Raw genomic sequence first — 144,179 nt, 5'->3', positions numbered from 1 at the left:
GAAGACAATAAAGATGATATTTAATGCCTCTTCTATGTTAAAGTCTATGACTGTAAGAAAGATGATATCCTGTTTCTAAATTTGTAAACCATCTTTCTCATTCCACCTCTACTCCTAAGGCTAGGGGAAATCAGAGCAGGGACTGTGGTTTCTGCAGATCAGCAATCCTGGCTGCAATATGTCCAAACAAAAAGCAAGTTCTGGTCTCTCAGACTGTTCATGCCATAGCCTTCTCCTATCATATTATACCACCTGGAGTCCCTTCTCGTGCTGCACTAGTGGTAGCAGCACATAGACAGATGGATGTCCTGGAAATAGCATAACATGGAGAGAGCATCTCCATTATGTGCCTTCACAAATATTTTATAGAATCACAGAACTGTGTGGGTTGGAAGGGACCTTAAAGATCATCTAGTTCCAACCCTCATGCCACAGGCTGTGACATCTTCTGCTAGACTAGAACCCCATCCAACTTGGCCTGGCCTTGAACACTTCCAGAGATGGAGCAGCCATAGCTTCTCCCAGTGAATCATTTCTTTCTAATATCTAATCTAAATCTGCCCTCTGTCAGTTTGAAGCCATTCCTCCTTGTCCTGTAACTCCATGTCCTCATCAAAAGTCCCTCTCCAGCTTTGTCGTAGCCCCTTTAGGCACGGAAAGGAGCTCTAAGGTCTTCCTGGAGGCTTCTCTTCTCCAGGCTGAACAACTAGTGCAAATGAAAACATCAACAGCCTTTTGAGGTGGTATAGGGTGTCTGACACTTCTGTGTGGTGCCGGATGGCACAACACAAGACCTGTTCATTCCTGTGCCCTAAAGGACAGGCAGCTATAGGACAGCAGAAAAGCCTAGCCAGCATCTCACGTAGCACTTAGACAGCAACTGCATTTCTGTTCACTGCTGTGGGAGTTCAGATGTATAGCTCACATGCAGACACCCGATACAGACACCTAAGTGTGGGTACCTTAATTTCAAATTCAATCCTTTTATATCCTTTTTGTTCAATGTGTTTTCTACCTCAGAATATTTTTATAAACACGTTATCACATATCCTGAAAATTAGAGGAAGATAGGTTGCTCCTATGCCAGGATACAGACTCTTTACATCTCCATATTTGGGTGATGGAGGGCAATGACCCAAAAATGTCATACCAAATATTACTGAATAAAATCTAATGAGTTTGTTTAAGTAAAAAAAAAAAAAGAAAAAAGAAAAAAAAAACAAACCAACAAAAAAAAAAAAGTTGTATCTTCTGCTAAAGAAATTCACTTCAACATGTCTGAGCAGCCCATGCAGGTAGAGGAAAAATCAGATTTTAAGTCAAAGCAATGCAAACTTTATTTGTGGAAAGCAAGATATGAAGGTGGCACTGATACCCATGCCAACAAGTCCTGCAAAGGATGGTGAGTTTTTCACATAAATCAGACAGGCATAACCAGATATTATATACAGACTTTATTGCAGGAAGAGTTTTCAATTTGATCTGTTTGATGACCCAAACACAAGGAAATAGTCACGAAGGTTGAAGAATGGCTAAGGACATCACACACCTTTTGAGATGGGCACCTGGACCTCCCTCTCACCCCAGACTAGTGAGCATCACAGCCAAGCTATACATCCGCAGCTGCCAAAGCAGACACCCTGAAAATATGGGTAATTTGGATATCATACTTATTTCTGGTTTTGTTTGCTTGTTTGGTTTTTTTTCCCCAGATGAGTAATATTGCCTCCATGTGCAAAAGGAGTAAGGATTTCTGTGAACAACAGGAAACTCTTGCCTGAGACAATCATCACAGGGGTATTTACTGCAACCTACAGTGATCTCTGCCTGACTGTGATTTGCTGTTATGCACCAAAACAAGTCGCAGAGAAGGGAAAATATAAATTTTATCAATGTGGTGTTTGAAGCCTTTTGAGGCAGTTGTGAAGGTGAAAGCTGGAAACCCAGAGGATGAAATCAGAAATAACGAGTGAAAGAATATGCTGGGCCATATGGGAGGAGTTGGACTGGTGAGAAGTTGAAGTAGTTGCTGTGGGGTGCATAGCCTGATCACTGGTGGCATTTGGGTCCCTTATGGATTTTCAAGGGGTCACCAACTGGTCACACACTAAAACAGATGGACCACATGATTATCTGCAAAAGGCACAACAGAGTCACTGCTGGGTGTGAAAGTCTATAGTGATGCTGAAGGGGAACAGCAGTCATGAATTACTTATTGAAAAGATGACAAATGCATTAAGGCCTAAGGAGAAGATGGGTGACACTGGAGCTAAATTTGATCCAGCAAAGTTAAAAGGCAAGTCTTTGAGAGAGACAGAGGAGGTAATGCTTGGAGAGAATTTCAGGCCATTACTGTGGAACGATAAAGAAATCTCAGTAGAGACCAGATGGGAAATATTTAAGGAAGCAATAGAAAACACAGTAGGGAACTTATTGGGAGGCCTAAGCAAACAAGGGGGAGCTGGACAAACATCAAAACAAAGGCATTAGTGGAAAAATGCAAACAAAGCCAAGGATTATGGGAGAGTGGAAACAAAAGCACAAAAGAAAGCTGAGGAAAATTTCCAAAGGCAAGTAAATCTTTTCAAGGTATAGAGAAGCAGCAGGAAAACAAGGTGTGAAATGGAGATGGAAGAAGATTGGATTCAATGAGAACAATAGTGTGCCTGTGCTAGGAGCACCAAGAGGAGTTCTGACGGCTTGGGAGCAAATGTAAATAAGAGGGTGGAACCATGGAAAGTTAGTTGGTTGAACACTCTCATCACTATCCCCGGAGGAATTTAAAAGATGTGTAGATGTGGCATTTAGGGACATGGTATAGTGGTGGGCTCAGCAGTGTTGGGTTAAGGGTTATATTCAATGATCTTAGAAGTCTTTTCCAACATTAACGATTCTGTGATCTGCCTGCATACAATCATCCCAGACCAAGATCAAGAACATTGCTTATAAGACAAAAAAAGGCCATCAAGTCTGAGCCAATTAAATAGAAAGAACTATATAGCAGCAGCAGTCCCTTCCATCCTTTTAGCAGCATATGTTGCCACAGAACCATTAGAGATCACCCCACAACTGAGGAAAAGAGGAAGGTTGAAAAATAATGCACATGTTACTGCCACTAGTGAAACTGTAAATGCATACTTCCTCGTGGAAGTAATTGTGGACTGAATAAAGTAAATTGTATAGGAAGTGGGTGGTGAAATACGCTAAAGTGTGGGAAAGGGTTAGATTAAATATCTATGCTCTGACTATGAGCAGGAAAAGACTAAGGATGGTGCTTTTAAAGGTGCTTTTGAGGATTTTTATTTTGAGAGAAGCACCATAGAAAGTAAGAAAATTAGCCATTTTCCAGATAAAAGCATTGTAACTAGTTGTTCTGAGGAGCAGTAAGTGCAGGGAGGAAGTTAAGTAATGGCTTGAGTAAGAAGGCTGTTAATGTTTCCTCATCTTCCCATACAGTGTAGTAACAACCCAGGCTGTGATGAATGTCATGACAATGGCTGTTATACCATTAAGATCCTTATCTTTTGCAAATGACACCAAGCAATTAACACAAACTTCCAATAAACGCTGAAGTGACTGGTGCAGGAGTAAAGACAGCAATTGGAGAGAGAAAAATGCTGGAAGAAAATAAAAAGAATAATTTGTATTTTTCAGGCAGCATATGCGCATGCCTGAGGTTCTCCTCCAGAAGGAGTTTTTAAAGACATATTCCTTATATACTGCTGCTGTGTAGAAAATCACAGCCTCAGAGACTTAGGTGTCTTCACGGAGATGTATCAGTCTGAGATACCTACAGCATTGGCCTGGGCAACAGGATCACTACTGGCAATTTTGTGCTACAGCCTCTAGGAGTGACCTGTGTTACTGAATGGGACTGAACAGAGGGAGGAGACTGAACCCTAGCACATACAGAAACCCAGAGAAGTAACTCTCTGCTTCACCTGCTCTTTGGAACTGACTTTCCTGTATTGTCTACAACAGCAATATGAACATTTTTCCAAGCACTCAAGAAAATCCACCTGAATGAACTTAAAAAACAATTTTTAATGCATCATTCTGATTGGACCTCATCTGTGTGAATTCTTAGGAAATAATCCGTATTCATACCCTCCTAGGAACTGCAGCATGAAGGCTCTAATTATCACTTCACAAAATTTGCCAAGTGCCAGTATAATTATTTTCTCTCATTATTGACACCAGGAAATGACAGATGGGTGGTAACACCCCCCTAGCTGTCCCAGCCATGGGTTACCCACACCAGGAGGAAGAATGGCACAGAACCTTTTGCCACCAGACGTGGGAGCTGCCTCCTGTGATAGCACTGGCTATCTCCATCTAAAATGAGAAAAGAAACATTTATTTAAAATAAGGGGGTGATTGGAAAATGGACCTCTCTCCTACTGAGACAGTCTCACCACATAAGTCAGAGCTTCTCCTTGTTCCTAAGAAACCTGTCTGTTCAGTCTGTTTTTCTATGAAATTAGATTTTTGCATCACTTTTCCTCTCTGCCTTCTCTTCCCCTTGTTGCCCTTGTTGGGCAACAGAGGGGCCCAAGGGTAATTACGTTTCCTTGGGCTTGGAAAAGAGAGGCTTCCTCTAGGAAACTCTGGTCTCAGCAAGCCACTTATTCATCCAAATAATGCATAAAAACATCAACAATTTGGACAATAGAGTCCAGTAGCCTCATCAAAACACTCAGTAGGAGGAGGTTATAGGCAGAGCCAGCAGAAAAACATTGTATTATTCAGGGGAAAAGATAAGCTGCCAAGAGACCCAGCTCTGTTGGCAATACAGCCTCTTCACAGCTGGCACAGACAAACAGGTGTTTTTACCTTAGCAGTAATAATATGCACAAGACTCACCATCCCAGCAAAGTGACACTTCAGGTGTTTATATGTCAAGCACAGTGCTGATTCCTGGAAACGTGTCTCCCAGTAAAACAGAGCAGTCTTATTTTCCTTGACTTTTTATCTTGGGATAGCTTAGGCACTTTCGCTACTCCCTTAAGGGAAATGCAGCTTTTCCCTGCCACAGAGTCCACTCTTTACCATGCAGCTCCCTGGCACACTGTGAGTCATCAGTATGCTTCAGAGGAAACCACGGGGGCTTAGGGTTTGGAATTTGGGATTTGAGATTTGAGTGGGAAGCAATTTCCTGGGGATCTTTGCTGCAGGGAGGAGGGCAGAGTAAGAGTAAAAGTAAGTGAAGGACAGAGATGAAACCCACCAAATAGGTATGGTTTTTCCCACAGATATGAAATATGATCATCCTCAAAGAATTGGCAAAAGCTTCTGGCCATTACATCTATGCCTTGTTACCACTATCTCACAACTTGAGGCAGAAAACATCACATTTCCAGCTATAAAACATTTCTACCCCATCATATCCAGTTGTTCATGTTCCAGAGTCAGCTTTCAACTTAACTCTTTTCCTTTCCCAATGTTTACATCCCCATACATTTAGGTAGAGTAACTGTATCTTTGTTCAGGTTCTGTTTGTCAAGTACAGCAAGACTCACACCTTCAACCTACATGTTTATTTCTTGATGGGAGTGGATGAATAAAAGGAAAGCAACACACTGAACTCAGTGCTCAGAAGGGAAAACAGGAGGACCATCATTTGCTGCACTATGAAACGAGCTTCTTATTGCTGGACTTCTTCAGGTCACCCTGACCAAGGTTGGTGTTGTCAGATTGTTGTCAGGGGCATCCCTTTCCCTCTCTGTGTCCTCTTCCCATCCAAAGATGTGTGCCTGTTCCTGCTCTTCACAGAAGGCACCGTCACTTATTAATCCAGCTATTATCTCAATGGAGGCTTCTGGCGCTCTTATCTCTTGCAGCAGAAATAAAGTCTATTTGTTGATGAGGACTGCGAGGGTGGATCCTTCTGTTATGAAGATCAGTTTCTGACTTTACCATTAAATCTTGAGCTTTCCCTGAAGCGAAGTCTTTTTAATATCATAGAATTATAGAATTGTTTGGTTTGGAAGGCACCTTACACTTCATCTTGTTCCAAACCGCCTTCCATGGGCAGGGACACCTTCCACTACTCCAGGTTGCTCCAATCCCCACCCAGCTTGGCCTTGAACACTTTCCACACCTTCTCTGGACAGCCTGTGTCAGTGCTTCACCACCCTCACAGCAAAGAATTTCTTCCTAATATCTAATCTAAACCACCCTCTTTCAATCTAAAGATGATGTAAATCTTCTAAGCATTGCTGACAACTGTCTGCTTGTTTCATTATGACTTCATCCTTGGGTTCACAAGGTTTCTGGTATTGATGAGTAAACATTTTGGAGCATGAACAAACAACCAATGGATCAATGTTTGCTGGTGCAAACTTGCTGAGATGAAACATTGGCTTCATTTGTTAAACTGTAATGATTGACCTGCCTGGTAGAGCCAAGAGTGCAATAACTCCCATTTCTCCAGGCAAATTTAGCCATTGGGTAATTACACTTCAAGCTCAATGAACATTGTTTCTTTCCAAACATTTTCTTGCCATTCAGTTAAAAGTAAATGTAATTAAGCCTCAGAGGAACATATCACAGACTTAAGGCCTGTGGGTTGAATGACAGCTTCCAACAGCAGCTTCCTGCATGGAAATGCCAACCCATGAAGTCACCATACATACTTTGGGGAACTGGGAGATGAAAGAAGACTACAGCCTAAACAGAGGATCTATTAAAACAGGAAAAGATTCGTATGTTATCTTGTCTGTGATACATACCATGCTCGGTTACCATAGCAATGGACATTATAGGTGGCTTCAGGGGAGGGAAAGAGTGATTAGCAGACAGATAAGGGAGAAGACTGTGCTGTACCCTCTGTAGTCAGAGTATTTTCATTAAGATTGCAAGAAACAGGATCTAGATATTAGACAGTAGGTGTTTGCATTCTTGTCCTAATCTAACTTTAAAAGTATGAGCAACAAGGGCATCCCTTGCTTCCCTCAGCAGGCTATTCCACCAGACAGAAGATTTTCACAGTATCTGGCCTGCTGTTGTCTTTATTTCCCACTATATAGTGCTTAATCTTATCAATTGACAAGTAGAAGCATGCCAGATCAATATTTTCTTTTGAAATTTGGCTGTTCAAAGGCTAACTTCATTGAGTAATGATTTTGTGCTTTGGGCTAAAAACTTGCTTCGAAGGCTTCAGTGCATAGGCGAATTTTACCTTTCAAATTAAAAGAAAAAGAATTGCATAATCATTTTAGCTTACACTGAGAAAAGTAGAAGAATAGAAAAAATGCTGCCTTTTATTGGGACTGGAGTTATTTTGGTCTCTTAGCCTTGTTCATGAACAAAATTATGCCCATGTGGTCTTTTGCCTAGTAATTAAGCATCAACATTTTTAAGCATGTTGGCCAGTATCACCCTATTTTCAGAAAAAGGTCGTTGCTATTCTGTGGGGGTAGGAAGCTCCTACAAGTTTCTTTAATATCATCAACCAAGGAAAGGAGAATTCGAGTCAAATTAAAGGAGAATTAAATGCAAATTAATCTATCTTATGGGAAGGCAATTCCTTACTCATCCTATAAGCCAGCAGCCAACTGATCAGTCAGCAAATACCTACTGGTCCACCAGCCAGTACACAGGGCCCTACCAGGAATGCTGTAGGTTGCCCTTTCCTGACCAAAATGATAGGGGACACTCAGAGGAAGTGGGAGAACTGCAGGATACAAACATTCATCAAACTAGGAAAACAGCTTTCATCGCTTGTGGAGTAAGAAAAGTATGTCAACAAATTTCTCCAGCAACAGCATTTTAAAAAAAAATCTAAATATTGCATATTTCCTTTTTTTCCTCAACACATATTGCTGCAGGGCTTGTTTCAGCAACGTACTTGTACTCACTTACCCACTTGTACCCATCTAAAATAGGCCACAGGTGTTTAGTGAAGCCTCGGTCCTCTACAGATGTGACATCAAGGGAGCTTTAGCAAATTCAAAATATTATATGAGTTTAAGAGCCTTCTGTGATGAAAGCTGGATTTTAGAGTTTTGAAGCAAAGAACTCCAAAGGTCCCTTCCAGCCTAAATTACTCTTTGAGTTTGGATCTTAAGATGTCTCTGTCATCTGCATGCACACTACACAGCTTTTAGCTTATTCCTCCTTTGTTCTCATCTTGACAATATAAATTAGCCTTACTTTCCAGACTGTCCTCCTAGAGAATTTTCAAGTCTCTGTTTTTCTGGATAGAGGTCTCAACCCACACTTCACTATCATTTTTGGGCATGAGATGACTGAAGTATCTTACAGCACCAAGTAGTGTGCGGATTCCCTGAATGCACCACTCAGGCTCCTTCAGTATGGATTGACAGGGTAAATGTGAGCCACACAATCTGGCTTTGATTTCAAAGATTTCCACCTTCTCAAAGGGATTCTGATTCTATCCAGTTTACATGGGAAATAGAGATGAAGAAACATCTGAGGATTTAGAATCCAAAGACATGGAACTGAGTGGAAAACCCAAAAGGGTGTTAGAAAGATGCAAACAAACACCCCTTCAAGCTACAGATTGATTTCTTGATACCAAGGTGAAGCTGTTCTGAAAAACTGAGAAGAAAAACAAAAATAAAAATACCTTTTCTTTACTTCCTTCCTTGTGTGATCTTGTGAACCTTGGTGACTCCACGTAGCATTCAACACAGGTGGGGATGTGACCTTTCATTAACAAAATGAACTCAATCTACAAATACCATTGCAGAAATGGGTCTTGAAAGCATGACAGGGTTTTCCCTCTTGTTGGCCAGGTCCTAACCATGAATGACAGCAGAAAGAGCTCAGGATGCATTGATTTCAACCAAGTAATCCTAAATATTTATTAACTCCAGAGCTAAGTATTGACTGATGTCAAAGTGAAGTCAATATCTTCAATGAGAGTCTTAACATACATAAAAAAGAAACAAAAAGTCCAGTGAGCAGCTTGCTGGGAAACAACCACCCACTTCCAGGAACAGCTAACACAAGCAGATGGACAAAAGCCCACACTTCCCTTGGGTGGGCTACTTAGGCTCCATGATACCTAAAAAGTAGATGCTTGGCCCTAGTGTGGGAATAAAACTATCATTAAGTGCCCAGGCCTCTTCCAGTGTTCATGGAGAGAGAAACCTAGCACAAAGCCACATAGTGATAGGACAAAATGGAATGATTTTAAACTGAAAGTAGATTTAGATTAGATATTAGGAAGAAATTCTTTACTGTAGTAAAGCACTGGCACAGGTTGCCCAGACAAGCTGTGGCTGCCCCATGCCTGGATGTGTTCAACGTCAGATTGGATGGGGCTCTGAGCAACCAGGTCTAGTGAAAAGTGTCCCTGCCCATAGCAGGGGGATTGGAACAGGATGATCTTTAATGTCCTTTCCAACCCAACCCAAAACACTCTGTGATTCCATGATTCAGTGGACTTGAATAAGACCCCTGTGTTCTCCCTCAGTGAATGGCATCTAGGCAACCCCATAGGAGACTCTGCTCCTGCATGATACTCCGTGACTCAGGCTACAGAATAGTAAGCAGAGAGGGCTGTCCTGCCTTTCTGATGCTGAATTTTAGTCAAAATGCAGAAAAAAAGTATCCTCAGCCCAAAGGAGATGAAATCCATAGATCCCACTAGTCAAAACAATATCAAATGCACCAGGCTGTGGAGCAGTTGGAGTGAGGGGAAAGCAGGGGCAGGGGATAAACAGTGAGGAAGAGGATCTCCTCTGTCTGTATTGCTCAAGCTGGATCACCAGGCACTAAGTGGAGCAAAATTCATGTGGCCAGGCAGGAAGAACAAGTAAAAGGAACCTCTACCCTTGCTGACAGCCATGGGGCTTCCACTAGGAGAAGCTGGCTTCTGCCTCCTTTCCCAAATATTCTTTGCGTATTTTTCCTGCTGGCTCCCAGTCAGTAAAGATACAATCAACGTGTTGAGCAAAGCAATGACACAATCTTCCATACCAGTCCATTGGTCAATACAGAACAAGTGAGTTGTCTGCAGTCAGTTACTGTCAGGTGGGCTCCCATCCATAAGACGTGGTCCAGTGACAAAGGGTGAGGATGAACCTACAGAACAATCTGTATTTTTGACAAAGGCTGTACACAGTAGAGTGCTCCTCTGAATAAAACAAAAACCACAGACACAGGTGCTTTTTTGTTTAAGTCTTACGTGTTACAGGAGTTCAAAAAAATCTCTACTTCTAGTTCTGAGTTACTACAGGACTCCCACAAGGATGGGAAACATTCCCAGAGCAAACAGGTAGACCTACCTTTTTCATATTTTCCCAGTGGGACCTGGTGATAGTTGTTTGCTACTATTGTCATCAACATTCTTTTTAACTTCTTGGAATAACTAAACCCTTCCATAAGTAATCATCCTGGCTGATGCTGTGAGTTCTTCCTTTTGAGAAACTGTAAGAAATGCAATCAAGCTTGGACAACTTCCCAAGCCATCTACTGTATCTCAGCCACAAAGGAGAGAGTTTATGAGCAATTCCTTGCACAGCAGAAAGGGAGGGCTCCTTCGTCTGCAGGATTATTCTCATGTGGGGGAGAAGAGAAGAATTAGGGATTGCAAAGCACTGATCTGGCTTTGTGGCTTTTTCCAACAGTTTGGTGCATGAGTAACCTCCATTCCTGGGCTTGCATAATAAGAGGAAGGGAAATGAGATCTCAGGGAGGGACTCAAAGATCATCAGGCAAAAATCCAACACTAGCTCTTCTTACTAATCCATTTTATGTCATCCTCATTCACACTTCAGCTTCTTTTGCCTGACATGTCTATTAGGATTTATTCAGGAGAAACTCAGAGTGACTCAGATAACTTTCCTTTGGCTTAAGAGTTGTCTGGATTTTAACAAGTCAAACCAGGCATGATGCTATCAGATGTTGAGAAACACAGAACTGAGCTGGTGTCTTCTGGGAACAGAAGACATGACGAAGGCTCAGCATGGCCCTGGAAGAACCTAACTGGGGGAAGATGTCTTACAGTTCCCAGACCTATTTGAAGAGATAAAATTGAAGTTCCATTTCATCTTTCACACTCCTCTGGTGTCCCAGGCAGGGAACTGTCTGAGACAGGTGGGGAAATTTGTCCAAATACAGGATGGTTGGTTTTGCATGTAAAGATTCAGCCCATGGGACACATAGCTCTGCAAAAACCCTGTTTTACCTTTACAAATATGTGCTCCAATGTGGCAAAGAAATAGAAATAGTGATGGTGGGAAACATGACCTTAAAACTAAATGTCCTCTAAAAATTACCTCGGTATTATCATGATAGCTAACTGTTTGATCTGCTGGAGGGTGCTGGAGGGTGCTAGAGGGCTATGAAGATTCTCAGAAGGCTGGAGCACTTCTGCTATTAAGACAGGATGAGGATGTCGTGGTTGTTCAACCTGGAGAAGAGAAGGATCTGGAGAGACCTTAGAGCACCTTCCAGTACCTAAAGAGGCTATAAGAGAGCTGGAGAGGAACTTTTGACATGGACATGGAGTGATAGGACAAGGGTGAATGGCTTCAAACTGTCTGACAGGGGGAGGTTTAGATTAGAAGTTAGGAAGAAATTCTTTATTGTAATGGTGGTGAGACACTGGTACAGTTGTTGTTGTTTGAAGTACCTAAGAATCAGATGAATGCATAACTAATTTTTTGTTAGCATCACACCAGGGCTAATCCCTATCCACAGGTCACCCAGAATTGTCAGACCTCTCCCTGTCATGATTTTGGCCAACTCCCTCGAACTGGGGAACTTCTATTAAAATCTTTCTTAGCATTAGACGTTCAAGCCAGAACATCTCTCAGCTGATTATTTTTTACCTGACCAACAAAATATCTGAGTACACAATTGTCCCATCTAACAGAAAATATTGCTTGTTTATTTTAGGCTGCAAATAAAGAAAACAAAATTTACAGATCTTTCTTTAGCAAAATTCAGAGGTATTAAGCCAGATTCATGTTTTCCCGTTCTTCCTTTCAAATCACCAGTCCTGGCAGTGCTGACTACTGGACTTATATATATATACATACATACATACATACATATATATAGGGAGAGAGAGAGATACATAAATATAGATATGCATATATATACATATATACACTGGACTTCTTAACATATACGTATATATTAACTGGATCTCAGTCACAGGATTTAATTCCCAATTTGTCCAGCTTTGAACTGGCATTTTGCTTTACTGAGACCAACTTTGACATGGCAAAGGCCTAACATGAGGCATGGAAAAAATGAACAAAATGGAAAACTAAACAAAAGCTTCCAGCTTAACAACTTCCCCTACCCAGAGCTATAAACTGTAAACAGTGTAAAGACCCGGCTGAATGGACTCTTGCAGGAGACTGTTCATGTCTGGAGATACCACCGTGGTGTTTACATAGAAAATCACAACCCAGATTAAGGGGTTTTCCCATGGTTTTCCCCAAAAAGCATTTGGGTCATCTGAGTCCTGAGCAGAGATTTCCTCTCTCTGGCTCCTTGGGTCTACCCCTTGGTAGAGCTCTTGAGGTATGATGATGATTCCTGAAAGGCAGCTCATAAGACATGGGCACAGAGAGACTACATAATGCAGATAAGCCACACTTTTATGTGGAAATTCAGAGGGTGGAGAGGAGTAACTGTGACATCTTCCTCAGACCCCCAGTATCTCCTGCCTCGAGCCTCAGTCCCTCTGATCAGAGCTGGAGTCGCTGGGAGGGGTGGGAGTTGCCCAGCAAATCTTCATGGAGTGGCATACTTGGAGAAAGCAGCTGAGCAGAGCCAAAAAAACCCCCTTTTTACCAATTTTTCATCACTAAGAGATGCTAAACACAAATCTCAGTAACATACTTGCTTGAGGGTCATGGTCTGAGCAAACTCTGATGTGAGTATGGAGCATGTGGGTATTTCAGTGCTACTAAAAGTAAACTTCTTAAGAAACAAGCAACCACACAGCTTGGGACCTGGTAAAGGCCACGAATACACAAGGGGTGCAATTCGAGAAGCTGCAGCCAGCCACAGGGTATGTCCTCTGTGATTGTGGTCTTTTGCAATCCCCTTTGCCTTTTCCAATGTCACAGCAGCATGACACTAGGTAGACTTCTGATTCTCTTTCCAGTATCAAAATCATGACTCAAGCCACCACCAGGCCATTACATGTAATAGTCAAGAAATTCTGGTGAAGGGCTGCTATTTCAAAGCCCCAGGGAGCTCATCCTCCAGTGATGGAGTTCAGACTCTCTGTTCCCAAAAGTGTGGATTAATATCTCTTTGATGGGGGGGGTGTTATTCTATTCCAGGGGTTGCAGCATACAGTTTATAAGCCCCAGTTTCCTGCCTGCTGGCATAGCTCAAACTTTGGTGCTGCCTCATCCTTCTGTGCACCCTGGGGTGCCAGAGCTGACCTTGGCGCTAAAAGCCTGGAAAACTGGGTTCAGGCAGTGTTCAGGAATAGGACTCACTCCTGCAAATACAGCCCTGCAGAGGTCAGGGCTGGAAACAAGGTTGTGCTTCGATGTTACCTCTGGAGTAAGTAAGCTTTCTTTTTGTAAGAAAGCAAAGGGACAACAAGGAATTTTGTCCAGAGGGGATGCAGAGGGAGTGTGTCTGTGTATGTGTGTGCAAAGCCGACTTGACACCTCCCCCCTCCTTTCCCCCATAAGGGGGGTCTGCCAGTTCAGGAGTGGCACAGCCTAGCGCAAGTCCTGCCTCCTTCCTCCTCCTCCTCCTCCTCCTTCTCCTCCTTCTCCTCCTCCCAGATGTTCCCTTGTGTGCAGCCATCTGTTGAGCTCCCTCCTCCCTCCTCCTGCGGGGAAGGGGGCAGTCATCTTGCCCAGCCAGCTGCACGCCTTGGAAGAGGAGGAGAAGGGAGAAGGAGGAGGGAAGAAGGGGACAGCTGGCCCCAAGCCTTGCTGCTGCCGGCTCCCGGCGGCGCCCGCTCCCCGCCGTGGGAACCGGCGCTGCGCGGCCGCCCCGCCGTGGGAACCGGACCGGCGGTGGGAACCGACCCCGGCCCCGGTGAGTCCCTCCTTGTGCCCCCATCCCCTCCCTGGCCCCCATCGCTTCCTTGCCCCGCTCCATCCTCACCCTGCCCCTCGCGTGCCCTCTCGTCGCCCCCCCCCCCCCCCCCAGCCACCCCCCCTTTCCCCGGGTGTGCAGAACCATGGGGGGCTCATTTTTGGGGAGGGGGCGAGCTATCTGTATCGAAATGGGCTGAGTCCTCCCTATCACCTCCCCGGGGATGCGCAGGGCCAGCCCCGGGGGTGCCTGCTGGGAAGCCCTCCCCATCCTCAGAGTGCGGAAACTTTTTTGGTGTGATGAATTATTCCTCGCGTGGGGGCTCAGCGGCCGGGGTAGCAGGGTAGGGGGCAGGACAGAAGTCTCGGGTGGAGATAAAGTACTTTTTCTCCACCTCTGGTTTTTCCAAAGGGGAATTTTGAGATACAAGGGGTGCGTAGGAGCCCCCAGCCCGCATGAAGCTTCTCCAGCTGGAATCTCTTCTCCTCTTCTTCTTCCAGTGGAATGGTGGTTTGTAGAGTGCTCGGGATTGCCACGGCTGCAGAGTAATCCGAGCAGCAGCTGGAGGCTCCGCACCGCCTCCCATGCTCGGCTTCGGGGCTTTGATTTCACACAGAGCTCCCTGCCTCCCTTTTTCTCCCTCCCCCTCTTTTCCCGGCCCTCCACTCCCCTCTCAGGGGCTTTTTGTTGGGGTTCTGGTGCTGGGAGGCTCTCAGGGTTTTGCAGTTTACTCAAGGTAAGGGGAGAAAAGAGAAGGGAAGGGAGGGAAAGCATAGAGGGGTCGGCTGGATAGGGTGAAGAAGCTGGAAGGTGCAGAGGGGGGGTCTTTTCTCCCCGGATTGCATTGATAAAGGCACGGCAAAGCTCCCTGCTTGGGAATTTCCCTTCTATAAGTGGATTAAGCTGGAGGGGAAGGTGTGTTTGGGGAGGGAGGAGAGGAAGCAGACCAGGATTTATTCTTTCTGTCATTGAAAAAAAAAGGAAGAAAGAAAGAGGGAAGCTGCTGGTTGTGACTTCTGAAACAGAAGGTTAGAAAGCCCGGGGTTCCCCTCATAGCGCACACACCCTGTAAACTTTTAAGCAGCTCCATGGAAACTTGTTATTAGTGCTGCAGTCATTAAAAGGCGCAGCCCACGGCAGATTTATTAGCTCAGTAAACCACAACACGTGCCAAGCTCTCTGGAAACAAAAGGGTCTGTCAGCTTTAGTCCTCCTGCTTCGTATTTGAGAAGGCTGGGAGGAGAGTGGTGAGGATGGAGCTGGTGGTGAGGACAAAGTTGGTGGCTTGTGTCGTGGGGAAGTGGCATTGCCTCCGTTAACCGACGCTCTCCACCACGGCTAGCGAGTGTAATTTGGTGGCAGCGAAGACATTGGAGCACGGCGAGCCCTGCTGAGCTCACGCTGTTCATCGCGGCAGCGGGACGAACAGCCCCCAGTCTCTCAAATGGAAAGCTTTCCCGGTGTGCCTGCCATGATAAATCAGCTGCCGTGAGCCTGAATAACAGCATTCACTGAAGTTACAGTAGGAAACTTGTCTGGGCGGACACTGTGCCATTGCTCTGCAGAGAGCAGCCGGTGCCGATGGCTGGCGTTGCGCTGAAATATCGCATTGATCGCCGCTCCAAGGGTCAGCTGGCAGCACCGGCTTACTGCAGCGGTAAGGAGCGGAGCGAATACCGGGAGAAGAGGTGCTGGGGAAAGGCAGAGTTAGATCAGTGTCTCGCCGGTCTCTACAGGAATAAGAAGCACGCGGGACGTGTTAGATGCTGGAAGGACCAGAGGCAGGCTGGCATGTCCCTGGGAGGATTTGCAGGCCAAACTTGGCTGGCTGCTTGCTGTCAGCAGCCAGGCGCTCACAGGCAAACTGGGTCGGTGTCTGCCATCGCCCTGGTGCAGGGCAGGGATCATGTCCTATCATGACCCACGGGAGCCAGTCCCTGTCCCAGAGAAGATGTGGGCGGTGCTTGCTCCCGTGTGGGTTATAAATGGCCCAACAAGGACCTGCCACCTCCCATCTCTGGAGCGGGTGCGCGGGTGAGTGATGCTTGACACCGGGGTAGGCAGGAGGTTGGGTGGCAGCACTGGGACAGATTTTCCCTTGCGGCATCCTGGAGCAGGGGAGACGTTGCTGTTTTCTGAACGAATTTGAACAGCTGCTGTCAGAGGCATTGGGGACCAATGACAAAATATGTGAATGATGACAGGCATCCCCGGGGACATTAAGTTCCGATGACAAGTTGGACTGGCAGGAAAGGCTGTAGGGCTGGGTTGAGGTTCTCCTGCATCCCTATTCTTTAAAACTGAGTTCAAGAAATTAACCAGCATTGAATGGGCGGGAGAAAATTGGGACAAAAGAGCTGTAAAACAAAAAACCATTCAAAAGTTTTTTGGCTTTTTTTTTAATAGGAAAAACATTCTGTGCTTCCCCAGCCCCACAGTGAGCAGCCGTGTGTGCCATCCCAGTGCTAGACAGAGCTGGGAGAAAAAAGGTGAGCCACCATCTCGCAGAGGTTTAGAGTTTTCCCTCCATCCCTAACTGCTTTTTTTTATCCTCTTTCAGTCTCTCCTCCTTCCTCCTCCTCCTTCTTCTCCTCTCTTGTTAGCTGGCTGATAGGGAGAAGCAGAGGCTGAAGGGTGGGATAAGACAAGGCATCCTTGTCCGGCAGCCCTCCTGCCCCTGGCACCCCCAGGCTCTGCACGGTAGCTGCAGTATTGGCTGCCTTGGCAGGCTATCAAAAGAAACTTCCGAACACCGAGATGTTGAGGGCTGGGAAGAGATAAAGGCTGGCTTGAGCAAGCCATTTCTTGTCTTAAAACTTGGCACCTGAATGTATCGAGGCAAATGTATGAACGGCACAGCCATTCATTAGAGAAAAACCTTGAGATTTTTTTACTGCAATTTTTTTTTAAATTTCCTGGGAGTTTTCATTGTATGTATGGTGTGCGTTAGGGGAGAAGGAAATATGTGCTCTGGGAATTTCCTCAGCCTCTCTGCTCTGGGGAGCAAATGCTGCAAGAGATTAAACCAACCTGGCTGCCTTAGCATGGCACATTCCTGAGTTGCATAAAGCAGGCTGGAAATCTGTATGTCAGAGTAGTGGCAAACTGGAAAAAAGCACTTTATCTTCACTTCGTAGCTGACAGAGGGCCATGTGCTGTAATGTCTGTGTGCCAGTACCTGTGGGATTTCTTTTCCTTCCACTTTCTCCCGTCCTGCTTCTTTTTTGCAGTCTGTGTCTCTGTGATGTTGACTCCTTTTCCCTGATTCTTGCCAGCAACTCAAACCCTGGAGTGGGGAGAGAAATCACAGAATGGTTTGGGTTGGACCTTAAAGATCATCCAGTTCCAACCCTGCTGCCATGGGCAGAGACATCTTCCACTAGATCAGCTTGTTTAGAGCCCCATCCAAACCTGGCCAACACTTTCAGGGATGGGGACTAATTCTACTGAATTTTGGTGGGTTTTTTTTTACTTTGAATAAGATCATCCTCATCAGAAAAAATTAAGACTTAAAGGCAAACTTGTGTTGTGACAGACAGGTCAAGCTAGATGTGATTCCTCAACCCCATAATGTCTGAAGTGACACATGTGTGTAGGGCTTGTGTGACTAGTCTCCAAGTGGGACAGGAGACATCTCTGACCTCAAAATTGACCATTTTCCTCCCATCCTTGAGAATGAGATGTCTGTAGGAGGGGGCGTGGTGAGGCCAAGTTTCACAGAGCAGGATGGATGAGATCCTTTCTCCAAAAGCCTTTAATCCCAGTGCAAAGGTTCAGTTCATGCAGAAGGTGCAGCCCCTCTGTCTATCCAGGACTAGAGTGTTGCAACCTCTTGCAAGAGATCTCCAATTCAAAGGATTATAGGGTAACTCTGAACCTGGCCAGTCTCATAAAACGGGGGAGAGCATTGCTTTTCTGGACCATCCCCAAATGTTCCATGATGATGTCTCTGTCTCCTGTGTTCACAACATGATGCATGGTGGCCTCTCCTGGCATTGAGGGAAGGAACAGGGTGCAAGGAGTCAGCACCATGTAGCTCTTATGGGGGGCATGTATTAGAATGCTGTGATTTGGGAAGTCTTACTCTGCCTGTCTGTGAAATCAGACCAAATGAGGTTAGGAAGTGGCTTAATACACGGTTAAATGGTAAAGAAAGATGGTTGTCTGCATCCAGATGACTCACAGCATCTCTATGTTATGGCAGAGGTGCCACAGAGCAGTACCAAAAGCAAGGGCCAAAGATCAGGGCAGAATGGAGGCAGGGGAGGTGAGCAGCACAGGTGAGCAGAGGTCCCTGGAGGGGCAGGCATGCTGTTGGCTGTCACTGAGACTGCAGCCATACTTCAGAGTCCATGAACACTGATGGCCAAGTGCCAAGAGGCACTTAAATACTTCTCCACCAAAACCACTTCCCCAGATGTCCCCTTCCCTGTGCCCTAGCCTGACTGCCCATTTTGCAGAAGACAAAGCAGGGCTGGTGTCCCTAGATTGTCCAGACAAGGCAGGAGCTGGACATGGTGCACAAAGACAGCAGTAGCATTTGGCTGGACCAGGTGTGGCAGTGGCAGTGTTGGCTGGAGGTGTCTGCATAGGGTGAGACCAGACTGTTGTGACTTGTCCTCCCTTCCCAGTTAAACACAGGGATGGTACCTCCATCCCCACACAGGAACGAACACCTCTTGGTCCTGGTGCTAGTCATTCTTACGGTGTCAGGAGGGAAACTGAGGCATGCAAATGAGGACTCATGGTAGCATCAGTGGTGAGAAATGGGTCCTGCTGGGGAAATGGCTCTCCCAACCCACTTCAGATGATCTTTCTCCAAAATCCTGCACCAGCCAAGAGGGATTGGAGGATCCTGGGCCAAGGAGGGAAGGAAAAGAGCTGAGGAGATACTACACCACCACATCACTGGGGCAGTGGAACATCATCTGGGGTGGGAACCATGGAGGTGACAATGCCCTGCTGGTAAACCCTTTATTAGTTTTACCTAGATCCCCTTCCCCTTCCCAAATCCCCCCTTCCCAAATCTTGTAGGAGACCCACTAGGTGTAGCAAATGTCTCATGTGCTTTGCTGGGGTGGGGGCAGTTCCTGAAGCCCCAGCTGATGCCCTACCAAGCAGTTTCACTGGCCTTCATTGTTTGCAGCATCACGATTCAAGAATTGTTGGAGGGGGAGCAAAGAAAGGCCATGAGGGGAATGAGATGGGAGCCTCCAGCTGTGCTGTTTGCAACAATAATGGCCAGGATTGTATTTGTTATCTCCTCAGTGGAAGGTCTGCAGCTGCACGCTGAGAGCCACAGACGGCAAAGGGGCCCAGAGATTATTGGGCATGAAAAAAAAAACAACCACAAAAATAAATAAAAAGCCCACAAAGAAGCCTGGGCCAGCTGGAGCAGTGCCAAGGGGCACCCAGCCTAACTCCTGGTCTCCTCACTTTGTCCTTCCTTATTGAAGTCAGCAGCCCCGCAGGGCTGTTAGAAGGGAGGTTGGCAGCTGCTGCCTTTCAGAAAACTAAAGATGCATGGGGTCCTCTTAAAATCCTTCTGCCAGGGTGGGAGGTGTTGCCCAGCCAGGGTGAATTTGTTTTCCCTCTGCCTTCTCATGATTTTTGCTGGTGCTGATGCACCAGGACCAAGGCGCGCTGTCAGTGTTTGAACACCTGGTTTGCAGCCACCTCTAATTCAATAAACTCAATTATCTTGGAGGTCTTTTCCAACCTTGATAATTCTCTGATTCAAGGAAAAATAACTGGAAAGCCATTAGAGCTACAGGATGATGGGGCTGTGTTGAGCTATTTGCTCCTGAGGGATGCATCTCGCCATGAAAGGACAGAGACATCACCCTGGGATATATCACTTTCTCCTTGGCAGCATCCCTCCTCTCATTTGCTTCCTTCCCCCTGCCTAGCTTAGTTTCTCCAGGGGAACCCATCTATGTCTACCCATGCAGCATGGTCCTGCAGTTCAGATCAGCCCTCTGGGGTGGTTGGAAGCAAACCAGGTCAGGGATGTGGGATATATCCATAGACATCACACCTTTCCCTCAGTGACCAGATAGCTGCTCGTGGGTCCTTGCAACTCGCAGTTTCCTGGGGTGGAACATTGTATATGCCACCCTGGATATGTGTCTGGCATGTGGCATTTTCCAGCTGGGCACAATGACATGGCTAATCAGCTCTTTTAACAGCTAAAACCAAGTATCCATCATGGGTAGGTTTCACCTCCCTGTGCTGCACCTCTCAGCATTCCTTGCTATCATATGGTGTTCATCCCAGAGTGCATTCCTCTGGAATTATATCATGTCTCTGGGAGCTGGTGTGCAAGGAAAAAGCATCATTGTAGCAGAATCCAGCACAGGAACCAGCTGGACAGTCAGGTGTGCATCACCAAGGACTGAGGCTTTAGGAGAACCTTGCTGTGAACATTTTAGCTTTCAATAATTGACTAGTTAAGAAAGAAGGAGGGTTTAATCCTGCCCAGGTTACTACTGTGATTTGGTAAAGCATGGGTACTCACAGGTTCCCTTTGTGCCTCACAGTGAGTCCTTGGGCATTGGAGATGATCAGGCAGGGGGATCTGTTTGTAGCTTCACCAGGTCTTTCTACAGTAATATGCATCAAGACTGGCATAAAATTGTGTAAACCTCTCCTTTGGCTATGAAGCACCATGTGAAGGGCTGGTCTCTTCCCGAGTTTGTGCCAAAATAATGGAGACCTCCCGTTCTGGGACATGTCACTATGATAAAAATTCTATTTGGGCTGAGTTTGAGGTGTGTTAAGAAAATATTTGTGTTCCTGGCTGAGATGAGGTCTCTGTTATACTCAGTGAGTGCCAGGATAGTGAAATCTCCTGTTCCTTGAAATGCTCACAGTTAAAAACCAGAGGGGGGAGGACGAGAAATAGGGATTGTTGTGGGTAAAAGAATTCAGGGTGGTCATGGCCGGGGTGATTTTAGCTCAAGTCCTGAGCTCTTATATCCATTGCAGGTACCTTTGATTGATTCTGTGCAACTCCAGGCTGCTGGGAAGCAGTGTGTGGCTGCCAATGCTCCCAGTTTGAGCGGTCCTGCAGCTGGTATAGCCAGGAGGCAATGGTGGGGCTGGGATGCTCACATCCTGTCTGCTCCCAGAAAACCCTGTGAATCCCTCCTGGTGTTACTGGGAGGTGCTACACCACTCCAACACCTGCCTTCCCCTGCCCCCAGCCGCTCAGGAGGTTTGGCAGACAATTTCCTTTCAGGAATGCCCCCTCTGGGCACAAGCACAACCTGACTTGAGGCTGGAGAGCAAAATTGCTTTCAAAAGCCGTGGGAGACTAATTTCTCCACCTGGAATAAAACTGCTGTTACCCTGAAAGCTTCCTGGGCTGAGCAGAGGAGGGAATTTTTTTGCAAACCCTGGTGCCATGGTAATTTAATTCCTAATTTGCCCATGCTGGAGGTAGCACCAGAATTTTCCCACTCAAGGCAAAATTCCTGGGAGTTGGGCTGCTGTTTGCTCACAAAATGTGGCTTTTCAAGGCATGCAGCTCTCAGGGTGGCAGAAATTCTATTTCAGCCATGAATGTAAATGAGCTGGAACTTACAGTATGGGCTGGCAGACCTGCCCGCACATGTTTCCTTTTGTCAGAGACCAAAATACACCACCCTGCACCTTGATTTCCTCCTTCAGGGATGAGGGATGCTGGAGGGGGAAGCTTGCACAAGTGGAATGAACTATTAGCTGTTTAAACACTAGGATGTTAAATTATCTGTGACCACTTGCAAAGCAGATGGGATTTGTGACATTAACAGTTGAAACAAAGATTATTTGAATAGGTCTCTCCATTTCCTTATTAAATAAAGGAATTTTTTTTACATTTAAAAAATTAGAGCAGAGACTTTCAGTTGAGCAGGGGTGTCAGTCTCTTCTCCCAAGTAACAAGCAATAGGACAAGAGGAGACAGCCTCAAGTTGCACAAGGGGAGGTTTAGACTGGAAACTGGGGAGAAATTCTTTACCAAGAGGGTTGTCAAGCATTGGAATAGGCTGCCCGGGGAAGTGGTCGAGTCACCATCCCTGGAAGTCTTTAAAAGATGCATAGATGTGGCACTTGGGGACATGGTTTAGTGGTGGATTTGGCAGTGCTGGGTTAACAGTTGAATTCAATGATCTTTTCAAACCTAGGTGATTCTATATTTGAAAACAGACCCATGTGGAGCTGTAGGGTTCCCTCTAGATCAATCCTACGTGTCTTCTCTGCAGCCTGCGTGGTGAGTTGAGGGGAAGTTTGGTTTTGGCTTTGGGGTTGTGAAAAGCTTCTAATGCTCAACAATTTGGCTTTGCCCTTGGTCATCTTGTCTACTCCATCCCCTGTAACTTGTACAAAAATCTTCCTAAAGGATGGAGAACACGGGTCAGATGCTCAAAAATCATTGCTGTTTTGGCTCAGTAATTTCTCTATGTCCAGAGAGGGGAAAAGTGAATGGAGATAACTAGGGTCTGGGTAAAATGAGGAATGGTGTCTTGTTTTTTCGTTCATTGCCCCTTCTGGCTGTCCACAACCCAAATTCCATGGGTTTTGGTGAGATTCAACTTATGCAAAGACAGACCTGATGCAGAGCAGTGAGGTTCTTGCTCAGATCTGGGAGCAGAATCTTGTCTCTCTTTATCCAGCTTCTCCACTCTTCACTAGTCTCTACTTGGACACTGAGCCATTGACTTCAGCTGTTTGAGTATGACCATCCAGCCAATTCCTTGTCCACTGAGTCATCCGTCACCAAATCCATGTTTCTCCAAAGAGAGTAGGATGTTGTGTGGATTAGTGTCAAATGCTTTGCACAAGTCCAGGAAAACAACATCAGTCTCTTCTCCCATCCACCAACACTGTAACAGCGTCATAGAAGACCATGAAATTTGTCCAGCTGGATTTGCCCTTAGTGAAGTCGTGTTGGCAGTCACCAATCACCTCCTTATTTTCCATGTGCCTTAGCAAAGTTTCCATGAGGATCTGCTCCATGATCCGTCTGGGTAAAATAATTAAAGCAGAAAGAAATTCATGGAGAAATATTTTCTTTTTTCTTTCTCATTCCCTGCATTTAATTCTGATTTTTGCCACTAAGCAGGAAGATGGAGTAAAAAGTGCTCAGGCACCTGCAGGAGGATTTTTAGCTCCTGTTCAGGCCCTTGGTGTCTCTTTACATTGAGCCATAAGGGCTAAAGCCACCATCCCAGTGTCTGAGTATCCCCTCATCCCAATGCTTGTATGCACTGGTGAGGGAAACAGGGTTGCATATCCCCTTCTTTATATATTGGGTAATTGGGGATGGCTCTGCTGTCTGAGAAGCTTTGTAGTACCCAGTGATAAAACCATCAGTGTGAAGAGTGATAACTTATCTCCCAAAAGCGACTTGTGCAATATCTCCTGATGGAGGGCTCCATGAAATCAAGTGTAATTTGGAAGAGCCAAGGGACTAATTCTCATCCTGCTGTTACTGACACCTAGAATAATTCCACTGAACTCTCTCAAACCCATCTAAAATGCAGGATCAGACATAAAAAAAGATACTTCTTGGATTCCCATTATCTTTCATCTCCCTAAATCCAAGTCATAAACACTGAGTATAAAACCAGAACTGCTTGAGAAGTGTCCTCCAAAGCAGCAAACAACAAAAAGTAAGAACTGAGTCAGAAAACACCATTCCAGTTTACACCAAAGCTTCTCTCTGAGGTTTAATAATATTTATTGACGGAGTATATACAACTCTTTCCAGTGTGCATGTGGGGAACCTTTCTGCAGGAAGAGCCAGTCTGAAGCAGATAAGGGAAAAGCCTGGGTGACCTCTACTTTCAATGGATTCACCAAAAAAAAAAATAAAAAAATTAGTAACCTTGTCAGAAACAGTCTCTTTATTACAGAAGAGGGGGTGTGTCTGCAGTTAAGGGTTTAATGGTCTCTGGGTGTAGGCTGGTTTGAGCTAGTTTTGCTGTTTGCTCAAACTGGTATATGAGATCTGGAGACCCAACCACGATTTCATCTGTGGCGTCATTTGAGCTCAGCCTGGGAGAGTCCACACTGGAAAAGTGTAGCTGCTGCTAGTGCTGCACTTTAGACGGTAATTATTCTAATTTTACAGAATAATTAATGGGTGGAGAAGTGGGAGAAAGATCTCTGATGCAATTTTGTTGTCAAAGAAGCAACTCTGGAACATCCTGGTGCTCTGGAGCCACCATTCCAGCTGCCAGTTAGCCTCCCCAATATTTAAAGAGAGGATGAGCCAACTCTCTCTTCTTTTTTTTTTTTTTTTTTTTTTCAGTCTGGAGGATTTATGGCCTCTGTCATAACCTATGTACTTGTTTCACTTTCCAGTAAAATTCCTTTTCCCTGACCCCAATTAGTGTTGGCAGCCAAGTGAGCCTGGTGAGCTTTGCTATAAAGACTTCGTTTTTTCTTTACTTGGCTGATGTAAGAGGCAGAATACAATCCCAAAATTTTCATTCTGATGAAATACTATTGCTAATACAACTCCCCTCTCCTTTGCTAGAACAACAACTCTATTTGAGATAGGTGGACTTCTGCCCTTCCTTTTTGCCTCTTTTCTTTGAAAGTTGCTCTATTTGCTGTTAATCCAGAATTAATATTGGAAAAAACCTTGGAAATTACCAGGATCTGTCCACCGTGCCTTATAGATTCATGTCATTTCTGATCTGCTCTAACTGTAGGCTGCCATGGAAAAGACAGATCCTGTTTTTCCCACTCCTGTGTCACAGCTGGTAACCCTGTGGCTGATCACCCTGATTTGTTGAAATGCTGACCCAGTAGAGGGGAAAGAGGAAGCTTAGGGGTTTTTTGCTGGATGAGTGAGCTGATCTAGTTCATCCCAGTGCACCTGGTTATTGTGTGGAACTTGGCTTTGGAAGATGCAGCCAAGAATGGGGTGGGAAGCAGTAACAAGGGAGACTGGGCATCCTATTCTGCCATGGACAAGGGATAGAGGGTATCTCCAAGAATGTGTCTGGTCTTAGGTAGGTTTCATCCCCTTCTAGAGCAATTCCTTTCCCTTTACTCCACCGTAGAGAGAACTTCGTGTTTTTGCCCTTCTTACTCATATACCTCAAGCTTCACTGGGTGATTTTGGGTCTTCAGCCCCAATTCCAGCTGTGACACTTTGCTGAGGCGCATGTTCAGGGAGGTTGAGGGGTGCAGAATGAAGAATGAGGCAACTGTGTCCCTACACCATCAAACAACAAACTTTAAAACACCTCCCCTTGTATAATTTTTTAATTATTCCTTGAATTTTGGCTATAGGGAATTCCAGCTTGGTGGTTGCCAGGGCAACTGGAGATAGCCCAAATATCTGCATTCCCAATGAGGGGGACCAGTCCTCAAGCAATGGGTTTTCATCCAGGGAGGGAGGCATTAGCTCATCTCCGTAATGAGAAAAGTCTTTAAGGGAGAGGAGAAGGAGGAAGTCAAGTGTAATGAGAAACATTAATTTCCAACAACACAAGGAACAAGGCTTTCCTCTCTTCCACCTTTCTCCACCATCAGCTAAGACCTGGGATTCCTCTGCAGTCTGGTTTTAAAATCAGATTTTAATATTGGGGGCTTTTTGGCAAGGAAATCTCAGTGTGAGTTTTCTGTATGGGTCCTGCCACACAATGTTGCAGTGGATCAGCATAGCAGGGATAAGGTATCAGGGCATCTGCAGGCTCAAGGAGGGATGTGGGATTGGGGAGAAGGCTAGAACCCTGCTAGGAACTTGATCCAACATTGGCTCCATTAACCACCACTGGTTCCTTGAGGTTGTCTCAGAGCATTTGCCATGCAGAAAGGATGAGCAAGTTATAAAAATCAGAGCCCTGCAGCCACTATGGGCACCAGAAACATGGGGGACGATGTTGCACCCCCTGCAGCTTCTATTGAAATCAGTGGGTTCAACAAGTCCCCTAGGCCTGTTAGATGGCCAAAACTTATCACTGGGATCTCTGCACACCTCAACAGCCATAGAAATGAAGATGTCATCGCTGAACCAGCCCCAGGGTGGGCTGCTTTGTCCCAGTGACTTTCCCCTCACTATTCCAAGTGATGCTGCTGATGGTTTCTGGTCCAGGGTGTTTCCCCCAGATGAAGCTCCCCAGTGCTGCAAGAGGATAACTCCTCTTCCTTTTACGAGGGGATACCTTGGCTTCCTGCCTTTATCAACAAAGCAGCTGGTAGGCAGCAATCCAAAGGCAATTTTATGTAGTTTCAAATGCACACTGTACACAGATGAACTGTAAATGCCTGGGGCATGTTTCTTTCCCCATTTCAAAGAGAGCTATCGATTGCTCCACACAATGATAAAGCATGCCTGTACCTGACTAAGGTCTTTGTTGATTATCTGGCAATGCAGGAGTCTCTTTCTTGGATTGGAAGATGACCAGTAACTATTTCTCCTATCTTTCATCGGTGCTATTAACCAAGTGGCATGTTAGCCTGTGAATGCTTCATACTGCTCCATAAGGGAGTTTTTAACTGGTAGTAATGGATTGTATCCCATCTGCAAAGCAATTGCAGAGCCAGAAAGGGAGAATTTGTGGAAGTGCTGTGAGGAGGGAAGAGGCAATATATGCTATGCAAATACCTCAGCTGAGCTTTGTGTGCTGCATTTCAGCTGTGTAAGGTTTTATCTTTGCTGCTGGTTGGAGTGATGAATGTTGCAGTGGGAGTCACTGTATCTGCCCACTTCTGGCAATCATTTTTGAGGCTGATCAGGAAGGGAATTCCCATGTCAAAAGGGGTTTGAGCAACCACATATCGAAGCCCAGCACTGGTTTTGATTCTTGTCTCAGTTCATAGAATCATAGAACAGTTTGGTTTGGAAGGGACCATTTAAAAGCCATCCACTCCACCTCCCCCACAATATGCATGGACATCTTCAACTAGATCAGGTTGCTCAGAGCCCCATCCAACTTGGCCTAGAATGTTTGCAGGAATGGGGCATCTATCACCCTTCTGGGCAACCAGTGCCAATTTTTTACCACACTCACCAAAAAAGATTTCTTACTCACATCTAGTCTGAGTCATCCCTGTTCTAGTTTAAAACCAGCGCCCTTTGTCCTATCACTACAGGCTCTATTAAAAAGTCTGTTCCCAGTTAAGCTAGGACTTTGGAGATTGTCCTCTTTCTTCAAATGCCCCAGCAGGAGATTATGAAGGCCTTAGCAGCACTCGGAAAGTCAAATATCACACTGGTCTGTCTTTGGACTTGCTGGTATGTGATTCAGCTCCCATCAGAGCCAAAACAATGCCATGAGGAACTGAACTGGGCTTTTGAAGAAGTTGGGAGGTACTTTCTGTGTTGAGACATCAAGCAGGAATAGCCACTGGGTGAAATCTGGGAGAAGAAATACCAGTAGGCTGAGCTGACACTAATGCAGGTACTTCCTGTGAGCCATTTAACATTTGAGTTTTTGCAGTTTCAGTTTACAAGGAGCTCCCCACTGCTTTAACTTTCCCTGGTAACAAAACATTTCAATGCACTCCAAATGTAGCCTCATGAAAAAAGAAAAAGAGTAGTATTTGTTTTAGGAGGGACTGCAGAAGAGAGCAAGCTATGTCTCTGTGCAGAACCAGAGGGGATTAACCTTAATGTCATTAGGAAAGGGATATCTGGAAACATGTCTGCAGAAAAGAGCTCTACCCACTGTGTCCCCTCTGCACACATACGTGTTTTCTCAAGAAACACTTGAGATGGGCTGAGACTAGGGCTCATCTTACGGATTTTCTGTTGTTTCTGTAGAATAATGGACTCCAGAGAATTACGTGCTGGCCTTCAGCAGTGGTTTGGTTGCAGGCAATTTGGCCAGAGTCCCAGTCTCTGTTCTCTATTTGCAGGAGGTCTGGGAGACACTGCCAGACAACTCATAATGGTGGTCAGGACAATATTTCTGCAGTATTTTTTCCCCTTTGCATTTCTTTTGCATATTGGCAAGTAGTCCCCAATCAGTCTCCTGGGAATGAGAGCCAAGAAGATCACGCTGAAGAGGGAGAGAAACTGATGCCACAGGGTGGGTGAGGGAAGATGAAGTGTGAATTTCTAGGAAATGGTCTTGGGAACGTGCAAGGGTTATGGGGAAGGTGCCTCAGCTAGATCAAAGAGTGCGTGGGAAAGATGATACTGCAAGGAAATTAATGAAGTGCTTTTAAAGAGTGGTGGGAAAGGTGAGAATAGAGACCAGGGGGGCTGAAGTAATGATGGGAACATGCATTTAAAGGGGCGTTTTTTAATTTTTTCTTGTTAAATAAGTACTTGACACATGACTGTCTGTTTATGGCCAGCAGCATAGCCAAGGACTGATGCTGACGGGTCTGCTCACCTGGTTTGGTGGGATTTTTTGTTGCTGGTCTCCTGGAGACCTTGTTTGTAAGGCGTGAGGAGTCATCACCCATGACTGCAATGGGAACCAGTGAGGTCAGTCCTTGCTGCCACTGCTGACCTTCAGGATGCTGGCATGCTCCAATTTACCTTCTCCAGAAATGCAGAGCGAAAGCTTTTTTGGCTGTCTCTTGAAATCACACAGCTGCTGTTGCCCACAGTTGTGTGAAGGAGCTGTTAGGATGGGATCTGAAGATGTCCAGCAGAGCCAGGGAGGTGTAGATCAGCTCTCTACCTCCATTGTCTGTGATGGTGGAGGGACAGAAATGTTTTGGATGGAGGAGGGTCAAAACCAGAGGGGTGGAGAGAGCTTCTTGCTTGCTGGTATTGTTAATCAGAGAGAATACTTATTGTAATTAGCAAAGGCTCCCCAGAGGCTCTATATGAAGCAAATTGTCTCTCTCCACTGTGCAGGAGGCTGAGCCCACCACAGCAAAGTCTGGGTTATACTGAGCAACCCTCAGTTCCTCTGTTCTGCTAGGTGAGGAGCCAAGGGGCTGTTGTCTGTCCTACTGCCACCAGCCCAAGGAGGGTTGTTTTTAGCCACCTGATAGAAAGCCATGATCGTACCTACCTAAAAACTTCTAAATTTGCATCTGAAGTCTAACCAAGGGAGACATTGTGTCCATTTGGGCAGTAAGCAGGTGGCCTTTTTAGCTGTTCATCCCAGATGTTGTTTTGATGATGCCATTATCTCTATTCCCTACAGAAAATTTGAATGGAACTTTGCTTTTTCCTCTTCTGATAAGGTTTTTGGACACCTAAGACTCCCACAGTCTAAATGATTTCTCCAACCTGTCAATTCAGGGTCTTGAATTCGGTGCTCCCAAATCTCACAGGGATGCTCTGACATGAAGACCTTTGTATGCTGAAGTTTTCCAGATTGTAAAATGACTCAGTGTTTGAGCTGTTATTTAGCTTCTTCCATGGTCCTGTCAAAAGGATGCATGTTGGATAGATTGTGCTTTAAGGCAGCCTACTGTTCTTGCAGCTCATTTCCACTTTTGTCTTAACTTGGTTATATGTGCAAAGATATGTTGACCCAATTTGTTTTCTCCATTAAGTTCCCACTGGGGTGTTTGGGATATCCATGTTATTTAAGGGTATTCTTAACCTATCCCTTTGGAAAGAAAGAGGAGAAGAATGCACAGCTCAAAGAGTTACACATCTTCCATAAAGTAATTTCTACAGCAGTTAATCTCTTTTCTTATTGCCTTATTTTCCAGGTACAATGCAGTTCCTGGCCTGGTTCAATTTGCTGCTTCTCCTTCCTTGTTTTGGTATGACCAAAACCTGCTTCCCCGGCTGCCACTGTGAAGTGGAAACCTTTGGTCTCTTTGACAGCTTTAGCTTGACCAAGGTGGACTGCAGTGGAATAGGCTCACATATTGTTCCTGTCCCAATACCTCTGGATACCTCCTACTTGGATCTATCATCAAACAAACTGGAAACAATAAATGAATCAATGCTTACGGGCCCTGGATACACCACACTGGTGAGTCTTGACCTGAGCTACAACAAAATTGCCAAGATTTCCTCCACAACCTTCTCCAGGCTTCGGTACCTGGAGTCCTTAGATCTGAGTCATAACTCTTTGGAAGTCCTTCCAGAAGACTGTTTCTCCAGTTCTCCTCTAGGTGACATAGATTTGAGCAATAACAAGCTCTTGGATATAGCTATGGATATTTTTGCATCAAAAGGTCAAGGAAAATCCCTGAATGTGGATCTATCCAATAATATGCTCAGCACAATTACAAGGCACCATAAAAAGAGCATCCCCAACATCCAGAATTTAAATCTTTCTGGAAACAGGCTAACATTTGTGCCAAACCTTCAAGGCATTCCTCTCCGATATTTAAATCTTGATGGGAACCCTCTAGTTAAGGTTGAGAAAGGAGACTTCACAGGGCTGAAAGATTTGATTCATTTATCCCTCAGTGGCCTGCGTGGCTTTCAAGAGTTATCTCCTCATAGCTTCAAGGAACTCTCAGCCCTTCAAGTTCTGGATTTATCCAACAATCCCAACTTGAGTTCACTGACTGCTGAAGTTATCTTTGGTCTGAACTCCCTACAAGAGCTCAACCTCTCTGGGACAGGTGTGTCGTCCTTGCCAAAGACTGTGCTGAAATATCTGCCTTCCATCAAAAGCATCACCTTGGGGAAGAACATACAGTGTCTTAAGACTATCAAAGAAGGACAGTACCACCGACAAATTGGGCTGACCAAAAAAGAAGTCCTCAGTTGCCATGACAGCCATGGGTCCATAGCAGCAGCACCTTATGTTTCGTGATGAAAGCTGAGGACAAGAGGGGGTGGGACAGGGAGGGTGGAGGGCCATGGAATTTGTACAGGTGTCAGACTGAGATGGCTTGCAGTGTGCCTTTTGTAAAACTGTCAATAATTCATATATTTGTATATGCCAATAGTTAGTTGATTGTGCATTTTATAAACTCTCAAATCTTGGCCCACGTTATCTGCAGGCTCCAAACTTTACCTGGTGCATTTTGGTCCTGCACTCATCATGTTGGCCAAGAGCAGTGATGCTGGACAATGGGGGCCAAGCTGCTCTGCAGGTCCCATAGTAGAACAATCAGCCTAGAGCAAACCTTCATGCCTCAGACATGTTTGTAGGAGCAAAGCTACATCTCTCCAAAGCACACACCAAAATGTACCAACTCAGTAGCTGCTTACTTACAAACCCATGCATCATCCTTTTTTTAATTATTACTCCCCAAAATGTGCCTTCTGGATGTTGCCCTCATTAGCAGCACCCTGTTCTTTGTCATGCACTTTCAGTCTTGAAGAAACATTTCCAGACAAAGCTGAACACAGGGTGCTCCTAATGTGCTGGGTTTTACATGTTACTTGCATAGGTGTGCAACAAAACCTAAGTCAATGACTTTTCCCACAAGTTTCTCCCTGTTTTTCCATCCTTATCCTTTTCATGTCTAATTAAATTAGTTTCAGCTTTGGCAACCTCTTGTCCTTTTAACCTCAGCAAACCATTGCTCAGAAATTATGTGCAGCAGAGGAAGGGAAGCAGAGGGGTCTGCCAACAGCCATATCTCATCCAGGAACCAGCCTTCGATGAAGGAGGTTGCAAAGGGAAGAGATCAGGTAGCCTATCTTAGAAAAAAAAAAGAAAAAAGAAAAAAAATCCCTCCTCCCTTTCTGGGAAAGCTTGGAAGGAAGGAAACTTTGACAGGGATTCTTGTCTTGACAACCTTATCAAACCAAGATGCAGACCTAGAGGATATGAGAGTAAGTTATTTCCATGCTGACATTCCCTATCTGAACACCACATCTGCTACTCATCTGGGCATATGTGAGGCAACTTCCAGCACAAAAACGCTCTTGAGAATGTGCCAGGGGAAGAATTAGCACTGATGTCAGTGACCGTGGAGCACTTTGCTTATCAGAGAAAAGATCTTGAGTTTTTTTCCAGAGTCGTGGCTTTTCTTTCTCTCACACAACTACTTGGCAGACAACCAAAATCTGATAAAAATCCTGGTCCTCAAAGATTTGATCATTTTTTACTCCACTGTTGAAATGCTGGCAAAGAAAAGGGGAGTCCCTGTGGACCTTCTTCTCCTCCAGGCTAGGAGAAAGTGGGAGAAGGCAGCTCATGATGACTAAATGCCATGCATGAAGCCTTCAACTTGCTTATAGCAGCAATGGATGTGACTGCTGAGGTCTGGTCCACATCTGGCAAGCTCTGTCCTGGGGGATGGGGTGTTGTGAATGGGGTCCTGCTTGAACTGACCTGCAGTTTGATCTGTAAACCCAGCCTTGTATCAATGTTTGAAACTGATACAGGGAGATGGATGTAAAGGTGATGCAGATATAAACCCATCTCGCAACTATCCTCTGGAGTGTTGGAAGAAGCTCAGGTTTCATCCTCACACGCCCGGTGGTCTTTGCAAATGGAAACTCTGTTGCTCAAAGCAGCTGACTTCAGGGATGGTTGAAACCCACTGGCTCCACAAAAGTCAGAGTCAACGCCTCACTTTGGATACTGAAATCTGTCTCTCACATTTCCACCTATGTCCATTTCAGTAATTTGTTTGGAGACCTTAGGGTGGGATTTTTACCCCTTCCTTCAGTGTTGGGGCTTTTACCCCTCTACTGAGCCTTAGCAATGCTCAACCAGCATTCACAGTCACAGAAAACACATTGATTTTCTTAAAAAGGCAATGGGACTGCTTATTGGCAGAGATCTTGAAGGGAACAGCAACCAACTGCACTGCAAGATGGGGGCAGTTTGTGATGAAAGAAGTGGGTTTTTTTAGTTGATCTTGCCTTTTTAAGATAATTCTTTTCTGCTGGCAGAAAATGTATTTTTTTAAAAAGAGAAAATTGTTTAATTTTTTAAGTCTGTACATAGATGAAACATTAGGGGTATCACCTACTGTCAAAGTTACTGTCTTTTCAGTGCTGTGGTAAACTTAAAACTCAATGTGACAATCCAATTGAAGACTGCAAGATTTCCTTGTATAATCTCACGCTAGCTGCTAGCTAAACTAGTCTTAGCAAAAGCTGGCAAATACTGTCGCTGTGTAAGTTCGTTTTTTTAAAGAACCTCTGCAGCATTGTAAGACTTTGTGATTACTCACAATATAATAAAGTGGTTTGGAGGAGAATAAACCCAGATCCCCCAGATTTATTGCTTTAGTGGTGGGAGGGTGACAGCTGTCACTGAGTCTGAAGTGCAATACAGCTTATCTCCCCGCTTTGCTTATCCTCATCACTGTCATGGGTTTTGCATCTCCAAACTGGGGGCAGGATTTGTCCCACTGTGTTTGGCTCACCGTGCTCTTCACTGGCAGAAAGGCTTGAGACCTTCACTGGTTGACTTGAAGGAAATTAGGAATGCATGGCAATGAAGCAGCACAAGAGTATGTCACACAGATTCCCTGCTCCAGGATCTGCTCCAAAGGTTGTAAGAAATAGCGGAGACCTCTTCGTGGATTTAGCCAATCTGGGACATGGTCTGCTAGTGTAGAAAGGCTGGATTTGTAGCATGGGTGATGTGGGGAGAGGCCACACACAAGTCCCTGGAAGTGTTAAAAACATGTGGATGTAGCGCTTAGGGATATGGTTTAGTGGTGCATTAATGGTTGGATTCCATGATCTTAGAGGTCTTTTCCAAACTTAAGGATTCTATGGTTCTGTGTGTGTGGAAGGGAGCAAATGGGTGCAGAAGCGATGCCATGGCACAGAAAGCAGCAGACTGCCAGAGTGCAGAGCTTTCAGCAGTGAGATACACATGATCCAGTCTCAGCAACGCTCTCTGAGGAGTGGGGGCTGCTGCATGGAGGGCTAAGGGCATGCAAAGCCATTGTACCTAAAGAATAAATAGAAACCTCTCTGGAGGGGTCTTCCTACTCTTAAATAGTAAATTTAATTTTAAGTACTTCTTGATGCTGTGTATAAAAGTGGTGCAAGCAGAGACTCACTGAGTAAACTGCCTCTGTGTAGCTGCAGCGTTCCTGTTCCTTCCAAGCCTGAAGGAAGAACTGCATCTTCCAGCCAGGCAGGCAGAGCTGCAGGCTGCCCGGAAGAAGCTGTTAGTTCTTCATCTGCTTCCTCAAACTGCACTGTCCTCCAGGATGACGTACAAGGTACAGTCAGACTATAACCTGGGGGGTGGAATCACCAGAAGAGGCCAGATATTGCTCATAGAACTATTATGGATTGTAGGGAAAAGCCACCACCAACCATTAGAGATGACAGCTCCTCTGCTGTTGACCATAAGGCTGTGACCATTAGATCTCCCTCCTTTTGGATGGAATCCATTCTGCCCTGGGCTGTGGGTTCAGTCAGAGCAGTGGAGAATGTCTTCCTCTCCTGAGGAGGGACACTGTCCTCAGACCCATGGGTCTGAAGCTGTCTTTTCCTACCTCGTTGTGAATGCCCCACATATATGATGCTCCTTGTCCCTCCCAGTACTCCTTTGGGGCCTTGCCTTAATGTCTTATTTTTCTAGTGATTTTTATTCATTATTTAATAAATTAGTTAATTAATTATTTCTATTATTGTTAATTAAAATATTATTTTAATTGTTGTTAATTAAAACATTATTTCAATTGTTATTTAAATACCCTTTCCAAAGTCCTTTGAATGGGAAGAAGCAAGCAAGCCTCCCTCAGACACATGAACCTCCACACTGCCCATGTATGTTCCCTCTTCACCAATGGGGTGTGAACATCTGAAACAGTACTAATGACCCCACAGAGGAGGAAAGGCACATGGTGGCTTCAGGGTTGCATAAGCTGAGGAGGCCCTCATGCCAGCTTCCTGAAGCTGCTGTCAGCTTGATAAAATGGTGTGGTGGGCACCTAGTGTCAGACATAAACCAGCCACCCATGCCAGGAAAGCCACCCATGCCAGGAAAGCCAGACAGGTTGGTTAGCTGCAAGTTTTGGCTGTCTCCAGAACCAACTCAGCTCTGTGGCCAGATATGTTTGCCCTGGCAAGCAAGATGGGCATTTTAATTAGAGGCTGAACATTTTTAGAAGCAGGAAAACCTCAGCAAATGCTGGGCAATAAGGACAGGCTGGGTTAGGGAGGGGCAAGAGGTGGCTGAGCTAGCATTTGCTTGCAGTGTTGTCTTCTGGAGAGTTAGCAGCAGTTCACTCCTCTTTCCAGCACATTGGGAAAGACATTGAGGGTCAATTACCCCCATCCACCTTGTGCCCAGGGCAGCACAGGACAGAAATTCTTCTCTTCATTAGAAAACATGCATCTTGTAGAAGCCAAAAACTCATTTCCTTCTCATCAGTCTGCTGGAGCTGTTTCTCCTGGCTGTCAGCTGCCAGTCCACAGAAGTCCCTCGCTAACTGATTATGTGACTGACTTCATAACAGCAGTAGGTGCTGTCTCTTTTAAAAATAGCTGCTCCTCTGTACATTTTCCATTTTGCAGGAGGTTTTTATTTCCAGCACGTTTGTTTCACACAACCCTGGCTTGGTCAGGCAGGAAAGCATGGATGCTCTCTTGCTATGCCAGAAAATAATGCTGCATGGCTGGGCATAATCCTTCTGCCTGCCCAGGAGTCTGCCTCCTGGGAAAGTTTGGGGTACCAAAACCCTCTGCCCCATGCATGTTTATAGAGCATTATTCCTGCTCCATCACCCCGAGATTTCCTCTTCCTTCCTTTTATGAGTGGACAAGCAGACCTGGGAACCTGATTAAAAGGTGGAAAACTGGAGCTGAAACTAGGCCATCAGATAAATCCTTTCCTGTAATAAGCAGGGAGTTGGAGTACCAGCCCTTAATCACAGCCTTTGTCTCCTAGCATTTGTATGCCTGTGTGCACCCATCCTCAGCGCCAAAACAAACCCTCCCCCCTCCTGCCCCATCCCCACCCCTGCACTGCCTTTCATTAATGGGATTAAAATAAAAGTGGTTCATGCTGCCACAGAGGAACACCCCAGAGAAAGCAGCAGCCCGCTGTGCTGTTGTGCCTGCACATCCCTCAAAAAAGCCTTGCCGGGTGCAAGGGGGTTCAAGCAGGGGAATGTGTTGCTGCCTCCCTCCCAGCTCCATTCACTCCAGTGGCCCAGCCTTCACTCTGGGTGCACAGCAGGGGACTGAATCAACCTGAAAAAAACCACCTAAGTCTTGCCCCTGGAAACTTTCCCACCACCGTGGTGATGTCCTCTAACCCCTGTCACCGCCCATGGGGACCTCTGCACCACAGGCTTCCCTCCCTCCTCTTCCTTGTTAGCGGTAGATGTGTCACGGCGCTTGCTGATAATTGACTGGGGCTGTGCTGGGAATTTGAACCTACACTTCAAAGAGATTGTTAACCTCCTTTTCCAACTCTTTGAACTGCTTTGCTTTATTGTAGGTTAAAGGAAACACATGGCATCTTCCTCCCAAAGCCCCTTTTGATGGGAGCCTGGCACATTAGAGCTGGTGGATTCTTACCAACAATGATGTTGGTAGCGTGGTGATACCAAGTGGCATGTGGTGATGCATTTTGGTGCAATCAAGCTGCCCCTTGATTCTAGAGGGGATTAAAGATACAGAACAAGAGGGCACGGTCTTACACTTTGCCAGGGGAGGTTTAGGTTGGATATTTAGGAAGAAATTCTTTACAGAGAGGGTAATCAGGCATTGGAATGGGCTGCCCAGGGAGGTGGTGGATTCACCATCCCTGGAGGTTTTTAAGATGGAACTGGATGTGGTACTGAGTGCCATGGTCTAGCAACTGCAGCGGTGTTGGATCAAGGGTTGGACTTGATGATCTCGGAGGTCTTTTCCAACCCAGTTGAATCTATGATTCTATGAAATAGTCCAGAGATGGGCAAGGGACTGGCAGAAGCATCTGACATCACATGGGGGTCTCTCAGCCAATGGAGAAACAAGGAGGGGCCACAGGTTATGGGCTGCTCACCCATAAACTGTGTTCAAGCTTCTCTACCAGTTGGACTTTCTGGGTGCACTTGGACACACAAATGACAACTTTTCCAGGGTGTGTTTTCATGGGTGGTTAAGTCACCCTGTGACTGCAGGGCAGTACAGGGAGGTTGTTCTATCTCCTTTCCATTACCCCAAAGCCAGCGTTTGTGCAGCCCTTCAATGTATAAAAAAAAGATCAAAGACCACTAGTTTTCAGACAGATTAGTGAGCCAAACCAACCCATCAGGTGGCCGTGTACCCACTAGAAAAAATGCACAGCTAGAAGAGGATGGTACCCTGCACAATGAGCACTCCAAGTCCTTCTTCCCAATAGTATCTGGACTCCATGAGTGATGTCTGCATCTATCTTAGGTTCCAAAGAGGTGTACTGAAGCCTCCCAAGTACCTCTGAGCATCTTGCTTGCTTATAATCTAAAACTTGGCCCTGGTTGGTCTGTTACAAAGATAAATGTATATAGGACTGTGAGGTGTTGGACTATCAGGTTAGACAATGTCCTGAAAGACAAGCTCTGCATCACCAGACCTGTCACCTGCATTGTTAGTTCTCATTGACAGCTGGGGTCATCCTTATGGGCCTAAATCCCTTGCATTGTTAATTATGCCTTCTAGGCTCACATTAGTTATTCTCCTTGATTCCATGGTAGGTGCTCTGCCAAGCATCTCTGAGAGGCTCGAGTACGTTCAGTAAGTCTTTGAGAGGAACTATCTCAACACTGTTTTCTCACCAGCTGGGACAGAATCAGGTATGGTGGAAAGGAAGAAGGTCAAGGATGGAGCAGAGCTCTGGCATGATCTCAAAACTGAATTTGGGGTCCTTCATGGGGCACACACCACTATGGCTCTAATTAAAGCTACAAGGACTGAATTTCTTTCCAGCCAGTGTTGGTTTTCACCTCATTTGGACTTCATTTCAGCTGCCCTTGAATTTGGAAGGTAAGTCTTCCATGTCTTCATGGTTCTACTACCATCCCTAATTCAACCACACCAGGCTGTTAAGTTCCCTTCTGCCAGTGATTGTCCATAAAGTAATTATCACAACTCAGGAAATCCCTGCTCACTGATCAAATCTAAGCTCTTAATTTCAGCTATTGTGAGGAAGGACACATAAACAAACACTTAAGTCAAATATTTATGTCCTGTCTGATGATTGCAATGAACCAAGTGCATATAGTTACCACTATATGGTAGCATTCTTAAAACCTCATTACATCGATCAAACATCTGAAAACTCATATTAAAGCATAAATCAACCCAGGCTGCTCCATAACCTTTGGGATATCCCTGAAGAATAATACTATACAGGCTTTTTCTTTGCTTTCACTGATGTTATTTATTTCTATTGCATTAGTGATTATGAAACCCAAAATAATGAATAGATTTATTTTCTAGAAAAACCTGGAATCTCTGGAAGTAATTCTCAGACCTGTTAATCTGTTGTCTCTGTCAAAGTTAAGAAACTCCTGAAGAGGGTGTAGCTTTTCCTGTGAGATACACCAAGGGAAACAGGTTCCTAGTTGGTCCTTACCAGTAGCTTCCTTTGCAGGAACACAGGGGACGAAGTTTTCTCCTATTTGCTCCTAAACCTAATCGCCAGTGTAAAAATTTGTCATTTTTCCCAGAAGTATTCACTCACAGAAATTTTCTCATTTAAATTCGTTATGAAGTGATTTTTTGCCTTCAAAAAACACCCCACCCAATAACTGCCTGTTTGTCATAGTGCCATCTGGGACCTGCATCCCAGAGAGTGAGGAGGTGAAAATTCCCTTGAATAAACAGGAACGGGGGAAGCACGGAACTTATACCTTTGATATCCCATGGGAAATGCCTGGATACTCCATAGTGGCAATCATGTCACAATGCTATTTTTACTGCTGCCTGTTAAATGTCCTGTGGCAGTATCTTCAACCTCCCAAAGTAAATATTCCTCCATATCCAGATTGGAAAGGATCCTGCCCCAAGGATCTTGCAAGCAGAGAAGATCTCCAAAGAGGATATTGTCACAGAAATATGTGAAGAATAGGACTGTGTTTCAGTCAGTTTTCCCCAAAACTCACCACAAAATCAGAGCTATATAGAATGCATTTTTCCAGTATTCCAAAACAGAGGGGACACCCCACAGCTGGCAGGGACTCCATCCTAGTGTCACCAAGGGGATACCTAAATTATGGTATCAGCTCCAGCAGCATAATAAAAATGAGGTGGCAATTCCTTTCTTTTCTCTTTTTAAGCCACAGCAGAGAAGAAGGTCCCCAGGACAATCCTTGTGTCAGGACATGTCCCCATTTTAGTGCCACAGATCCCTGCATTACCTGCTGCAGAAGAGAAGTTGGTTGCCCCATCTGAAGCAGCAGTTTCACATGGCAGAATAGAGCTATGCAGTTTCCAGCAGAGCTCTGGAGCCAGCCAAGCACCATCAGCCTAGTTTTTCATCCAAGCAAGGAAGTCCTGGCTCCTGGCAGGCTTATTAGTTTTGGCACCAAGCTCTGCTGACACCCAGCCAAGGCATTCTGGCTGCAGTTGGACCTGCCTGGCTTCTGTCCCATCAACTTGAGTCTCTCCTCATCACACCTCCCTACTCCCTTGGTTCAGCATGGGCAGTGCAAGCTCGTGTGCCTGACCAACTGAGCAATGGAGATTGGATACGGACTTGGGATTAGAGGGGCTGTTCAGACTTCAAACCTCTCATATATCCAAAGATCCCTGAGTCCTTCCTGGCAAAGTACTTGGTGGTCCAAGAACAGAGATTTCCCTTCCATCTTACAAATGTGGTTCTGGGCATCTGGCATAAGCAGGGATGAGCAATTTGTTGTATTTGTTGTTATCCCTTATTTTCCCTCCTTCAAACTCCCAAGATACACTTGAAAACCTAAATAAAAGCTGCATAGCTCTTCCCAGGGCTTGAACTAACTTCATAAGCAGTTGGAAGAGAGGACAAAATCCTGAAGCTGACAAGTTCTGGAGATCCTGTACATAAGTAGATCTTCCCTAATGGTTGTGAAACTCTGCACTCAGTTTCTAATCATAGAATGATAGAATGGTTTGGGTTGGAAGGGACTTCGGAGATCAACTAGACCCAACCTACCTACCATGAGCAGGGACACCTTCCATTAGATCAGGAAGACCAGGGCTTGGAGCCCCGTCCAACCTGGCCTTGAACACTTCCAGGAACGGGGCATCCACAACTTCTCTGGGCAACCTGAGCCAGTGCTTCATCATCCTTATAATTAAAAAAAGTTTGCTTACGTCTAATCTAAATCTACTCCCCAGCCTCTAATCTGAATCTTCCCTAGCTTCAGCCTGAGCAGTGACTCCTTGTCCTTACCTGCACAGACATGGTGACAAGGTCACCAAATTAATGACTGACAGGCAACAATGCTGCATATCAGCTACATTTGAACTGCTGAGCTCCTGCTGAAGGCTGGTTCCCTCATTAACCACCTTCCAGCCCCAGGCACAGCCTGGTATGCAGCAGATAGCTTTTTTATCAGTTTTGCAGAAATTAACTGGGGTATCTGTTCTTCTCCCAGGAACCTGATATGTTAAACAGGGAGCAGACAGCATGCACAAAAAACAAAGGAGATGCTCTGTTGGGAAGAAATAAGAACAGAAATTGCCCCGTGATGGTCACCTTGGTCACAAATTGCCCCATCACTAGGTAAATAGTGCTGGCAAGAGGCAGAGTTTCTGCTAACCCCAGCCAGGATCTCCTTTTACTGTAACAGGCAGAAGTGAGGTTCAGAAGGGAATTGGAGTGTGGTTAGTGTGGCAGCCTGTGGATTGATCCCCTCCACAGCCACTGCAGCAAAGTGGTGCTGCCAACAGACTGAACTGCTGAGAGAGATGTCAGGGTGACACAGGTTATCACTACCTGTTCAGAAGTTGCATGCCTTCAAGGGTGAATAGAAATTATTAGATACCACTTCATTCCATAAATAATAATACTACTTCTGTCCTTGAGATGACTTTGTTAGGAAGCCATGACACTGCCAGGAGAAGGGTGCAATGTCAGTGTCATAAGGGACGCAAGTCCTATAAAATACAAAGCATGGCAAGTCTTTGGGCATTCCCGAAGCAAAAGCTGGAGACCTGGTATGGGTGTTTGCATATCACTTGATCAGGCAGTACCTGTAAATGTCTTGTGATATCTCTGCTGACAGGAGTCAGACAGACCTCCAAAGAAGTAGTGTAGCCACCAAATTCATCCATGCAAAGATATGGCACTTCACCAGAGAAGAACACATCAACTGGGGCTAAAGGCAGTGGCACTGGGAAACGAAGGGGATCACCCACACTCTTTCTGCCCCAACGACAGGAAAAAGTCCTTTCCTCCTGATGTATCTTGTCCAGGAGGACTGATTTTGCTGGGAACAGAGAATGAATTGCAATTAAGATAAAACCCTTGCTTATGGTTAATCTCCTTCTGCCAGAAAAGTTTAGGTGAGCATGGGTGTAAATTGCTTTAAAACCAGATTAGATGTTCAGTTTATTTGGTAGATCCTTGATGGGGCAAGACATTCTGGCTCAGACTCTGAAAGCTCCAGGCCTGTGTTCAGAGGCATCTTTTAAAAAGATTTCTTACATAAAAAAGAGTGTAAGGTCAGGACTTGGCTGATCTCTGGATGCACACGGCAGGATCACAGCCAGTGACTCAGAAATCCCTGATAGATCTCTCTAGTCCCTGTTTGAAAGAAGGCAACATGGATGGATCAGAGAGCTAACCATCTGCAGCAAGGGAGACTTGTCTGCTCTAATGACACCTGTCAGATCAATAGGTGTGGATAATTCACTGCCAGGAGCCATCACAAATTACCCGAAGAGCCACCAACATTAAATGTAACGTCTTGGGGAACCTCAGGGAAAAGGAATGGCCTGGCACAGGGCTTGGATCATGGCAACATGGGCAGAGGAGAGGGGTACAACCAGAATGGTGAGCACCATCAATTCTTAGCAAAATAATAGAGCAGTTAATTTTGGATTTCGTCAATGGGCTTGCAATATGGATGTATGTCTATAAACAGTCAGATGGCAGCACAGAAAACCTTCACCAGCATTCCTCACACTTCAGCCCCTGAGCCTCTGCTGATAAAGGAAGCTTGGCGGTGTCATACCTCCCTGTTACTCCAAGGTATTTCTTCTAAACTGCTTTAGATGAGATTAAAGAAATGTGCATTAAATGGTGTCAGAACTGGGCCCTCGACAGATTTTGAAATGTGTCTGTAAATGGATAGGGTTGTAAACCATTTCTTAAAAGAGAAGGCTGAATGTGAACAGCCATGGAGAAGCAGATGGAAGCAAGTCCAGGCATAGACCATTAAAGGGTTCAAAGCCCAGAGGCAGGCTGAGGAACAGGGACTGGGGAGGATGCACTGGAAGGAGGTGCAGAAGGACTTTAAGGGTACTGAGAAGTGGATGGGGTTTGCAGGAGCAGTTCAAAGGTCTGTGGTATGGGAAATGTACTGGGGTGATATATAAGTGCATCCATTTAAGGAGAGAGAGTCAAAGGAGTGTCAACCTGGAAGACAAATACCCCAGCAGAAGCTATTTCACTCCTAAAGAAGCTATTTCACTCCTAAAGGGTGACAGGCTGCCTTGAACTGCAGTGAGCTGGGGATGGGTGAGTGCCAGCCAAGCTGTGTTCCAGAAGAGGCTGAAAAAAATCTTGGGCATCCAAAACAAAGAAAAGTCCCATAGAAAGGACACCTTCTCACCTTAGTAGACAGCAGACAAGGGCTGCTGGGAAGTGATGGGTCAATTCTGCTGGCCATACACCAAAGGCTGGGGAAATCACAGAGGGTCGGATGTTAGCTGCACACCTGCCAACATAAAGGTTCAGAAACATAACCTTATTCATCAAAGAGAAGGTTGAAATGGATCACTACATATGGGTATTTACTTAGGGAAAAGCTGTCTGATAGTGAGGCAGAGAAGGGGAGGTTCTTCAGCTGCGCTGATAACGGAAATAAGAAGACATGATAGGTGGAAGATAGAACTAGATTAATTCAGCCTTTGAAGTGGACACCAACTCACTGATGTGAAGGTAATTAAATATCAGAAAAGCTTATCAGGGAGACTGCCAAGTCACCAGGGCTTCCTATGTTGAAATAAAGATTAGCTATCTATGAAAGGAGATGGTCTAATCCGATTTCTGGGAAAAGTCTATTTTCTGTATACAGAAGGTCAGATGAGATGATCCTTGTGGTGCCTCTTGACAGCATAGTCTGTGAATTCAGAAAGCATAAACTCCCCTGTGTAAGGATCCTTCTTCATCTGGTACATGACATGTCAGGCAAGTCAAAGGGAAATACATAACACAGGCTAAGTTCCCAGCTCAAGAGCATACAGCCAGTGCTGGGAAAAGAGCTCAGAAATTCCTGGCTCTTGTCCCATTAGCCTACTGGAAGATAGACAAGCCTCCATGTTTCTTCAAACCTCATATGAATCACAGAACTACTTAGAGGGGTCAGGTTTTCCCCGGTATTTATATTGCAACAGCAATAAAGAGATGCAGTCTGACTGTGCTGAATTGATAGGGGGTGGAAAGGGTCCTCTGCTTCAACAAAATTTAAAATCTTGCTGAGTATATGAGAAAGAAAGGACTCACCTGCAACTTGGCAGGGACAGCCTCCAAACACAGTCCTCCAACAACTCAATGAGGTCCTGCACCCCATTCCTCCATGTCAGAAACAGGAGAAAGAAAATCAGGCAAATCTTGAAAGACTGGATGAATAAAGTGGTTGTGACAGAGAAAGGGGTGCAAGCCCCAGTGGGATGTGAACAAAGCCAGGACCTATCAAAACAAGGCAAACTTCCGGATGGTGTCATCTCCACGGAAAAGAATGGCCAAGAACCACCAAGAATAAATGAGTCATCCAGCCACATGGAGCAGCGCCAAAATATGTCAGATGGAGCAACTCTTGAAAGTGCCTGTTTCTTCCTGCTGACTTTGAAGTGAGTCAGGGGTGATTGGCCCAAACGGTGACATTAACACACGAGACATCAGAAGTCAGGTGAGACTCTCTCCAAAGAGACAGGAGGCCCAGACTGAAGCAGTCACAGCAGAGAGATATTTTTCTATGGCAAAGGGCTTTCTCTGACTGTTTCTCAGCTGTGAGAAAGGATTTTCAATATAATCTGTCTAGAGTAATCTACAACTTTATCTAGCAAAGAAAAGGGAACTACAGAGGGACTGAAACCTGACTGCAAAACCAGGCTGCTGTGGGGTCTTCTATACTCTCTGGGCTCAAAAATCCCATTTCAGCAGTGTCACACAATGAAGTGTGGTAGCCAAAAGTCCAGACTGATATTTTTCCTTTTTTTTTCTTTCAACAATATATCTCTGAGAAGAAAATAGGAAGAAAAAAAAAATGTAAGGCTAAGACATACTAAAAAATACAGAATAAAGCCAAAATGTTTCATAATGAATAGAAAGGGAATACCAAGCATTAAGCCACAATGAAGTCATTTTAGGTGGTTTCTATTATTTGGTAGATTTTTTTAATCATTTCACCAAAAGCCCCTTGGAAGACCCCTCTTGCTTCAAATAGAATGATTTTTTTTTATCTTCTTGATATCAGTCAGTGAAGCACAAAATCCAGTTTCAGTTCAGGTGTCTCAGATAGCCTTGGGCTTTGGTGATGCAGAGGCCCCTCTGGTGTCTCACACATCCCTACACAAGCAATAACAGAGAGAGGACAGAGCCATCCTAGAGAACACACACACACTCTTTCACACACCAGGAGCATGTTTGCAAGGGTCAAATCATTCAGGGTTTCAATCTTTCCCTCTTCTGCTGTCTCAGGTCCCTGCTCCCAATGGGAATACAACTCTTTTAACCCTCTCCTGCATCATGCCACACAGATCCTTCTCCCATTGGCTGAACCAACTGCAAGGTGACCCCGCTGCCAATGGGGCCTGATCCAGCTCTGCAGTGAGAAGGACAAGAGCGAGAGCGAGGAAGGGGAAGGGGAAGGGGAAGGGGAAGGGGAAGGGGAAGGGGAAGGGGAAGGGGAAGGGCAGGGCAGGGCAGGGCAGGGCAGGGCAGGGCAGGGAAGGGAAGGGAAGGGAAGGGAAGGGAAGGGAAGGGAAGGGAAGGGAAGGGAAGGGAAGGGAAGGGAAGGGAAGGGAAGGGAAGGGAAGGGAAGGGAAGGGAAGGGAAGGGAAGGGAAGGGAAGGGAAGGGAAGGGAAGGGAAGGGAAGGGAAGGGAAGGGAAGGGAAGGGAAGGGAAGGGAAGGGAAGGGAAGGGAAGGGAAGGGAAGGGAAGGGAAGGGAAGGGAAGGGAAGGGAAGGGAAGGGAAGGGAAGGGAAAAAGAAAAGAGAGAAGAGAAGAAAAGAAAAAAGAAGAGAGAGAAGAGAAGAGAAGAGAAGAGAAGAGAAGAGAAGAGAAGAGAAGAGAAGAGAAGAGAAGAGAAGAGAAGAGAAGAGAAGAGAAGAGAAGAGAAGAGAAGAGAAGAGAAGAGAAGAGAAGAGAAGAGAAGAGAAGAGAAGAGAAGAGAGAGAGAGAGAAGAGAGAGAGAAAAAAAAAGAAAAGAAAGAAAAGGAGAAAACAAAAAGCCTAAATCAGTGCCCATGTAACTACCTCTGTCCAGAGCTTTCTGCCACAGCAGAGATGGAATTACAGTGCTAGAGGAAACTCAATGAAATAATGATTACCCTTTGGATTTAATTAGCACAGAGCTGAGGCAGTGTTGAACAAGCATGTCTGTGCATCAAAACATTCCTTGTGGCGCCAGGAAGCTCAGACCCAAACTGCTCATGCCTGCCAGGCTCAAACCAGGAATAGAGGACAGACATGGCTATTTGTTCTCTGCTCCTGATGTCAAGCCAGACCAGGGCACACGCCCCACCAAGGACATGGGGTCGGGCATGGTCCTTCAACCCTCAGATGACTCCAGGGCTGGAGGACCATGGCTAACCCTCCAGGAGAACTTTATCATGCTGTGCCCTACACAAACTTATCAAGGGTGACATCCCCCATCCTAAAGACCAGGTGGTATTGAAGGAAAGGCCATCCCATCATGGCTTCATGTCCTCTATCTTAGAAGGTATAGCTCCCAGGGAGAGACAAATTTCCTCCCCATGCCAAAAAGTCACCAGTTATTGACACTTCATAGGGAATCAAGATGAAGTATGGAAGTATTTCTATGCTTGAGATATGGGAGAACCACCCCTGAGACTTCCAACCTTCTCCAGCAACCAGATGGAGAAAGAGCAAAGGGACTGGGAGGGCTGGGAGAAAACCCCAGACATGGAGCAGGGCTGTAATGGAGGCTGAGAAGGCAATCATAAACTCACCTCCTTTCTGAGGGTCCCTCTGCATTTGCAGAAAAAAAAAAAACTACTAGGAAAGTTGATTTCCCCCTTCTTTTGGCCGCGGACACTTTGTTGCAGGACAAGACCTCAGGTGAAAAGTGCTCAAGGAAGCTGGGGAACCCAGCATGATCAGAGTCCACAAAAGCAGTTCTCCCCAGGTACATGATACCTCATGTTCTCCAAAGCCAGTATCTTCCTTTTTCTATTGGGGAAACTAAGGCAGAAGGCACAGAGCTAGGATCATCATGTATCCAATAAGGCTTCCCCCTACACCAAGCAGCAGCAGGAATAAGATCCTGCTAATTCATTCACGATGCACACCCTGCAAGACCAACCCTGTAATTATAAGGGCCAGTAATGCAAAGATTTTGGAGGTGAGTAAATTAAGGCAGGATTCACTTCCAGATAGAAAATAGACACTCAGAGGGAATGGTAAGTCTTGGGTTTCTCTGAAAGGCTGCTGAGACTGAGAAACACAGCTCTTTTAATTTTAATTAACTCTTTTAATTTTAAAAGATTTCACGCTAATAGCTATACTTACACCAGGAGCCCCCCACAGGGAAATTTTAGAAATTGCTCCTTTTGTACCCATGGAAAAAGAGCTAAACAGTGATGTGTGAGCAGAGCTTGACCACTTCCATCCTGATTTTCTGTCCAGTCCCTGTATCATAGAATCAGCTAATTATAGAATGGCTTGGGTTGGAAGGGACTTTAAAGATCATCTAGTTCCAGCTCCCCTGCTATGGGCAGGGACACCTTTCACCAGACCAGCTTGCTCAGGGCCTTGTTCAGCTGGGCCTTGAACACTTCCAGGATGGGGCAAACACAGCTTCTCTTGGCAGCCTCCTCTTGCTTTTTGTTACAGCTTCATTTACCCTGCATGTGTTTAACTTTAATCCTGCAGGTATTAGTGATGATTTGGGGGATAGCAGCAGTGTGCAGGCACTGCCCTCTAAATCCGAAAGCTCCCTGCTCATCCTTCCATCCCTTGGACATATTTGTTAATAGCTTGGCAAGGTACTCACTGCGCAAAATATGCTGCTTAGGTGCACATGCAAACCTTGACATCCTCACACCATGATCAAAACACCACACAAAATCCACAGGACCCAGAAGTCACTTCTTCATCCCTCTTCCCACAAGGATTTGCCTGGGATACACAGAAAAGGAATGAGTTGGTTCCTACAGCTGGTTGACAGGGGACTTGCAGTAACAAGATGCACACTGTATTAGGTCTAAGTGAAAAACATCGTCAACTACAGGGTCTGCTGAGTGCTGGTTGCTGATCTCAGATGGCGTGTAGCTGTAGTCTTAGGAAAGACCATTAAAACTGTGTGAAAAAATTACAGCTAATTACACTGTCACAACATGAGTGCTGTAGTTTCCAAACACTTAGAAGAAAAGGCTATTGTCACTTCTGGCAGCTCCCGCCATCATCACACAGGGCTGAAATTTCCAAATTTTCCCATTTAATAGGGCTCTATGGAGTGTTTTCCATAACCTGGCCAAGCATGACTGTTCAGCTGGTTTGAAATAGCCAAGGGCCAAGTGTGATTTGCTGTTTTTGTGTTGCCAGGGAAGACATGCAGCCTTACAAGTGGGAAGACAGCCACACAGCTCCAGGCAGATTAAATGAGCCAAAATTAATGACTTTTTGGTGGGTGGAAAACTAACAGATTAAGGAACTCTCTCTGTTGTCCTCTCACCTGCATATCCAAGAGTAGAGCCGGTATCTATTAAAGCCTTCTCTATTCAGCTGATTTTTGCTCTGTCCCACAGAGGACTTTTTGCTCTGGTCTGTAAGCAGAGGACTTGGAGCTGGAGCTGTTTCTCTTCCTTCAGCCATGAGAAGGATTTTATTCCTTTGAAACAATCAACTGCCTGCTTTATTTTCCAGCTTGCCATGCTTCCCCTTTTGCAATAAACAGGATTCTAGTCTGGACAACGGGGGATCTCAATGTGCCACTCCTAATCAGAAAGGTGTTCAGGAGAAAATAGGAGGGAATAACTAACTTCTTCATAAATCATTTGCAATAAAAGGGGCAGGGAGGATAATGATTTTAAATGGTGCTTTGGCAATTCCCTTAATGAGAAGGAGCAGGTAATTATATTGACCTTGAAGATCACATTATTCTCCTTGGGCCAGAGGAAAGAAGATATGAAGGATTGCCTTAGTGCTTGCTAAGCAAGGGTTGAAGCTACTGAAGACCGACACAGTCAGTAGCTAAATAGGTATTTAATAACAGCTAAATGAGGCATTTGCTATGTTGTCTGACTCGTTTGCTACCTCCTAAGCAAAACACAGAATCATAGAATATCCTGTGTTGGAAGGGACCCACAAGGATCAGTAAGTCCAATTCCTGGCCCTGAACAGGATGCTGCCAAGAATCATGCCATATGGCTGACAGAATTGTCCAAATGCTTCTTGAAATCTGGCAGGAAAGTGTTTGTTCTTGTGCCTAGTTTTCCTCGTCTTTTATTTTTTTGGATAGGTTAGGGCCCTTGGGTTTGATTACTATTCCTTCTTGTGGAGGCAAATGCAATAGGTTGGAGATAAGGTTCTGGGTTGTCTTTGCACCCAGAATTTTATCCAGAAGCCAATGGGCTTTGGTGAGTCACAGAAATTATGCCCCCAAGCCAAGATGCTCCTAGAAAGCAACCTTCCATATTTCCCCATGGAGCAAAGTAGAGAAGTCCTGAAGATTCACTTCTGAGCCTGATCCAATGCCATCAGTGTAACTGTGTTACACTGAGCAGAGGTCTTTCTGTTTAGAGCCACTCTGAGTTAATTGAGAAGACACTCTGCTGTGACTACTGAGGGTCTCTATACCATGAGAGAGATGAGCATGTTGGACCAAAACCAGAGATTGCTCAGGAGCCAGAAAAAGAGACAGGGGCAGAAAGTGGAGATTTGTTTTATCTCAGGTAGGCATCTCCATTCAAACTGGCAGCCTGGACTCAAGGGAGGGGACCAGAGAATGCTGTATGAGAATCAGCTCATCCAGGGGTGAAGATCTGAAGCAGGAGAATCAGATCAGAGACGCACTTATTTCCCTCTGTTAGCTATTAAAGAAGCCCACAGTGACCAGCTCCATGATGATCCAGAGAGGTGAAACAAATCCCACCATGGGACTGTTCAGAGAAACAATTTCTTTCATCTCTGCCCCAAACTGAAAATTTCAGACGCAAGTGCAACAAGAAATTACTCCCATTTTTCTTCTGACTCCACATAATTTCTAGACCTCTCACAGTTCTACCTGGTCTTCCCTGTGAAACAAAGGTGCAGGTAAAGATGGAAATGGGAATAAAGCTTTCAACCAAGCCAAGCTCTCATCTCCCTCATTTCTTTTTTCGCCAAGAGCCTCCAAAGGTGTGAGACTGGAAAAAGAACAATTCAAGAACTGAAGGGAAACTGCAGTCTCACTGTATGATTGATTCTTTCAGAGACTGATGCTTTGGGCAGATGCTGTCAAACACATCTCTTAAAGGTTAGGACTGAAATTCTCCTGCAGAAGAGCTACTTTACATCTTGTAACACTGAAGTTCTGCTCTTTGACATATCACCTGGACAAGGAGACAGACGTCAGCATCATCTGGCACTTCTGCTCATTAAATATCACCCAAACAAGTTGGAATAGTTGGGCAGCAGTAAGGAGGCATGATAAAAGGCTGAGGCTCTGACAGAAGCAGTACCTGCTACAAGATAGAGCAGGGTCATGCATATGCTTCAATGCCAAATACACTTGCGATATGAGAAAGTCTTCTGCTAAAGGTATGTGAGATCAGGTAGATCCTTGCTCTTCTGCCATTTATTTTCTCCCAGGTTGCCCCATTTATGCCAGAGACTTCCTAGAGAAAAATCCAGTTCAGTCTAGTACAAACAGATGCTATGATCATCCACCCAACATTTGAGCTTTGTCTAAATTTGCCATGCTGACCCCTCATATCTCCATCTAAACTTGGCAACATCCCAGCGGGAACCACTGCTGGATCTAAATAAAGCCCAAAGGAAGTTTGTTAAGAACTGGAAAAGGAAGATTAAACAAAACTAAGCCATTTGAAGTTTGTGAAGGATGTTGTGGATTTGATGGGATAAGGAGCTGCTGTTCTGCAGTGTGGGTGGAGGAGAGAACTTGGCCCTGTGGGAACATGAGCTTGCCAACTTTCTTCTTTCCTTTTCATTCACACCAACCGAAGCTCAGAGATCTTGCACTGGGAAGACTCCTGTTGCCAGATGTCAAAATATTGATCAGTGAAGACCCAGTAAGACTGTGCTCAGGTCTTTGTCTAAAATGTTATCTCTAACAAAACTAGAGAAGAAAGAGGGTAGGAAACATGTGATTAGCTAAAGTGTAGGAGCCTGAAGCAGAAAGCACTGTAAGCATACCACCAGCTCATTCATACTGTATTGTTTCCTTCATGCTTTAGGTTGGACATACTCTAAAGAATGGCTTTGCTGAAGCTGGCTATAGTCCGAAGTAATTCAACTGACAGTTAATGCAATGGCAACTGATAGCAGAAGGCATATTTTGCTGTCCCCCCATGGCTCTCTCTTGAACCCATCTTCTCCACTGTTGTAACTGGGGGCTCACACCAGCCTGCCCCCCACATTGGTCTCATATATCAGAGCTTGGCTTAAGAGGAATTTTCCCCATAAACCTCCTTCTTTGCAAGTGTTTCTGTGATCAGAATTCATCCTAACAGAAAGAAAAAGAGTTCAAACCTAATGAAGACAAACTGGGGGGACCCGCAAGCAACAGAATGGAGAAAATGTGAAGAGCATATGGTTGTAAGAGTAAGACACCAGAGAAATAGGGTGTGCATAGGTGTGATTTGTGTATGGGAAGTGTGAAAGGTATATGTGGGAAGGAAGAGTGAGAGCAAACACATGGCTGCGGGAGGGAACAGCACAGAAGCATGTGTTTGAAGGAAAGCAATCCCCAAGCCCCATCCTAATTTGTTTCATACAAATTTCTCACTACTCTTGGTTAGAAGGGAGCTGCCCTCCAGCACGTAGTGACAACCAGCCACTAAAAGTGAATTTGTTGAACAAGCCACCAAATAACTCTCCCAGGGAGGACAATCGTTACGGATCTAATTAAAGCTTATCACACAGCTCTGCTCTGCTGACCTGCCTCTTTCTGAATGAGGTGACCTCTGTTAATTTTATCTGACAATGATCGTTGCATCAGGACCAAATCCCTATGTGGGACTTGACATCAGCCAAGAGATGGACAGAGCCAGAGCTCTGAAAGTGCAGAAAGCAAGCAGGACCTGGAAACCCCAGTTGTGCACATGGATGGGTTCGGCTGTCTCCCATCCCACTGGGCTGAGGATGCTGCCCGCTTCCACACTGGTGAGACAGCAGGCTGGCAGAGCAGAGGAGGCAGAAATGGCTGGAAAACTGTGTCTACTCTACACAAAAGCATCATCAACCCTCTTCTAGGAACACAGAACCAACTCCCACTGTCATTCACCTCCACTAGTGCAGTCTCTCAGAGAGAATGTGGTTATTATTAAATGGTAAATCTACTTGGATGTGGAACAAAATCTAATGTTATTACCTACACTTTGCTAATAATCACTGGGCAGATGTTTCTATCTCCCTACCAGCCTCAGGAAGGGATTCTAAGTCATGCTCCACGGCTCCATGGCTGCAAGGAGTGCAGCTGTGTTCCTGTGCCTATCCCTGCACAGAGTTGGGTCAGGGCTCAGTTCTGTGCTAACCATGTCCTGGTATCTGCAGACAGTTTGGAGCACAGGGGAAATAGCAAAAGGCTGGTATAGGAGAAACTGTCTAGCATGGCAGAGAGATAAAGGGACACTGTGATACAGCCCCTGCATCTCTGCTTGTGCTCCCCGATGGTCAGCAAATGGGGGGTTGAATATCATCACCCTCAGCTGCCTATTGGGAATGGTTCCTGTTCCCATGTTATCCCTTGAAACCTGCTCAGAAATTCAGCAGAGAAGTAAGCCAAGCCACAGCCCAATCTGGCAACATAGCAAGAAATAATTCAATGGATGCTTCAGGCCCCAGGGAAAGATGTGGCACTAATTAATTGATTAACATGGAAAAATGGGAGCAGATTTTTGATCAAATTGTCTTTCATAAGTTCCCTAAGGAATGAGGCTTGCAAGAATGAGACAGGAATCTCATTAAGAAATGTCGCTTATTTAGTAGCATTTATATAATCCCTCTGAAGGCATGTATACCCCTTAGGAACATAAAAGAACTGCTGTGCATTTGGTGGAAAACATGGGCCTGGATGACCTCTGGGAATTTAATATATCTATAGTGTATCTGAGGTTGAATCAGCATGATGGACTTAAAAGCGTAAATTCCCAGGTAAATAACCAGGAACACCCATTCAAAAAAAGCATTGCTCTATGTGGCATCAAGACCAAAACTGAAAACCTCTAAGAGCACCTGACAGTATGAGATATCAGCTTGTTATTCTCTTGTTAGACTCTAATTCCTCTTTTAATAGAAAGGCTTTTAAAATAATTTTCTTGTAGTCACAATGGGAAGCCCCTCTAAATCTCTCAGGATCACACTGTCTCATCCTCCTCACCAGCATTCACAACTCTCTCCAATCAAAAAAAAAATGCTTTTCCAAAACCCAACATTCTCATTAGCATGACCAGTTAATTAGCACTCATTTCACTGTGATTCATTTAACAGATGTCTGTTGTATAGCAAAAATTTCACCTGCTCTGTTTCCTCTCTGCTTGTAAGGTTGCATTTGTGAAAGGGCTCAGCACCTGGACCACAAGCTGCTCGCCCGGCTCACATGCTGTGTGCAGGTAGGAGCTATATTACCAAGTCATTCTACACTCAGGTGATTTGTGTGACACCCTTGGCCTGGGGACTTCTGGCACAGCCTTAAGAACTAGAACCTGCAACTGAAACCTGATTAAATTTGTTAGTTTCTTCTCTGTGTTCATCTCTGCTCTCAGAGATTGCTAATGGATACAGTTTGATTTTACTGCATATAGGGTCACTACAGATATCTAGTCTTGGAATCCAGAATCCATGGAGATGATGTGAGGGCTTTTTCTTTTCTTTTGAGTAGACACTCAGAGCAATATGGTCTTGGAATCCAGGTTGTATCTGGTGAAGCAGCTGATCTCATCAAGACACAAGCATCAACTGTGGGGTTCCCCCCACCTAGGATAGGAGTGGGTGATTCCTTGAGCTCATTTAAGGTGATGCAGGAAGATTAGAGCTTTAGGAATCTCTCAGGAACTGCACCAAGGCTGGAATGACATGAAAAACACTAAGACCTTGGAAAAACATGAAAACCATAAGGTAGGGAGTAATGCACAGTTGCTCAGCTCAGTCACTCAGCTCAGTCACTTGACTATAGCAACATTTTTCTGACTCCTGATTGTCTACCTGAGAGTAAAATAATGAAATATTTTAGAGTCGACCAGTCTGAGATGATCCTTATGCATCCATACATATCCAGGCATTTGTGAGGCAGAGAAGAACAATTAGTGGGTGCTTTGATGCTTCTGAAAGGCCTTTTAAGACGACATGAAAATCCAGTTACTGAAGGTTTCCTGAAAAGCCAGCTTCCAAGAAGGTTGATTTGAAGCTCATTCCTTGGAGATAATGATAGCCAAGATGGAAGATGCCCAACCTGAGTGTTTTATATGAAAACAAGTAAACAATCAAAGGCAAGAATTTGAGGGAGGCATGGGGTTGCTTTGTCTCTTTTAGGTTGTTGACGAGGAACTGGTCTCAGGAGGAGATTCAGGGCTGCCTCATTTTTAGTGTAAGGACTGACTCTGTTCAACATCACCTTTACTAGTAACCCCACTGAATTTCTCTTTGTCTCCCCAAATGTCCACATCTGAGAAATCTGGGGTTTTTTCCAGTTTATTTGTACTAATTGTCTCCTGTGTCCTGTGTCAGGCAATTTGATTCTAACACTGATGATCTGCTGCCTCACCTCAAGTTAACTTTACCGAAAACAATGGGTTGCACTCTTTGTTTAATCAGAGCTAGAGCCCCAGTTAAATCAATAGCTTTAGCTTTTACCTTATTGGTAAATCAACCAGCTTACCCTATCTGCATATGCAGCCATATGATGCTACTCAGGGCACCAAGCCACAATCCTGAAGCAGAAAATCAAGGCCACTTGATATTGTTAGATTTTATTACAGCCAAAAAAATGTTCATTTGAGTTGGAATTAGAATAGAGATATTCATATTCTGATCTGATTCCTCCAGATCAATGTATTATCTCTGAAAGATAGAAATATGTTAATTCTGTATGTAAAGAATGTCTGGTAAACTGCCAGGTATTTTTTTTTTTTCTTTTAATTAATGGAAAGGAACACGAGGAGCTGGCTCCTTACCTAACATCTGGAGCTAAAAGCATTTCATGATGAAAAATAACTTAAGCAAACATCCTTCCCCTTATCTCTCACGGTTTCTCTAGGTTCATTTTGGTATTTTTTTTCTTAAGAGCAAATCCTGTGTAGTTAATAGACAGGGTGATAAAGAGAAAGCAATGCTCTGAATCCAAACTGATGTACTTTGCTCTGAGCAAAATTTTGCCAGTGTGTTTCTTAAGGTCTTACTCATCTTTCTCTATGTTTTGAATTTTCTTCAGAGGTTGCACACCAAATAGAAAGGAAGAAAAGGAAAATCAGGCTGAAAGGTGGGATGCAAGATGTGGAGATGTAGAGAAGGAAAAGCACAGGGCATGGTCTCTGCAGATGGGCTGAGGGAGAGGCAGCAGTGGTTTGTAACTGGCATTGGTTTGACACTGTGAGAATTTCACAGTTGCTGCACTCACCTCCCATCCCAGTCCTGTTCCTGTGTTTAATGTCTCAACCTGCCACAACTCTGCCCTTGGGGTGAACAGGCATTTTATATCGTCATTGATGCCATCGATTGAGCCCTGCACATTTCAGCTTTGAGTTCCTCTGTCTTATCAGTGTTTGCATGAATTTACTTACCCTAGGAAGAGTCAAAGCATAAAGGGCTGAGCTCCTATGTGGTGTGCAGAGGTCTCCCCTGTTTGCTGCCGCATCTGTCTTCCGTGAAGGTTCCCCACAAAGTAGTTACTGGTCTCAGAGCACACTGGCTAGGAACCTCTACATGAAGACTTAAGACTCCTTCTTTGCTTTTGCTTTCAAACCCCAAATAAACCAGCAGCCATGGATGTCACGTCCCTAATGTCTGAAGACATGAGCGCAAGGTCACATTACTCTGTCTGCTCATCAGCAGCCTGCAGATAATGAGGGGTAATCTAGTTTAGGCTCATCCTCTCCAGTCATGAGCTGAACTCAGAACGATAGCAGTGCTTTTGCCTAGTGATGAGTTTACATCCAAGAAATTGCTGTGGCTCAGCTGATTTGTTGTAATCTGCTCATGCAATGAGCACCAACCATTTCCAAAGCTGTTGTAACAGCCTGCTCCAAGGACAGCAGTTACAGCTTGACAGTGAGACCATTTAGCTTTAAAGCAAAGGCTCCTCGAAGAGCACTGTTGTCTTTGAGGCTGGAAGCAATAGGCTCTTGACCTTCATTTGCTTCAACAGCTGTTGCTGAGAAGAAACAGGACTCTTAGTGCAGCACAATGGCTTGGAGATGCTGTGTTCAAGAGGGTCCCTTTGCAGCAGGGATGTTCACAAAGCAGGGAGTAACACATGAAAATGTCACCCTTAGTTTAATTCAGACCATAGAAGACAGTAGATTCCTGCCTGCATTTTCATGAGCAGGCATTCCTGACTTGAGTGAATTAATGAGTTTCATCTTGTTCTCCTGCATATTTGATATTAAGCTGTCCTAGGGCACTTAAAGGAGCTAAGTTGGGTGGTTGGTTTTTTTTGCAATCCACAAGATTTTCTTTAATTTTTTTATCTTTGATTTCACCAAAGGCTTCCATTTGTTCAGCCTATTAAGCCCAGTAAAGGGAGGCATTTGAAAATGCTGTTGTTCTTTGCAGAGCTCGGTCGCAATGGATTTCACTGGCCACAGTGCCCCTATAAAACAGGAACATCATTTTCTCTCACAAGACCTTACTGAAATACATCAGTTTAATTACAGAATATTTTGCAAGGATGAAAAATAATTATTCTGCATACAAAGTGGAAAAGGCCAAAAATTGCCTCATTAATGTTAATTCACTGTAGCCAGCACATAGTGAGTAGAGACTGGAGCTCCTTGATGAATGGCACTCCCTCCATGCCAACATGCTCTGCATCCTAACGGCTGAACACAGCAATGGGGTGGAGAGGAGACAGGACCAAGGGCACACAACCTGAACATGGACCAACGCAGTGGTGGCACCAACTTGTGTGGGATCCCAGAGTTTAGAGCCTGGGGCATCCCTGAGGGGATGGCTCTTCCTAGCCCATCCTGGGTTCTGCTCTGGGGATCAGGCAAGAGTGGCAAATCAAGGGAAGGTAAAAATTTGGGATTAAAATTGGGAATTTTCTCCAGTGAGGTCTTGGCTTTCCTTTTATTACCACTGGCCTCAGATACAAATTTTCCCTAAACCAGGAGTCTCTGATCACTCTGTGAATCTTGACCCATGGTTCAGGGATAGCATATGGTCCATGGCACCTTTCAGCATCAGACACAGGTCACATGGGGGAAGACACAACACCACTCCACACACGCTTCTCCCAAGTGGACAAGTCAGTGTGCCCTGGGTATACACCTGCAATGACAGGGAGAACCAACACCATGGATTTTGAATCATGACAGGGTTTGCCATCATCATCTGACTGTAATGCATATATCAGGACAGCCCAGAAAAGGACATATCCTCTGATAGAGGTGTTCAACCTGTACTAGACAAATTCCTTCATGGAGCTACAGAGTCTTGTACAACAGCGGAAATGGCTAAGCCTGCTGTTTCTGCTCTCCACCAGCCCTTTGGGGAGGTCTCATGGACTCACAAGCATCGGTAGACCAGAGGATTAAACCATTCTTCTGGTACACCACATGGGAGTGTGATCTTCAAAGAGAACCAAAGCACTGCCCAACACCTCTGGGGTTAATTGTTGTGTTAAATTGATTTTTGTTTACATTCCCAAATACTTGGGGGAAAATTCTTTTGCTGATTTGGCACATGAGGCTCAGTAAAGTTTTAGTGGGGCTGTATCTCAATCATTTAGAACTGGCATAGGCAATCCAAGTCAGTGAGGAGTTGTCTCATTTTATTTTAGAGACACGATCCATCTTTTGATTTATCCTAAGGCAGGCACATAAAATGGTTTGGGGAATTACTTTAGCAGTGACCATTTCTCTTCTGTGACTAAAAATGGGAGCTTTGGGTGACTCAATCAAATGGAGTAGATACATTTGCATTTAGATGTGTGATGGAAAATTAAGTTAATTTTACACAGTGATGAACGGGGCTTGCATATCGCAACACAACGATGCAGGAAAAGAAGACTCTTGTATTGTGTGTATACATCACAGAAGAAGATCGAGATTGTATTAAGAAAGCACAGAGAGAAGCAGGAAAGAAGAAAGGAGCGATACAGCCCGAAGATCATGCTCAGGGTGACCCAATGAGCCAACAGTTCATGTTTGGAACTCTTTGCCATTCAAATCATTGCATCTGAAATTCAGTCTTAGTAACAACCAGGGCATCTTTATAACCCATAATCAGTGGTTGCTCCTTTACTCTATAAAACAGCATCAGCTTCTGCTGCAGCACAGCATGGGAAATGTCTTTACTGCAAAGTGGTTTACTGGGTACCAGTTTTCCTCTCTTCTTTCTCCTGAATTTAATTCAGCTAGAGATATCCTGAAAAAAGACCAGCATAAGCCTTGAGAACAGCTGAAGTAAGCGGTGAGCTGCACTGTCCTATCAAGATCAAAGTTCATCCATACTCAGAAAAGCAAAACTGGAGGGACATTTTTTCCAAGGACTGAATGTGATCTGAAAGACTGGATCCTTCAAAATCCCAAGGGACAATAAATACCAGTCCAGTCTGACCAAGAAATCTTTAGCAGTAATATAGAATCTTGCCTGAGCAAAATGTTTCCTTATCCAAGGAGAGAACCACTCATTTTCAATCTAGTGGTACTTTTTTGGGAGGTGTTGTATATAGTGGAAAAGAAGAATAAAAATAAGGAGAGCTTAGTGGCTGGGCTTAAAAATGAGCAGTTTTTGATCAGCTGTCTGTCTGTTGATTTCCTCAGATGGATATGCCCTTTTCAAAAAAGCTACTCTTTCTCTTATCCCAAGGAATGAATCAAAACAGAAACTCCACTTTAAATCAAGCTCTTTCTAACTTTCTTCCTCTGGAGAGAAGGAAACCAGATTCTCTGTGTAGGCATGGATTTATACACACATGGGCATCCAAAGTAGTAAACAGCAACCCAAGCATCTCTAGTTTTCAGCCTCCACATATCATAGTCATGTGTTCAAAGATAACCATAAAAAATAACTATTTTCCATCAGAGTGCTTGTAAAAGAGTTCTGTTTCTGACCTGTTGGGAACCAGCTGGTGCTGGCAGGGCAGCAAGGGCCTTTTTATCTCAAACCTCCAAATTTTCATCTCTTCGCATACGTAATTTTGCACCTCATTGCTCCTAATTGAGTGCTTTTGAAAACCCACCCCATAGAGCTATCCTTCTCTGCCATGGCCACAGCGTCAAAGAAAATAAGTTCCCAGACACTTCTGTCTATAAATAATTCTGCTGCCATAAGGTGATCCACAGGGAGTGTTGACAAGTATCTCATTACCAGCATAGTTCTCCATTTTCTATCAAATTGCTTGTTTCTTCTCCCAGCCCAAAAGCAAAGGTGCAGGACTGCAGGGCTTCCTAAACACCATTTCCAGTATCTTCTTCCTCCCATGATAGATGTCACAGCTGGCATGGGAGCTGTCATCTCCAGAATGGGGCTCAGGAGTGAGACTCACATTCACTTGAAATCTTCACAGCAATTTTCTGGAATGAAAGGATATCAGATCTAGTCACACAGCCAAACTCCAGTTTCGGTAACCTGCTAACTCCTGCTAACCCAAATTCCCCCTTCAGCAGGACACATGAATCTTCTTGGTAATGTTCTGCTTCAGTTTATCTCTGAGACAGGTGCATTTTGGTGGAGAAAAGGGATTTCTGTAGGTTTGCCATGAAAACCCGTTTTGAGTTTTGGAGCAAACACCATAATGTTGGCTTTACTTGAGTGAGCATCAACAGCCTGGTTTCCAGCAAGTAAGAGTTATTACTGAAATGGGAGCTTGGAGCAAAAAATAATGCAGGTATTCATAGTAGCTATTTGTCGAGGACCAAGAATTAGAATGGGAATGATTTCAGAAGTGGAAAAATATGTACAGCAATTGAACGGACTGTATGATGCAGACTTTACAGTTATTGTGTATATACACATTGTATGTTTCCCCAGAATCTGTATCTCCCGGACATGTCCCCGCTTGTTCACTTCCCTGCTTCCCCGCTGATTGGCCGGAGAAGCTGCAGAGAGGAGACAGCCCCCATTCGCCCTTTCTTTCCCCAGTTCCTCCTGCGCTCCTCCCCCTTTTGCCTGTGTCCCTATCCTGGTTTGTCCCCCCGCTTGTCTGTCTCATGTTCTGGCCCTTTCCCCTCCTGAGCTGATAAAGAACCGTGTGCACGCTGGAATAAAGGATTCTACCGGCACCCTACCTTTGTGTTTTGGCCCCATGCTGTGCCACGGCCCCATTCCCCCTTCGGACCACAGCAGCTATTGAACGGGACTCAAAGCTGAAAGAGGGTAGATTTAGATTGGATATTAGGAAGAAATTCTTTATTGTGAGAGTGGTGAGACATTAGAACAGGTTGCCCAAGAAGATATCCCATCCCTGAAAGTGTTCAAGGCCAAGTCGGATGGGGCTCTGAACACCCTGGTCTAGTGGACAGTGTCCCTGCCCATGACAGGGGGATTGAAACTAGGTGATCTTTCTTCCAGACCAAACCACTCTAGGACTCGATGATTCTAAACTTCAAGGACACAAAAATTACTGCCTGACTCCCCAGCCCAAACACCCAAGCAACCATGCAGTAGGTATTGCAGGCAAACCTTCACCTCTTGCTATCAGCTCCCCACAAACCATCACCGTGAAGTAAATAGTGCAGCACAAATTTAAAATTTCTACATTGTTTTTGTGCCAAGTCACCAAGTACTTGCATGCTCTGGTTTCTACCACCTTTATATTTAGTCCGTACTTAAACAAGCAAGGGACATAAATAGCTGACAGCTTAAAAGCACCATCTTACACTCTTCTTGCTTTGTAAACACAGACTTTACATCTCCCATAAACTACAGAGCACAGCTATAACTCAGTCTCCCCAGCACTGCTGGTTTTTTGCCTGAGTCCAGGGTATATTGTAGTCAGCTAAACTGCCTCTTTTTTTTTTGCCTTGAAATTTTTCTTTTTAACAGAAAATAGCTTTGTCCATCCTGAGGACTGCTGGGTACATCTCTTAGCTGGAACAGAGTTTCATCAAAGCAGTGTGCTCAAGTCAAGGCAGTACAAGGATATATATGACGATGAGATATGGGCCACAGCTTTTTATGACTAAGTTAGAGGAAAGAACTAGTTGAGCTTCTTGAGAACAGATCAGCTCTAATGGAAGAAGTTAATGTGTTGGTCTTAGCTTGGAAATCCCCCTTGCCAAAGAAAAATTCTACTGGTACAAAAGGTCATGGGAGATGGATGGACGGATAGAGCTGGAAGATGTTAAATCGTACCTAACTTTGAAACTTTCTCTTGAGCATTTGGCTCAACAGAAGCTTCAAGGTGCAGTGCCCAGAGTGGGAAAGCCCTGAGCAAATAGGGTGCTTGTGCCAGGGTGCCCCTGCCTTGGCATATGGGGCAGAAAAGCTTAATTCGGGGTCTTAGAGCACCATCTGCTGGCACCTTGCCCCCGAAGGAACTGGGGTGCGTTTGAAGAGCTGTGTCTGTGGAGGAGATGTTGCTGGGAGCAGGAAAAGGCTGCTGAAGAAACCCCAAGGTCTCCTTTGAGCCTCCTGGGTCCTGCACTTTGGCCACAAAAACCCCCTGAAGTGCTACAGGCTGGGGACAGAGTGGCTGTAGAGCTGCCAGACAGAAAGGGACCTGGGTTTTGCATTGCTGGGTTAACAGTTGTAATCAATGATCTTAAAGGTCTTTTAAAACCTAAAAGATTCTATGTTTCTATGATTTGACTCCTCTTTTCAGACAGCAACCACAGCTCAGAAACTCTTTCAGCCTTGGAGCCAGGCCAGTTGAGCACCACTCATCACTACCAAGTGAACAGAGTCATAAAACAGGTATCATGGAATAAGAGGGTGGTCAGGTTGGGGTGTTATGCTCAGTGGTACCTGTTTGGTTTGTGCAATGGTGTCTCCCCTTTGAAAAAGAAATAAGACTCTTCATTTGGGCCTCTGACCAATCTGGTCTATTGAAAGGTGTCCCTGTCCACGGCAGTGAGGTTGGAACTGGATGATCTTTAAGGTCTCTTCTGATGCAAACCGTTCTGCAGTTCTATGATTTAAGGACACACTATTTTTTTGAAATGGGTATTGAAAGATAATCTACTTTCCTATCTTCCCAGCACCCTTAGAGAATTAGACATTAATCTTGCATCCCAGGTTGCTGAAACAGGAGGTTTCCCGCCTGCTGGCAGCAATCCCCTCCCTCCCTTCCTCTCTCTCTCTCATGACTAGTCTCTCTGGGATAATAAGTAACTCCCATTAGTAAAATACCTAGATTCTGCTTTCTTGAGTCCTTGTCTGTCATGTAGATGAGCTCTAACTCTCAGCCATCTCCTCCTGTTCAGCTAAGGGCAAACCATACTGCCCAAGAGCTAAGGTAAAAGGTTTTACACCTTGGCTCCCCCTTTCCCCTGCCTCGCTGCACCCAAGGTTCTTGTCTGCACTTTCAGTTAGGAGGTATGTCAGGCTTGTGGAACCAAGCCTAGACTTTCCTGAGAAAACACACAAGAGTCAAAGGCATGTTTTGAAAATAAATATCAAAGCTGGCAAGCAAGGGTGACAGAAGATGGAAATGGCATTGTTAGAAGCTGGTAGGAATAAACTAAGAGAGGCTCTGCATGGCAGTTTCACACAGGACTCAGCCTCCTGCCAACAATATCTGAGGAATATTGCTCAAAGACCAAAAGAAAGAGCATTGAGTCTCAAGAAGGAAGGAAATTAGAAGTGTCTATCTATGTCACTCTGATAACATGAGGAATAATAATAGAGTAGGAGAAATAAGTGTGGAGAGAGGGTTAAAATAAAAATAACGAGGAGAAACTGGGCAACAGAAATGCACACCAGAGTTATAAAAAGAGACAAGGAAGGGAATTTTATTCATGAGCTTTCCAAATGCATTTGCCATTATCGCAGGCATGAGAATATTATTCTGCTGCTGTCAGGGGGCATGTGACAGGGCTCCAGCCGTCAGAAAATCACTGCCAGCTGTCAGAGGGCCAAGCCATTAAGGGCGATGGGCCAACACCAATCACAATGTCAAGAAATACACTCACTTGTCAAGAGATTAGCAGTCTGGCCTCCAAAGCCTTCAGAGACCGTTGGCTTCAAAAATGAAGACAGTCATGTGAATAGCACAGTCCCTGACAACGGAAGCCATGTGTAGAAATGCTCCTCTTAAGTACGGGAATAAGGAGTACAAGCAGGAAGGTGTTAAGCTATTTCTGATTGGCACATATGGAGCACTGAGTAGTAGAGAGCATCTTTGATGGCATAAAAAACCCCACAGTTTAATTTATTCAGAAGCACTGCTTAGCCCTTGATCAAATGGGCTGATATACAACACTAACCTCTGAGTGCATTGCAACTTTCTTTGGGAGGATTGGCATGAGAGAGTAGCAAATCTGCACTGGAACCTCACTGAATTTTATTCCCCTTTTGTTCAAGCATCAGCAATACCCTAATCTATGTCAGTTGTACCTGTTCATGAACAGGCCACGTGTTTTCAGTAGCAAAACTGATGCAGACAATTCAGTCCTACAGAAGTACAGTTCCCCAGCCTTGTTCAGAGGTGGGCCTAGAGAAAAGCCAGTCCTGTGACAAGCAGGACTTATTCTATGAGCCCTTTTCTTATTTTACAGGTGAAAAACCTCGATTTGGCTTTTGAAGTCTAGCGTACAGGAGAGTCACTGTATCCATTTCCCTGAGACAGTCACACTCCAGGTTGTACCAGAAAGCTACAAAGCTATTAATACAGATCACAGAAATCCCATAGCATTCATGGAGGGTATTTTACAGTTTGTGTTAAGCATATTGGGTCAAGTTTAAACTACACATAAGCATTGCCTAACTTTTAGGTCACAGCTACTGTGGCATTTGAAGTCAGATAACCACTGAGTGGTTCAGACTGTCCACAGCTGCCATGCTCAGCACTCAGTGCAGTAATTCCGTATTGTGTCATATTGACTTACCATTGGTGCCATAATGCTTTAACACAAGCAGAATTCAGAATATGATTCATGCCCATTATGTAACTTCACATGTTGTAATTAGGTGGTAATTCACTTTGTAATTAAATAATTGTGTTACACTTCAGGATGAAACTTTTCAGAAAAGTCATGATGGACCTGCTCTCACCTACAGTTTTGATATGAATATGTATGAATTTTGGTGTGTCATAGAATCATAGAATCATTTAGGTTGAGATCATTGAGTTCAATTGTTGACTAAACATCACCCTATCAAATAAACCATAGCACTTATGCGCCACATCAAGTCATTTCTTGAACACTTCCAGGGATGGTGACTCCGCCCTTTCCTTGGACAGCCCATTCTAATGCTTGATAACTCTTTCAGTGAAGAAATTGTTCCTGATGTCCCACCTGAACCTCCCCAGGCACAAATTGAGGCCATTTTCTCTTGTCCTGTCACTAGTAGCCTGGGAGAAGAGGCTGACTTCCACCTTCTTACAACCTCTTTCAGGTAGTTGTAGAGAGGCGTAAATTCTTCCCTGAGCTTCGCCCCAGCTCCCTCAGCCACTCCTCATATGACTGACTCTCTAGACCCTTCACCAGCCTCGTTGCCCTTCTCTGGACACACTCCAGCACCTCAATGTTCTTCTTGTAGTGAGGAGCCCAAAACTGAACACAGGATTTGAGGTGCAGCTTCACCAGTGCTGAGTACAGAGGAACAATCACTTCCCTAGTCCTGCTGGTCACACTATTGCTGATACAAGCCAGAATGTCATTGGCCTTCTTGGCCACCTGAGCACACTGCTGGCTCATGTTCAGCTGCTGTTGACCAGCACCTCCAGGTCATTTTCCACCGGCTCACTTCCCAGCCACTCTGCCCCAGCCTGTAGCATTGCATGGGATTGTTGTGACCTAGGTGCAGGACCTGGCATTTGTCTTTACTGCACCTCATACAACTGTCTTTGACCCATTGATCCAGCCTGTCCAGATCCCTCTGCAGAGCCTTCCTGCCCTCTAGCAGATCAACACTCCTGCCCAACTTAGCGTCATCTGTGAACTTACCGAGGGTGCCCTCGATCCCCTTATCCAGAACATCAGTTGTGGGAAATATTGTCAAAGGCTTTAGTGAACTCCACATCCTTTCCCTCATCCACCAGGTGGGTCACCTGGTCATAAAAGGGGATCATGTTGTTCAAGCAGAACCTACCTTTCCTAAACCTGTGCTGGATGTGCCTGATCCCCTTGTTGTTCTGCATATGCAGTGTGATGGCTTTCAAGATAATCTATTCCCTAACCTTCTCAGGCACCAAGGTCAGTCTGATGGGTCTATAGTTCTGTGGATCCTCCTTCCAACCCCTATTATAGATGGGCATCACACTGGCCAACATCCAGTCATCTGGGACCTCCCTGGTTAACCAGGACTGATAATAAATGATGGAGAGTGGCTTGGTGAGCTCCTCTGCCAGCTCGCTCAGTACCCTTGTATGAATCCCACCCAGCCCCATAGACTTATGAGCGTCTAAGTGGCACAGCAGGTCACTAACTACTTCCTCCTGGATTACAGGGGCCTACTCTGCTCCCTGTCCCTGTCTGCCAGCCTAGGGGGCCCATTGCCTTGAGGGTAACTGGTCTTACTGTTAAAGACTGAGGCAAAGAAGGTATTAAGTACTTCAGCCTTATGCTCATCCTTGATGACAATGTTCATCCCTGCATCCAATAAAGGATGGAAATTTTCCTTGGCCCTCCTTTTGTTGTTAAAGTACTTATAAAAACACTTTTTATTATCTTTTACAATGGTGGCCTGATTGAGTTCTAGCTGAGCTTTTGCCTTTCTAATTTTCTCTCTACATGATCTAACAACATCCTTGTACACTTCCTGAGCTGCCTGTCCTTTTTTCCAAAGGTCATAAACTCGCTTTTCTTCTCTGAGTTCCAATGAAAGCTAACTGTTCAGCTAGGTCAGTCTTCTTCTCCAGTTCAGATTAGATATCAGGAAAAATTTCTTCACCAAAAGGATTGTCAAGCTTTGGAACAGGCTATCCAGGGAAATGGTAAAGTCACCATCCCTAGAAGGATTTTAAAGACGTGTAGGTGTGACACTTAGGGATATGGATTAGTGGTGGGCTTGGCAGTGCTGGGTTAATGGTTGGATTTGATCTTAAAAGGCCTTTTCCAACCTAGATGATTCTGTGATTCTATGACTCACTTCTATGACATCAGATCAACTTCTTGGAAGCTGATGCCATAAGAAAGCAGGATCCATGATACAAAATCTCCAGAAAATATCTTTTTTTCCCTGTCTAGTAATGACCTCTCCTATTGAGGCTGATCATCAACCATTTACTGTGGAAATAGGAGGACACAAGTCATTCCAGCAGAAAGTTCAAAGTGGAAATGTATTATTGCATTTATTTGTGTTTCCTTTTATCTCCGTTTTACTTCATAGGTCTGAATATCCAAGCTATGATAATAAAGTAAAATCGAATTGTCTAAGCAGCCTCTTTTATTAATGACTTGCTAAAGAAAAGAGTTTGGCTGAGGTGTAAGTTGGTTGGCTCACTGGTAGTTAACTGATATCCAGAAAACTAACAAACGATTTTGTCAAGTAAATAATGACTTGACCATCCTTTCCTCCTCCTTCCTGCAGTAAAAGAGAGAATTATAACATCGCATGGGCAGAATGTGCTTCATTTCCAGGCTAAGTAGAAAAATTTGCATATGCTTGGGGTAAATATGCCATTTTCCCAGAGATCAAGGAAGAGAATGGCAGCTGCCTTCCCCACTGTCAGTGCAGTGCAACTGAAGATATTTCAATTTTAAAAAAATTCTTTTAATATTTGACATTTTAATATATCTGCATCTGCTTACCATTGAGACTGTTTTCTTGCTTCTAGTGGTTTTCTGCCTTTTATTCCAGAGCTTTTCAAGAGCAGCAATATGAGGAAATTGCTTTCCCTATCCGTGAGACCAAGTGCCAAGCAGTGCATAATTGGATGGAGAGGGTTTTATAGAACACATACATCACCTTCCAGATTCACACACTATATTATACAAAATACAGTTGATGAATGGTTTGTGGGTGCTTTCTTCCCGAAACTGAAAGTTATAAGAAAAGGGAGAAACAATGGCAATAGCTAAATTCTCTAAATCCATTCCCACTGCAGTTTTGGGATAAAAACCACTTCAGCCCTTCTCTCTCACAGACAAGATTAGTCTGTCTTCCAGCCATTTTCTTGCTTCTTGACAATATTTTTCCTTCAAAATTTGCCTTAAGTAACCCTCATAGCATTGGGAGTTCCATTCCTGCAATAGGTGGTCGCTGAGCAGTCCTTTACAGTCCCCAGCTGATCACAAGAGAGCTGGAGAGGGACTTTTTACCAGGGGTAATGTCTTTAAATTGACAGAGGGCAGGTTTAGATGTGTATTAGGAAGAAATTCCTTAATGTGAGTGTTGTGAGGCACTGGCACAGGTTGCCCAGAGAAGTTGTGACAGTCCCAAACCTGGAAATGTTCAAGGCCAGGTTGGATGGGGCTTTGAGCAACCTGGTCTAGTGGAAGGTGTCCCTGTCCATGGCAGGGGAGTTGAAACTAGATAATCTTTAAGGCCCTTCCAACCCAAACCATCCTATGATTCTGTGATTCATAGAATTTTGTATGGTCACACGCTTCCCAGGGTAGTGGTGGAATTACCATCTCTGGAAGTGTTCAAAAAAACATGTGGATATAGCACTAGGGGACAGTGTTTAGCGGTGAACATGGTGGTGTTGGATTAATGGTTAGACTCAATGATCTTAGAGGTCTTTTCCAACCTTAACGATTTCATGATTCTAAGACCACTTCCCATAAATGCCTCAATTCAAGCCAACTCATGTAAAAGCAAGTCCAAGCATCAATTAGGTATGAACCTTCCATGGATACTGTCAGGACAGAAAACCTAATTGGAGCTTCACTGACCTCAAACCAGAGTGGAGTGCTTTTCAGAAGAGAGTAAAGACTTAGGATTCATGACCTCACCCAACCTGATTCAGCCAAAAAAGCCAGACAGCTAAGCTCAATTCAATTCATAGAAACATAACCATTTAGTGCTTTTGAATGCAAAGCAGCTGAGCACCATATGGAGCATGACACTGTACTTAGGAAACTTCCAGTGATCCCAGGGCATCCTGGCCTTCAGCTGTTGCTCTGAAAGAATCTCCAATGACACAAGGTGCCAGCATTTAAGGAAGTGAACTGAGCCTTTGAGATTCAAATTGAGATTAACACACAAATAGTGTCACAAAGTTCACTGGAGTCTCTTCATATTGAACTGTATGTAAATTAGCAGGCAGAAAAAGACAGCTTGCTATATTTTTCCTAAAGAGAAAGCTGTTTACAAGTGTAAACACTGAATTCTTATGGCATTTCCTTCTGCTACTTTAAAGCACTAGAAGAATTCCAAAGCACAAAGGCAGACGGATTGCAAGATTTCTTTGAAACTCAGTGAGATTGAGGCACATGCCATTTGTGCCTCTGTAAAGTCTCCCTCCCATGATAGATTTTCATTTGATGTTTCAGCTTAAACTGGTGTACATTTACCATAGACATTTTGCAGCTGATAAGGGCTCTTATTCACATATAAGGGTGAATTAAGCTCAGATAACTGGAGAAGTTACTAGGCTGAGCTCTTTTTCCACACTTCTCCCAGTGTCAACTGTTTCTCCCTTGGGAATGGCTGAACAGCAGGTTTATCTCCGCCCTCACCAATTTCAGCCCTGCAATTTAGTGCAAACTGACATGAATTTTACTTCATACTAATACAATGGGTTGAAAGCTGCAGGTGCTTGGAGACTCCTACGCAGGCTCTGTGGTTACAGGGTAGTAACAACCAGGTGCAGAAAAGCTTCAGCCTAATCCACTACTAAAAAAAAAGCAAACTTCCTCATTTTGGTAAAATGGGACTTGCTGTGGATGGTATAACCTACCTCAGGTTTTGATATTAAAGGTGTTGGGATACAACTTGATAGGCCTGAGCAGAAAGGCTTGTGCAAGGAAAGAGATGGAGAGGAAAAATACCTCCCTAAAACTCACTTTGAGGATTGGATATAGGACTGAACCACCCTCTGCATGAGGAAATGTCCTGTCCCCAGCAGGTCACACCTCCTTTCCTAAATACCTGTCCTCAGCAACCCCTGCCTGTTTCCATCAACACTATTCAGGTGATTATATTCATATCTGAGGCCCATCAGTGCTGGATGCTCACAGCATCCACAGAGCTGCAATTTGTGATGCTGTCATTCACTACCACAATCAGTTGCCAAAATGCATACAATAGCCTTGAGAATATGACTAAGAAGAGTCATATTACACTGGGGAAATTATGAAAATGTTTATGGCTCTAGGACATGAGTCCTTGTGATGATAATTTACAAATGCCTGACTCCATGTAACACCAGCGCAGACATTTCTGCTTTACCTAGAGATGAACAAGTGATCAGGTCTGCTAAAGCCCACTGAAGTTTCTTTGATCAAATCCTTCTCCACACCAGGAAACAACTTCTCTTTTTCATTCATTCAGGTGCCAATAAGTTTCTGGGGTATTTCTTCAGGCATAATTATCTTCATCTCAGCCCCAGTGCTCATAAAGAACCCTCAAACTTCAAGGCACATTACAAAGACTCTGATTCAGCCCCTTATAATCCTGTTTTTAGCATCTTACTCATGCTATCTGCACATAAACCAATGGGATAAATTACATGTTACACAGGATCAGGCTTGCAGAATCTAGAGGTGTTAATGACCTTTTTCTGTAATCAGTACGGACTAGACAATTCAGAAAGCTGCCAATGACATTTTGAGATGTATTTAGAAACCAATATTATCATGGGAAGTGAGACTTTAGAGCTGAGAACCATGGCCTGGGATTTAACACCTAAGATGATGTAAATGTTATGGCCCAATAAAAAAAAAAAAAAATTCTACAGGAGGGATGATCAGAGGGCTGGAGCCCATCTGCTACGGAGACAGGCTGAGAGAGTTGGGTCTGTTCATATCAGAGAAGAGAAGGCTCTGGGGAGACCTTAGAGCTTCCAGTACCTAAAGGGGCTACAAGGGAGCTGAAGAGGGACTTTTGACCAGGGCATTTTGCCAGTAATGGAGAGCAGAGTAATACCACGGTAATTTGAGCAATCAGATTTAATTCCTTTCTTCTTATACAAAGTGATGATGACTGCATCACGAAGCTCTGATGGTAGTTCACCTAGTTCCCAACAGCGCACCACAAACTTGTGAAATTTAGCATGGAGTGCTTGGCCCCCATGTTTCCAGACTTCGGGTGGAATTCCATCAACCCCAGCTACCTTGTCGATTTTCACCTGCTGTATGGCCTTGAGGGTTTCTCCTAAAGTGGGAGCAGTATCCAATTCATACTTCACTGGTTGTTGTATGATGGACTGAATTGCTGAGTCTTGGACTACACGGTTGGTACTGAAAAGAGTCTGAAAGTGTTCAGACCATCAATTCAGAATGGAGGTTTTATCTGTCAGCGTTTGACCATCAGCGCTGAGTAGAGGGCTTTGGACCTGGTATGTAGGCCCGTATGCTGTTTTCAGGGCCTCATAGAATCCTCTGTGATCACCCGTATCTGCGCATAGTTTAGTTTTTTCAGCTAGATTGGTCCACCACTTGTTCTGGATGTCACGGAGTTTCTGTTGGAGCTTGCTGCATGCAGGACAAAAGGCTGTTTTTCTTGTGTGACAGGATGGCAGTGCAAGGTGTGCTTGGTGGGCGGTTCTCTTCTTCCTCAACAATTCCTGGATCTCTTGATTGTTTTCATCAAACCAGTCCTTGTTCTTCTTGAAGGAGAACCCTAAGGATTCTTCAGAGGACTGCAGGATGCTGTTTTTAATATGGTGCCAAAGTGTTTCAGGTGAGGCATCTGTAGAATCTATGGAATGGGTTTTGAACCTAGTTTGAAGATTTGCCTGGACTCTGTCTCTCACTGTGGCTGATTGGAGATTGTTAACTTGGAGTCTCCTCCTTGGGATACTGCCCCTTTTAGGTTTGAATTTAAGACTGAAGTTAAGTTTGCAGCACACAAGCCGATGGTCTGTTTGGCATTCTGCGCTGGGCATCACGCGGGTATGGTGGACATCACAAACATCTCTCCATTGCACCAAGACATAATTGATGAGGTGCCAATGCTTAGATCTGGGGTGCATCCAAGTTGTCTTCAGACTATTTTTCTGCTGAAAGATAGTATTAGTGATGGGGAGTTGTTGCTCTGCACAGAATTCTAGCAGAAGTCGACCATTGTTGTTGCACTTTCCAACACCATGCTTGCCTAATATTCCTTTCCATGCTTCAAAATTCTCTCCTACTCTGGTGTTGAATCACCAAGGATAATGATCTTATCATCTGCAGGAACCTTTTGGGTAAGGTGGGGCAGGTCTGTGTAAAATCTTTCTCAGCAGGGTCCTATTTTATGCAGAAATGAAACAATCAGCAGCACAAGCCATGATAAAGTATTTGCATAGAGCAGAGAGAGACAAAAATGTTCTTCTTCAGGTGTCATTTCATGAATTTCACTGATCACAAAAATAAGCTGAACATGTGCCATTTGTGAACAGCAGCCCTTTTCCATTCCCAAGCAAAATACTACTGGATTCACACACTAAATTAACAGGACATATCCCTCTAGTGGTGTAAACTGACATGACTCAATTAACCACTGATCAGTCAGGCCATGAGGTTTCAGGGCAACATAAAACTGTGTGGAAAGAGGATCCTTAGCCACAGGAAACTACTTCATCAGCATAAGTACATTTTTAGCGTTACTGAAAATAAGCATTTCAGGAGCTTTATGTTTGTTTTTTGTTATTTCAAAACCAAGACATTCCCTCCATAGGTCATACAGATCAGAGAAAGAAAATACAACACCTAGACAGAGGTAGGTTTGACCCTTTAATCAGATAGACCACATTTAGATGCAAATAACTTCAGGCTGTAACATTATATCCAATGCAGTAATGGACATAACAATGCATAGCTCAAGGTTACAGAGGAAAAGTAATGCTTTTGATATGTATTATTGTAACAGCTGAGATGGTCAAAGCTGGTGTTGTGGAAGATGAATTTACCTCTATAAAATATTTTCAGGCTGCCTCTTCAATACTATCCTTCTGAGGACTGAAAGGTTCATCAGAGTTCAACAGCAGAGCACCAAACCGCAGAACAAGTCAGAAGTAAATGCATATTGTGATGGAAAATACTACAGAAATGTGCCAAATAAATAAAAATTCCCCAATGATTCAAATTAAGGGGCTAGCTAAGCATTCTTATTGTCTTTCTATGGACATCAGAATGGATGACAACCCACATTGTTGTTTCTGTCTGCCCCATACAATCTTCCATTAATTTATCTCACCCATTTTTAAAGCCAGTTTGTTGTTTCTGTCTGCCCCATACAATCTTCCATTAATTTATCTCACCCATTTTTAAAGCCAGTTTCATGTCTGACTTCTGTTTCAGTTGTGGTGACAAATCTTCTCATGGCCAGCATGCATGTCATGAGAAAAGAAACAAACATCAATATTTTTAATTATTTATTTAAAGCCAATTGTAATTCAGTATTACAAAAATTTCCTGCTTTTTTTCCATATTGTTCTCATTTTTATTCTTGGTGAGCAAATATTTATCAGCTAATATTTAAGATATTTCATAGTTCTTTCTTTAGTTTCTGAACAACTGCAATTTCAAACTTTGAATTATTTTTCTGTTAAGAACTTTTAACCTTAAAATAGTTTACCATGGTAATAAAAGATAGATTAGAGCCCTACAAATTTCCTTACTATATAAACAGAACCTTCAAAAGTCCGAAAAGCTAACATGCATCAAACAGGCCAAAATCCTCTTCATTGCTTACAGCCACTTTTCTGCATCTGGATCAGTCTGGTACTCTTCCTGCCCTCAGTTTTGAAAGTCTAAATTTCAGAAGTATAATCTAGGTCAGAAAAATATATAAAGTCAGGTCTGCATATAAAAATCCACAGTTATTTGATGTTGTTTTGACTATTTAAGTGTATCGTTATTGCCATCACTAAAATAAATCTTGCTTTGAAGGCTGTATAACACTATGACAAATAGTGATATATGTTAAATATATCTCTGCCTAATGCTGAAAGCAATGATATATAAACTGAACTGCAAAAGGCAGGCTAGTCTTCATGATAGATGTATACATTCTGAAATTTACACTAGGAAAGGTCTGTGTTTAGATTGGAGTTTTATAGTTTACAGAAGGGGAGGTGAGGAGAAATAAGATGTGGGAAAAGAGGTTTGTGTGTTTAGAAGTGGGTATAATAAATTCTGCTGACCAGCAGGGTGCAAGCACTGTGTACAACCCCCAAGGTCTGCCCCAAAGCTTCTCATCCAGTCTTTGGACCATCTTCTGAAACATGAAAACCACACAGTACTATGAGGCCTTTACTGGTGCGCTTTTTTCTTTTCCCATGTGTTTTGAGTCCTTCCCTTTTTAGATTCTACTTGCCTCTGGATACCAACTCTGCTTGAGAAGCAGTTTGCATATTATGGGTGAAAGTATAGTACACGTAGTAAGCACTGAGGAAACTAAATAAGGCATCAGATGAGAGGAAAACCCCCATGTAGTAGGCAGTGCTATAAAAACACCTTCCTCCTCTCAGCCCACGAGTACAAGGAACACTTGCCTCTTCATTGCCTTAAGGAAGAAATTCTTCACTGTGAGGGTGGTGAGGCGCTGGCACAGGTTGCCCAGAGAAGCTGCAGATGCCCCCTCCCTGGAATTGCTCAAGGCCAGGCTGGATGGGGCTTTTGAGCAACCTAGTCTACTAGAAGGTGTCCCTGCCCATGCCAGGGGGGTTGGAACTAGATGGCCTTCAAAGTTCCTTCCAACCCAAACCACCCCACGACTCTGTGAATCCTGCTCTAACAACACGAAGGCAGCACGCAGCCCTGCTCACACTACAAACTCTCCCTGAAATCTGCAAGGAAAACCGGTGAGAAAAACTGAGGGAGAAAACCTCAGTGCCTCCAAACTGGCTTGAAAAGAGGGCGAGGAGGGCGCCGTGATGTTGCCTGTCCCGCCTCACCCCCACAGGGGCATGGCGCGGGCTCCTTAAGAGCCAAACGTGCCCCACTCCGATCCTTCCCCACAGACTCCCTAAATCCCTCCTTTTCCCCGCAAAGCTCTTCCCCTGCCCCTAGCTATCGCTCCCCCCCGCAGCAGGCCGCAGCTCGTCGCCATGGCGACCCGCGGCTCCGCCCCCGGCCGGGCGGGCCCAGCGCCGGCCCCCGCCCGCCCTCCCCGCTCCGCTGCCGCCGCTGGTGCTGCGCTCCGGGCCCGGCGCCGTCTTCCCTCCGCTTCCCCTTTCCCTCGGCTCCGCTCGAGCCTGAAGCGGGCGCCGCGATGGCTCCGGCCGCCGACCGGGAGGGTTACTGGGGCCCGCCGACCTCCACCCTGGAATGGTGCGAGGAAAACTACGCCGTGTCCTCCTACATCGCCGAGTTCTGTGAGTGGCCGCTCCGGCCCCGGCTCCTACCCCGGGGGCCGCGTCCCTCCGCCGCCTCCGTGCCCCCCTCCGTGCCCTCACCCCACAGCGGGGCAATCCCCCCTCCTCCCTGGCCCGTCTTTCCTGCGGAATGACGGCGCCCCTTCCCCTCATCCAGCCCCGCAGGGTGGAAATGGGTGTTTCCTGCCGCCTTCCACTACAAATCCGTGTCGTAAGGAGGGGGTGGTGTAGCCCCCTCTCTCCCCACCGTGTTGTTTGGGCCCCTATCCCAAGTGTGTCCCTTCGACCTGTGTCCGAGGGAATGGTAGGGCAGGAGAAGGGGTGTCCGGGGGCCTGCGGGGAGGGCTGAGATGGGGTGGCCGGTGAGTAGGTCCTGGCATTATCACGGGAGCTGGGATGGTTGTGTGGCACCACATGGATGGGTGAAGAGGGGGGATTTCACTGAAATCGTGCTTGGGGTACCATGCTGTGAAGCCACATGGGTCTGCAGCTCTGCTCCCCTTGAGAAGGAAGCATCTGCCCAGCCTGGACAGTCAAACCACGTGAAACTATTCGGGAAAAGGTATTTTCATGCAGAAGACACATCTTCATCCAGGGGAGATACCTTCCACCAACTAGTTTTTGGTCGGTCATGACCATCATCAGTCAAGTTGCTCTGTTGCAGGTGGTTATCTTTTAGGATAGCTCAGAGCAGTGGCAAGAGAGCAGGTCATCGTTTTGGCCTCAAAACTGTTATTCAGAAACGGTAGGGATTTTAGCTGTATTAAAGCACATTTAGGGAAGGAAGAAGGTGCTTCAACTACAGGGCCATCCATCAGGTGTTTGAGAAGGGGGTGTATTGTGTCAGGTGGTAAAGGATTAAGACCTATGTCACTGAGGTTTTGTTGAAAAATAAATATTTCTACATCCTGGACAGTGACTTGTAAAGGGTGTAGTAGCTATAATTACGTGCTGCTGCCTGACGGACGCCCTGTACTACAAAAAAACTTTCACACGTATAAGGTAGGCGGCTGCTTTTGAAGTGCTAGGGCCCTAGGAAAATAGTACTAAAGTAACCAGGCTCTCCTACCCTGAAGTGCTTGGAGCGGGCAATCTGAGGAGGCCTTTCGCATAGCTGGGATGCTTCAGCAGTGCTTGGAAGAGCTTGGCATGCAAGAGATGGAAGGTTCTACATGTCCATGCCAGGCTGTGACTCCTGGTTGCAAACACTGACATGGGTGAGGAACCAAAATGAATAGTTGTGAAAGAGGTTTCAGAGTGTGGGAATGGGAAAGAGAACAGGATCTGAAATGAACAACAGTAGCATAGGCAGCACAGAAACTCAGAGGAAAAAGGAAGTTGGTGTGTAGATTTATGGTGAGAAGAGTCAGGGTGGCTGAAAAGGGAACAAAATGAAATACCCTTAAATGGGACAAACCTAGAAGTTTTTAAATAGAATGAGACTTTTGCAGAGTGTGTATTTTTATTTTCCTCATAGTAAAGCATAATTTGTTGGATAATTCTTATAGGGAAGAGGAAGTTCTGTTGCTTCACCCATGTAAAAATAAATTTGACTAGCATGTAAATTTTTTAAATAATGCCCTTATTGTTGGCCTTGTGAACTGATGCTTTTTGTCCACTTCTAGATTATTCAGTATAAGGAAGATGAGGATGAGATTAATGGTAGGAGGTGGAAAGGCTTGTGTTCTGAAGAAAAAGGGAGTAATTATAGAAGGTCTGATCCCTCCTTATGGTTTTTGTGTTTGGGACTGCAGTTTGTTGGTCTGTCAGTTGCACTGAAAAAACTGTATAAGGGCTGTGCTGTAAATTAAAACATTTAGATGGTCTAAATTTAAAATGCAAAACAGTAAGTAAGCCCACTTGGGTTTAGGGTTAGCTTAAAAGTAGCTAATTTCAGTAGAGATGTCAAGATGGTTTAAATTTTCTTCAGCAGTAATTATCTTAACAGTGCTTTCAGGGTCCAGGAAAGTAATTGTTTGTTTGTTTGTTTGTTTTGTTGTTTGTTTTTTTGCCATTATATGAACACACTACATTTAAATCTTAGCCAGATAAAGTGGTTAACAATGTATCTTTCATAAAACAACTAAGGGGTCTTTCCCAACTTTCTCTGAAACAATTAATGTGAAGCTGATTACTTTGCAAGATCAGTTACCCTGAAATCTAATTGCTTTAAGAAGAGCTGAGAGAGTCGAGGTCTCTGTGCCCTTATGGCCTTCATATTCTATCAAAAAAAAAATTCAAATTCAGTGAGTAAACAAACCAGAAAGTACAAAAATATATTTCTCATCAGCTTGTATTGTTTTTAGTGCTACCTTACAGAAAAGTGAAAATCGGTTTCTGACTTGGTACTACTCAGTTAAAGCTGATGATATTTTAAAATTTTGCATTAGATGTTATAAATGAAGAAACTGGTGGAGGCCCAAAGCTTAAGGATACCGGTGTGTTCAAACCAAATATTGTTTTCCTTAAGACTGAAGAGCTAAACTGAAACGTTGTTGTGCAAATTACATCTTTGTGCCATTTAGCGATTTGCTTTTAGTATGCTACTTTTAGTACACATTGCTACATTGTGTTCCAAAAGCCCACATGCAGTTCTTTGCCATTCAGTCCTTAAAGAGCTAGTCTAAGTGATGGCAGCTAATCCATTGTATGTAATCAGAGATGTGGAAGTGAGGTAGGCTGGTGTTGTAGAACTGCCTGTTTGCATTCTCTTGATGTACCCCAAGCACAATGACCTGTATTCAGACGTTCTTTTTTTTAATAATGAAAAATGCTTTTTCTTGCCTTTCTGAGTCTGTCTCCAGCCAGTTTTCCTCCCCTGTGGAGGTGGATGACTAACTGCTCTACAACCTTCTGTATAATATTAAACCAATTGAAATGGGAAACCAGTTGAAAAGAATAGTTTTGTGAGCTTAACTATGCTAAACCCTAAAATGACTCTTACATCCCATACTGATCAAACTACTGTATGGTGTAGTAATTCCTTTTTCAGGGGTTCCCAGGACTTCTTTTGGACTGACTACTGTGTGCTAAAGGGCAAGTAGTAGAGATGCTCTCTTTTCCTTTTTTTTTTTTTTTTTTTTAACTAATCCTTTCCAGGTCCCAGTGCTTGAATGCTGAATTACCCAAACTTTTGTACACTAAATTATGAGAAATAACAATAATAAAGGATAAAACCACCATCCTGCCACCCAAGCAAACAGAACAAGGGCAAATGTAAGTTCTGTTCTTTAACATTTAGTGCTCAATTGTTACAATTTACTCCTTTTTTTTTGACAAGGTTGATGTTTCAGTACAGTTTAGCCCACATACCATTAAGGTTTGGGGGTCTGTTTTGATGTCAATGTCTATATGACACATGCCTTACCCTTCTTGCATTCCTGTCATCCCTGTAATAAGAGTTTTTGTTGTAGAATACAATGAATGAATATAGCTAATCTTCACAGATTTCCTCTGCTGAAAACATGTAGAGTAGTATCAATTTAAACAAATACTTTAAATTCAAAGAAGCCCTGTATGGTACAGGAGGGCTTATAATTCTCAGTCAGGAGAGTCATAGGGGTAAATTTGTTGTTGTTATCAACAGAGTGCTGTGTTTCAGTTTGGATCAAACTTGAGTGATGTTTCCAGTTATGTGAAATACTACCTTGAGCTATCATTGTCCACAAGTAATGTGCATCATCTACAACATGACTGGTTTTGAGAGAGTATATCCTTATGCTGGCATTTACAGCAGCAAGCATCTAGACTATTGTTTTGGGCTTCTCAAGGAATTGGTGAAATAATTTCTTTCTTGGCTTTTGGTCTTGTCCCAGTATGTTCTGATACCTCCATATAAGAAATTTTTTTTAATTATTATTATTTTATTACTACCAGAGTTAAATCCATTGCTTTTTGTTTTCATTGGAGATCTGGTAAGAAAATACTTGTAACTGGGCTTTCCTTATTGGACTCTTTATTTAGGAACCCTCCCCCAAATTATGAGAATCTGCCCATATTTCTAGCTATTTTTGCTGCTCTTGCTCAAATCCTTCTAATTTTTGCTTAAGACAAGAAATAAGAGATTGAGATGAGTGTTACTTATGTTGTTAGATGTGAGATATCTCATTATTTCACATCTTGGATGGTGTAGACTGGCATCCAAGCATTCTCTACATTGTGAACAGTGACACAAAAATACTGTTGTTTCTTTTTAGACATTGCTCAAAAAAGGCTGCTGCCAAACATGCACAGATCTCTGTTTTGCACGGGAATTGTTCCTTTAGAACTTAACTTGCAAAATTTACTTGAACTTAGAATAATGTCATTAATATTGAATTTTTACTGCCACGTATGGACTGTCACTTGTTCCCCTTGGGCATCCTGCTCTATTTTTCCTTCTTTACCAGAGGCTTTGGAAAGCAGGCAGAGACTGTTAGGCTAGGTACTGCCCATGTGAGTTTAAAAAAATAAAATAAAGCTAACTGTCTGCCTTCAAGAGCTCTGCCTGTCCTTTCAGTAGTAAAGTGGCAGGTGAAAGAAACATCATTATGTTTAATTGGGTGTGATTGGCTCAACTGCCTGGCTGAGACTGAATGATTTAAAGATGACATGACAGAGATGAGTTCTGCACTGCAGTTTAAGGCAAGACAATGTCACAAGTTCAGAGACTTTAAGATGTAAAGGGATTCGAGTGTGTAAATTTAATGACCTAAGTGGAGGAAGCCACATCTCAAGTTTCCTCTGGAAATTTATCAGGCTCCTTGAGGAAGCTCCCTCCACTGAGGGGACAATGCAGGCACAAAGGTAAAGGAAACAGTAAACTAATTGATGGTGAGTGTAAAGTCAAGTAGAGTGTACAAAACAGTGCCCAGCTGTGGAATGTATTTTAGGATCAACACTGTAGCTTGCTTTTTGTGCTGTAGACAAAAAAAGTTGAAAGAAGGGTTCCTTCCTTCAAAGAATAATATAGCAGAAGTAAAATCATAAGCCAGATGGATGGTCTCTGCTTTCATGGTTTCTTATTTTTTTAATGATTTTGAGTATTTTTGAGTCAGTGGCAAATACAAATTGCATTAATTTATTTCCTTTCCCAGGTTGTAAAGGTATATATTTGACTTAAGCCTGAAGATAATCTCTTTGCACTGTTTTGATGCATTTTGCCACAACTAAAGATTGACATATTATTTTTAATTCTTCCTTTTTTTTTTCTCTTTGACACTTTCTAATCCATGATGCAACTCTACCTTTTATCTCTATGACAGCTTAATTTTCTGTTTTCTCGAGAGTTTCATTGAAAGACAGGGTCAAAGGCTCTTGGAAAGTTGATTTGTCCAGTCATCAGTTCTCATTTATCCATCTCATTATGGATATGCTTAAAACTTGGCAGATGCTGTACTAATGGACCACATGTGTGTTTATCTACTAATACTTGTGTAGTGATTAAGTGACAATAAAATTCTTAAATATGGTTTAGCAAAGCGTTTGATTACTCTGTAATTAGTGCTTCGTATTCAGCACGTGTACAGCTGGCAGTTGGACATCTGCCACTCCAAATGGTAACAGAGCAGTTACATTTTTACAGTTTAATTTTTCTTATGTGCAAATTAAGGCAGAGAGGTTTATGAACTGCATGATATGAATTTGCAGAATATATATTTGTAGTTAGAAATAGGAAGATTAATGTAATATAAATGAGGGTAAGGGAACGCTACTGACTTTTAAATTACTTTAAATGAGCTTTTAGTCACAGATTAAAAACAACTTGTCATAATTGAAAGACAAAAATGTCTTTAGTAGGGAGTATGTTGTGTCTTTGTGTGTGTGTGAAACTTTTACTTTTGTTATGTACTTTCCATATTTGCTGGAGCCTTTCACAGATGGAGAAAGATGTTTTTTAAAACAATAGAAAGATTTAATCATCACTGCAAAAATATTCAAAATAACTCTGGGAAGTGTCTCAGCAGTATATGGTCATTTTATCTTGCAACACATGCAGGTGCTCACACACTTGACTGTTTCTCTGACAAGATCCAAGAGGATCATGGAAAGGTTTGTGGCTCATGAAAGGTTAAGAAAACGCAAAGCATTCTTTTAATTCAAAATATGTATCAAAAAATGACGTTTATAATGGAAGAAGGGAACTCACAAGTGGTTATCAGGGAAAACCTACCTTCCTTGGATTGCTTTTTCTAGGGCTCTTTACACCTGCCTCATTAATTATGGACATTTTTTCAGTCCATTAGCAGAGAAACTAAGCTGCTGCATGAATTAAAGGTGCTTGATTATTCTGTGGTTGTGGAAGTACTTCAGAGAGGGAAGAAAGAAACTTCTAGAGAAGGTTACAACTGGAAGAAAAAAAAAGAAAAAAAACAGAGCAGCACTTCTTTAGTGTCAGTCTTTTACCATTAATGATCTAAATATCTTCATATAGGCAAGCTCTGGGTAGAATGTCAGTGATTTTGCTGGGCACTGTTTAGATTTAAGGTTTCAGACACAGACCCTTTTGTGCACTTGAAAATGCAATAATAAAACACTTTGAGTTTTTGTGCTAACTCAAAACCCTCAAGTGTCCAATGAGGATATTTTTTTTCTGTTTATAAAATTGAATTTCCTTGAAGAAATATACTACATGTGCACTGTGATCAGTGACTGCAAAACTGACATTTCTGAATTATCGATGCAGTCAGCATCTGCAGGATCATTATCTCCTTTACGATCAGGTCCATCATCCTCTGGCAGAGCACATGCTTCAGTGTGTCTGGAGTTTGGGAGGCAGAAGTAATCCTTTCTGCCAATCCCAGTGGAGAGATGCACACTTTGTGTCCCGCTAGCCCCAGCCTTTCAAGGTTCCTCTTCAATTCCTTGCCTTTCCAGCAACTGGTGACTCAACCTGCCCAGCACATTGCAGAGCTTTCCTGAAGGAAATTCCAAACTTTATTTCAAAATTGAGATTAGTGTCCAGCAGCATGTCTATTTCCCAGCTGTGTCCTAGGGCTTTGTTTTATTTTATTCAGTTTTGCATTATTCCTTCATTCCTTTGTTTTCCAAATCTTGTGTCCTTGGAGTGACCCTGGAATAATACATGCAAAGTGCATGTTTCTTGAAGGATCTCCTGCTGACTTTGTGAGCAAAAGGGTATTTTCCCTTAGGGCCTAAATCAGGTACCATTGTCCTGATTCTCTTCCCTAACCAAAGGAACTGGAGAAGGGGACAAGAGTGTTGGCTGATTCAGCTGGGCAAGGTTTGGAACGCTACTTTGGGACTTGACTTTTAGGTTTGAGAAGGCAAAATTAGGAAAAGATATGGTGTTAGGGGTGAGCTGAACATCCGCCTCTGCCTAAAGGATGAGGTGAGTGAAGCCAGGACACTGTATATAACTCATACTAGCTGAGCCTCCTCCTCCATTTCTCCTTCACATCTGCTTTTCTGTGAATCCTGGATATATGGCACAGGACACCAGAGGATGTTTCCAACTAGTAGGATTTCAAGGTATAAACTTTATGGTCATAAAACATGACCCTAGAAGCTCTCTGATTTATATGGTTTTATTGAGCTCATTATTTGCAGTGGAAGCTCAAGATGCCACTACTCTGTAGGCTGGATTTTTAATAATTGTTAATTCCAGTTGGATAAGGATTTTCATTTGGGCAAGAACTGGCATCTAGGAATCAGATGCAGTACTAGCTCAAAGAAGTCTTGTGGAGCACTGAGCATTAAAATTAGTCTGTACACTGTCAATCTTGGGACAGAGTATTTCTGTATTAGATCCATCATTTGTTCATCAGGTTTTCTTCATCTTCCCTAGTCAACACCACCGTTTGTTCAGGCAAAGACCTGCTTCCCGACTGGAAGGCATGCTAGCTATCGTGATCCCCTCTAGTGGGTATTTTAAGCTTACAATGAGGATAACTGAAAAAGTAAAATTACTTGCATGTCTTTGAGAAAGGATCTGTGGATCTGGCTTTCTTTGATATCAAATGGGTCATCTACAACAGGGAGCTAAAATGACCAACAGAACTGATTTTTTTTTTTTTTTTTTTTTAATCACAGAGTGGAATTCACATTTCTCCTAGGTAAAATTGGTGTATTTTTCCTCTACAAGTACATGCCCTCTCTTACACAGCAAACCTTCTTATGTTGTGTGATTCTCATTACAGACTTGATTTTTCTTGGAGGGCATTTCCAGTGCTGTTCTCCTGCCAAAGACTTTCAAGTCTGGTGCTGGCCCCAGACCACAGCAGACAAGCTGCTCTGGGGGTTATTGCACTCAGGAGGAGAGCTGCAGGGTGTATTTCTACAAATATTCCTGCATTCCTCCTACAGGGTATAGATTTAATTTTTATTTTTTTTTTTAGGTTTTAAATCTAACACACTTAAGAAAAAAACCCACAAATACATAAACTCAGAGTTGTTCCAGGTAATATTTTGTTCATGAATGAAAATTGAAGCTTTTATCTTTTCTCTTTTTTTTTTTTCTTCCCAAGTCTTTTTCACACTTCTGGAAATGACCCAAATAAACAGGGAGAACTAACATACGCAGTGTGCTGACCAGTGTGTGAGTAAGCTGCCTGGTCAATCGGAGAAGCAAAACTTTTTGCTTTATTTTTTTTTCAATTTAGTACCAGAAATTTAGAAAGAAGGTTGGCAATGCAGTACTTTTCATAGCACCCTGTACCTGCAGATGGGCACAGTTTAGTGCCATCTCTATAAAGCTGCACTAGCATATTTTCAGTGGAAATTTGTGGCTTTAGAAGTAGCAGAGTGAAAACCAGAGGATCGTTGCTGGTTCCTGTCATTTGTGCCTCTTTCGAGCTGGTGAATGCAGTGTCCCTAATAAGAATCAGTTCAATTGAGTTGTGTCAATGCCATGGAAAGCAGCATAGAAGTGCACTGTGGTAGTGAAATCATACAGCAGATGTTGTTTTCGTTCACTTAAACAAGCTGCTATGGCTTTGTGATCTGTGATATCACAGTTGCTTTTCACTCAGAGGTTTGGTGGCTGTTAAATCTTTCAAGGCCCAAGTTTTATATTTCTGCAAGGCTCCTCAGAATATTTTCTTCAACACAATATCTAATATCAGCACAGTACTCAAATGCTAAAACTCTTGAATCTATCACAGTTTAATTTTTCGTGTCCCCTTTTTTCTTTTTTTAATCTACTATGGGCTGTGGAGAAATATCTTAAAGCTATTTCCGTTTCTTAAACGCATTTCCTTCCAAGCTCCTCTGTTCTTTTTCCTGCTTTTTAACTCTTCCATGCTGATTTCCATGCTTATTTTTTTCTACGTTTGTCTCAAATGTTTCCTCTGAAATTTTTCCTCTGCCAGTCTTTGGGCCACTATTTGTGCTGAGAACTTGGTTAATTTGTATATGGTTTTCAACTATGTTGTATCATTATTGGGTAAAACTGACTTCTGCCCAAATGCTCACCACCCACCTTATGAACTGTTACTGTATAGATACTGTATGAAGTTATCACAAAAAGACAGTGTTTAAAACTTGAACCTTCCATGTGTTTTATATCTCTTCCTCTGTTTGTTTTGGATTGTGAGATACTTAAGGTAGGGACTTTGATCTTACTGTCTTTGTGGAGAAGAAGCTTCATTTTCCCCTCCAGATAGATGGCTTTTGCCAAGGTTTGTGGGCGGATAGACAACTGCCAATTTTTTTTTCTTTTCGTTTTTCAAACAAGAACAAGAAACTTGTCTTGAAATTACGATTCAACAGTGACTAAAGAGTACAGTTGGAGTTAGAAGTTATGAAATAGGAGTGAAAACCTTTGGGTCTTGGGTTATTGAATTAATTGGGTACTGTTGAAAGTTCTTGCCAGAGGTTGTTATATTAAATGGAAAAGGTTATGAAGACGTTAGAGAAAAGGAATACCAAGTAAAAGAGATAAAGTTAGGTATTTAGGAGCAAAGAAGATGACTCCGAGGCATTTCTGAGATCAGTTGCCTTTCTTTTATCACATGTTTCATGTAGCCTTGGGACTTTTCATTTAAGGCAGCCCTGAAAAAAAAAAGATAGTTACAGAAGGGATTTTTTATTAATACTGCTGATAGAAGGGGGAATGTCACCAATCAGTATTTGAGTGGTTGCTGTGTATCTGAATCATGCTGTGGTTGCTGACTGGTTTCATTATCCCCATGTGTTTTTCTACATTTGTCACGTAGCATCTCACCTTTGGTTTCCTACCATCCAAGTAGGGCAAAATGCAAAAGAATGACATGAGTCATTAGCAGGAGAGGCTTTAATTGTTCTGGACACTGAGGGGAAATCCACACTGATAGCAAGAAGAGGAGGAAAGCTAGAGGTTTTGGATTTTGAAGAAAGGCCACTCAAGTTAAAGCTACAGATACCTGGACAAGAGCACTGGCATGCATTATTCTCTGCTGTTCACCATCCAGTAAGCATAATGGGCTCCCCTCAGGCTCAGCTCATATGTCACTGCATAGTGCCTGTAGGAGCCCCAACAAAGCCTCTGAGCTGATATCCACATCTTCTGTGCCTCAAATTGGCATCTCTGTAGGGAGGACTGACAGATGCTGGGCAGATGTACTTGGTAGCTCAAAGCTGCCTGCTGCCAAAAGCTATGCTTTCTGCTCTGGGCAGACCTTTAGTCTTAAAGGACTTGGTGCAGACACTGAACATGAAGCCAGGACACTGGCACCAGCACAGAAGAAGAAAGGTTGGAAGGAATTAAGAATGATGAAAATCAAATAGATGATCACTGTAACATCATATTGGTCACTGCTTAGTTTTAGCAGGGGCTGAAGAGTAAGTTTTGTCATCTCAGTTGTTTCCTTCCAGTCTGACATCATCAATCTGCCTTAAAATAACATATAAAATATGTTTTATTTTGTTTTCCAGTAAAGGCTATAATGGAAGAAAATCTGCCCTTCAGCAACAAGCTTATTGCATGTAATATTCTAACTTTACATCATCTCAACCTAATCTCTTTAGACTTTGATTGCATTTTCCAGCTGTAAGCACTTGCTTTTAGTGAGCTTTCTAGACTGGTATTTCAAATTATCTGCCTATGTCAACTGTTTTTACTTTAAATTTGCTTTCAAAATCCTTCCAGGTATACTTGAAAGTAATTGGTCTGTTTACTATCATCTTAGATGCATGTTTATTAGAGAAATGATGCTCTCTTTTCCATGTGGCTTCCCATACTCTAGGAAAGAAATATTAAAATATTACAGGATGACATATCGGCTAGTTGTAATGCAAGTTTATTTCTTGTAATTGTGGATATCTTGAACTGAGAATAAAATGTCCTGGAAAGAAGCTGTGTGCTATCACATTTTCCCAGGCTGCTTCCTGCAGTCTCAAAAAAATGGCCACTGATAGCATTTTTGTTACATCCCTAAATATTGTTATTTTTCATGTAATGCTCCCTTCAAAATGCATAACCCAGTTATTAATACCTCAGAATGCCCTGCACTCGTGCTAGGCATGGGTTTGATAAACATAGTTAGAGCTACAGTAAGATAATTGGCTTCAAAAGGGAGGAACATGGCTTTTTAACTTAGGTGTTGTAGCTATATTTATTCTGGCCTGTCACCTCGGAATATTTTCCTTGCAATTGCTTTCATAATTAACTGTTAAATTTCACAGTTGGTCCTCCATTTTTAATCTGCCCTTTTAATGCTCTTCTGGGGAACAGCAGCTCATGCTGATCTCAGACTTCACTCATGAAAGGCTTTAAGACAGATCCATTTGAAAAAAATTAGCAGTTATTCTTTCTCAAAAAAAACCATCAGTACAAGTTCTGGGTCTTTAGATGCTTTTTCTTCATTTGCAATAGCCTTTAAGAATTCCAGGAGGAGGCAAAGGAGGACTCGTTATGCTAAAAATGAGAACTGGTAACAAAAACATTTCTTCTGGAAAGTACTCAGCTTTCAATCTCATGTCCTTTCTGCTTCGAAGCTTTATTTATGAGGTGATGTGGTGAACTCATTCATTTTTATTGTGGCAGATAGGGAAAGTCTAGTAGCTAGAGGAACACTTTAGTGTTTGCAAGTCCTGGTTTCAGTTTTATGCAGGTTTCTTTGTGACTCGGGCACCCTCATCTAGCCTGTCCTCTCCTTGCAAGGATATTGAGAGGTAGTACACAGAAGGCTGTGGTTGCTTAGACCCTTTAGTAAAGGAGACTGAATAGGTAACCAAAGTTTTTTGGGTTTGAAGGGAAAGAGCAAAAACTTCTTTAGCTCAGCAATAAATGTTTCACCATCTAAATTTTAATCTGCATGATAAACACAAATATTGCGCTTCTGGGATTGCAAGGGTGTCTTCAAAGGTATCCATTTCTTATGAAGAAACAAGTAGAGCTTTAAAATGTGAATTTGTGTAGTATTAGCTTTCACTCATTTATCAGTATAATATACACAAGAAGCAAGGTCAATATTAGTAAAGTCTCCTGTTAGATTCTAATTTTCAAGTGTCTTTACTACACAGTAGCAAAGCACTTTGCAGAGAGGAGGGTAAGGGAAAGGATAGCTTAATTGTAACCTAGAGCAATTCAGAAGCAGTTTATTATAAGTGCTTTTGTAAGACGTACATACCAAAGAGGCTTGTGCATAAGAAAACACCCACACTCTACAGGTTTGAACTGAGCTTACTTGTGTGTGCTTTGTTAGTCAGCAATGTCGAGAGCTTTTTCCTTCTAATTACCTTTTGATTGTTTTGAAGAACACAAATGTAATATGAAATACTGTAATCAGAGTAAAACAATCTACAAAAATACTAGCTGAACTGGTATGATGAATGTCAAGGGAATTAATTCTGTAGCTGGAATATGAAGTGTGTAAGGCCATAATGAGAACATATCAGTTGATATAGAATGTCAGAACCACTATGCACACTGGGAATAAAAATCAAATTGTGTTATGAATAGTTTTTTTTTTCCTAAATTACCTCATTACCCCTTCCCCAACCCAATAAATCACTGAAATGGTTTACCTCTTCAGAAGGATATCAGTGTACATTTACATATCCTGGAGAAATCGAGGCCCAGCAAGGCAGAGGCAGCCTAGAAGATGTAGAAGAGCTGCCCTGCATGCTGAATTTAGACACTAAAATCTTCCAGTTGGCCGCCAGCTCTGCAGCAGCAATGCTGCCTTCAGTTTTCTTGGCCTTGTCCCAGCACTTGGACTTACTGGGAGCAGTGCTCTGCTGGGGCTGAGACTCGTGAGACTGGAACGCAGCGTGCTCACACTAGTGGTATGCATCTGTGCTAACATTGAGGAGCCTGTGTTCCTGCCTCACTTGCTGCCTTTCTTTGCCCACAGTGCAGTGTTTTCTTTGTATATCTTGCCATGGGTTGTCCATTCTGTTTGAAACTCTTCCAGGATTCATGGCTTCTTCTGGGAGATGTTTCTGCTGCCAAATAAGCTTGGTTTCTAGATGTTCCAGTGGAACTTCCCTTTTCTTTGTGTCAGTGTGTTAGTGCTGATCAGAATGCTCTTCAGTAGTAATGCAAATAATATTTTTTTTCAGTCCTTCCCCTATGTAAATCTGTTGGATTCCATGTTGCTTTCTTGTAGCTTCTGCCTGGCTAAGATTTAGGAAGCTTTTCCTTTGTAAATCATCCTAGGTTCTTTTCCTTTGTAAATCATTCTTTTCCTTTGTAGTACTCCTAGTTGCTGTATCTGCTCCCTCCCTCCCATTTGTTCCTTACAGTTTCTCTCATAATAGGATGACAACATCTGTACAGAGCTAGATTAATGCATATTGCTTTGTAATGTACTCAGTTCATCACATCTTTCTATGCTGTTTTATGTCTTTTAATTTTATGATTCCTGTGATCTCTACGAACTTGCTCTCTAGATTTCTAATAGCCTCTCTAATAATACATTTGAATTGTTGATTATCTTTACCCATTTTTATAGTTCTTAAGGAAGCTTGCATACATAGCTTGTACAGTTCAGTAATTCCTTCAGTATTTGTTTCCTTTGGTGCTTTTCCTATTTCTTTACCAGATATGTGATGGCCAATACAATTTGCAACTGAATTGCTGAAGTAACTTCAGTTAATTCCCTGGTAAACAAAATCGAAGCTTGCTTAGTATTTGGAAAGGAGAATTATACAAGGTGAAAAATTGATCTTGTCACTTAAAAATAAACACTCTAAACACCTCCCTGCTCACATTTTTTTTATTTTTGTTTTATAATTCTATTTTTTAAGCCAGCACTGGTCTTGTGCTTCAGCCTGGAGTAATGCTGTGTTGTATTTCACTGAGTAACAGGAAGTTTATATTGCTCCTTCATGGACATTAGCAAGTAGGGAGTTCAGTAATTACATATTGGCAAAATTCCTGTCAGGATGACTCGGTTTTCTCCCCTTGAGGTCCTTCTGAAATATCAAATGGAAACAGGAGTTTTCATTTCCTGACACTCCAAAGTGCAGTTATTGTAGACTTTGAAGTGGAAGATATTAAAACTGGCTGGTGGAAGTGAAAATCTAATTGCTGCACTGCCCTCCTGGTGATAAGCCGTAAACGAAAACAGTGCGAGATTGAAGTTAGGGGCTAAACCAGCCAATTCTGTGTAGTTGGTTCTTCTGAACAATCGTGAAATGCTCTTATTTTTAAAAATCAGTGATACAAACCTCCTCTGGGCTCTGGGTTACTTATTATTGACTGATAATATATAGCATCTACTGTATGGCAACTTGTTGCGTTTTATTCACAATAATTTCTCTGACACTTTGAATGTTGTGGTAGGCAAGCTATGAAGTGCTTATATCTTAGCAAAAACTCCCATATTAGATTTGAATAAGTTTCTTATTCTTATAAGGAGATACTCTAGATTCCTCCTCAGTCTTTAGACTGTTAGACTACCTACTCCTCCAATTCATATCTAATTTCCAAATACCTTTTTTATCTTTCACTGTTTCACCTTATCTGGTACTGCTGGGCCACAGGACTCACTTTTCTTTCACTGTCATTCTCTTTTTGTGTTTGTCTTTGGTTTCATATCTATGGAGTTCCTTCCAAGGAAAGGAAAAGAGTTTTCTTTACAAGAGGAGATACCTAATGGTAATGGTTAAGCTCTCAAATGTGCCTCAAATTGCATTGCTTTGCAATTTCTTTAAACGTGGTAAACTCTCTTATAATGAGCTGAAATACCAGACATTACCAAATGACTTCGTACCAGAACTGTGTGAGGTGATTCCAGAAACAAAAACCATGAAGTAGAATTCCTTATAACTGAAAGCAACTAGGATGAATCAATTTCTGCATGATGCCTTCTGACAGGCGTTGTTTTTTTACAATATTTTTAATGTCTTCCTGCAGTGATGGAAAAGATAAAACTGCATGATCCAGGAAGTGCACCAAAATTGACCGTGCAGAGCCCAGTGATATCCAGACAATGAAATGGATGTTTTCAGCCTTAAAGTCTTGTTTGTTTGTTTGCTTGTGTTTTCTACTTAAAAGGATACTTTGACTTTATTGCAACTTAGGTATCTATTTTAGAAAGCAGCAGCTACTTCCCTTTCTCCTGTTTCAGTGAGATGCTGTTGTCCTTAAGGAGAGGCTGAAAAATCTTCCTGTAGTGAATGTTGTGTTTGTTAGTCCTGATTTTAAATGAGCTTTTTGTGTGTAGTCAATGTTTTAAACTGCAAACATTTTCTTCTTTCCTCTCTGAGGGTAACATTTAATTCTGTTGGTTTTGTCTTGTAGAAACCATAAGAGAATGAAAAGTATTCATTTGTTTGACAGAGAGAGAAAGAACTTTTTAAAATCTCAAAAGATCCTTGTTGTTGGTTGGTAAATCTTGCAGTCATTCTGTGCACAAACATAAAAGAAAGCATTTCTTAACACTGGGTGAATCATGTTGAACACCATGTCAAAAGCTGAAGATGATAATTTTTACTTCTTTTTTATAATAGCACTTTTCCTCCCTCACCAAAACCAGCATCTGTATTCTAACTCCCAATATTGTTCCTGATGTTTTTACATCCTGTTTATTATTTCTTTATGACCATGTTCTGTTTCAACTTATTTACAACTTTACATGTTTTTTTTTCTTTTTGACTTCTCATCCAAATTTATTGTAGAAGTTACTTTATAGTGTGGAATTTAAAAATGGAAACTTTATGAAAGTAAGGTACTTCAAATTTGTGTACTTCCCAACTGTCTGTATAATGTCTGTATGACAGTAAACTGTATATTGTGCCTGTGTTTGCCTGTAGATACTATTTCCCCTTTTAAGTTAATATTCTTTGTATTTGAAGTCAGTCTTTGTACAGATCTTTGTGCATTTATTTTATATATATATATATGCTTTCTAGGGCCTGAAGATGACTCTGAATGTACATCCATCATAAAAAAGACTTGTAAGGTTTTGCTGCTGTATTTGTAGAACAGGGTGTAGATGTGGTTTAACACTTATACTGTTCTCCTTCCCACAGACAGAGGCTTGTTGAAATGATGTTTTGCATAAATTTGATTTTGTTCTGGTACCGTATGGCATTTGCTCAATGAATAAAACAGTACTTTGAAACAATGGTTTGCATTAAAACAGTCTCGAAGACTTCTATAAAAATTTGTGCAATCAGTCACACAGTCTGCATTTATCATGATTAGACATTAATTTAGCCCTGTACCTAATACTACGTATAATCTTTGGGAACATGGCCTGTTTTAGTACTGTGATAGGCCACCACATCATGCAATCTGATTGTGGAGCTTACTGAGCTTCACCCTGAAAGCAGGTTCATCATGCTGCCCATTTCTGTTGGGAACCAGTTGTAAATATTTCCACTTTAGTGGGAAGTTTTCCTCTTTATTCTAGCCCACATCGAGTTAGGATTAGTTTATATCTATTTAGTCTTTGTCAGTGTTATCCTCTCATTCAAATAGCTCTCTCTTGTCTTTGGCACTGACCCATGATGCATTTACAGAGTGCAGTTTTAATCCATCCAGCTGTTTTGTTCAGGAGCTGAGCTGAGCAATTTTTGTCCTTTCTGAAATTGTGGGCTCCCATTCATCACTCCCATATGAGTGGTGCTTCTCTGTACATGATGTACTTTCTCTCTTCTTTTATCAATAGCTAGAGAACAGTGTATTCTACTACTGACTTGCATGAAGACCACTATTTTCCCTTCCTCTACTGGAAATAAATTTGGGGAGTTTGGTGCTTACAGTGATGGCTTATGGTCACTTACCATGCAATCTAAATTCACCTTTCTGCCTCTTCAAATAGATTAATTCTACATTTGGAATAAGGATTCATATTCACACTGAAAGGTGTGTTCTTGGCCATCGTATTTAATCCTATTCCTGTCATTTCAATCTGCAAGTTCATTCATTTCTTCCTCAGATAATATGATCTTCCTTTCTGTTGACAGAAAAGCTGAAAGTAAAATGCTGAGGAACAGTCTTTGGTCACTAAAGAAAAATCAGGTCACTCTCTGGACCAGTATTCAAGGAATCCAGTACTGAAATATAACAGCACTGTACAGAGTTGAGCCCAGGTCCATCCATGCACATTCATCACATTTTTGATATATTGTATTTCTATAGGCATAACCAATAATATCTTCTTTAATTATTTTGCATATCTTCTACCTCTTGCCTTAGTTGCAATTTCTCCAATCTCTGGTTTTCCCATGGAGGTCTGCTGCATTATTTTTCCCCCCTTTTTTTTAGAAAGGAAATTTAGTGAAAAAGATTTTTTTTTTTTTTTTTGACAGTTTGGACTATTTTCCCATTTTTAACTTCCTTGTCTATTCCCTTCAATGCTTGCTTCACTCCCTTGTTTGTTAATTAACTTTACAGTTGTGGGTCTGTACTTGCATCACCTTTTTCTTCTTTCTAGTATTCTTTGCTAATATCTGTGCATATCCCTTTTAATGAATTTATAAGCTATTCTGCATGAGGATAATCTTGTAAAGACTAGCTAGACTTTTATGAAAGTCCTAGGGACCTTGAGTTTGCAAGAGACCTTGCAGTTTTTGTTCTTGAAAGAAGTAATTTTGCTAGCACCATGCCAGAAGACTGTATTGTTCCCCTGCCCCTACTTCCCCTATTAAAAAAAATTGTGCAACTCTCAATAAGTATATTTGCAGATAGGCTTGCCTAATCCATGCTGCAAGTGTTCTGAATAATATGGGCCAAATAGTGCGGAGAAGGAGTGGCAGGAATTTGCAGCTAGATTAGGTCTACGGTATTTCCTTTCTCAGCAAGATGGTCCTAGATTAAATGCTCATAAATTTTTGATAATTTAACATAATTATAGCTTTACAGGAAGTGTTGAAACCTTCCCTTTCCTACAGAAGATTCTGTTTTCTGCGTTCTTACATCCATCTGCGGTTCGTTATCCTGCTGCAACTCTCTTCTGCAGTCACGTGCCTTCCCAGTTGCAGATGAACATCATGATATTTCTTTTGTTTGGCATTTTCATATTTGAATTTTTGCCAGGTTTATGACAGTTTCATAACTAAGCGACCTTAAACAGTGACATTTATATAACATCTAATAGCTTCTCTTGAAAGTGGGCATAGTTGAGGACGGCTTTAGAAAGCAGAAGATTCACTGATCCAGACTACTTTTCAAGGCTGAATGACATCTTTGCATGATTTATGGGAGAACATGGGAATGGTCAGCGTGCCTCACAGCAGAGTTTTAGTGAATTTCTTCTAAACCTAGTCTCCACTGAGAGTGAATCGCTACCCATTGCAACACTAAGGGAGTGTGGTAAAAGGTTAGTGATTCCCCAAAGAATTTAAACATAAAAAAGCCCTTTTAAATTGATATAAACTTGTATGTCTGTGCAGAAGCTGTTTTGATTTCAGTTGGGCTTTTTTTTATGTGGAGGAACTTATCACAGAACTGACTAGAAGAGTAAGATCTCTGGCACATCTCTGTTTAGCCTGGTATAAATTGGTGAAATTCGTGGTTGTGCAGGAGATGGTGTTAAATTATTAAAGAAGTGATTTAAAGAAGATCTGATTAAAATCAGATGAGAATTTTATTTGTTTGAGAAGACTGTCTCAAAATGAGATTTGTATCTACTTGGTGAGAATTTAGAAGAGCTACCTTGTTAAAGGTAGTCAGATACTTCTGCTCCATGTGTTCTGAAATAAACTTTTTTTCCATTTGGGTCTAAATTTTCTTAAAAACTGTAAAGTATGAATTTTTTTTTTCCAGGGGGGCTGTAATACTTTAGGTTATATGAACATAGTTTGGTAGTTTTTGTTTTTCTTTGGAAAGAATCTTGGCAAGTAGGACTCTTGAAAAATAAGTGCTTGAATTAGGGGTATAATTCAGACAAGACCCACTCACTCTTGTTCTTTATTTTAGAATGTGAAATGCTTCTGATATTTTCTGCTGAATAAAAAAGACCAAAATAGGGAGTGTTTTTGGTGTCTCCATAGCCTCATACACTGTATTTTTCATTGGGATATAAGGAAATTAGAGTTTCAGTTTTATATATATTTAACTGATGATGTATAAAAGTGTGCAGTTTTATATAAGTAACATTCTGCCTTTTTTAACAGATTTACTCGTTTTACCAAATTGCATAGCATTTAATTCCCATAACATAGCCTTTATTCTCAAAATTATGATTTGTGGTTAAGCTAAAAAGCTGAATCTGCATCCCTTCTGCTGAGAGATGTAACATTTCTTTATGCTTCACCTAAAGTTGCAGTATTTCATTGTAATTTTCCATAGACCAGCACAGTTTGAAAAAAAAAACACATCTAAATCAGATTGCCCCCTGGTACAAGAGCTGAACTCTTTGCTTGTTCTTGCTTTCTCTGGTCTCTGCAACGTGTCATCTCTTTGTGTTGCATAGCATGTATCACAGAATGACAGAATGGTTTGGGTTGGAAGGGACCATAAAGATCATCTCATTCCAAACTCCCCTGTCATAGGCAGGGACACCTTCCACAAGACCAGGTTGTTCAAAACCCCATCCAACCTGGCCTTGAACACTTACAGAGATGGGGCATCCATAGCTTTTCTGGGTAACCTGTGCCACTACTTCACCAGCCTCACAGTAAATAACTTCTTCCCAGTATCTAATCTAAACTTGCCTTCCTTCTGCTTAAGGCCATTCCCTCATCCTATCACTACAGGCCCTTGTGAAAAGTCCCTCTATAGACTTCTTGTAGGTCCCGCTTAGGTAATGGAAGACTGGTATAAGGTCTTCCTGGAGACCTTATAGCATCCTAGAATCAACAGGAGGGATGGAGAGCAGTGGTGTGTTGCTGAAGTTCAGGCTCTCAATAAGCTTTGACACTTGCCCATCATGCTGATCAGTAGCGGCTTCCGACATTTTATTATTCCTTATTGTACTGTCTTAGATTATAATCTGTGATGTAGCATCCCGTCTGGCTTGTTCTGTGTGCCCAAAGTGACTAGCACACTAAGAGTTTGAAAATTGAACTGGTTTCATTTGGGAATGAGTCACTTGATGAGTTTCAAGAATCGGCTTTAGAAAAGAAAAAACAAACAAACAGTCTTAAAATACCAGGCTTGAACTATTTGGGGCTTATATCTCTTCAAGGAATCAGGTTTTGATTCATAATCTGTGTCGTTAAGGTAATCCTATCTTTCTTCCTTCTGACAAGAAAGTAAGCACCATCTAAGTCAAACTGTTAGTTAAATTAGTATTTTATTACTATCCACACGTGAAAAATGACAAAAGAGTTAAAATGTTCTTTGCCTTTGTGTGGTTAACTGTGTGTTATAAAAATTTAACTTTGTATTATGTGCAAAAGCAGAAGACAACTTTCAAAAAGGTGTAGCTTTCTGGATGAAAACTGTTGGAATCTGTCTTTAATGAGTTAATGCAGTTTTATTTAGTTAAATGTTGTTATATTTAGTTAAAAGTGCATAATACCCAATTCTAAATCTCTGCTTTTGGTTTCTGTCCTACAGGGAACACAGTGAGTAACCTGATTTTCATTCTACCTCCAATCTATGGTGCGATTCAGACCTATAAAGATGGCCTTGAAAAACGGTATTTAGCTGCGTATTTGTGTCTTACAGGTATGTGTAAAACTTAATTTGCTCTGTGATTATAAAGAGAGCTCAGATGTGCAATGAACAATATATCTAAATATTAATAAACCAAGTGGTTAAATCTAAATACTGTGTGTGTGAAAAGTAAACCTCAATTTGTTGTAGTTGTTAACGTGTACAGAAAATTGGTATTTGTTGGAAGGACATGAAGTTAGAATTCAGTAAATAACTAAATGGGATTGATCCGTTTCTGGCTTTAGGTTCTGCTTGGTGCATCTCTGTACTTTTATGATGATTTACAGAAGGTGTCTTGTGTGTTCTACTTAAAAGGCGCTTTCACATTATATTAATATTTTTGTTACATTTGTATGGAACAGTAATACAAGAAATGACTAAGATCTTGAGGGAACTGGAAAGGTGTTCTTTCGTGAGTTTGAATTTGTTTTCAATTCCTCTTTGGCATATATCACCCAACAATCTAAATGCCATAGTAACTTGCAAGTTTTGTAAGGATGGAAGAACAATGTGATGTTCATATTTAGATCTACTTAAGGGCAGTCTGTTTTCTCTGTAATAACAAAATCCAGAAAAGAACCAACTTCCTTTGAAACATTAATCATGCAAATAGAAGTCATACTCCTTATGAAAAAAGATACTTGAAGATGGTTCACATTTGGCTGTTGGGTCTCAAACTAGGTTTCACAGAATTTCTGTTTCATGGGTATCTGTGTTTGCTATAGCTCCCAATTCTGTGGAGATCTTTCCAAGTTTTCGCAGTGGTAAGGGATTGATATATGTTACTTTTAATATTGGCATATTCTGTATTTAGGCAAACATTGTTGAAAAACACATATCCATATGCTAAATGATGTATCCTTGATGCCAGTTAAACTGTAACATATACTAGGTGCAACTTGGTGAGTATTCAGTAACATCAGCTTTGCTGATCTAGGTGGAAGGTGGGCAGCAACAATGTACAACTTTGCATGTTGTCTGAACACTTTCCAAATAGCCATTTGTAGAGTTTTTATGGTTTTGAGTAATTAATTATTTTTGTCTCAGTATGAAACAGAATTCTTGAAGGTCAGGGTTTACTTCTAAAAAGACAGGGAAAGAAATGGTGTGTAAGCATTTGCTTAAGTTGACTTTGCGTGTTCTTGAATCAAAGTATCCTATACTGCCATTCTTTTTAAACTAAAAAAATTGAATTAAATTAAAACTCTGTTTGAGACTGTCTTCACTATCTCTGTCAGTGACACTTTATGATGGACAAAGTGTGCCACGCTCTGACCAGAATGTCAGGCTGTCACACTAGCTAGGCATTTCTCATATCCCATTTAATTTTAAAAATGCTTAAAAAAACCCGTCATCTGTCTTTGATCATAATAAATACCACGGACTTCAGTTTTGTACTCTTTGTGATGTTATGAAGGGGAGCTCAGCCTGCATATTCAACAGCAGTGCTGGAGGGCAGTCCTGAGTTCCAGCTGGGCCCTGCTCATCTGTGACTGGGATGGCTTTGACTCCTGTCTAAAGTGATAAATGCTTGCACAACTTGATTTTTATCTCATATGTTGGAACCTAACATTAAAGGTCACTCCCAAAAGCATTTCCCTTCTGTTTTGTCTCTGCTTCAGTATTCGTAACGCTGGACTGTTTTCCAGCAGTTGAAAGATGTAAAGGAACGTAGAAGACTTTATAGTTTCTCAGTGAAAAACAGGAGCAGGATGATTTGGAATGACAATCCTCTTAACATTTGCTCTACTACAGAATAAAAGCAGCAAATGAAAACATAAACAGAATTTTAAATATAGTTGAAATGTGCCAGGAACACTGGCATTCTTTCTGTGCATGTGACTGAATGAGCTGCATACTGGAGATAGTAAGTGTACAGAAATTCCTTTTTGTAAGAAAGTACCAGTGAGTTCTTTCCCTCACAGGAATTTTATTTATTAACAGATTTCATTCTACTTATTTAAGTTGTAACAAAAAAGTGGAGACTTACTCTGTGAAGGGATAGTGAATTTAATGCAAACTTCTGATTTCCTTCAGGCACCATACTTCATTAAAGATCATATAGCAGTGCTTCTACCTAGCTAGTAGAGTCTGAGGGTTGTTTTGTCAAAGTAGAAATGCTTTAACAATTCTTCTGTGAAGGTGGAGGTGGAAGGGAGGGCACTTCAGTTAGGTTTTAAAAACTTGGAATAGTTACTGAGATTTTACAAGACATGAAAAGACAGCTGTCAAAGAGGACGTTAAAATTAAATCTGTTAGCATTTGAGAATGTAAGAAGTGTTGTTTCTAGACATCATTTTGATCCAAATCAGCTGCTCTTTTTAGATGCTTCCAGACATTTAGCTGATTGTCAGTTCCTTTGTGTTTTACCACACCGTGTTCAGTGCTTCACTTTTATGCACACAATTTCTTTGGTTGACATTTATTTCCTTTTAGAACCAAATACATTTTGAATTACAGAAGCACTGTTTGTTTCACATACATGCTAAGATCTTGGCAGGACAATAAGGTGTATTCCTAAATAATTGTTCAAATAAATTTCTTGTTCATACTGGTGCCCATACTGAGTTGCACTTTTCAGCAAGTTCTTTGAGATACAGCACACTGTTCTTAGACCTTTTTTCTGCTGCCTTTCAGCGCAAAAAGCATGTTGTCAATTAACTCAGTAGGAACTGGATGTGGGTTTTAAGTTTTAGAGAACCATTTAATCAACCTATAAATTATGAAGAATAATCTTAAGCAATTTTGTTAGCATGTTGCACGTGGAACAAATCATCAGACTGTCACTACCTCAAAGAATAAGCAGTTTGTTTTGAGTGGTTCCTTATGACACTGGGATATTGTATCAGGTTGTACCACATGTCCTCTCCTCATGCATCCTGGGAAACTGATTCTGAAATTATTCATATTCTAGAAGAGTCTCAATTTAAAAAAAAAATATATATGTATTAAGAAAAAAGAGAATGTAACTGTTCTGGACATAGGAAGATAAGAAAAATGGAGTAATGTACTTTATTGGAGACTTTACTTGAAAATTGGAAGGATTGTTCTGGTTTGTATTTCTTTGTCCTGTTTAATAGGGCCCAGTCATTCAAGCTGTGCCAAAGTGGAGGAAAAAAAAAGGATACAAAAAGTTTTCTGCATTAGGCATAGCCATAGGAACTTGTAAGCAACTTACTAAACTTTATTTCCAGTGAAACTCTGTATCTGTGAAAATACTTCTTTGAAGCTCTTCAGTCAAAATTAATTCCCCTATTCTTACCTAACACCCATAGAGGAGCTCCTAGGGCTGTGTCAGTGTTCGTACATCAAATGTGGCTGGGAACATTCCTGAGTGCTGAAGCCAAGTAGCACGGAACAGCCCATGTCTGTTCATCTTAGCCTCCAAAACAAGGTGACTGCATACAAATTCCCTGCTGAGCACAGGCCCCGGACTCTTCTGGCTGCTGGGCAGTGCCTGAAAGCTGCCTGGGGAAAGTACTAGTTGGAGTAGCCCAGATTCACAGTGCAGACTGTTCTAACAACTCACTAGTGCAGACAGTTGTGTTATAGTGTCTTTATTACTTGTAGAGCTGTAACCTTGGAGTATCCAAGGTCTCTCCTTTCTCTTATGCTGTGGAGGGAAACCTTTGCAAAACAAAATAATAGTTTAATTGAATTCTACTTTTTTGTTGTTTCGCTCTTTGACTGTTTATAATGCAGTATGTTGTTGTTTATCTTTAATTCAGTTCTATCACTGTAAAAAAAAAAAGATGGAATTCACTTCCAAATTTAAACACCTAAACATATGTGTCTGCCTGTGCAGAGGGTTCTGTCTACCATTGCAGTCAGTAAAGCCACGAGGATCATTTGACTCATTCTAAAATACCTGTTTGGCCAGCTGAATTACTCTCAATAATGCCATTTTCTTAGTGGAAGCTGTGACACCTAGTTCATGTGTAGATACCTAAATAAAGGTGTTTGCATCTGGAGCATCCTTCATTCAGGATATTTTCATACAGCACCTGTACGAAGTTTAAATTTAAACCCTTTCTGAAACCCTAAATTTAAATTTAAATTGAGTTTAAATTCAAAGCCTTTCTGAAATCCTAATAAACTGCTATTTCTGTAAAGGATTTAGGCTTACAATGAGAATTTTGAATGCTGATAGGCAGTTATATCAAACTGAATTATCACTGATTAGGTGTTACTTCTGATGCTTCCTAAAACTTGGAAAAAATCCCTCTAGGGTTCAAATTCTGAAAGCTTATATGGTTTGTATATAGAGCTGGATCTTTTGTATAATGTTAGATTATTTCCAGTATAGTTACTGCCCTCAAGTTTTTTGACAGTGGAATAACTGTGTACGAAGTAAAGTTTGCAGATGCATTGCTTTTACGTCATCACTAACACAATTGTTTTATCAACTGGCAGTAACTGCACGTTGTGTTTGCTGCAGGACAAAAAAAGACTGTGTTAGTCTACATATAGCAGCTAACCTGGCTTTGCATGTCCAGCCTTTTAAAGTGCTATTCTGATCTCATAATATTGTAACTTAATGTCTGTTCTATGCTTAAGACGTAATTTTATATAACCCATGTAACTTGAGAGGTTCCTTGATGTAAAAATGTCAAGTGACTTGCAGTATCTATGAAAAGTGAGCTACCATAGTTAGGAAGGAAATGGTACTGCTTCAGATGACGTAAAAACTTCCCTACCGATAGGCAGCTTTTAGTGACTTATGCTCCTTTGCAAAAGGAAACACCTAAAATAAAAACTGCAACCCCTGCTTACAAGATAAGGAGCAAATTATTGCTCACTGTGTCCGTGGCTGTACAGGAAAGTTGTTTCTCTTAAAAACTGGTGTAATCGCGGTGGTCGTGATCACTCCTATTTTGAAAACTACAAAGCTGGCAGATTGTCTCATTACAGTGATGGCTTTTGTGAAGTAGATATTTCTTAGAAATACCTCGGGCCTGAAGTTAGATGATGAGAAGTATATCTCAAGACAGCTGCATTCCTGTAGAACTTCAGGTAGAAGCCACATATGAAAGCATTTTAGCCTAAGTATTAAACCACTGCTTACTGGAGACAAATAAGTCTAAGTTTATAAGTTAGACATAAAGTGTGACAAAAAGGTCATATAATTTTTAGTCACGTGACATTCTGGGTTATCTGCTGAATGCATGTATACCAGACAGACTTGACCATGCTCATGAGCTCTGTTATGATTGCAGCAAGCAGTATTGCGGCCATTTCCATTAGAGGTTTTTATTTTAGGAAGGACCATGTGATCAAGTCCCTGTAAACTTTTCTTGTTTCAAATATCTGCTTTATTGCTACATAATATAGCTAAAATATCATTCTGCAATGCATAGTAAAATTTCATAATCAGAGAAACTCTAAATATGATCATTACACAGTTACAAGAAGGGTTTAACTAATTTTAGAAATTAACTGTAGTCAAGGATTTCATGAGCTGAAACAGTAATATCTGCTGCATTGTTGATTTTTTTAAAGACTTGAAAGGAAAAATTAAGATAAAAGTAAGTGCTTCTAATCATGTGGGAGGAAGACGAAGAATTCAGTAGCTGACTGTTGAGATTTATTAACCCAAATAACATCAAGAAAAACAAACAGAAAACCCCACAACACAACGACATGTTTTGTTAATTTAAAATCAGTTGAAATTTGTTATGCAATCATTTTGCCCATATTTGAAAATTACATTTGTTACAAATTGTAAGTTTGTATCCTGTGACAACCAGGATAATGGATGGTATTGTTTTAATTATGATCTTAATGGGTTTTTTCTCCAGAATGAATAGTAGTTGTCATATATTTTGTATACATAGAAAAATGGCTATGAGAATTTCTCATTAGAATCTCAATGAAGGTGAAAGCAGCTGTTGCTTATTGTTTGGAAAGATTTTTCAGAAGCAAACCAATGTAATCAGAGCTTACAGAAGTGCATATGGTTGTTTATAGTGTGGTAGAGAGCTGTGCTCAGTTTTCCCAGAGAATTAATGACATTAAAGTTTTGGCAATACATTTTGAAATGTAGCTGTATTACAGTTTCAGGTTTCAGTAAAGTTACATGCTTAGGTATTTAATTTCATTGAGTATGTGTAATAATCACAATTTTAGTCTAATAACATCTAAAGAAGCATCTCCAGACATGTCTGTCGACTGTCTTGGGAATCCTTTACAGAAGGCACAGAGACACAGGTCTTGTTTAAGCATCAGTGAAACCTGACTGTCATGTGTAGACAAGGTGATGCTCTTGCAGCAAAACATAGCAGCACTGCCCAGTGATCAAGGCTCAGGTGCAAATAACTTGGCTGTCCCTGAAACTAGTCTGAGGTAAAACATAATTTCTTCTCTTCAGGAAGACAAGACATCACATTATTGTTCTTGCAAAATAAAAATGACCTGGTGCTTGATGAGAGTGTTTTACTGATAACATTTCAAAGTAATGAATGATGCATTAAATACTGTACCAGCTTTGCTCTAAATAATGAAATCTAAGAAACATTATCCATGTCTAAGTGAAAAAGCTGTGCATAGGCAAAGTATATATCTCATAAAGTAATTTCAGAAGTAAATTCAGAGTTTGAAAAGAGGGTACTTCAGATAAATATAAATAATTTCTTGGAAGCTTGTCTTTCTCTGTAGAAGGCCAGGAAATGGTGATCTCATTTCGCAAAAGGAATACATACTGTGTGGGATTGGTTTGTTTACCTTGAAGTTTGAGTTCCGAGTTCTAGTAGCAATTCATTTCTGCTTATAGAGACAATAAAAAGCTCTTTGTAAAATGTAAGTTTTAAAACTGGACAATAAGTAGAAATGTTGATAAATGATGCTTTTCATTATAGAAGGGTTGAAACAGATAACTCTTAATGTACTTAAAAGTAAAAGAAAAAAAGATATATTGAATTATAATACTCCATTCATTCTGGATTTCCTCTGTTCCTACCCTCTTTGAGATTACACCAGTTCATAGGAGACAGTATTGAGAGGAGTAAAGAGGACACTCGCCCCCAAAAACCCAGAAATTCAGGGACATCACTGGTGACTAATGTATAAAGCAGAAGGCTGTAGAATATTGGAGATTTGTCCCTGCAGTGGAATATGCTGATATTCTGCTGAATTTTTTTCACTGTAAAATTCATGCATTTAAGTTAATATACTTGAAAATTTTAAATTTAGACTCTTATGTTGACCATAGTTTTGATTTGTTTTCAGCTGTAGGATTGGGATCCTGGTGCTTCCACATGACCCTGAAGTATGAAATGCAGGTGAGTACTGATAAGTAGCTGTGAATTATTTTATGTGTGTATCTCACTATACAGTCATGTTGCCATTTCTTGATTAGATGAAACTCATATAAAATTAATTAATCTGTCTTAAGTATCATTGTACATGACTCCTGCTCTCAACAAGAGAGTAATTCAGGTCTTGTTTCATTAGGTATTTTCCACTGATAGACATACAGGAATATATACTTGCATCTACAATAAGAGCTGTAATCAGTTGCTTCTGTTGGTGGAGGACACTTTATCCTTTGAGAAATCATGCTATCTTTTTATACAAGTCGTTGTTTTAAATTTACTACAGTTTTGGCTTAATAACAAGCAGTATAGACAGGAGTTACTGTTATTTATTTTATCTTTTACATCTTTGTTTTCTATTATGATTTCTATTTATCTAGAGGTACCTGTAGCATTAATAGTGAAATCAGTGTCTTTTGAGTAGCAGTAGTTGAGTTGTCTTCTCTCTTATTTTCAAGTAGAAGGCATTTTAGAACAAAGCACAGGGCACAGGGATTTAGTCCTGGTATTTCCTGTTTTTTTAAAGTGATGCAGGAAGTCTTGTCCTGTTGTCCTCTTTTAGGTCTTCGAAGATTAAGGAAATGCACCTTTGAATCAAAGGCAAGATGAAGTGGGATTCAGTTCAAAATAAAGAAATCTACATTTAAAAGTCTGTGCTGGAAGTGTGTGCTCTCACCACAGTCAGTGGAAATACAGTTAAGTCAGTGGAATTTAGGGAGGCAGTCAGCTGGGCTGAATTGTTCTCCAGACTCCGTTGGCAGCCTTCACTCAAAAAAGATTCATTTGTCTGAGTTTAGGTGTTTAGTGTTATTTTAAACCCTGTGAGTGTGCTTTCAGGCGTCCAGCTGCCATGCCACAGAGGTGCAGGTTTCTTAGACTCCCCTGTCACATCTGCTAGCCTTGGGTGGGTGTATTGGATGTGACAGAGCATCTCAGATGGCATTAGGCAACTATATTGCGGCAGCTGAATTGAGTCCTGGACTTCTACTGGTCACAGTGGGACCTACATATTGCCAGTTGTTTGAAGTTTGTCTCCATAATGCTCTACTTGATATCTCTGGCATGTGCTGGAGACTGCCAGCTTCCACAAAGCATATAGTTGCCGCCATGTAAGAATATTTGGTCCTTTTCTTGCATGAAAAAGGCAGTTTGTAGAGCCATTTCACCATTTCCTCCCAAATTAAAGTATGATTTACCTATATTCACTTCTGTGGTGAAATTGCCTTGAATGTCAACCTTTTTCATATGTCTTCCCTGAGCTGCTTATTCCTAACATGGCCAGTATTTCAAATCCTCTTTCTTACACTGATGCAGAGGTGAGCAAGGGCACCATGAAACTCAATCATTAAAATGAAACAGACTTAAAACATTCTTACATGGAGTTTTTTGGGTTTTATTTTATTTTATTTTATTTTTGTGTGTGTGTAGAGGCTATTTTAATACAAGTCATTTTACTGCAACTTGCCATGTAGTTCTGGTGTTGCATCAGATCAGCTAAAGGGCCTATGAGCTGTGGTAAGTAAAGTGTGGGCAGAAGCAGATGAGAGGGAAGCAGCAATGTCTTGCATCATTTTTCCAACTGATGTAAAAGGCTTCGTGTGAGGCAGAGAAAGTACACTTTTTTTGGCAGCCAAGTGAAATCCGCAAGTGGCCCATAATTACTCCAGTTGCTAGCTCATGGATCACCACAGAGGAAACAGTTCAACCAATAAATAACCTTTTCTCGTTCACTTTATCTCTTATCAGCATTGATAGCTGTTCAAAGAGGGTTTTTTTTACATTTGTTTTGCAGTCTTAATACAGTACATGGTTGATTCAGTTTTCTAAAGTAAGAGAAATATGAAAACCTCTATTCTTGAAAGCAATTGTTCAGAATAGTTCTAAAGCAATCACCCCTTTTTCTCTTGTTTTTATGGAAGCTGCATGATTGTGCATTCCTCGAGAATCCGAAATGCATATTTAACCAGTGAAATCAACTCACTGAGTTTCCTTCTTTCCTTCTTTCCGTGGTTCTTCATTGTCCAGACATGCCTTTGACATTCTAGAAGCATTAATTCCTTTGGATACAGAAGCCATTGTCTTCTGCATGCAAATTCTAACTAAGATGTTTTGAGAAGCTCTTTGTTCTTACTGTAATTTCTCTGAGATGTTGCCAGCATATGAACTTAAAAGTGTAATCAACCATCCAAATTTGAAAAATTTTCCATGTTCTTTCCATTTCTGTTCTTCCCCCACTTTTATCTTTTATGAGGTGTTAAATGACTCACAGTCTTTAACAGCCATGTGAATTAATCGTGCAGCTAATTCCTGCCAGGCTTGAAAAAGCACATCACCAATTTTATAAAATACTATTACTATAAAGCTGAATTCAGCTATTTCTTCTATTTTTTCCCCTCCAAGGCATCACAGCAAAGATAGACTAATGTGATGGCAAAGTGCTACCTAACACACCTGTTAGCTTCAGCTGCTGTCATTGTTCCTGATATTGTCTTTGTGCTACCTGTTGTGGTCCCTGACCCTATAATGCACAGGTGCAGGGATTTAAACCTTCTTCTACAAGGTTAGTTGTGTGCTGGCTCAGATGTTGGACCTGGCTCACTGGAGAGAAGCAGCGGGAGTGTGGGTGAAGAAGCAAGGCTTGCCCTTTCAGTAGCACCTGGTCAGCAGAAACGTTTAGCAGCACTGTGAAACATTCCCTGAACTTTCTGTGACCAAAACCACAGCAAGCTCTTAGGATAATACATCTCTCTCCTTCTGTAAAGCATTAGATTTAACCCAGTATGAAATTTCAAAACTAAAATGTCATTTTTGACTGCACAGTTAGAAAAATTATCACAAACCAAGAAGAATCAGACTGGCTTTATAACAGGGTTTGCGTAAGCTGCTATTGCTCTTAATGTGTCTCATTATTCAGAAAAACAGGGTTTTGAGCTTGTCAGGGACCCTGTATCAGTAGTAGGAAAGCAATTTCTGTACAGGCATAACCATCCAGAATTTTCAGAGTGATGATGGAGAAAGATCAAAATCTTTTTTGCCTCTAGTTCTTGTTTTTTGTAGGAATGAATCAAGTTCCAAAAGACCTAACTATTAATGTTTGCTTAACATATTAGAAATCAGAGGCTCTGGATCTTCATTGATCCATTTGTGTGCTTTTTCATTTTCGTGATTTTCAGTCCTTCATAAGAGGAGGTAAGTTTAGCTATATATTTACAAGCAAAAATTCATTAAAGTTCTTTGATGAGAAAAGTTTTAGAAGAAAATGGTACTATGATTTTTTTCCTTCTAATGATAAATGACAATTTTGAGTGTACCAGTTCTTGAGAAATCAACTATCTTGTGATTACTATTTTAATTCCATTCTATTAATGTGGCAAGTTCTCAGAAAAATAACTGATTTAGCTGTAACACGTGAGTCTTTATATGCAGTCATAATCTGGGAGGGGGAAGGAAACCCAACAAAACACCACAAGAACCCCACAACAAAAAGAACAAGAACCCCACATCAAACAAACAAAAATTTCTGTCTCTGAATTAAAACAATGTAAGAAATTTCTAAAATTAGGAAGTAAACGTGCAAGCACATTGCTCATCCTAATGGGCTAAAGTTGTATTTTATGCTATGAAAAAAATTCTTTTCAGTTTCTCTGTGAAGAAGATGCTACTGACTGTAAGGCTATAGATGGGATGGTCTTATTCAATCTGACTTTTCAAAACTAATTCTTACAAATTTTTTAAAAGGTATGAACAGCATATAGCAAGATTCTTTGAAGGTGTGGGCTTTTATGAAAAGTAATATTCAAAAGATTCAGGGTAATAACTGCTTAGCACAGCAGCTTTTGGTAGTTGAATAGGGTTTGACACTGCTATATCTTAAAGTACAGTTAAGAAGGTGGATATCCAAGTGACTTAAAAACTCATGTTTACTGAAGACTTACCTCTCCTTAATTAACTTACACAAGCTTGTGATTTAAAAGTAGTTTTCATATTTTAATGTCTTTGCTTTTTATAGCTGTTGGATGAACTGCCAATGATATACAGTTGTTGTGTGTTTGTCTACTGCCTGTAAGTATTTGCTAATTTCTTTTTCCCCAAATATTTATGAAATGTTAACTTTTGAAATGTGCAGTCTCTGAAGCCAAATTTAGTGTATAGTGAGATGAAGCTTCTACTGCTTTTGGTGAGGTCTGGTTTTGCACAGCACTATGACATTGGAGCAGTAGGCTGCCATTAGTCCTAGTTTTTGCTAATTTAGATATATTTTACCAGTGTTTTTTAGCAGGAAAAACCCCCACTTCTATTAAAGATTTAGTGTAGTGTACAATCAGAGCTCAGTGCTACTTGGTATAAAAACAGCAGACATAAAAAATCAACTTCAGTAACACCTACAAAATTAGCAACATTATAATTTATTGGAGCTGGATTTCTATGATGTAGTCTGACTCAAAACACTTCAGGTTTCTGGCTAAACCTGCTTTCCACTCATCTGGAAAATTAAAGAAAAGATTTTATGAAGAGTTAAATGCATATTTTGTGGAGAGTGTTTTGGAACATGTGTGACAGCTTAATGCAATGCCAGGATGTTTTCAAACATTTAATTTTGGGAGCAACGTAACATTTGACAACTGTGAAGATACCCTAAGTTGGCTTTTACTTACCTGTTGCTGCAAGACCTGGATTTAACATGATTTATTCTGTCACTTGGAAAATGTAAATGATAAATCAACTTGTTGCAGACAAAAAGAGAGGAAAAAAGTCTTTTTGCTTTTGAAAATATGAAATATTCAGCTGTTGAAAATTGTAATGTCTTTGGTAAAGATTACCAGTTTGCAGTGGAGTCGGGATGCTCAAGGACTAAACCTCTGTCTGTGGAAATAACCCTCAATTTGTGATTCATACATTAGTATGATTTGTACAAACTCAGGACCAGAATCCTAATGCCTCTCTTAGCAGAAATATTTCCATTGTAGCTCCCTATCTCCTTGAAACTGCCTTTGCATTTCTTTTGCCTGATTTGAATGTGATTGGGAAAAAGCATGAGAAGTGGCTATAAAAATCTGTCTGAAAAAATATTTTTGTGTGTGTGCAGTGGTTCCTATATTATCTTCAAAAGCGCTGAAGCCTGTCACTGCATTTATAGCTCTAATAAGATTCTGTATATATAAGCTTGGTAGCAATTAAAATGTTCAAAAGAATGAGCTAATGTGTAGTTTAGGAGGCTTTTAATAATCGTTTTGGTTTTCTTGAAGGCAGATTGCAGGTGGTTCTGCACAGGACATTTCCTTATACGTCATTCAGTCCTGCTGACTCTTAAGCTGTGTAATTACTTCAGCAAGCCATTTTGCAATGTAGCACGTTGTGCTGCCTTTAGATTTTTTTTCCCCAGATATGTTTTTAATTTGTTTCCTTTTGTTCATTCATGAATGTGTCTGTTTCTGAAAGTTTATAAACAAATAAACTAAACAGATATGACTTGGAGTTCTATGGACAACTTCCTCCAGCCCTAATGATGATGGGCTTCTCTAGGTTCATCTTTGTTCAGATATTTTGGACCTTTATTTCTGATGGATGTGTGATCTGCAATGTGTGTGTATTTCCATCACAACGGAGACTGAGGCACGGTGCAGAGATTGTGAAGCTAATTTTAATTGATTGTTTTACATACTGGGAGCAGTTAGCTATTTACCTTCCACTTCCACCAATACCCAATCTAGCAAATTTACTGTACTGTGACTGTAGTGAAGACAAACAATCTGCATTTTAACATATCTCTGGAGTTCACTGTTTTGCAAGGCAGTCCTTTTTCCACTGCCTTTAGCTCACAGATGTAACGTTTTTTGACGGCTGTATTGCATTTCAGACTAACTTCTAATTTGACATCCATTATCACCCTTTAAACACCTCTTGAAAACACTTCTGTTTTACAAACTCTTTTCTTAGAGGGCGTTACTTTTTTTTGTATATGCTTATTGGTGTTGGGGTTTTTTGCACTATAAATGTTTTTTAAAAAATATTTATTGGTAGAAGTATGAATTTTTCTATTAAAATAATACCTCCTTATTGGAAGAGTTACAATTTCTTGAAGGGTCTAAGACCCATTAGGATCAATTTGCTCCCAAGTTTTGTGATAATATACCTTGAAAAATACATCCTTTATATGGTAAGTGATGAATGTTATTACTCTCCTTTATGTTCTCTTCCAGGTACGAATGTTTCAAGTACAAGAACACAGTCAATTATCCGCTGCTTTTCTTTTTAATAACATACAGCTTTGTAGTCAGCATAGTAAGTAACTTTTTCTAATATGGCATTTTCACCTGTAGGTTGACAATTTTCCTGCTAGCAAAGGAACATTATAGAGGCAATACTGAATCTCTGTCACTTCCAGTCAAGAAAGACAAATTATTCTTTTGTTGGGAAAATGATGTGCTGGCCACCTTTCTATCTAAACCACTGTATAGAATAAATGAAGGGGAAAAGCAATAATCCAGTTGCTAGAATAGGAATGTGAGAAAAATAGTCACTGTTGATTTGTTATGAGGCCTTGGACAAGCTGCATTCCTCACCTTCTCTCACTGGAATTCATCTATAGAAATAAGAATCATCCTGTTCAACAGGCTTCAGAAAGTGAACTGTGATACTCAGTCCAGGATATTGACTGGTGTTTTAAAACAGCCAGAATAAGAAAAGAATTCTGCTGTTAGTTAAAATTCTTCTGGGTTTTTTTGTGTCACAGCTCAAAACACAGCACAGTGTTCTCCCTTTATGAATAAACTTAGTTTTGTGCTGTCAACCACAGATGAAATTTCCTTCGTAATTTCTGTTGATAACCATTTCTTAAAGAAAATAAGTAATATTGTAAGTCATCTTCAGCTGTCAAAATTCTACCCTGTTCTCTTCTGTTTCTCCTACAATTTTTTACACCTGTGGCATGTTATGCCTAAGGTCTAGTGTCTTTCTCTATTTAAGAGCATAAATTAAATTACCTTAATTAACAAAAGAAAGAACTACTAGCTTTTTGTAAAATGAATTGAAATATTAAATTATTGTCTAAAACATTAGTAATAGCAAATCAAAATAGAGTACTTTTTCTTCTTGCAATGCATTTTGAGAACGTGTCTGGTAATTTCAGCATCTTAATTGGTTTTGTATGTGCTGCAACTCTATTAAATGAGAAGCCTAATGTTAGGTGTTAATGTTTCTATTTGTGCTTCTTAATTTAAAATAATTCCACAGTTAAAACCTCAGGTATTGCCAGAGGAAACTTCAAATGTTTAATCAACTTTAATGGTGCATGGATAGACACTTATGGCTTGATTCTAACAGAACAAGTCTTGGCAATATTTAGATAAATAATGTTACAGTCATTCTGTGTTGCAAATTATTTCTCTTTTTTTAATCTTTCCAGGTTTACTTAAATTTGAAAGAGCCTGTATTCCATCAGGTAAATCTTGCTTTGTTGGAGCAGCTAATCTTGTTTTTTAATTATGATGTTTTAGTGGAATGTTTTATAGTATTTTATAGCTGGAAGGAAGATGAAAGGAAAGAACAGTTTGCCTTTTGCTTTTTCTTTGAATATGTCACGTTGCCATCCTCTTACTTAATGAGCTGAAAAAATTGAATGGTTTAATGCATGTTCTGTTTTAGCATTTGACCTAATATTTCTGTTGGTTTTCGTCAGAGGCAAACATAACAAGGTGTCCCTAAGGTGTGTGTGAGAGGGAGAGCTTAAGAAATCCCTTTCTGCTTTTTTCCTTTAGTAGCTGCTTTGAAACTTGCATCATAGCATGGCCTGTGTGACTTAGAACTGTGTTCTTCTCTCTGCTTTAACATATTAGTTGATTGAGTTTTTTAACTACTTGACTTTACTTAGAGTAAATTCAAGGTGAATTTAAATACAGAATGCCTTCTAGGGTTGTTTAGCAGACTGGTTTGTACAGGCTTAATGGCATTTTTGGTACAGGCTCCTTTTGTAGCAGCTCAGGAGTATTAATATGCATCCTCTGCCTGTGGGGATTGGACTGTATCACTTTCCTCTTCACAGGAGGTTAGAAAAGATGCTCATTTCTGTATGCCACATGTAGTTTTCCCTCATTTATGATTTTTTGATTAGGAGTAACAGCTGAAAAATTGCCAGGCAGAAGGCACTGAGCTCTTTGCAGGACAGAGCTTTGAAGCCTTAATTTTTAAAATTGGTAGTGCCATTGCTTGTCAAAATGTGCCTGCTGCATCAGCAGTTGTAAAAATGATACGTGGCTCCTGTTGCTAGATTAGTGAGGCGCTGATCAACAGAATACATTCTCAGCTGCTCCAGATAATCTCTCCTAGAAACATGAATTGTTGCTGTACCTGTAAATACAAGAGAAACTTGCAGGGTGGGGTTTTTTTATAATGTTAATTAAATCCTTCCCATTTTTCCCCCTACTTACATTTCCAGCAGGAAGATGCTGACTGGGATGAAAGTAGCAATTTCTGGTGTTTTTACTCAGCTGATCATAACCAGTTTTGAATGAAGTGACTTAGACTAATTTTGTTTACTATTTACTTATTTATTTATTATGAACTTTTATCTCTTTAATCATTTATTTACCCAACCTACATTTATTGCAATAAATATGTCACAACCTCACTATATTCCAGTTTGATGCGTTTGGCATAGATATTGTCCCATGTCACAAATACTAAGACAATAGATATTGTGACTTGTTGAGAAAGAAGGAAATATGGAAACTTTAAACTGTTGCCCCAGACCTTTAATTTTTTTGCATCTGATTTTTCTTAGGTTCAAAGTATGAATTCTTTGTTATAATTTATACACAAGGAATCCATGTAGAAAATATTTGGGCCAATAAAAGTGCTGGACATTTTACAACAATTCTTTGCAAATTGATTTGTATGGAGAACATACAGTTATGGCCGAATTCCATATGTTCAAGTACTGTACTCATTTTTTCACAGTTTTTGCCAAATATGTTGTAAATCCTGAGGAAATGCACAACAAAGCAAAGTTATTTTCTTAATACTTGTCCATTACTTTAGAGTGCATTAAAAAAAAGTAAAATCATTTCAGTAAGCATTTTCCAACTGAATGGGTCACATGGACTTGAAGTACAGTTAAATATGCTCATGCAATCATTGTTTAAAACACGGTCTTGGTCCCTAACTGTGTTAGAAAGCAGCATCAGGAGATAAAGCAACATTTGATTCCTCTAAGTGTTTGTCTGTGATTATCATAATTCATCAGGCTTGCAAAAAGGGGAATAACTGCATGGACAACCTAATATTGTTCATTGTTTCAGTTTGGGTGTTTTTTTCCGTGAAAGAAAAGCAGTAAGAATGGAAAAGGATCGTATTATATGTAGCAACCAGGATCCAAGCCTCAGTTTACCGCAAATTACTTTCTACTTGTCTTCCCAACTTAGGCTCATAAGTTGCTGACTGCCAGCAAGGCACAATGGTGATTTCAGTTTGTTATCCATGGCACATGGCAACATAGACCAATTTCTTTTTCTCCATCCACATATTGGAGATCTTTAAGGGTCTTAGTGCTTAAACCATGTGAGTGATGAGATGCATGTTTTGGGCAGTTGGAGGCAGCACATCATTAGAAGGAAGTAAATATCTTCCTGCCTGACAACTGAACTAGCTTTTTTTTCGACCTCATCAATTAAATGAAAGGTACCCTTGGCCTTTACCAGTGTATATTGTCTTGTTTATGTTCAAATTGCTCAGGCTAGAGCACTATTATTACCTAATTTTCAAGGTGCTAAACAACCCTACATCGCAGTTGCCTAGTTGTTTTTAAGCCAGCATCATTGTCACAGGAAACAGCTGTACCTCTCCCCTCTTTTCCATCTGGCACACAAATTTACTCTCTGATGGCAATTTGACTTGAGGTTCAGGTTCAAATCAACAACTAATTCTCCTCGGAATTAGTTTTAAATCAGATTAGTTGTTCATCCCTGTTTACCACATGTAGATTAGTGCTTATACAAGAAGAGGGGTTGGGGAGGATCAACTGCTAGTATAGAGTGATCCACAAATATAAGACAGCCCTGGAAGCAGACAAAATTACCTTGACAGTTAAACTTTTCAAGTCAAGTCTTACAGTAAGTAGCCTTCTTTCTAATATGATGAGGTCTAGAAAGCTGTCACCTACAAAGCATTGTCTTCCATCCTAATTTGTTTGCTTGCTGCATATCGTATGCTGACTATGCGTTTGCACTTGTAGCAGTGAAAAACCTCATTCAGCTACTGAGCCAAGTTACATGAATAATAAAATAGATCTGAAAACCTATTTTATTTGCATAGTCATCTGCTGCAAGAGTTTGAAGCAAATTTTTGCAAACAGATAATTAAAAGGTAAATGGAAAAGCAGATTAAATAGCTGTTTCTTCTACATTAGGAAATGCGATGAAAAAATAGACATTTCAGAATGCAGTCGTGGTGTCCCATGAGAAACTAAGCAAGGTGGAGAAGTAGATTATTATGAGAATTGCAAATAGGGTAAGGGAGTGACTAGTGAAAAATAATTAAAGGAGATGATGAAAAGCCTGGATTTTCTTAGGATAAGTAGTGGGACTGTTTTGGGAGTTTTTTTTTAACAACCCATAGCAGGAAAAAGAGTAGTGTACTGATGGTATTTGTGATGATACAAAGTTCAGAGGCGTCACTGAGTACAGGGGAGGAGATGAAGAGATAACTGGGAGACTTGAGGACTAGGATGACAACTGGTTCAAAATTGGAGATGCGCTGTTGGACAAATACCAACCATACTTGTTCTAAACTGCTCAACAGATTACCAAAGGAGGAGAGGGAGTGCCTGGATGTTTACTGATCACAGCACAATAACATGAACAGTGAATTTTTTTACTTTTGATAGAAGTAAAATACAAGTATTAGATTTACCAATTAAGGTGACTGAGTAAGAGAGAGAGACTAAAGCAGGAAAAGGTACTTCATTTGCCTTGATAAAAAAATTAGTAACATTTTTCTCTATGGGTGTTTTAAATACACAAGTACTAAGAAAAAAGTGAAATCACAATGAAATATGTCTGTAGAAGTACATAGGGGAGATTGAAACTGCGTGAAGAATATGTTATATCAGGACACAACTTGTTCAGACTTACAGGACTCCCCATTCTGGGGAATCTGTGTGTACCCACTCAATGTCTTCCAGCTCTCCAGAGTCCTTCTGGCTGCTAAGGCAACAGTTAGTTGTAGGCTTGTGGCTAAATATATTGTGCCTTTTAAGGGGATGTGTTCTTACTTTCTGTGTGTTCAGGTTGCCAAGCATCTGATAAAAATGACCTTTTCAGGCATGTCTTCACCACAGAGCTTTTTCTGTTTTGTTGTTGTCCTGTTGAAGACCACATATAAAACTGACTTGAGTGATATTTCACTGTTACACAGACCATTTGCGGATGTCTTCCAGAAAGCGAGTACCTCTTTCATTCTGGCTAGTGCTTTTACCTGCGCAGTAGCTTAGGGAATGAGGAAGGATATTCCAACTCTCCAAAGGTTCAGTTCTGCAAGTCATTGAAGGGGAAGCTTGGTTCACTGTGACAGGCAGTGTCCCAGAAGCTCTACAGCAGTGTCTTCTGACTTGTGTGTCATTTTGCCATCATGTTCATGCATCTGAGTAGTAGAGTAGAGGAGAGAGAGACTCTTTTATATGGATCCGAATCAAGGGTCATCTACCACCACCACCTGTGACTCCTAGAATGCTTCCATCAACGCTGTCTCCATACAATCCTAAACGTCCACTGGTGAGATTATGTGACTAATACATCTGTTCTAGAACAAGCAGCAATCACAAATATTGAGACCATGTTGCTGAGAACTCAGCTGCGCCGGGCAGGGCACGTCTCAAGGATGAAGGATCACCACCTCCCTAAGATCATGCTTTGTGGTGAACTTGCCACCGACTGCCACAAGAGAGGATCCCCGAAGAGAAGATACAAGGACGCCCTGAAGCAACATCTCAGCCTTGGCCATATTGATCACCATAACTGGTCTACTCTGGCCTCCAATCAGGAGACCTGGAGACACACCATCTATAACACTGCTGATGCTTTTGAGAACACACACAGGATCACTCTTGAGGAGAAAAGACAACGCAGAAAGAGTCGTGTCTTGCAGAATATACCACCTAAGGAGTCTTTCTGATGTGCCTTTTGCAACTGGTCTTGTCTATCTTGTATTGGCCTTTTTAACCACCAGCACACTTGTAACAAATGTGGGTAGAGCCCTCCCCAAATCTTCATTCACGAAGCCTAGCCATGATGATGATCATGCATCTGAACAGGGCCCAGACAAGTGAATCTGAATTAGTTCATTCAACACCTGTCAAGGCAGCATGTAACTGTGCTGAGTTACTCAATGTTTCAGCATTATCTTGGGCATGGTCCTTCTTTTTCTCTTGGCTCAAATTTCTTTTCCAGAAATCCAAAAACATGTAGAAGTCTTTGTTGCAAATTCCAAATACAGTTTCCGAGTTCAAGTACTTAGGCTAACTATCTTTTGATAGCTGGTTGGTGTATTAATAGATAAGTAGTGGTTGCCAAGAACCTAGAATCTCTCAGTGCTGTTCCCAATGTGTATACTAATATTTGAGGCTGATAAATCGAATTTATTAACCAAGGATGGGCAGAAGGCCAGGAGCAGAGGAAACAGAGAAATGGAAATAGCAGGCTATTTCTGCTTTCTGTACTAGAAGGGTAGATGAAGAACCAGTTTTGTGTGCTCCCCACTCTCAGTGTGGAGTACCAACTTTGCTTCTGACTTCCATAAGTGAATCTATATGATTTGCTTAACTGCCTCCACATCAAAAGTGCTGCCAGACATAGAGCCCTGAAGTGCCTACTTCCCATTTGTGAATTAGAAGGATGTTCTTCATGTTTGGCCTTCTTTTCAGGTAATCCAAACTTTGGGTTTTTCCCCAACTGCAAAGATACGGGCTTCAAAGCTGAAATATGTGCAGGTTTATTTGCATCAGAAACAGCAAAGAAGGAACTGTCTAGTGATAACAAAAGGTGGTAAGATTCCACTGTTTCCTTTTGTTTCAATTGCAGTACAAGAATGTTCTTTGGCTTACAGTTTAAAGACACTGTGAGATAAAAGAGCAGAAAACTTGCTTGGGTTTTCATCTGTCACTTAAGTGATGTGTTAGTTAAAGAAGAAGAACAAAGGGAGCTAAAGGAATGGAAAAATTTGAGTTAACTTGATTAAGGTAGATTTTTTTTTTTTTTTAATATTGTACTTTATCCTTCTTTGGGTGGATGGATTATACCTAACAAATTTTTACCATGATGAAAATAGTAAATCCATAGTTGGTAAAGAAGATAAAGTAAGCACTGCTCCCTGGAGTACAAACTGAACTATGCAGCTTGGTGTATAGCTGTCTAGTAAGAAAGAGCTGTAGCAAAACGTGCAGCTACAGTCTCTGCATATCACAGCAACACCCTCTCAGTGCTCACCTCCAGCGTGGAGGATTGGAGCGTGCAGAGCAGAACAGTTTGTTGTTCCAGTCTTTCACAGGCTTTTAAACACAAATGTGTTTTACTGCTAACAACCTGATTGGGTGGGGGAGCGGAAAAGACAAGAAATTGAACTGTCAGCTGTGGGCATATTTTTCGTCAGTCACTGCTAAGTTCTTTTTATTTTTTTTTCCCTTCCTCCCTCCATTAAGACTGTCCTCTTCTGCAAGCCATTAAGCAGTTCAGTAGGAAATACCAAGCCGGAAGCTCTACAAAGAAAGCTTTTCTTAGCTTTTCCTCTTTCCCACTTTTAGCAACTGCTAAAAAAATAGTATTTTACCTGGACTTTGGGCTGCCTGTAAGATCTGTTTCTCTGGGCATAGTCTGACACTGTTTAACTCCTTGTACAAAGAATCCAAGAGCAATTTGGGTACAAGCATAAAGGGGGTCACACTCCTAATGTGTATGACAGAAATTTCTCTTCATGGATAGATTTTTCCCATATGTCTGCTGCAGAGGAGTGTTTTAGCAATGAAAATTGTAAGAAGGAGGAGATCAGCAAAGAAAGGGCATCAAACTGTAATCTGGATTCTAGGGGAGCCTTTCTACAACTACCACGTTCCTATGTGCCATCCCTCTCTTAGCATAAATTACTGGATTTGATTAGAAAAAAAAGAAACAGGCTGTTTTACATGAGGCTGGTAAAGTAAATGTTGTTAACGTTTTACATTTAGTCTGTATTTGTTATATGGTGGGGTCTTTTTAGGCCAAATTTCAGCAATGAAGAATTGTACCAGCATGCAGCACCTAGCTCACCTGAGCACTCTCCTTTCTACCTTTAGCTTGGGACTGATAGGCACTTGATACTTGGGCTGTGTCTAGCAGGTTTTGTTGGTTTTCTTTATTTCCTGATTTATGTGCTGTACCCCAACAAGGGGACTGGAATTAACAGTTTTGTATAAAGTACGAGCCAGAACCAATTAGCCCACAGAGCAGAACACACAGTAATAGTAATTTATTTACTGAAGTTCTTCAGTCTCACTCTGAATGCATATGAAGAGCTACTGTACTGAATAACTTTGAATAGTCAATATTGGAGCTTACTTTTACCTGTTGTCAAACGTAAGGGCTCTGTTGTCTGTCTTGTTTGATAGATATGCACATATGCACATATGGTGTGTACTACTAACCTCATCCTTAAAGCTAAAAGGAGTTGGCAAATTTGCCTTTATAGACTTTTGAATACTTCACTTTGCAGTATTACAGCTACCTATTTTATGTCAGATGACTAGATGCGTGCATATGCTTACAGGATAGTAGTATCTGACTGCCCCAGTAACAGCAAAGAGCCAGTCCTTGTCTCGAAGGCAACATAGTTTAAAAGAAGAAAGGGTGTCAGGAGGTCAGTAAAACATGGTAAGGACACTGGTTTGTAGACACATTTCTGTGAGGTTTAGTGGCTTTTCAAAATAGACAGCAAAGCTTTGTCATTTTTGTCTTTCATGCAGCATTAGATAGGAGTTAACCTTTCCCATTTTGCTCCTAGTTAAGTCAGGGAACAAGTAAGAAAAAAACAGCGAGGGGCTTGTGGGCCACTGGAGAGAGGCAAAGAGCAAGGCACAGCTGCTTGGAACAAATGGCCTTTTGGCAGGAGGAAAACAGTGTTCAGAATAAAAAGTATAGAGAGTAATTGAATGTCATTAGTGTCTAAAAATCCTGCCTGCTGCACTGGCTTCTGCATCAATTCCTAGGCATGACTAACCACGTTTTTCCTTTCCTTTAGTATTTACATCTTGGAGATGGTGTTACATGGATCCTAAGTTTGTGAATAAAAACCAGTGATTTAAAGATCACGAGGCAGAAAATAAATGATTACTTTGACTTTTTATATATGTCAGGCAATTGCATGCAAGTTCATCAAGCCGGCAGTGAGCCAGATTTTCCTCATTGATCTTCAGAGCATACAGCCTTCCCACTATATAATTAAATTGAATCCCAACAATCTGCAATAGTTGTTTGAAATGCTTCCTGGAAAGTTTCTTCTATATTGATGTTCAGTGTGGGCATACTGCGAAGTCTGTTCAGGTGTTTGCTTTCAGGAAAAAATATTATTAGATATCAGTGAAAGAAGTACAGCTTTCAAAAGTGATTTTAGCTGATGCTTACAGAATCCTGAGCTAAAATGCAGAGACAAAGAGATGACAGGAGTCAGTTACCATTTTTGATTTCAGGATGGTTTACGAGTGCCATCTAGTGTTTGCTTTCAGATTCAAAACAGTGAAACCGGTTTTACACAACTGACTTTTCCTGTTATTGCATAAAGGCTGTGGTTTAGAATCATACTTTTATTTGAAATTTTAATGGAAGGCTTTCTTGAGAGAAAGTTAGAAGGAATGCTGTTTTCTTGAGACTAAGAAATCAAAAAAACAATAGAGGCTTCAAATTTTTTTTACTGCTGTAGTGTTTTATAGGGTCTCTCGAATCAAACTGCTGAATTTTATCTCTGTTTTTTCTTTTTTTCCCCAGGTCATGTATGGAACGCTAGTTTCTATTATAGTTCTACGATCCGTTTATATAGTATTATGGTAAGTAACTATTTAATTCAATATTATAACATGGCATTTGCATCTTTTTTTTGGTGGGCTTGACGTAAGAAATTGGCAGTGTCAGAATTTCTTTGACTAGGTATGTAATGCTAGCTCATGGGCTCTGCTTGGTTCATAGGGAATGGCTCAACACCTTACACTTTTTGAAGCCACTGGGATAACAATAAACTAAACTGAGATTTCTTCATTTACGATCAGTGTTCACTGCCATGTGTCCTGCTGGTGGCTTCAGCTGTTAGTCTGGGACTTCAAGGGGAATGGAGTTTTTGTCTTCATATTGCTGGGTAATGCAAAATCTATTGCTAGTGTTCAAAATAATGATGATACCTGGAGAGTGGTAAGAGTAAGACTGCAGAGCAGAACCATCACTTAGTAATTTCCATTCTTCTTCTTCTTCCCTGCTCTAGTATTTAAAATTCAAATATAAAAGATGTAAAATGATAGTTTTTCTTACAGTTTCAGCTGGGTAAAGTTAGGTATATGTTATGGAAATTGAAATAAAAACTGTAACAAACAAAAGGTATTAGAAGTGTTAGGAGACATGAGAAGCATTAGAATCATCAGAGCACAGATTTGGTAGGTAAAAGGGAAGAAAATAGAATTGAATGAGTATTGTAGTAAACACATACTTTTAGCTCTCAGGAACTCAGTTGGGTGTCCATTTCTGTCTATGCCATGTGAATTGTTGGTGTTCTTGTGTATTTGGGGACTGCTCCTGAAAATTGCTTATTTCTTTCTACTGTCATCATTCGAAGTGTGCTTTTTGTTAAACTTTGTTTCGAGTTGCACACATATCTGTTCAGGAGCACAAGGAAAAATTTCACAAAAGGTGTGAATTTGAAGTTTCATAGCATCATTAAATATCCTGAATTGGAAGGGACCCACAAGGATCAAGTACATGCACTGAATCACCTTCCAATTGCAATTTCAGTTCATGTGGTTTGGCTTTCCTCAAGAAATTCTGACAGACCAAGTGAAAATGTTCACAGAGTTTTATTAAGCAAAAATAACAAGCTAATAGTGTGTTGCAGCTTTAGAAACAACCATCAATTTAAAGGCACTTTTCAAACCCATGAACTGGAAGTTTTAATCCTAACCTAAAGATCTGAAGTGATATTACATTAATTCACTTCCAGGGGGAACTAAATTGAATCAAGTAATTTTAATTTTGTTCTTATTCAAGGATTTAGCACAGTTCTAGTCGCTTAGATTAAATTTCTTTCTGTCTGTATAGACAAACTCTTGGGCCTGCTATTTGTTTAGTTCTGCAAATTACACACAGCTGTGCATTCCCATTGTTTCTGATATATATCTTAGTCTTCTGTCTTTATCAGTAACATCACCATTCTCTCGCGCAGAGTATAATTCATTGTTTTCCTCCAGCAAAGTCTGTCTCTGAAGTTCCACCTACTTTTTGCTTCAGTTTTAGGGGTTTGGAGTGTATATTCTTAATTAGCTTGATCACTTCATTGCAACAGGGCCCTAAAATGACTTACTTCCCCCCTTTGGTTATATTATGCAAACTGGTTAGAAAGTTGGGATGGGGAGAGAAGTAGGTTTAAACTACTTCTAAATTTTAACTAAACTACTGCTAATTTTGAATTAGTTCTGCTAGAGAAGCTGTGCCAGCCTGAAGGTACCCTTTCTTTTATCTAAAATTCATCTCCAAATACACTTTTGGATTTACTTTCTCTGCATTGCTAGAACATACTCCTGTATTTCCATCAGTAGTGCTAGCACTTGTCCAAGCCTGTTTCAGTTTAAATATTGACCCTGATTTCTGTTTATTTTGTTTTTTTACTTCACTTCCTATCATATTTCTTAGTGTGGGGCTTAAAGTCACTCTAACTTTAGAGAGAAAATCCCAAATAACAGCATGTTATTCCTTCCAGGCTACTATTGCATCCTGTCCTCATTATTTGTTCCTTGTCCTGCCTGTTTTCCCCCACACTTTTAATCTCTTTCTTGGTCTGCTTCCTTGACAACATGACAACTGGGCAAATGTTATTCTCTGTTCACAAAGCATGTTCCCTATTAATAAATGATGCCAGTCTCTTTCTCATTCCTTCACAAAACACCAGCATTTATTCCCTGAACAATTCTATCTATAATTACCTACTTACCAGCATGTCTAACGTACTATTTAGTGCTCCTTAATGTCTTGGTCTTGCTTATGTCCCTGGAGCACTGAGTTGGGAATATTACAATGTAGTTTCTGCCGTGTACTGCATGATGCTCCACACATTTATTAGATAAACAAGTAATAGTTTTGATAGTTTATATTAGCAGTGCATTTGTTAACATATACAGCTTGTATCTGGTTAGCTTGCCCTGTGGAAGAAGCTCTACCTGCTATGTTTTGCACGTTTTTGTTCCCAGTGCTCACAGCTCTGAAACATGTGCTGTGTGTAGCACACACAGTGGAGGGAAAAGCAGCTCAGGAATGTTTAACCTAGAATTTCAACCGTGCATTCATAACACTTAAAAATAACTTGAACAGTATTTCATGGCAGCCTTTTAGGGTTGGATTTGGCTTTGCTTTTGGACTTGACTTATTAGTGGGAAAGGAGCCTTCCATGTAGCAAGTTTACAATTCCATGGTCCAACCTGAATGTAGATAGGGAAACTAAGTTTATTGACGATGCACTTCTTTGCATCTGATTCTTCAGTGTGTTTCCCATATCTTAAACAGGATTTTTTTCTCCCAAAATTAAATTGATTTTTTTCTATCTCCAGCAGCACTTAAAATACACATAAGGTTACTGTTTTCTAATACCATTCATTTGGTTAGTTGTTGGTCATGGTGGTCTGTGTTCACAAAAGTAATTTTGTAACACTGTATTTAAACATTTAAACAAGTTCCCTGGTATAGGGATATCTATTCGAAAAGAGCCTCTTCTTTCGAGAGAGTCCTAATTTGTAACATGGTTTCTTGGGTTTTTTGGGTTTTTTTTTAATGAAAGATTATACGTGGGACTGAAGAATTAGTGCCTTTTAGCCAATGTCAGTTTTCTCACTTCCTTGTTTTATTAGGAGAGTACGGTATTTAGGGAAACAATTAGATATATAGAAGTGAAACATTTAAAAGAACTGTCTCAGAGAATGTGAAGTCAGGAGAGAGGAGCAGTAAAATAAAATATTTAAATAGATTAAATTTAAAGTTAATATTTTTTCTTTTGGGGAAAAAACCAAATTGATAAAGCATTTTTTTAATATGTAATAGTATTTGTGTATGTTACACACTGCCTTTAAAGCATTCTGAACTAAACTTTGCATTATTTCTCTCTCTCTAGGGTATACCCATGGCTTAGAGGTCTAGGCTATACATCTTTAACTGTATTTTTAATGGGATTTTTTCTCTGGAATGTGGACAACATTTTCTGTGATAAATTGAGGTGAGTTTTTTTCGCTTTGTCTGGATAACTCTAAATAGTCTTTTAGTATAAAGATTTGATTGTTTCTGTGGTGTATATTCAAATCCATCTCATGTTACATATGGTATGCTGCCTACAAAACATCCATGAGGGTTTTATCCAGTTTGCTCATAACTAGATTCAGCACTTAACAAATTTTTTTTTAGTTTAATGTTTTTTATCCATTAATAAATTTATTTTTTACATATATCTCTAACTTGAAATTAAATTGAGAGAAGTTATGTCACTGAAGTAATTTGGAGGATCTCTAGCTTATTAAACCCTGCTATTTACACTTAATTTCATCTGAATGTGTTTTTATCTTGCTGGTTTGTTGATTTGGTTTTTTGGGTTTTTTTGATTTCTGCTCTTGCCATTTTACAGCAAAATATCAAAAACAGTAGTTCTGCACATTACAGAAATACCAATTTCAATATATATGTTACCAATAAACATAAAAGAAATACCTATTACAGTATATATGTTACCAATAGACAACACCCAGTTGTGATGCATGTGTTCTGCCAGAAACTGGAGGAGATGGAAAGGTTGATTCCAGCATCCTGAAAAATACAGTCTTGGCAATTTGAAACACTGTTATGCCACTGAATCTGTGGTGTACAGAATTGTCCCAGTAGGTTGCTTTGTCAGGGCCAAATAATAGTGTGCTGTAAAGGAGTCTGAATTTTCCATCTGTCCCTTTTGGCTCTGTAGTTCCTGCACTAGGTTAGGCCAACTGAAAGTTAACTCCAACAGAGTATTCTTGAAGCTTTTTTTAAAAAAAAATTAATATAATATATGGTGTCTCATCCCTAGAAGCACTTGATACAGATGGGATAGAAAAGTTATTTGCCAACACAAGTGGTAGGGTATGCAAATATTGGCATCAGGGTTGATTTTTGCAGCTGCCTCACCCCCACTGAGCTGGTTCCTAGGCCCAAAAATTACCCCAGCTGCTGAGGCACTTTTTTCCATCTTCATTTTGTAAAGGGAAAAATGCTAGTGTACTTCCTGTGATACTTGTTTGGTTATGGTGCTGAAAAAAAAAAAAATGCTTGTTTACTAGCTTTAATCGGACATCTGCAGAGCCTTGGATTTCTATCAATGGCATTATAATTTGAACCTCTGGAGAAAATGCATTTCAATGCCTTGAAATCTTTTGGTCTCTAAAGCTCTAACTTGTGAATCATCCACCTACCTGCTCTGGTTTTCAAGTTCAAAATTGGGTTTTGGTTTGGGTTTTATTTTTCCATATTTCATTAAATCTGCAGTTTATTTTTAAAGTTTTTGTAAAAAATCAAAATAACAAAATCTATAGCACTCAGTTTCCCTGGCTGGAACCATGCACTTTTGAATATGGGCTTTGAAATTTCCTGCCATCCAAAGGCTCAGAGGTTGTGCCAGGCTGACAGCACATCAAGTGTGTTCTACTGTGTCATTGCTGGGCTGGTTGAATTGAAGCTCTGTGCTAATATTTGTGACTAAGCAGCTCTGAAAACTAAGCAACAGCTCAGGATTTAGTCAGTGGGACTAAGTACTATAACTTCAAGCAGTAAGTAAGAAGCTACAGATTTTTCTTCCTTAACATATGCAATTGTTTTCCCTTTTTTGTTTTGACTGAATGTGAAATGAAAGTGAAAAAAGACAAACAGGTGCAAACATTTGCTCCACCATCAACCAAAATAGGCAATATCTGCAGAAGCTTAGTGAGCAGGAGAAATCAGAGCAATGTAACTCCTTCCCTTTATTTCTCTACCTCCACCCCTTAGCCCCTTTCCAAGTAACTCGCATCCCATAACTGCAAAATACAAAGCATCTTGGCAGAGTATTTCAGACCTCCTACTTTCATTGTTTCCTCACTAAACACCCATTTTGTCCCTGATTTAGAGTCCAACAGAGAAAGGCAAGTTAAGGTCCCGTGGACTGGGAGAATAGGTGGTGTGATTACCACATGTAAAGTGCTGATGTCTGATAGATCCCATTTCCTCTCTCGACCTTAAACTCTGTGTTTCATCCTATGGACAGAGTTCACAGAGTTTTGATGAGGAGGATGGTAGAATTCATTTGGGCCTGTGAGATGCTGTAAATATATCCCCTGAAATTTGAGTCCAGACATATCTGATCACTCATTTTATGAGGAAGTGTGTGCTTTCTTTAAATGTGTAAGAAAGTCAGTATGCCGATAGCTTTCTGTACTGGCAGTATAAGGTATAACTGCTGCTCCTCATCTGCTGAATGACTGATCATGTGAAGCCTTAACCATCAAGCACGTGCCTGAGATATGGAAACAATAATGTGTGGTCCGACAGCCAAGCATTGTGGTTTGAGATTCCTTAGCTTGGAAAAAAATATCCCATTGTGTGGAGCTTCTTTCTTTCAGAGCACTACGAGAGAAGATGCCTCCTGTGATGGGAGCTGTGACACAGTTTCATGCATGGTGGCATATTCTCACAGGCCTGGGTTCTTACCTTCATATCCTGCTAAGGTAGGAAATGTTTTCTAAACTGGATGTCCATAAAGAGATCTTAGGAGTTTTCCCAGGCTCAGATGTACTTCAGAATGTTTTATCATCCAGAAGTGCAGGAAAATGGCTTATTACACCGGTGCAAGGTTTCCTTTCCTCTTTGTAACTGATCTAAAAACTTTCTACAATTATTTTATATTCTTCAGAATGTAATCACTAATCTTTAAATAGTCATGGTTCTTCAAGAAAATGTAATTCAGAAACGGGAACCCTTTGGCAGTTAAACTGGAAAACTATTTGACAGTATATTAATTTCAGAATAAAAGCCATTAATACCTGTCTGTTCTTGACCAGCAATCCTAAAGTACTTTAACATGTTTAAATTTCAGAGCACAACTAATCTTTTTGATAGGCACTGTCAGTCCTAAAAACTAGCAGGCATCATGCAGTAGTGCAGAAGGGTGATGGCTGAAGTAGTTGTAGTAAAGCTATTCCCAGAAGGGCAGGATATTAGTTTCAGGAGAAGATTTAAACCAGAATGTAAGTTAGCAAATCTGGAGCCAGAAGATGTTTGTCTCGTTTTTACTGTATGCCACCATCTAGTGGAATCAGGGACCGGAATAGAATTTAAGCTGAAGTCTGTGAAGAATTTCTGCAGTTTGTTCATCTTATAATGAAATAATATTTTACCACTTAGCCATAACTTAAGAATGTCTCTTTTACAGATACAGTCTATGTAGTTCAGGAAACCTGATTACATATCCATTTTCCTACACCTACCATGGTTTTCTTCTTTTTGGTCAGATGTTAAAATACCTAGTAAAAGGAAAATGCAAGGAAAATAAGTACAGTTCCAACAGCTGATCTGTTAGCTTTTGTTTTATATTTATGCATGTACATATATGCACACATATGTACAAGTATTTATGTATCTATACATGTGTAGATGTATATATATGTATATATGTACCTTTATTATGTATATGTTAAAAAAATATTTCAAGGTATATTGAAAACAGTTACTCCATTTTGGCTGACAGGTTGTCTGCTACCCTAAAGATAATATTTTTAAGAAAATTCTGTACAGGAATCAAGCATAGGCAAGGTTTTTTCCAACATGCAGCACATAAATAATTTGGGTTTGCATCCTCTATCCCTTGGGGAATGTGCAGATGCCTGATTCGTCTGTCTTACCCCAGTGGACTGTAAGCTTTCACTGAAATAGTTTCCTGAGTATTTTCTTAGCCACACGGTGGCATCATCTATATCCCCTTTAAAAAAGTGAGATCATACACAGGAGAAGATTTACTAAGGGGAGAAAGTGTCTAAGAACAAAAATGAGAGAAAGAATCAAGTTATGCTCTTTTCCCCTCTACTACATCTGCTATATTTCATCCTTCTAAAATGACCAACTCTAGTTCCAGTTTGGTTTTTACCCCTCTGGGTTTCTTTCTTTCTCCCCACATAGGTGATAGGGTAAATTAATTTGCTGATCAGAATCTAGTACAGAGGGATTTACTGTAAGTTAATGTCTCCTGTTTTGAATAAATCTAGGCAGAGTGGGTAGCCCTGCAATTACAGAAACCATTCCTTTCTAGTTGAAAATAAAACTGGGATTAATACATCATTATTTTATATGCTGTCTTATACATGAAATTTTAAGCATGCTTTTTTCCTTCTCCTCAGTTTATACACAAGGACACTTTTCTTGAAACACAGACCAAAGGTGAAGGTAAGCAAGAATTATTTTGTGTTCATTAATGTGCATTTGGATATCTTGTGCTTTGAACTTGTGTTGGGGATCAATAATTATGCTGTTAGGGTAGTGGTTTTGACTTCTACTCACATCCCAGGAAATGCGGTGGAAATTTTCAGAGAATCACAGAATGGTTTGTATTGAAAGGCACCTTAATGATCATCTAATTTCACCCTCTCTGCCGTGGGCTGGGACATCTTCCACTACACCAGGTTACTCAGAGCTCCATCCTGGCCATGAACACTTCCAGGGATGGAGCATCCACAGCTTCTTTGGGCAACCTGTTTCATTGCCACACTACCCTCACAGGGAAGAATTTCTTCCTAATATCAAATCTGTATCTACAGTTTTTCATTTTGGAGCCATTACCCCTTTGTCCTTTTCATTACATTAAGTTTAATAGTGTTTGCTTTTTAATCCAAGAAACATAATATTCAAAGGAATCTTTCCCCTCTTCCTATTTTTCTTTTAACAGTTTGTTTTTGGAATATGGCCTGTTCTTCTTGTGGAGCCACCCAAGAAGCTTTGACTGAGCCCTGGGCAGTCGCATGAGATCACCTAGCCTGGCTGAATAAAGCATTTCAACAGTTACTATGGCTGAAGTGTCAAAATTGTGGATCAATCCAAGTACTATTGCTATAAAAGGACTTCTCTGTATTACTGGGCCAGTTGGCCAGAACAGAGCAAAGAGTTGGCACACTAGGGAAATAGAGTTTAGTACAGCTTTATTCTAAGTTGTTAAAACAAAGATTAAGACACAATATTTTTATGTATATATTGTATAGCTGATGATATTTCGTGCTGGTCACAGAAATCTAACCATTTTCGAAGTGGATCACATACGTTTTTTCATTCAGTTTTTGTTCTTTCTGTGGTTTAAACTAATATTAATAACTGAATGACAAAACTAGGCCATTGATGACCAAGCTAAGCATTTGTGTGGCCTATAGTGAACTGAATGCTTAATCTGAACTACTTTAATCTTGCACTTTTATACAATTAATGAAGTATGTAATGGTTGATTTAGGGCTTTATTCTATCTTGCTTTTCCACAGCCTCTTTACAATTTATATTTTAAGCAAAATGGTTGTGATACCTGTGCCATTTAGTTCATTTTGTACCAAGCTTCTATTTTCTCTTTAGTCCGACTGAGAGGTTCATCATGGAGGATGTTCCAGGGTGTGACCAGCTGAAGACACTGAAATGGTGAAGCCTTATAGGGGTTCTTTTTTGTGTCTGGAAACTGAATTCCTAATTTGTTTGACCAGTGATTCATCAGGAAACTGTAGAGTGACCGTAGAAACATAAGAAACGCTCTTTTTTATTTTTTTATGATTATTACTTACATACCTCTTTTTCTATCTCTGCTTTTTACTTACCATTTTCCATTCATACAGACTGACAAACACCTTAGAGGCGTGCTAGTTCAGCTCTGAATTCATCTTCCCTGTATTTTACAAGTCTTAAATACTGGTCTGACTTTCAGAAGCATCTTCTTATTCAGAAATGTTGAAGAAGGAGTAAAGAACAAGATTGAGGTTGAGGATACCCCAAATATAAGTGGCAGCACTTGGCTTGCTCTTAATCTGTCTGTCACATGGTTACTCTGTGGAAAGTTGACCACCTTTCTAAAACCAAACTTTAGGGATTAATGGGGGGGACAAACCCTCTGTTTCCTGCAATTTTTATTTACCCAGCTGGTGAAAGTTAAGAAGTAAATGTAAAGAAAACATTAAACTAACACAGTTTTTCAAAATATACCTCATATGAAGGCTGTGATTTTGATTGTCTTGGTTTTGGGGCAACTAACATAGTCTGTGCCTACTTGCTGCCGTGCTATGCAATTTTTGTCTGCTTTCGATGCTCTGAAGGATTTAAAAAAGGGAAATGCTCGGACTGATGGGAAATCCCATTCTGTATTGGTTTGAAAAGTGCCCACAGCAGCAAGGCACGGTAATGTAGCTGTAAAGCTGTCTCCCAGATCTCAAAGTCCTGACTGTCGTACAATCAGCGTGGCTAAAATGGTCTCCTTCCTTTAGTGTCTTTTTCTCTGTTTGCAGTTTATCTGCATCTTTCATATCCATCAGTAACGCTCCTACTGATGTGATTCTCCAGATGAAACTGTGGGTTTTGTTATGTGACTGACCCTGGACTCTTGGGATCAAATAGTCCCAGACTTGGGGCTGAGAAAACTCACTTAACCTTGAGTGAGTTCAGTGAGCACTCTCTGACATGCTGATAGCAGTGCATTTCAACTTGTAAACCACTATAAAGGCATCTGAGGGTTAATTTTAGAGCAGATTTGGTGTCAGTAGGCTCCACTTCCATAGTCAAGGTCAGCATCTGTGTTGGGAGATTTGAGCACTTTTCAGACTGAAAAAAAATAGAATAATTAGCATAGAGGTAGGAAAATGCTGTTGTGGATCAAGTGTCTTTAATTATCCAGACAGCATATTTTTTGTAAAGAGATTTGAGAACTGTTTTAAAAATGTAGCTTGAAAATAAGTGCCTGCCTGTTCACCTCCAGGCTCTCTCAAGCATTCTTCTGCACACTGTATCCCATTTTCTTATTTAGTATGTTTGCATGTTTTTGTTAGTTAGGAAAAGAATCCCATAAGAGGAGCAATGCAGCAAAAAGACATATCAACAGTCACTTGTGACATCTGCTAGGCACTGGTACTATTTTTATGAAAATGAACAAAACCTTTATTTTAGTGGCCTTAGTTTTGTTACTGAAGGATCTTAGGGCTCTGTTTAGTTTCCCTGTAATTGCAAGAACCAGAGCATCCTGAAAAGCTACTTTCTTATTGATCAGACATCTCTACAGTGGTATATTTTAAAGAATTTGTTGATTCTCCAGCACATTTGCAACTAGGGAGTGTATGATGGAGGTTTTTTTCAGACTGTGTTGAATTGAATTGTTAGGATTTAGAAAAAAAATGTTGGAAAAGCTCTTATTTTAATTTTACACTGCTGATAGTTTTTCATTCACTTATCATTTGTCATTGATGTTTTTATCTTTAAAAAAATTATGCAAATTGGCTTTTTCCTTCATTCCAAATGACCAAAAACACACACACCTCTTACCACCCTGCCAGCAACCTTTCTTTCAACAGGTTATATTAGACCTTGAAGAATATAATTTACCTGTGTATCCTTCTAAGCATAAATAATCTAAAATCATGGGTGCTTTGGTTTGACTGCCTTACTGATCTTGTGAGTGATATTGAAAATGACAAGCCAGTTTTAACTAAATGTTACTGAAATTCAGACTGCCTTTTCTAGTGCCTGGAAAGACATACATCCTTACTCCTGTAATGTGTTAAATGTCTGTTAAATTGCTTTTTATTTATATCACTTGTATGACAATGCTGATCTTTTTTTTTTCTACAGACCTTAGAGCAGCATATCCCAAACTTTTCTTGCACTACATCTTATAAGGTCACATTTGATACTATTTTTTGAGTAGGATTCAAACAGCAGCTGCGTTAAAGAGAAGTAACATGTAATTTAATATGAATCTTTCAGAATGTGTTGGACGGACTTGATAGCAATGAACTCTTCTATTCTTTAACATCTACGAAGAACCAGGAAATCTGCCATACTTTACAAACTACAGTTTGACACAGATGAGCAGCAAGTAGTTCTGCAGAACATGAGCTGAAAAATTCTTTCTTGGAAATAAGAGGAAAACCTCAAAATTATTCTCGCAGTACAGATCAAAACTATACTTTATTCTGGGAATCTAGATTTTTTTGGATACAGCTCAAGACATGCGTTATCCAGAACTGCAGAGAAGACATGGGGAGGAATCTCACCCATATTCTGAGGGCAGTGTTGTTGGCTAGCAGTATTAGTCATCTCCAGACTTCATCTTAATGCTTTTTGTGTTAGCACAGGGATGATGTGCTGCTCATGAGTGTTTAGAAGCCTACTCCATAGTCAGAGTTGGAATATGCAGTCTATCACTGGCCAATCTACCTCTGTCATGTATTGTACAATACCTGTGCCCTTAATTACATTTGTCTGAATGCGTGGATATTAGAACAACCTGACTTACACCATGCAGCCCTTGAGAGTGGCAACAGTATTATATTGATTTGTGACTGACTCTATTCACTCCCTGTAAACATCCTGACTTGTTTAGTGTCTGTCACTTACAGCTTGTGCTCAGTCTGCTGTTCATCTGTGTGTAAGTCTGTCTGCTTTGGAAAGAGATTCAAGTAGGAGGACTTCAGACAGGTGTAGCAAAGTGTTTTAAGAGGAATGCGATGGAAAATAGCGCTTTATAATTAGTTTTAATTCTCTTCTAATCCAGTTTTGTACTATGTTTATCCCTGGGGCTGTCTTGTTTGGCTGAAGCTAAATTGTATGGTTTGAAACGCAGTTGATTCTTTTGACTGTAGTGGATTTGTTCCCAGCATTTGGTTTTGAGCACCTGAATGTCTTTTTCAGCAAACTCTTCCTTGTGGAACTCTTGGCAACAGAAAATCCTCCCATAACCATTGGTGTATCCTACAATCGCTACCACCTTGTTTAATCTGCATTCAAGAATTTCAGTAATACCTTTTTTTTAAAAAAACCTGTTTCTTTCTGTGGATATATTATGACATTCGATAGCAGGTGGTGAAAAAATTCAATACAACACTTCTCAGACAAAGATGAGCTGTAACAAAGCAGCACTGCTATTTTCTTTAGTAGACATCAGAATTCAGGAACACACTTCCATTTTGGTGGAATTGTGCTCCTCATGATTTAACATATTCAGGTAAAACTTCTGGTTTACTTTAAACCCTGTTTGCACTTTAACTGTGAAGTGCTGTTTGACTGTGAGACTTTATCATGAAGAGGGATAAATGATGGAGTCTTTATTACCCATGAGCAGAGCAAAGCCAGAAGGAGATTAAGAAATCTTACATAAAAAGAGAATAACAAAGATTAAGCACAGAATCCCATAGTACTACGTCAGCCCTCCTGGTAGCTGCACTTTAGCTATTTGAATGTTTTGCTATTTATACATTTAGCTTTCTGTGTTGACTCTACACTCTTCAGCATAGGAGTGATGTGGTCTCTGTTACATTCAGTTCATTGTAGATTACTTAGCGGCTGTTTTATGAGGATGGAACGTGACACGGATTGTTTCATACATGAATGAATACATTTCTTATCCATCTGGAATGTCCTCTGCCAGCTTTGTTTCAGAGTCTGTAATCTATAGAGAACGTCCTGTATAACTGTTACGATTGGTTTTAGGTTTCTTTGTTCAGTTTCTCACGCACAACTGCCTACAGCTGCCAAGTGCCTGATCTCTCTGTCTCAAGGCTTTTCTGAGAGCTGGGGTCTGTAACACAAAGTCTTGGGTAGGTGGGGTCAGTTTTTGTTAAAAATTCTCCTTCTACAGGAATCACAGTGCTATTTTTAGTGGTTTTCCAGTTAGTTATCCAGTATATGGCTGCCTCTAGCTCAAATGTGAGCCTGACTACCCCACATCCCTGATGCTGTTGCATCTTTCTAGGCTTTGAGAGCTGTTTGAGGAATTTAGCCTTACAGCTGATGTTTATTTTGGGTTGTGTAGTTCAATGACAGGCAGTATGAGGATGCAGCAGTTGAGCAAGCACTTTATGCAGAACCCCATTACTGGAGCTCCCAGGCAGAGCTTCAAACAGGGTTGGGGATATGGGGATTCATATGTATAATGGGGGCAGGTTTGATGCTTGAACCTCTTATTTTACATTAGAGCTCTCCTATATTACTTGTTGAAAGTGTTTAGGTTTGATTAGGTGTGTAATTGTAGATTTAAGAAGAATCAAGTTCAGAGTCCAGTTAATGCAAGACCCTAAACCAGTGCCTGCAATTTTTTTTTGCACATATTTCACACAAATTGAATCTGCCTGATGTTTAAGAGCAGATTGTCAGGATTTTTAAAAATGCAAAGGTAAAGGGTCTTTTGCTTATTTGCCCACAGGAATAGCTGTAAGCACAATCTCAGATTCATCATTCTTTCCCCAAAACTCTGGAACATATATATGTTTCTCCAAAGACCATGTTGAGTAGAATGGACTTACACATGCTCATAGCAAATTATGTGCCAAAATGTTTTCTACATTAGAGCCTTGGTCAGTCACTGTGGAAGAACTTTGGTTGTGTATAATATTTCTCCCTGGATTTTGGAAGAGAGTTTCGATCAGCATAAGCTGTAGTTATTCCTCAGACTGAACAAGAACTCATTTTTTTCTTGATTTTCCAAATTGATGTTGTCTGTTTCATGCTGACTGTTGATCTCAGCTTAATGCACCAGTGATGTCACTGTCTGATCAAATAACATCTGTCCAGCTGTAGTGGACATGAAATACCCCATGCATTATGTGACCAAACTTTCTAACATTGACACTATTGGTTCTAACGTGATTTTTCTTCCTGAAATTCAGTATATTGTTGCAGATAACGACACTGTGACAGATGAGTAGCAGTTGACTTGTAAAACACAGCTGTGTTGAGCAATGCTTATTGACAATTTTGATACACTGAACTGACTCTTCATACCAAACCAGCTGGTAACTAACATTAGGCTTATATGTATCAGCATATCTTGTTTTGCAAAGCACAATAGCTTTGAAATATTTAATGTATTTTGTTGGTTATTCATTCTGCAGTCAAGCACTAATTTGTGTCTTTATAGTACAAATTATTAAAGAATTTTGTTTTAAATACAACTTTTCCCAGGTGTTTCTTGGCTTTTGTGTCACACGGGGATGGGTGGTTCATCTTGATGCTATTCAGTAGAAGGGTGATTTTATGTCTTGGCCAGTAGAACAGCAGGATTTTTGTATCCTGCACTGATGGGGAAGCTGCCTGCCTGCAACTACAACCAGCTGAGCCTACATGTCAATAGGGTTCCCCAATCTTTCTGCCTTGTGCTGGAGCCCTTTGAGCACTGGACCTTGCTCAGAGGTGTGGTGTTGACTGCAAATAGTGCAGGAACATCTCACCTCCAAGGTCTTCCACAGCACACACCAGTTAGAAGGGAATTCAGATGTGTGACATAGGTGGGAGAGGAAAAGGCAGGAGTCAGGTGAGTGTGCATTTAGCCTGGAGTGTGCAGTTTGCCCTGCCTCAGCTTCACCCTTTTCCTGTTTCTTTCAGTGAGAGAGGAGGATAATCACTGCAGGGAAGAACCTATCCAGGCAGAAATCATGGACCACTAGGCATTAATCCAGCAAGTCTCACCAGGGCTTGGTAGTGACTGTCAGGTATTTTCTTCACTTCTGGCTGCTTTCCTACGTCCTCAAAGACCCTGTTTTCTCCTGCTCATCTCTCTCAAAGCTGTGTCTCTGCAGGGACAACCTTGAATTAACTATTTGGGGGCCAAGCCACAGGGCAGGAAACCTCAGAGCCAGTGGTGTAAATGGCTGGGGGAAGCAGTGCCACCTCCCCTCAGTGGTGCTGCACACAAAGGCGCATCCTAACTCCTCAGACAAGTGTTGCCAGAATTATGGGCTGGGTGAAATCCAGCTTTGCATACCAAGCTTGCGGCTGGCCTAGAACTGAGTAATACTTTGAAATTTCCCTAGAGATAAAAACATTGTGGTTCCGTCAAAGCCCTCCTCCCAACCAGAAAATTCCATTTTGAGCTTGACAATTCCCTTTCAAGACTGCTAATTTATTTGCAGCTTTATTAATTTCTCTCTTCCCTCCACCTCCCAACTTCCCCCTTGTTTTTCCTTTATTCAGTCTGCTAAAGGGCTAAAAGTGAAGCTCTAGATTTGCAACACTTAAATCCCAGTGGCTCTAATCAGAGATCTGGCTGTTCGTGGTGCTGTACAGAGACAGTTGCTGCCAGTTGGGATAGGAGCTGGCTATCCAGCCTGGATCTTTGTTGCTAAGTTCATAGAGATGGAGGAGATAATGGAGTCACTAATGGAGCTGTGGTGGGTCTGTCTCCTCTGTGGGTCAATGGGTGATTCATTTTTGCTGTGAATGTACCTCAAGGAGCCCAAATGACTTTGGCTTGGCTCTTACCCAAGCACTTAACATGCTTCTGTTGACATGCTTATGTTATTTCCTGGCTTTGTGGAAAACAAGACTTGAACTGGCCGAAGGTGATATTGGTGATTTGGCACTGACTGGGATATCTCTCTGTCCTCAGAGAGTATCTTCAGTGCTATCTGCCCTGTTGCTGCCTCCCCAAACTGCACCTTTTCCAACAGCTGAGGACAAACTTGGGTTGCCTGAAGGGGTAGGACCAACACCAGTTTGGGGCTCAGCCGGGCTCCTCTGATGGGTCCCCATGGGGACAGGACAGATAGACAACTCCACCATGGTTGTGCTGGCATGGGAGGAAGGATCAACAGAGGCGGAACAAGGACAAATATCTGGATTCAGGCTCAGACACCCAAGACGGGATAATGTGGTGAGCTGAAGGAGAGGTCCCCTGGACCCTGAGCAGGAACAGAGCTGGGATGATGTCCTCGATCACCTTCTACATGCAAGGGGACCCTGTATTTGCCAAGATAGATCTAATGTGTGGAGCACTGTATGTAATGGATAAGACATCCCAACCTACAAGCAGACACTTTCCAGACTTCTTTTAGACCTATTTTGCAATCACTATGGTTAATTCAGCATCCTGGCTCCTAAATTCCTTACCAAGGTGAGACACCCACAAGCTGGATATCTCACCTTGCTCACATGCAATGCCCAAAGGTCTCAGTGAATGACACTTTCCAGCTGCTACAGCAATACAAATAGCCACTGAAAAACATTCAACCTCATTAATCACCTTTTCTGAGACTGACTTTGTAATTAGCATGCAAGAGGCACAAGCCAACTTAATGAAATTAGCAGTAATTAATGGCACTGACACACATGTAGAGCCAGCACAGGGACCAGCTGGAGCTTGAGATGTGCAGCTCCCGTGGACCACATGCCCACGGCACAGCACCCAGTGGCACCTTGAGACACTGAGGGTTCTGACTCTGATTCCTCACCACTGACATCAGGTAGGTGAATGCTAATGAACAGCAGCTTGCATGATCCCACAGAAATTGAATTAATTGTTACTCTGCTGATGTAAACTGATGTCAAACCCCTAATATTTATAGGCTGGCTCAGCATCAGAGCTGCCGTGATTTATGTGGATGTCTAACCTTAGCACTGCTTTTTGCTCATAGCTGGTGTGTTGACTCAGAGCTGAACAGCAGAACAGAGTACATTTGTTAAAATATTCCAGTATTGTAGAAGCCTGGGGACAAATCCAGCTTCTCAGGTAAGAGAATTGATGAACAGAACAGCTAAATCCACTCTGCAGCCAGGCAAACCTGTCCAGGCACTTGTGAGTCATTGCTTAAAAGGGTTTTATTGCTTAACAGGGTTTTGTTCATTTGGAGTCCTCTGAGAGTTGGTTTGTTGTGGGTTGTTTGGGTTTTTTTTCTTCTATTTCTTTGGGGTTTTTTTCTTTAATCATCTAATTTTTAACATCCCACCTCAGCTGGAATGAGAGCAAGATTAAGTGCTAGTTGCAAGATTAAAAACAGCAATGAACCTGAAAGGCACAGCGTGAAAACAGAGCTGTTACAGAAGGGATATTTTTATACAGGTTATCTGAAAAGTAAACAAACTCCAGCTGTTTTCTTGCTGTTGACATTAATTGAAGCAGGAGGGCTGATTAATGTTGTGGACTTGTTTCTGCTGAAAATCTCTCTGCCACTTCCCTCTGGATTTGACAGTTGGCTATCAATTTGCTTTGCAGCTGATGCACTCATGCACATCCCTCCGGAGTAGTTGTGGCTCTTCAGGAACGCCCAGGACATCTGATACTAAGTGGTTTTGTCCATATGCTCACATCACATGGTGCTCATGTTCAGGATGGAGTAAAAGGCCTTATTCCCATACCATAATCCATGTTATAGCCTATGGAGACCCCTTCTTCTCCAGCAAGCATCACAGGGCACATCACCAGCCCCGTGTCAGGTTTGTACAACCATGACAGCAACAACCCCAGACCAAACTCATGATGATCAGGCTTCAGGGGGAACCAGTGTGATGCCTAAAATCAGCTCTTAAAAGAAAACCCCTAAGACTCAATTTATGAGTTTTAGCAGGCAGCATTCCTTTATTTACAACCTCAGATGCACGACATGTTAGATTCTCCAAAAAACATGAATGGATGAGTTACAAAAGTCTCTTGCTTTTATTTAGTTACCTCATTAACAATTCAAAGCATTAGCTAATACTGTTCCACTGCTTTCCCAGAATTGTTCCTCTCCTAGACACACCTCCCATTTAGAGTCGGTGGTCCTTCAGAGTGGTCATTCTTCTTTGTTCCATAGTCTTCCTTGCATTGTCCTTTTTTTGAGCTCTTATTTCTGGGACATCTTCATGCTCTTGCAATCAGTGTCTGTGCACTTTGTACAGCCACAAGGACAGTTTTGTCTAGTTTATCAGCTTTGTCAGCTTTGCTTCACAATAAAGAAACTTTGTCTCTTAAGAAATTCTGTTCTGATGAGACTGCCTGACCTGTAATGATAAGCTATATGGGTTAACCTACATGGTTTTACTGTATAGTTTTAAGTTTTAAGCTCTATACAGCTACAATTGTTTAAACATATGTGTTTTAAGGACAGAACCCCAAATCAAAATAAAAACTGGCCATTCTTGCCTTAAGTAGTTTTAACAGTGCTAAACAGGGTGCTGGAGGCAATTACCTCTAATACAGGTGGTGATAAGTATCTGGAACGGGAACAGCCTCAGGTGAGAAGGCTGGAGGTAAAGAGATTCCAAATGAAACCCTGGTGAGGTCTATGAAATCCATGCTTGGCTGCCTCTGCTTAGAGAGCTATAGTTCAAGTGTGTGTATATATAATCTGATAATATCAGACATGGCTCCTGCAGCTTGAAGTTATAAATCAGCAAATTAAGGAGGGCAGAGAGAGTCTCCAGTCTTACTCTTTAAGATGTGACAGTAGTTTTAAGTCTCAGACATTGGTCCTGGAAAGGTGCATATGAGCTGTGAAGGTATGGTCCATGTCTATGTGAAAACTAAAACTATTGCACTTGCATTAAAGGCCTCGTTCCTTTTTTTCTCAGCCTGGCTAATGAGAAGTAGCCCATTTGGTTCTACACAAGTGACTGATGTGATTTCTGCAGTCGCTTGCACTGACCCAGGTACGAGGCTGTGGGGTTTCTCCTGACAGAGACCTCAGGCTGACAACATTATTCTGTGGGTACGACTGGAGCAACCCCTCCTCAATTAAGGTGCCTGGAAGAAGGTACGATGCCCCATGTCTCTGGCTGAACTGTTTCACTGATTTACTCACCCCCAGATAAAAACTGGCACACAGCTGTACCCAAAAGCACAGGGGTGTTTGTGCCTGGGGGTTATCCTGCTTCCCCTTGCTAATGGGGGAAGTGGGATGAGCCCATTAGGGCCAGCACAATGCTCCACCCCTACAGCTGCCGTGCTCTAGCATAGCACAGCCTGTTCAAAATCTCTGGCGACAGGGATACTTCAGCCTCCCCTGCCTGCCCACTCCAAAGCCAGACTTGGAAAGTTTTCCCTAATCTCTTGATTAGATAGAAGCCTATTCCCTCCTTTGGGCTTTTTATCTTGTAAGAAGCTGAATGTGAAGGGAATGTTCATCTTCCTCTTTTTCTTTAAATTATTGATATCACTAAACTGGACTTTTTAGAAAAGATTTTTCAGTCTTCAGAGTTCAAATAGAAACTTTTGAAACTGTATTTCCTCTATCCCTTTTTGGCTTCAATGCCTTCTTTTTGGCAAAGACACATAGCAATGAAAAGACATTTCACTGGCTGTGTGTATCATCGGCCATTAAAATACCATATGCAAAGGTGAAGCAATCTGTATGCTTTGGGATGGATTTATATCTTTGGGCAGTAAGACTTCCCAGCCTCATACATGATGATTGGTCTTTTTGTGCTGTATGACTATTGCTAGGTCTGGTTTTCTCTCTCATTTTCCCCTTTAAAACTCAGGGATGCACATATGAGATAATGCCATCCCCATAGGAACCCTTTGAGCAAGATCAGAGGCTCTCAAAAGATGCAACACCTGGGTAAGGCATCCCAAACCCATCCCACTGGCCCCATGCATCAATAAGAATCTCCTTCCACAGCTCAGACTACCTGAGGTCCTCTGAAAGCACCACAGCAAGTCCCAGGGCTGGATTTAGGCTACAATCACTCACCCAGGTGAAACAAGAAGCTCCACTGAGGATTTAAGGAAAAGCTAATCATTTTGAGTTTGCTTTTCCTTAACAAATGCTTCACACAATGCACTTGTTTTCTAATTAATACAGCCTTTTCTTTGCAACTGACAAATAAGGGAGGTGACTTGAGTTACTAAAAAATAAGAAGGACTTCGGGTTGTAAGGAGGACTGTTGGCTGCTGTCCCTGATTGCTAGCCTGGATATTAATTATTTTCCTGCTGATTCAGAGGGAAGATAGCCAAGCTGTGAATCAGCCTTGCCTCTTCTTGCAACCTATCTTTTCCCTAGATCTCCTCTCCAAATCCCAGCCAGGTCTGGCAGTGCTTTGTTAATGAGATCAGTAACTGCACCACGAGCAGGTACGATTGCAGAGTCGGGAGGGAATTGGAGTAACTCTGCTTCCTTCCACATTGCAAAGCAGAAAATGCTAACTGTGAGCTGGGTATAATTTTCTCCAGAAGACGGATTTATGTTTACTCTTTTACAGGATCAGAGAGTTCCTGGTTCCTTTGCTGTTGCTCTTTCCACAGGTGATGCAACACTGACTCCTTTAAAAAAAACCACTGCGAATCTGAAACACACACACCAAAAAAAGCCCAAATTCTCAACCCTTGAGCACTGTCCAGCAGTCAAGACATGCATCCTTGTGTGAGTGAAAGTAGATATGACACAGATTAAATGAGGCAACGGTTTCTTGGCATTACCACAGGCCTGCTCAGAAATGGTATCATTATTTGTTTACTTGAGTGATGCAGTTGTGCAAAAAAATGGAAGAAAGCTATTTGGAGGGCCAAGTAAAGGAGGTTTGAAATAAAAAAGCTAGCTAATTCAGCAGAGTTTGCTGAAGCTTAGGTGGGCTTTGGACATATCGTAGTTTTGGGGTTTGTGGAGAAGCATTTCCAGGAACCCTCTGAAGATTTAGGGGGCCTTATCACCATTTCTGCACTGCCTTATCCTGCTCTGGCGATACAGAGCATTTAAAATTGGAATCTCAGAATGGTTTGGGTGGAAGGGACCTTCAAGATCATCTAGTTCCAACCCCCCTGCCATGGGCAGGGACACCTTCCACTCTAGACCAGGTTGCTTGAAGCCCTGTCCAACCTGGCCTTGAATACTTTCAGGGAGGGGGCAGCTACAGCTTCTCTGAGCAAATGTTAGTGTCATATTCTCCTCTGAAACATTCCTGTTCTCTAAAACTTTGAAAAAGAGGGGAATCAAGGCATATGAGATGCCATTGGTTCCATTATCATCTAGCTTACTGATGTGTGAGGGAAATATCTGCTGGTAACTACCACTCTCATCAGCAGTGCTGGACAGTTGCTGCTTTTCCCGGTACATGTTAAAGAAGTGTATCCAGAGCTTTTAAAATGATGTTTAAGTTCATTTCACAAACTACACAATGAAAAATTACTGATGTCAAAGATCTCTTTGAAAAAAGTGCATTTGGGGACATCTCCTTCTCCTACACTCTTTTTTTGGCTACAGTACAGTATTTTTCCCCTTTAATATAAAACTTACAGAGGAGGAAGGGGCAGAAGCCAATCACTAGACACTGCAAGAAGCAAGGATCATTTCTGAGGCTGCATTGAGGGGTTGTACCCAAGTCAAGGCTCTCCAAACACAGCATCTGAGTTACGGTTCAGGGGTTAGACAAGGATGTTGAGAAGTAAGTGCCTTGCTCCTGGGGTTTATACAGAGAATTACATTGCATTGTTTTTTTCCCACACCCTTGGCTCCACCTTTCCAGCCAGTTCATACTGCAGCAAATAAATCTTGATTGCATTGATGGTTTTATGCTTGCCTAGTGTTTGAAGCTAAGCCTGGATGAAGCTGAGATGTAGAGGTGACCTCTCTAATCATTACCCAAGCAACTTCTCTTGAGCTCTGTAATTGGAGACATCTGGGAGCAGAGTTTGGAGTTGGTTTCCTCACCAAATGCAGGAGTCAGCACAAGTTCTGGAGTTGCTGCACGCTCATGTTAGGTCAAGGTTAGGCTGATAAGCGATACATAGAAGGAAGTACCCTAGAAGCCTGTGGGACATATCCTAGAGATGTTCCTTGCTGAAGGAGAGAAGGTTGTAGAGTGAAAATATCTGCCTTGGAAAGGGTGGGGAAATTACAAATGTCAAGTTCTCATGGGGTGATAGTGATGAAAACATGGGTGCATGGTCCCTAGTGCACGGGGAAGAAGGCACTGTTGGGACACATGGACACCATGGCAAGTTATCCTTAGCCACTCCAAAACCTCCATTTCCTTGAATGGATGTGAGTAGCCAACCCATGGGTCCTGGTGAATGTTGGAGGTAGCTCAATAAGAAATCTATTGCACAAAATTAATAAATCCCTGGGGAGATTTGTCCTTTCAAGTTCATTATCTACTCATCTTTCTCATCTTGTAGCAAGTCATCTGAGTCACCTTTATCTTCTGGGAGCTTTGCTCTACATATGTGGTAGCAAGGATTTGGTCAAGGTGGTCCCGTGAGGTCCAATGTGTGTTTGCTCCTCCTCCCCACATATGGCCACTCCAAAAGCCAAGGAGGGCAATCCAAAAGTAACATCTGAGCATCACTGCCTGGAAGGTCAAACTCTCTTCTGCCACAGGAACCAGGCGGTGCTTTGATGTATCTACACGTTATAAATGGGTGATATTGTTAGGCAACTGGGAAACAAGGAAAAACTCAAAACTCAGCAGAGTATTCCAAAATTTGATTAGGAAAAGCAAATCCTGCCTTTTTGTGAGTCCTTCAGAAACAAGCCACTGCTTTTCCAAAGCAAGCATGACTGGAAGAAGAGGGAAGATTTTATCAAGCAAAACTCTGTCTCCGTTACACCAGTATAACTCCAAAGTAATTCCACTGATCCCAGTGTTGATTTAGGCTTGTGAAGCCGACATCAGGATTTGTTGTAATATCACAACAAGCTACTTATCTGCAAGAAGAGTTGTGTGGAAGAGCCTTGATGTGCAGTTCTGCCTTGCCCAGGTCTTGGGAGGTGCTAGAAATGGGAGCTTCAGATGTCTCTCTGCTGGGAGCTGAAGGCAGAGATGGTGACAGAAGGGGGGAAAGCTCCCCTGTTTTTCTTTCTTTTTGGGGAGAAGAGGATCAGCAGGAGAATTTTCTAAAAAGTGCTTGTCAGGACTGTTTGGAGTCAGCATTTTTTAGGGTGGCTTCTGACCTGTCATAAATAAAGAGCAGCTGAGAAGACAGTGGTGCCAATTGCTGCTTTCATTCCTCTCCACTACAGGAAATGGGGGATTGCTGGCAACCTGCTTGTTTTCCAAAAAGTCTTGCTTCTCACTGTGGAAAATCCTATGGAAAAATCAAGGTCATTGGCTGAACTTCTACAACACTGTCTGCTTCTAAGCAGAGGTGCACTCCCGCCAAAGTAGCTGAGCCCTGGTCCCCTCCAGCTGGGTGGTCACGGCTGAACGATGACCAAAGTCCTGAAGGGTTTGTGGCCAGAAATCATAGAATAGTTTGGGTTTGAAGGGACCTCAAAAATCATCTCATTCCAACACCCCTGCCATGGGCAGGCACACCTTTCACTAGACCAGATTGCTAAAAGCCCTGTCCAACCTGGCCTTGAACACTTCCAGGGATGGGGCAGCCCCAGCTTCTCTGGGCAACTTGTGCCAGTACCTCACCAGCCTCACTGGGAAGAATTTCTTGTTAATATCTAATCTAAACATTCCCTCTGTCAGTCTGAAGCCTATCACTACATGCCCTTTCAAAAGTCCTTCTCCAGCTCTCTTGTAGCCCTCTTTAGGTACTGGGATGTGCTTTAAGGTCTCCCCAGGGCCTTCTCTTCTCTTGAACAACTCCAACTCTCTCAGCATGTCTCCATAACAGACGTGCTACCCATCCCTGGAAGTATTCAAGGTTAGGTTGGACGGGGCTTGGAGCAACCTGGTCTAGTGGAAGGTGTTCCTGCCCGTGGCAGAGGAGTTGTAATTAGATGATCTTGAAGGTCCCTTCCAACCCAAACCATTGTGTGATTCTATGAAGTACTCACATAGGAGATCAGATCAAAGTGGTATAGGAAAGATGTTAGAGTAAGTCCAGCTCTTTTCTAGTTATGCCCTACTGAGAAAAATGATGCTCTCATTGCTGTGGGACTAGGGACCTCAGCCCCTTTTCCCACACTTGTATCACCTGGTGTCACTCCTAAGGTGAATGATTCAAGGAGGATTCAGGATAGAGAAGAGTAAACGCCTAAGAAGCCACATGCTGCCAGAGCTTCATTTGTGATACCTGAGTTACCTTCTATAGATATAATCACAGATTCCTGTGATTTCCTCTGCTGATTTAGCTCGCTGGATTTTCAGAGAAAGGCCAATCTCAGCATCTCTCTGGGCCATGACTTCATTCCTCTTCAAGCAAGCTTCTTGCTGTTTGACTTTCATATTGCTTAATAGCAGACAGCCCATTAAAGAGCTGCTTGATTTGTGGCTGTGCAGAAGTAAGCGCTTGTACAGACAATTAAGGGGAGAATTTAATGTTATGGATTTCCCAGCAGAGTTATCAATTAGTGCGAGCTGTTTGTCAGCCGGTCGCGGTGCAGATCACAGCGGGGGCATCCCGAACGGTGGCCGATGCATTCAGCAAGGCAAAGGGTGGCTTTCATCAGGGCTTATGGTTTCCACCTTGCATTTTATGCAGAAACAGGGAAAAAATGGATCTTTCAGTAGAGATGTCTCTTCTGGCCAGGCATTGCTGTCATTAAATACCTGGCTGCCCTGATTGAGCTGTTCTACTGTGATGGTTATGCAGTAAGCTACAAGGTGTGGGTCTCTTGGCTCCCAGTGACCCCAGGTTATACCTACCCAGTTTACTAACTGAATTTCTTACCTTAGGTGGTCATAGCATTGCTTAAGTTGGCAAAGTTCTTTAAGGTCACTGAGCCCAACGATTAACTCAGCACTGCCAACCCACCACTAAACCCTGTCCCTAGTAGTGCACAGTAGAGGAGAATGGGAAGGGAGGAAAGGCCTGATTTTAGGGAGCTCTTATACTAGGAGGAAAAGGATACTTGCTACGAGGCCTAACAGCTGCAAGAGGATGCTGATGAAGTTCAAAGGGGAAATGAAATACAAGTATTAACAGAAGGGATATGCAGCTTCTGAACTGTCTGCCAAGAGAGGTGGCAAAATCTCAAGGCTGTCTGCATGAGTGACCAAAGTATCTCAGGTGCCCTCTGAGACCTGCCTCACTGCTAAGCACCTCCCCAGCATCTGCCCAAGGCTTTTTGTTGCTGAGTTCACCCCTGAGACAAGGAAGTGGGAACTCTCTGGCCCATGCTTTGTGGGGCTCCACAGGATCTTTCTGAACATCACAATGTTGCCTTTCAATAGCCTCAACTTCTCCATCATAGTCAAAGACAGCAATTTGCCTTCTGCCAAAAAACAAGAGGAGTTGCTATAGTTTGCCTTTTAGTTACAACTGCTGGTCCTTCAGTCACGATGACCCCCATAAATAAAAGAGCTAATTAACGCCCTTCTCCTCCCACCAGTGATTGTCTATGACCTCGAATGACCTTGCTTAATTTAACTTTCTCAACCAGCTATTTTTGACAGGGAATAATTTAACATCCTTGTGACCCCAGTCTTGCATCTCTCCTGCCAACTGGCTCTGCAGTTTAAATGAACAGCAATAAATAAATACATATCTGCAGAGGGACCTAAATGACTCCCATTACTGGAGCATCTGAAGGCCTGCTTAAATAAATCAAGCAAGTAGGAGATTATGCTGCAATCATGTGGAGAGGGAAAGGAGAGAATACATTACTGGTATTCCAGAGGCTGCAACTCGGGGGCGAACAACTTCGCAGAATTCAGAACAATGAGGTTTAATTCAAGTGCAGATGGATGACCAGAGGCTCATTTTGTGGTATCTTCAAAGAGG

The 144,179-nt window shown here is 41.7% G+C and overlaps 2 protein-coding genes across 7 annotated transcripts; both read left to right on the top strand.

Moving 5' to 3' along the window:
* Window positions 1–13,685: 13,685 nt before the first annotated feature.
* On the top strand, window positions 13,686–35,285 carry TSKU (tsukushi, small leucine rich proteoglycan). 6 transcript variants are annotated; one of them, XM_051779930.1, is made up of 4 exons: window positions 13,846–13,995; window positions 16,402–16,484; window positions 22,161–22,246; window positions 29,620–35,284. In XM_051779930.1, exon 4 carries the CDS (start codon window positions 29,625–29,627, stop codon window positions 30,681–30,683), a length of 1,059 nt encoding a protein of 352 aa, XP_051635890.1. In that variant the 5' UTR covers window positions 13,846–13,995; window positions 16,402–16,484; window positions 22,161–22,246; window positions 29,620–29,624; the 3' UTR covers window positions 30,684–35,284. The 6 variants fall into 6 exon arrangements, with proteins under 6 accessions (XP_051635885.1, XP_051635890.1, XP_051635887.1 ...); XM_051779929.1 differs by lacking the exon at window positions 13,846–13,995 and adding an exon at window positions 14,811–15,652; XM_051779927.1 differs by lacking the exon at window positions 22,161–22,246 and having other exon boundaries at window positions 13,852–13,995; window positions 29,620–35,282.
* Window positions 35,286–73,832: 38,547 nt separating this feature from the next.
* On the top strand, window positions 73,833–132,210 carry ACER3 (alkaline ceramidase 3). Its single transcript, XM_051779938.1, has 11 exons — window positions 73,833–74,053; window positions 94,929–95,039; window positions 102,252–102,304; window positions 106,347–106,399; window positions 108,538–108,619; window positions 109,743–109,778; window positions 118,339–118,397; window positions 121,712–121,813; window positions 124,212–124,316; window positions 125,982–126,027; window positions 126,527–132,210. The coding sequence occupies exons 1-11, from the start codon at window positions 73,951–73,953 to the stop codon at window positions 126,578–126,580; spliced, it is 804 nt and encodes a 267-aa protein (XP_051635898.1). The 5' UTR covers window positions 73,833–73,950; the 3' UTR covers window positions 126,581–132,210.
* Window positions 132,211–144,179: the final 11,969 nt, after the last annotated feature.

The sequence above is a fragment of the Manacus candei genome, unplaced genomic scaffold (genome assembly GCF_025592945.1).
Source record: "Manacus candei isolate 608988 ecotype Guabito, Panama unplaced genomic scaffold, ASM2559294v1 h1tg000014l, whole genome shotgun sequence".
Taxonomy (NCBI): Eukaryota; Metazoa; Chordata; class Aves; order Passeriformes; family Pipridae; genus Manacus; species Manacus candei.
The sequence above is the reverse complement of the archived record's forward strand: the minus strand, read 5'-3'. Positions and strand labels throughout refer to the sequence as shown.

Excerpts from the sequence above, each read along its gene's own strand:
- TSKU (XM_051779925.1), top strand. The coding sequence starts at position 13,737 with ATGTTCCCTTGTGTGCAGCCATCTGTTGAGCTCCCTCCTCCCTCCTCC. Across the intron at positions 13,996-29,619 it reads GGGAACCGACCCCGGCCCCG|GTACAATGCAGTTCCTGGCC; the intron begins GTGAGTCCCTCC and ends CTTATTTTCCAG.
- ACER3 (XM_051779938.1), top strand. The coding sequence starts at position 73,951 with ATGGCTCCGGCCGCCGACCGGGAGGGTTACTGGGGCCCGCCGACCTCC. Across the intron at positions 95,040-102,251 it reads TGCGTATTTGTGTCTTACAG|CTGTAGGATTGGGATCCTGG; the intron begins GTATGTGTAAAA and ends ATTTGTTTTCAG. Across the intron at positions 126,028-126,526 it reads AACACAGACCAAAGGTGAAG|TTTGTTTTTGGAATATGGCC; the intron begins GTAAGCAAGAAT and ends TTCTTTTAACAG.